The sequence below is a fragment of the Petromyzon marinus genome, chromosome 61 (assembly GCF_048934315.1).
Source record: "Petromyzon marinus isolate PM22_M1 ecotype Great Lakes invasive population chromosome 61, UKy_Petmar_22M1.pri1.0, whole genome shotgun sequence".
Taxonomy (NCBI): Eukaryota; Metazoa; Chordata; class Hyperoartia; order Petromyzontiformes; family Petromyzontidae; genus Petromyzon; species Petromyzon marinus.
The window spans coordinates 9,225,479-9,351,266 of NC_133727.1; the positions used below are offsets into that span (position 1 = coordinate 9,225,479).

General features: G+C 47.2%; 2 protein-coding genes and 2 long non-coding RNA genes across 8 annotated transcripts; 1 reads left to right on the forward strand and 3 right to left on the reverse strand.

The window, feature by feature from the left end:
• The first annotated feature begins 22,431 nt into the window (after positions 1 to 22,431).
• LOC142906082 (uncharacterized) lies at positions 22,432 to 58,573 on the forward strand. 2 transcript variants are annotated; one of them, XR_012930051.1, is made up of 4 exons: positions 22,432 to 22,798; positions 24,324 to 24,402; positions 56,803 to 56,983; positions 58,236 to 58,573. It is a non-coding gene; the product is annotated as an uncharacterized LOC142906082 (long non-coding RNA). The 2 variants fall into 2 exon arrangements; XR_012930050.1 differs by lacking the exon at positions 58,236 to 58,573 and having other exon boundaries at positions 56,803 to 58,222.
• On the reverse strand, positions 31,800 to 38,839 carry LOC142906083 (uncharacterized). The gene is made up of 3 exons (XR_012930052.1): positions 38,647 to 38,839; positions 34,243 to 35,449; positions 31,800 to 32,318 (listed from the first exon to the last, which is right to left on the reverse strand). It is a non-coding gene; the product is annotated as an uncharacterized LOC142906083 (long non-coding RNA).
• A 3,233-nt stretch (positions 58,574 to 61,806) lies between the features above and the next one.
• Positions 61,807 to 90,769, reverse strand: LOC116955731 (uncharacterized). Of its 3 annotated transcripts, none has more exons than XM_076053521.1 (5): positions 90,144 to 90,769; positions 75,585 to 75,661; positions 75,056 to 75,131; positions 73,858 to 74,013; positions 61,807 to 62,502 (listed from the first exon to the last, which is right to left on the reverse strand). In XM_076053521.1, exons 1-4 carry the CDS (start codon positions 90,159 to 90,161, stop codon positions 73,927 to 73,929), a joined length of 258 nt encoding a protein of 85 aa, XP_075909636.1. In that variant the 5' UTR covers positions 90,162 to 90,769; the 3' UTR covers positions 61,807 to 62,502; positions 73,858 to 73,926. The 3 variants fall into 3 exon arrangements, with proteins under 3 accessions (XP_075909636.1, XP_075909637.1, XP_032832890.1); XM_076053522.1 differs by lacking the exon at positions 90,144 to 90,769 and adding an exon at positions 76,572 to 77,674; XM_032976999.1 differs by lacking the exons at positions 73,858 to 74,013; positions 75,056 to 75,131; positions 75,585 to 75,661; positions 90,144 to 90,769 and adding an exon at positions 71,708 to 72,031.
• Positions 82,674 to 107,904, reverse strand: LOC116955735 (uncharacterized). Of its 2 annotated transcripts, XM_076053523.1 has the most exons (11): positions 105,298 to 107,904; positions 104,903 to 105,055; positions 103,918 to 104,043; positions 101,522 to 101,641; positions 99,451 to 99,527; positions 98,922 to 98,997; positions 97,866 to 97,985; positions 95,801 to 95,877; positions 95,272 to 95,347; positions 92,303 to 92,458; positions 82,674 to 83,369 (listed from the first exon to the last, which is right to left on the reverse strand). In XM_076053523.1, exons 2-10 carry the CDS (start codon positions 105,008 to 105,010, stop codon positions 92,372 to 92,374), a joined length of 867 nt encoding a protein of 288 aa, XP_075909638.1. In that variant the 5' UTR covers positions 105,011 to 105,055; positions 105,298 to 107,904; the 3' UTR covers positions 82,674 to 83,369; positions 92,303 to 92,371. The 2 variants fall into 2 exon arrangements, with proteins under 2 accessions (XP_075909638.1, XP_075909639.1); XM_076053524.1 differs by lacking the exon at positions 97,866 to 97,985.
• Between the last annotated feature and the right edge of the window lie 17,884 nt (positions 107,905 to 125,788).

A 125,788-nucleotide genomic window follows, 5' to 3' on the forward strand; every position in this document is an offset into this window, starting at 1 on the left:
ACTGTGTTGTGACGTGGAGGGTGTTTCTGAACGCTATTGTGACCGACCCGTCCCGACGGGAGGAGAGAGGACAGGTGGACCGGCTGCATGAGCTTACTCTCCGGCACTGCACAGCACAACATCGCCTCCCTACTGCAAAAAACTCGGCAGGACCCTCCTGAAAATAAAAGTCTTCGGAATCAGTGAGGCCTGTCCTTGGGAGGACAGGCGAAGTCTTGGTCGTCACAAGCGAACATTTGTTTCTCCACATTAATTTGTATCCCCGGGTTACCATCAGGGCTGGGCGCTGCAAGCTTAGCTTCTGAGATCTGATGAGACTGGTAGCCGTTTTTTAAAAGGTAATTTCGGCGTCTGGAGCCCAAGCATGCAACAACTTTATGCAACTTCATGGTTCTTTCGGTAAAGTCACGTAAAATGGAAATAAAATAATAAAAATAAAACATAATATAAAATAAAATTCTCACGACGTTTCGGCCACAACACAAGTAGCCTTCTTCAGGTGAAGGAACAGAACTGTCGGGACGACAGCGCTTCAATAACTGCTGCTAAAATTCGCAGCGTCTTTTAAGCTAGGTGGGAGAGGTAAAGCGCCTTGACAAAGGAGTTTACATATCAAACAGGAGAATTTAGCATTGAAATTGCTGTGTTAAAGTGTTGGATGAGCAGGGTGTTAAAGTCAGAAATTAGCATGTAACTGGGAGATTAGCATGATGTTAATGTGAAGGATTAGCATGTGACTGGTCACGGAAATAGCCATGTTAAAGGCAAAGTTTACATCTCAACAGAGGCATTTAGTATATGGACGCTAAAGGACTGCAACTACCCAACTATCATACAATAAACATATGTGGAAAAAAACTAAGTATAAACTACATCAATGTCATCAATAAACTCTATATACTCTCCAATCAGCAGAGCGTTTCAATGAACGCTGCTAAGATTCGCAGCGTCTTTTAGGCTAGGTGTGAGAGGTAAAGCGCCTTGACAAAGGAGTTTACATATCAAACAGGATAATTTAGCATTGAAATAGCTGTGTTAAAGTGTTGGATCAGCAGGGTGTTAAAGTCAGAAATTAGCATGTAACTGGGAGATTAGCATGATGTTAATGTGAGGGATTAGGATGCGACTGGTCACGGAAATAGCTATGTTAAAGTCAAAGTTTACATCTCAACAGAGGCATTTAGTATATGGACGCTAAAGGACTGCAACTACCCAACTATTATACAATAAAACCGATGTGAAAAAAAAACTAAATATAAACTACATCAATATAATAAATGTACTCAATATATTCTTCAATAAGTTGAGCTATAAACATAAAGTAACTGGGTATACACTACACTATAAAATGAATACCATATAGTAAACGAATTAATACAACTAAAATATAAACTACATGAATGTTATCAATAAACTCTATATACTCTCCAATCAGCTGAGCTACTAACAATAAGTCGTTATACATTACAATGCCATATGGCGAAAAAATAGGTGGCGGTTTTTTCCTTCTTTCCAACGTTAGCACCACGGAGAGCGACGAGCCTCGTTCAGACGGACGAGTCCATCCATGCTCGCAACGGAGGAGGGGGGAGAAACAGCCACGATGCGCTGCTCTGTCCTGTGTTGCGTTACAACCATGTCATAAACTAGACTACTATACATTGTAATGTTATACCTTCCAATCTAAACTACATTGTATAATATCGTATACACAGCCCAATGTAAGCTCGAACATTATGCAGTATATTGATATGTCTCCAACTAAACTTTTTACTACATTACACGACTATACACCGTAATATAAACTACCATAGACAAACTCACCCTTGAATTATACAATGCGTTGCTTTACACTACCCTATACTTTAGACTGTAAAATGTTAGACTTGTAATATTACACTATGTATTATTCTACCAACCCTACTGTATACCACACTGCTGTATATTCACTATACAATTACGATACTATATATTGCCTTATGAATTATGTTAAACATTACAATGTTATACTATTTATTATTATATAACATGCTATAAACCATACCATTGACCGTCGTGTGAAAGCTATTAAGAGGCAGTGCCAGCGAATGGACTGCGGTCTGAAAGTCACCATAAAATACAATCAATTAAGAACCGAAATGGTTTATAATGTATTTCCAATGGTTACTAAGCCAGAATCCATCTTCTCGGTTGAAATTGTCTCTGTGTTTGTATATGTGGATGGCCTCATGAACGAATCTCTCATGGTAGCCGGATGGCTTGCAGAGAACCTCCGTCTTGGAGAAGTTAATGTCATGTGAGCCCACTGAATTATAACAGTGATCTGCCACGGCTAAGGTGTTCGTCCTACAGTGTTTCAAGTCTGCTTTATGTTCACGGATGCGGTCCGAGATACGTCGTTTGTTTTCTCCAATGTAACTGCTACCACAGAGGCAACTTAGTTTGTAGATGCCCGGGTACTGTATGTCTGGAACCACATCTTTAACAAACGGAACCAGATCACGGATTTTATGTACTGTGTTGAATCGGACCTGGATCTTGTGTTTATTCAGGATTTTGGAGACCTGTTTTGTGACCCCCGCAATGTAGGGTAAGGTGATGGTTTTGAATGGCTCCTCAAGAGGATCCTTCTTCATGGCTGGAGTGATGGCTTTGCGGATTGTGTAGTCGGAGTAACCATTAGCCTTGAGAGCTTGGTGTACGTGCTTGAGTTCACTGGCAATGTGTTCCTGGTCGGAAATGCATTGGGCTCTGTGGTATAGAGTCTTGTTGAGGGAGTTCTTCTGGGATGGATGGTGGTGGGAATCCGGTTTTAAGTAAGCATCCGTATGGGTAGCTTTCCTGTAGACAGAGTGGCCCATTGAACCATCAGGTCTCCTTTTAATTAGGACATACAAAAAGGGTAGCTTGCCATCTTTTTCGACTTCCATGGTAAATCTTATGGCTGGGTGTATGGAATTGATGTGGTTGAGGAATTGGTCTAGAGCAGGCCGGCCATGTGGCCAGATGATAAAAGTGTCATCCACGTACCTCTTCCATAACGTCGGGCGTAGAGTGGCAGTCTGGATGGCGTCCGTTTCAAATTTCTCCATTAAAACGTTGGCCCCCGTGGTGCCTCACCACAAACGTGGGGCCCGGTCAGCCACGTCGACTGTTGTGATCGCCTACAGGTGGTGAAACTGCCACACATAAACCATGATACCTTGCTGATCTCGTGTCAAGGAGAATAAACCAGCAGCCCTTCGTTAACAATGGGAATGATCGGTAAGGGAACACATTGGGCTCTACAGAGGCACTCCACTATTATACACCACTACTCTACAGTACACATTGGGCTCTATGGAGGCCTGTCGTTAAGGAATTACTCGTTAACATGGGGTGGTCGTTAAGAGGGGTTCTATTGTATATAACAAGTTTAAATATTTAATAAGTCAATAGAGAGTACTCAACTGAGATGGCGGAAGAGTTTGCTAAACTCACAATACAAAGGCCACTGTCCCAGCCTCTGTGGTTGGACCATCTCTAGCTCCACCTACCTTGATGCACCTATCTCAGGCCTATATAAGACCTTGTCTCAGCAACTTTATCTCTCACCTGAAGACGATTGCTTGTGTTGCGATCGAAACTTCGTGATATTTTTTATTATTTTTTATCTACGTGGCTTTACCAAAAGACCAATAGAATATAATCATGAATAGGTTACGTCCTCTACATGGACCCCCCCCCCCCTCATTATTAATCATGAGCAGGTGACGTCCTCCAAATGGACACCCCCCTCCATTGATAATAATTAGTGGGTGACGTCACTCCACATGGGGGGGCGAGGTGCCTCCTCTCCCCTCCTCAGCGTCAACTTAGAAACTCACTACAAAGGCAGAACCCTCACGTCACGTGATCTCCATAACGCTATTGAGACATCGAAGTAAAAATGACGTCATGATGAACAAGGGATTATAACCTTTAAATGAAATAGGTCTGTCACCGCGGCCTTACAAATTGCACACAAATGGATGCAATGAATATCACTGCGCGGTCTGCTTTGCGCTTGCAAGTTTCAGATTTACTGCAATACACCCATGCTTGGAAGGGCAAAAGGCTAGTAAACAAATAATCCCCTCGCCCGCTCCCCACCACAATATCACACAATGATATAGTACTTCCTTGTACAGTATACCCACTAAAGACCAAATCTAATCCCCATGATAGGTAAATTGATATACATAGAGCTTGCCGGCGATAGGTCTAAATCACGAACTATGAACTCGTGATATTCAAGGGTCTTCCGTATTTGGAGTGTGCATGTTCTCCCCATGGTCACGTATCCTTTTCTCCAGGTCCTCCGGTTTTTTTCTCCACATCTAAAAACATGCGTTGAGATAATGACTGCTAAAATTTTTCACATAATCCACCTCGTTGAGCAATCATGTGTGGCCAGGCTGCTTCTGGAAATAAAAATAGGTCGCTTACAGGAGCTGAATGGATTGCCACATCACAGGGATGCGAGGAATCGCAGCATGGAGAGGGCTTCATCCAGCAGTGGATTGATCCTGGTTTGCTTTGCAAATAGGTGCATTTCAGCGTGCACTTCCAAATGGTGTCTAACGTGTCTGTTTAGTCAAGTACACTTTTTTTACATACGAGAGAAAATAATGTGTGTACTCGTGTGTCACGAAGCACCTCTCTTACTCCCCAAATGCATTAAAATGTTATAAAAAGCCTACTTGAGCATCTTTCAATCCACAGCTGGATGAAGGCCTCTCCACATCATGTCATCCATAGGTGTTTTATAACCATGTATCACCACGCTGCTCAGTGCAGATTAGTGGAGGGAAGGGAGGACACGATATCACTCTCCACTGATGTTAGCCATTGCTTGGAACAGCCACCCCTGGTAATGGCGAATCGGGGCAACTTCCCTGGGCCTCAGGCTGTGGGTGGACCCTGTGCTTTGACGTTGTGGTATCAGATGTAAAACTTTCGGTTTAAATTTTGACTTAACGCTTTTGTGACTGCAGGAATTCATATTATTTGGGTCTTTCGGTAAAGTCACGTAGATAGGTTCAGAGAAAACAAAAAAACTGTGACATTTCGATCACAACACAAGCGATCGTCATCAGGAGGAAAGAGGAAAGCTGCTGAATGCAGACTGTTGTATAGGGTGTCGTCCTCGGGTCTTAAACGAAGTGGGCGGGGCTAGTGATGTTAATGTGAGACATTAGCATGTTGATGTAAGATCGGAGAGCAGCGTCCACGACAAGTGCATGGGTGGCGATGATAATGTGAGAGATTAGCGTGTTAATGTAAGATCGCAGAGCCACCACGACGTAGAGGTCGGCATCCGTAGTTGGCCACGTTGACGCGATAAATTCAACCTGTTAATGTGAAATCGGAGAGCCGAAGCCACGGGAATTATTTTAATTTACATCGAAAGGTGGCATGAAGCATCACAGCCAGTTATGCCTTAAACTGGTTGATAACGTCCTTCCAATTATTTCTAAGTTTGTACCCATCTTCTCGGTTGAAATTGTGTCCGTCTGTATATATGGATGGCTTCATGAACGAATATTTGTTGATAGCCAGTGGGTTTGCAAGTACCTTCATCTTAGAGAAATCAATTTTGTGAGCCCACCGCATTAGAACAATGATCAGCCATGACCGAGGTATTGGTCCTTCCGTGTTTCAGATCTGCCTCATGTTCACGAACACGGTTCGAGACATGTCGCTTAGTTTCCCCAATGTAACTACTGCCACAGACACAGATTAGTTTGTAGACGCCGGGGGTATTGCATGTCAGGGATCACATCCTTCACAGATTGGATCAGATCACGAATTTTACGTACTGTGTTAAATCGAACCTGGATCTATTGTTTGTTCATGATTTTGGAAATCTTTTTGGTGACCCTTGCTATGTATGAACCTATCTACGTGACTTCCAGTTTAGTTTGAAGGCTTCAGGAATCCCACACGGTGAGATTTGCATCAGGCCCAACACTCCCTATGGATGGTTGACTGGTTTATAGTGCAGTGCACCAAATCAATATTCCACCACCGTGGACGACATCGTTTTGTGTGTAGAGCTGCCGTGACGTCACCTGTATAGCTGAACACGAATGGGAACTGAGCTGTGACTTCACGTACGACTTGATGCATGGAAGGAGACTGAGAGAAGCGACCAATGATTTTCTGAATGAGTAAATGGATTAAGTGCCTAATTAATTAATTGACTAATACATCATTTAATGAACCTATGAATTGAAGAATGAACAGATGAAAGACGAAATGAACGAACCAGTGAGTTACTCAATTAATGCTGGTGACGCGTTCCCTTTTGCGCTGTCACTATCTGCTGGGAGTGCACAGACTGCATGAGTCTCGGGTTCAATATGAGACTGGGGACCATGGTGCATCATCATCATCAATACATCGATTACAAGCATTTCTTGAGGCGACCCCATACCTGAGCGATAAGTGTAACTTGGTTGCATGCAACTGAATAGGGTTAGATCGCGTAAATATGTCATTAAAACCCGGCACCACTTGACACAGCCAACTAGTAAGGGTTGTCACGTAAACAGAACATGCCAATTCGTCACTAGTACACACCGGTGTGTTGGAGAGCCAAGCCACAAGATTTACAATCTGAGTACGACGTTTTGCCAGTAATTACAACCAGCTTCATCAGGCGACGGCCAGATTTGTGGAGAAGTCCACGTGTTTCGTTCCTTATATAGAGGCATAGATGTGGTGACCACACTTCTGCGAGCCCTTTGATCTTGTCCTTCCTGTCCATTGTGTGTGTTAAAATAGCCGTACCAACGGTAATCCCTCTTGTAGTATGGTACTCTGTATAGGCATGCATTAAAAACAATGTATTATTTGATGATTTGCTTCCACTCAGCACTAAGTTCGTAGCTATCGAAACGGTTAAAATTATTTTTATTTATTTCAATTTCGATAGATTCTCTAATTAGTCTTGGCCAGTCGTAGCTAGTTTTGCACATAACTTCAACATTATCAAAATCAATTGAGTGTTCTTGTTGACACGTGTGTATTTAATATTTCTCTGATGTTCTTTTAGTCTCGTGCTGATAATTCGTCCTGTTTACCCAACATAACATTTGCCACAAGTGCAGTTAATCCTGTACAAACCTTGTGTTGATAGCTTCAGTAATACATATTTTGTACCAGAAGTCGAGTTCAAGAAACATAAGTACATTTTTATTACAATTGAAATATATATAAATATCCATGTCCATCCAACCACGTCTCAATGTCTATGTCTGGGAGAACACGCTAGTTTCTCCCTCTGCGGAGTCTCCACCACTTTTCTTTCTTCTTGTTTCCCGGCTCCTGGTCTTGGTGCTCCTTCCCTCTGTCTCCTCCTCGTTCCTTCTCCTCTTCCTCATCTTTCTCCAGCTGCTGTGTGCAGCACATGAAGCTCCAAATTGCCCAACGCCAGAAACTGTTCTTTCTCTCTCCCTTAGAAGATGGGATGTGCTTAATCTCTTTCTTCTCTTCCTGAACACTCTCTGCCCTCCAAGGTTGCTCACATCTTCCTTCCTCATTCACCACTTGCTGCTTTGTATCGTCTTCAATCGTGTCGACCTCCTTCAGCTCTACCTCATTTGCCTTTAACTCAATAGCTCCTACTTCTTTTGCCTCTACATCATTCTCCTCTACCAAAATCGCCTCACTCTCCTCCACCTCAATAGCCCCTACCTCCACTTCTACCTCAATCACCTCTACATCATTCGCCTCTAACTTATTCGGCTCTACCTCCATAACCACTTCCTGCTTGGCCTCTCCCTCAATCTCCTCTACCTCTTTTGCCACTTCCTGGATGGCATCTACTTCATATGCCTCAACCTCATTTGCCCCTTCCTGCTTTATCTCCTCCACCACGTTCTCAACTTTTTTGCCATTTCCTGTTGGGCCTTTACCTCATTCGTATCTACCTCATTGATCAAGACCTGCATGGCCTTTTCTTCGATCGTGTCGATCTGAATTGCCTCGACCTGTTTCACCAATTCCTGCTTTGTATCTCTCTCAATCCCTTCTACGACATTGGCCACTACCTCTTTCACCACTTCCTGCTTGGCCACTGCATCAACCTCAATCACCACTACCTCTACCTCACTCGCCACTTCCTTCTTGGGCTCTCCATCATTCCTCTCTCCCTCAATCTCGTTTTCCTTCATCTCTTCTACTTCCCGAACTTTCATCTCAGTCCTTCGTAGCTTCCTATTCCTACGTTTCTTCTGAACACCATCCTCTCCCTCTTTCTTTGTCTCCACAACATTATCAACTTTCTTAGCCACTTCCTGTTTGGCTATTCCCTTATTCCCATCTACCTCACTTGCCTCTACCTCTTTCCCTAAGTCCTCCTTGGCATCTCTCTCAATCCCTTCTACGACATTGGCCACTACCTCTTTCACAAATTCCTGTGTGGTCACTGCATCTACCTCAATCACCGCTACCTCTACCTCACTCGCCAATTCCTTCTTGGGCTCTCCATCATTCCCCTCTCCCTCAATCTCGTTTTCCTTCATCTCTTCTACTTCCCGAACTTTCATCTCAGTCCTTCGTAGCTTCCTATTCCTACGTTTCCTCTGAACACCATCCTCTCCCTCTTTCTTTGTCTCCACAACATTATCAACTTTCTTAGCCACTTCCTGTTTGGCTATTCCCTCATTCCCATTTACCTCACTTGCCTCTACCTCTTTCCCTAAGTTCTCCTTGGCATCTCTCTCAATCCCTTCTACGACATTGGCCACTACCTCTTTCACAAATTCTTGTGTAGCCACTGCATCTACCTCAATCACCACTACCTCTACCTCACTCGCCACTTCCTTCTTGGGCTCTCCATCATTCCCCTCTCCCTCAATCTCGTTTTCCTTCATCTCTTCTACTTCCCGAACTTTCATCTCAGTCCTTCGTAGCTTCCTATTCCTACGTTTCCTCTGAACACCATCCTCTCCCTCTTTCTTTGTCTCCACAACATTATCAACTTTCTTAGCCACTTCCTGTTTGGCTATTCGCTCATTCCCATCTACCTCATTTGGCTCTATCTCTTCTGCTAATACCTGTTTTGCATTTCTCTCAATCCCCTCTATGACATTGGCCGCTATATCTTTCACCACTTCCTGCTTGGCCACTGCTTCTACCTTAATCACCGCTACCTCTGCCTCATTTGCTAATTCCCGCTTGCCATCTCCTTCTAACACCTCTACCTTATTCAACTCTACCTCATTCATCACATCCTCCAAAGCCACTGCCTCAATCATCTCTACCTCAATCGTCCCAACCTCCACCACTTCCTGCATGGGCTCTCCCTCACTCCCCTCTCTCTCAGCCACCTCTTCTTTCACTGTCTCCTCCAGAACTTTCTTCTTGTTCTTATGTTTCTTCCTACTCCCACGTTTTCTCTTCATACCATTTCTCTCCCCCACTTTCTCCATCTCTTCAATCTCGTTCTCAACCTTGCTGCTATTCCGACATGTCTGCTGCACATCCTCATTATTAGTGTTGGCTTCTGCCTCCTGCTGCTCTTCTGCCTTTTGCTGCTGCTGGTGGTGGATGATGAAGTTCTTCAGCTCGGTGCTGTTCTGGAATTCCAGCAGCTCCCGCTGATACTTGGCCTGCTGCTGTGCACAATGATCCAGCAGGATCATCTCAAGCTCCCGAATCTGGTGCTCAGCTTCTAGTTTTGTAGCACAGAGCATCCTCTTGTGCTGCCTCTTCGAGCGACGGTCTGGGGAGTCACATGGGGAGGAGAGAGCAGCACCACAATTGATTCGTTAATGGGTGTTTGAGTATTTCCAGTATGATAATAGGTTTTTCCCATTTTTTCTGGCAACAAAACAGGTATTAGGATGTTAAAACACCAAACTGAAACCTTTTACAAGGAATCATGTCTGCATCAACCACGATGCTTGTGGTCAGAATGCAAACAAAAAACATACTCTGATAATATATGCATTGTCCTTGAAACTGATTGTTCCACACCAGGGACAGCTTTCTTTTGAGCCTCGTCTCAAACGGTGTTAGACCAGAGGACGCCAAAAGGCGTATTTCCTGTATGTTATTTTGGTAAAGAAACTTGGCACCATTGACAGGAATGTAACTTAACTTGAGACCGATGTAACAATGATAACACTGTAGGGAGGTCTGGAGGTTGACTCATATGCCGGAGACACCTCCTCCTCCAAAGAACTTTATTAGATTAATGGGCTGGCTGGGGAGGCCATATTAAGTTTGCGAGGTCTGGAAACTCCAGGCCAAACATAGATAAACTTCCGTTATCTCCGAAAAAGTAATATGGATTGATGACCAAGCTGTGGAGGTCTGGCTAAATTTATAAGATGTCCATTGTTTCACAACAAAGAACATGAATTGGATAAGAAATACACTATTAATTCTTATACACTGGTCCATTCATACAATTAGTATATTAGTGGGCTACGTTAGAGAAGATAAAGGGAGGAGAGGAGAAGAGGAGGGTGCCCAAAGGGGCCAGAGAGCCAGGGGCAACCCTAATGTTTATGTTGGCTGGATAGCATGTGCTCCCGTGCATGTGAGGTTGCTCTCAACAGAAGTCATTCCTTGCACGAGAATGGCTGAAACGCTGAGTAACCACTCAGAGGTATAGTGGTTAAGCAGTGGAGACGGAATAGTGGTAAAACAGTGGAGATTTTAAAAGCAAAGTTTAAGATTTGCATTTGTCAATTTATATTGAGCCGATACATATGGCAAGTGAAATTAAGAAGACTTAAAGTGAGTTTTGCAGAAAGAGAGGATACATGTGTGTCTCTTGGAGAAGGAAAGGCATTGCTCAAAACTGTGCTGCAAGGTCACGTGCCATGAATCACATGAGTTTAGAAAAAACGTGACTGTAAACCAACAAGCCTGTGAATAATTATCATGGTGAAGACACCTCTATACGTTGGATACTGAAGGAAATCCATCGTGCTACACATCGTCAAAGCCCGACAACACCTGACATTCGAGAAAGAAGTACAATTGCATCGTTCTACATCGTCAATACCCCACCACATCTGGAAAGTCACCAGCTGCATCAAGCACCTGACTGTTGTATTGTTCGAAAGACACTGTGTGTAACGACTTTACATCCGCCGGCACTGCGGGTTTCTAAACGCCTGCCATATCACCTTCTCAACACTAGCGTCTGAGACCGTCTGATACAGACTGAAAGCTTATTTCCTTTGTTGCACTGTTTGTCTTTTCATGAATGTCATATTGTGCACTGGGTTATGCCCTATTAACCTAAATTCTGAATTTAGCTATTCATGTATTTCTATTACAGTATCACATATTCTTTGGACCAAGTGTCAATTGCCTATTTGATGACTGATACTCTGATTCTTTTTTTTACAAATCAGGGACTTGTTTTAATTAAAATGTGTCTGTGTGTGTGGTTGAACGGTGTAACAAATCCATGCGTTACATGTGTAGTGTTGCAGCGCCGACCTGGTCAAGGCCTATGATACAATCAGTAGGCCACGGCTCTGGATTGTTACTCGTATTTCCGGAGTCCCTAACCCTCTGCTCACAATCATTAAGAACCTTCACGATGGTGGGCAGGCCCGGATAAAGTTGCGTGCCCGGGAGTCAGAGCAATTTCCTGTTTACAGTGGGGTGCGACAGGGATCTACTCGGGCTGACACATTATTTAGCATCATCTTCGACCACATAGTTCGAGAAGTTTTTTTTATGGCTGTACCGGTGGATTTTTTAATATTTGCTACAGATACAATGGGAGGCTGATTGATGCCTGGGTGAGGTCAAGGGATGGCTCCCTACTGGTCAACCATGTTACGTACACTGATCATTTGGAAGTTGATGCTCACACTGAAAAATAGTTGGAGATTCTGCTGCTAAGCCTGGAGCGTGTGACAAAGAGGTGGGGCCTTACCATCAGCCCCACCAAAACTAAGCACCCGCCTGAGTATTCTGTGTAATTTAATACTCCGCCCCCTCAACTACTCTTGAGTGATGGGGTAATTGTAGAGAGAAGTTTACGTACCTGGATAGTGTGCTTATGCAAAAATTCTGGTTTGGCAGCAGAGGTCTCACTCCGAATCGGTCAAGTGGCATATTTTCATCTGCTTCGTAACACTTTGGGGTATCTACCTGGTCTGTCACTCGACACAAAACGTTGGGTCTTCTTGGCCAATGATAGAATAAATAAAAAATCTGAACCAGCTTTAAACTTTCAGACTGGCCTGCCTACGATCCACCCTGGGTTTAACTAGGCTGGAATGTGTGAAGAGCTCACAGTGAGCTCCACTGGTGGGCAGGGCTGCATTGCCTGGGTAATGTAGCCTGCTTGCTCAGCCACCGCATGCCCAAGCAGCCTCTGTTTTTCCAGATAGAGGGGGCTAAATGGGCGTGGCACGGCCTGGAGAAGAGATGGACTGATGCAGTACAGGAGGATACGGAACTAAGTGGACTTGCCAAAGACTGGTACCACTGGTGTCAAGATCTGCCTCTATGGAGGAAGCTCGTGAAGGATGCTTATGGGAAGTTGGTGGCAGTTGCCCTCAAGCAAAAAAGGAGGGTGAGAGGAGCGACGCTCACAACAACAGACGGTGCACTGGATGACTAAAACGCAGCAAGTTGGCACAGTAGGATGCAAAGGTGGTGCGTCTGCCAGTCATCTCAGTCAGTCAACCCATCGCACTGGGGTCTGTCCCCTGATCTCCTGTCGGCAAGCCTTCGACACTTCAAGTGGCCTCGGAGTGCACCAGGCCTGGAACAAGCGCCATGGTGACGTGTCCGTCACTTAGTGGCGAATGAGGGCTGTTGTTGTTATCTGAGTCGGTTAGGGGCCTCCCCTAGGTCCACTCAGTCTCAAAAAAGTATCTGATGCGGTGTGTAAACATCGCAACTTGTGAGACAAAGACGGACAAGTGTGGTGCTGGCAAACCACCCCTCGTGTGCGGTGCCGGCCGTCATAGGTGCTCACTAACAGCACTTGCTACTACAGTGTTTCAAGGCTATACACAAGATTTCTGTCTTTGTTTGTGTCTATGTGCAGTGTCTGTATGAGTGGTTGGGAGCAGTTGTGTCTGTGGGGATCGACCTGAGTTCGATTCCCATTCACAACCATCAGTGACTAATAAATAAAACCGGTCGTGTGCCTCCCCTACATCTACTCAAACTTAAAATAGTACCTCGTGCAACGTATAAACATCAACACTGGGGAGACAAAGGCATCCGGATGCGGTGCTGACCACCCACCCCATCATAGGTGTTAACTAGCTAACAGCACTTGACTCAATAGTCTGTTAAGGCTATACGGGGATCTGTCTTTGTATACAGGTGCATGTGTCTGTGTGTATGTCTGTGTGTGGAATTACAGTACTCACTTCCCGTCGGCTTGCTCTTCTCTCCACCCTGCAACAAAATCAAAGCAGCGCACGTGAGACTCTAATCACATCACAGCTTACAACCACCACCACCATCATCATTACCGTCCTCATCATAACCACCATAACGATCACCATGGTAACCATCATCTTATTTCTCACTCCCCGTGCCCCTCCCCATGTGTGTCATTCCCCATATCTAACTTCACGTGCCCACGTGTGTCATTCCCCATATCTAACTTCACGTGTGTGGATACCGCTTCGACCAATTACTGCAAAGTATTGCAAGTCTATGGAAAATAGCACAACGGGACGCCCCCCCCACTTGCCCTCTGCCCCCCCACGTGGATCCCACATCCCCTCCCATGCCCCCACCCCTATCCCGCCCGGGCAGGGGGGGGGCGGCTGTAGGGGGCCACGCGGGGGTGAGGGAATAGAGAAAGGTCGACTAAGCTTTCACTGATGACCCAGTGCGGTGTATAAACATCAACACTGGGGAGGGAAAGGCAGCATGGTGCGGACCAAAAGGATCACTCATTAGCTGCCTCAGTCTAAATAGAAGCACACTAACGATGCTTTCCCCAGCGGTCCATATGAATCTAGGGTGACATTCATCTGTGTGTTTGTTTGTGTGAAGGCGACACGGGGGTGTGTGTAACATATGTGCATGTGTGTCGACAAATGCGAGGGGCAAATGTACTCACGGGAGACATGGTCTTGACGGTACAAGAGATGTCGTGGATCTTCACCTTGTCAACGACTTTGTTAACAATGTTACGGACGTGTTCAACCTCGTTAATGTTAGTCAACGAAATTTGCCAAGTCAGTTAACTGTCAACGATGTTTTTTGGCAATGTTGTCAAAGTGTGGTCCTGTATACGATGTTGAAGTGCACAGCGAGTACGTCGGATCCTCACGGTGAACTGAAGTCACTGCTTGTCAAGACCGCGTACCCACAGCACCTAGACGCCACAGATAATGAAGCAGAGTGAGCTCGGGTCCAATGTTGCCAACTAACTCCACGACTCACATCTTATGGCACCTATACGTTTACGTACAGTGTCCACCATGTACGGGTCAGTACCGAAAGAACCAAGAATATAGTGATCAAGCTATGACATTTTAATATGTATGTCGAAATTATTGATCATTGATTCAGCAGTGATCCAGATATGACATTTTTAATATAGGTGTCTATGTGTTCGAGCTATGACATTTCGAATACACGTGTCTATATGATTGAGCATTGATTGAGCAGTGATCGAGCATGTGTCTATTTGTTCGAGCAGTGATCAAGCCATGACATTTTATTCATGTGTCTATCTGATCGAGTAGTGATCGAGCTTTGACATTTTGAATAAGTATGTTTATGTTTTCGAGCAGTAATTGAGCTGATATTTTGACAATGAACTAAAAACTATAAATATTTTTTTTTATTTTACCAGGTAAGGACAACTGAGCTATATTGTGCTTCTTGGGAAGCAACCTGATCCAAAAATGATAGCCTGGCCATAAATGATAGCGCAACTAATTGTTTTATCGTGTGGAACTGTAGAGCAGATAATTAATCAAAATGCATGTTTCAAAATTTGAAAAAATAATGGAGGACCTGAGAAAAACCCACACGACCAGGGTGAGAACATGCAAAGTCTGAATATGCAGGGGTCAGGGTTAGGATCAAAACCACAACCTCCTGTATACCAGCCGAAGTCGTGAACATCTCGCCTCTGTGGCACCCCATTTCTTGTGTCTGTGTGATGAAGCATTGATCGAGCAGTGATCGAGCTATGATATTTAATACTTGTGTATACGTGATCAATCAGTGATTAAGCAAAGGTGATTTTTTTGATCGGTAAAGTGATTTCTGTAAGACGATTTACGTATCGTAAAAAAGACGATTTGTAGATCAAAAAAGCCCAATGGTGGATTGTTTTGGCTGTCAGCCCTCCCATTGTACCTGATTGGCTTCCCTAAGCATGAACATAATGTTCATAATAAAGGTTTTTGGGTTTGATCGCGTTTATTTATAAATGTGTCGTAACCCTCCACCACCCGACACGGCCAATCAGCAAAAAAAGTGTCACGTTGACAAAAGACAAATAATTCACTACTTTAGCCCACCGGTGTGTTGAAGAGTGAATCCACATTTACAGTTTGAGTACGACGTTTCGCTGGTAAATACATCCAGCATCATCGGGCAATTCGCCAGAATGGTAAAGCCCTCGCTTGCTCCCGGTTTTATATAGAGCAGCAGGGTGACGTCATCACTTAACTCATATCAGGTGCAGTGATTAGAGGCGGGGGGGGGGGGGTATTGTAATTATATAATCGATTAGTAATCAGTCATTGGTTATGATTAGTAATGAGTTGTAGATTAGTAATTCTTTAAATCAAAATGTAATGTGTATTATTTAATAATACGCTTCCAGGCCGCACTAAGCTGCTACATTTGGCAGACGGGATGTAACATCAGCGTAAGACTAAAAGAACATCAGAGAAATATTAAATTATCTCAAACACAACTGTCGGCAGTGGCAGAACATGCTTGTCAACAAGGACACTCAATTGATTTTGACAATGTTGCAGTGGTGTGTAAAACTAATTATTACTGGCAAAGACTAATTAGAGAATCCATTGGAATTGAGAGGAACAAGAATAACTTTAATCGCTCTGACAGCTACAGGCTTAGTGCGGCCTGGAAGCGTATTATTAAATAATACACATTACATTTTGATTTAAAGAATTACTAATCTACAACTCATTACTAATCATAACCAATGACTGATTACTAATCGATTATATAATTACAATACCCCCCCCCCTCCGCCTCTAATCACTGCACCTGATATGAGTTAAGTGATGACGTCACCCTGCTGCTCTATATAAAACCGGGAGCAAGCGAGGGCTTTACCATTCTGGCAAATTGCCCGATGATGCTGGATGTATTTACCAGCGAAACGTCGTACTCAAACTGTAAATGTGGATTCACTCTTCAACACACCGGTGGGCTAAAGTAGTGAATTATTTGTCTTTTGTCAACGTGACACTTTTTTTGCTGATTGGCCGTGTCGGGTGGTGGAGGGTTACGACACATTTATAAATAAATGCGATCTAACCCAAAAACCTTTATTATGAATAATATTGGTCGCGAAAGCCTACGTGTTAAACTGATGAACATAATGTATCATTAATTTTGTCGTAGATTAATTTAATTCTGTTACAGCGCCTGTGTGCATGAATGCGAGGGGAGAATGTACTCACTGAAGATATCGCCGTGACGGTACAAGAGATGTCGTGGATCTTCACCTTGTCAACGACTTTGTTAACGATGTTACGGACGTGGTAAACCTCGTTAATGTTAGTCAACGAAGTTTACCAAGTCAGTTAACTGTGTCAACGATGTTTCTTAGCGATGTTGACAAAGTGGGTCCCGTATGCGATGCTGAAGTGCACAGCAAGCACGTCGGACCCCCACGGAGAACTCAAGTCACTACTTGTCGAGCCGCTTGTGGAGATCACGTACCCACAGCACCTAGACGCCACAGATAATGAAGCTGAGTGATCTCGGGTCAAATGTTGCCAACTAACTCCATGACTCACAACTTGTGGCACCTACCGTATACTTAGTGTCCACCATGTATGGGTCAGTCGAGAACGAGCTATGACATTTTGAATACATCTGTGTATGTGTTAAAGCAGTGATCGAGCTATGACATTTTGAATACATCTGTCTATGTGATCGAGCAGTGATCGACCTAAGACATTTTGAATACGTGTCTATGTGATCGAGCATTGATTGAGCAGTGATCACGGTGTGACATTTTGAATACATGCGTCTATATGATCGAGCAGTGATCGAGCAATTAAATTTTGAATATTTGTTTCTATGTGATCGAGCATTGGTCGAGCGTTGACAAATTAGATAATAAAAAACGATTAATTCTTAATTTACCAGATTAGGCCCACTGAACGACATAGCTCTTTTTCAGACGTGTCCTGGCCACAAATGATAGCTCATTGAAGTGGCTTATCACGTGGAAATTTATCTCAGCTAGGGCTCAAACCCACAACCTTCTGTATACCAGACGAGGTCGTTAACATATCGCCACCATGGCACCACATTACAAGTGTCTATGTGATCGAGCATTGATCGAGCAGTGATCGAACTATGATTCTTAATACTTGTGTTTACGTGACCAAGCAGTGATCAAGCAGAGGCATTTTATTTCAATCGGCAGTGATTCCTGTCACACGATTTGTGGATCAAAAAAGCACACTGGTGAAATTCCTTGGCTGTTAGCCCTCCCATTGATGCTGATTGGCTTCCCTGAGGATTAACATAATTGATCAGAGATTAGCTTTACTACCCGGCTTCGCCTGGGACTTGGATTCTTGTCTTGGATTAATACACGGCCTACGCGGAGGGTGGGGGGGCGGATGCGTGACGTCAGCAGGCACACTGCGTAACGCTGCCGCATGCCGGTGACATCACAGATGTGACGTCACTTGTGCAATATATTATATCCATTATTTCCCCCCCCCCAATTAAAAAAGTATATTTTTATACTTTTTACATTGTGTACAGTATGGAAGCTAGCCACATGCCAAATTTAAAGTTTGTAGCCTAGTATATTATATCCATTATTTCCCGCCGCCCCAGCCGCGCATTTGTGCGGGATACAAGGCATACAAGGAGGGTTGGGGGCGGGGGATGCGTGACGTCAGTAGGCACACTGCGTGACACTACTGGATGCGGGTGACGTGAACAGTGACGTCACTAATGTGACGTCACTGCTCACTTGCCGTGCAATATATTATATCCATCTTCTTTGGTTCTTTCGGTAAAGTCACGTAGAATGAGAATAAAATAATAAATTGATAAAATAAAATAACAATAATATTCTCACGACGTTTCGACCACAACACAAGCGGCCTTCATCAGGTGAAGGGGACGAGACTGTCTGGAGGACAGCGCTGGAGTGAGAAAGCCACGCTGAGATCACTACCTTTAAGCTGTGTGAGAAGAAACAAAGCGCCTTTACAAAGGAATTAGCATATAATTTAGCATTGAAATGGCTGAGTGATTTGCTTGTGACTGGTCACAGAAAAGGCTATGTTAAAGTTAAAGCATACATATCCGCAAAGGCACCCCTTGACAAAGGAATTAGCATAGAATTTAGCATTGAAATAGCTAAGTTAAAGTATACACATCTGCAGAGGCACTCCTTGACAAAGGAATTAGCATAGAATTTAGCATTGAAATAGCTGAGTAATTAGCTTGTAACTGGTCACAGAAATAGCTATGTTAAAGTCAGAGCATATGCATTCACCGAGGCAACTAGTACAAATCAAACAGGAGAATTTAGCATTGGAATAACTAGGCGAATTTAGCATTGAAATAACTGAGTGATTAGCTTGTGACTGGTCACAGAAATGGCTTTGTTGAAGTTAAGGCCTACACATCTGAGCTATTCACAGTAACTGGGTATACAATACAATATATAATGAATACTATATAGTGAACCAATAAAAAATACTAAAATATAAATTACCTCAATGTTATCAATAAACTCTATATTCTCCAATCAGCTAAGCTACCAACAATAAGTCGTTATATATCACAATGCTATATGGCGAAAAATGGGTGGATTCTTACCCTCAACTTTATCAACACGGATAGCTAAGGGTCCCGTTCAGACGGACGAGTTCATCCATGGTCGGAACAGAGGAGGGGGAGAGAGACAGCTGCGAGGCGCTGTTATACTCCATGTTGTAAACCATACCGTGGTGTGAGAGGTATTAAGAGTCAATGCCAGCGAAAGAGCTGCGGTCTGAAGGTCATCATAAAATACAATTAATTAAGAACGGAAATGGTTTAAAACATCTTTCCAATGGTTACTAAGCCAGAATCCATCTTCTCGATTGAAATTGTCTCTGTGCTTGTATATGTGAATGGCCTCATGAACGAATCTCTCATGGTAGCCGGTTGGTTTGCAAAGAACCTCCATCTTGGAGAAGTCAATGTCATGTGAGCCCACTGAATTATAACAGTGATCTGCCACGGCAGAGGAGTTCGTCCTACCGTGTTTCAAGTCTGCTTTATGTTCGCGGATGCGGTCCGAGATATGTCGTTTGGTTTCTCCAATGTAGCTACTACCACAGAGGCACTTTAGTTTGTAAACGCCCGAGTACTGTATGTCTGGAACAGCATCTTTTACAGATGGAACTAGATCACAGATTTTATGTACTGTGTTGAATCAGACCTGGATCTTGTGTTTATTCAGGATTTTGGAGATCTTTTTAGTGACCCCTGCAATGTAGGGTAAGGTGATGGTTTTGAGTGGCTCCACAAGAGGGTCCTTCTTCATGACTGGAGTGATGGCTTTGCGGATTGTGTAGTCGGAGTAACCATTAGCCCTGAGATCCTGGTGTACGTGCTTGAGTTCACTGGTAATGTGTTCCTGGTCGGAAATGCATTGGGCTCTATGGTATAGAGTCTTGATGAGGGAGTTCTTCTGGGATGGATGGTGGTGGGAATCCGGTTTCAAGTAAGCATCTGTATGGGTAGCTTTCCTGTAGACAGAGTGGCTCATTGAACCATCATGTCTCCTTTTAATTAAGACATCCAAAAAGGGTAGTTTGCCATCTTTTTCGACCTCCATGGTAAATCTGATGGCTGGGTGTATGGAATTGATGTGGTCGCAGAATTGGTCTAGAGCAGGCTGGCCATGTGGCCAGATGACAAAGGTGTCATCCACCTACCTCTTCCATAAGGTCGGGTGTAGAGTGGCAGTCTGGATGGCGTCAGTTTCAAATTTTTCCATGAATACGTTGGCTACAACCGGAGATAGGGGGGAGCCCATTGGGGTGCCCTCAGTTTGTTTGTAGAACACATTACCAGTGAACTCAAGCACGCACACCAGGCACTCAGGGCTAATGGTTACTCCGACTACACAATCCGCAAAGCCATCACTCCAGTCATGAAGAAAGATCCTCTTGTGGAGCCACTCAAAACCATCACCTTACCCTACATTGCAGGGGTCACTAAAAAGATCGCCTGAATAAACACAAGATCCAGGTCCGATTGAACACAGTACATAAAATCCGTGATCTAGTTCCATCTGTAAAAGATGCTGTTCCAGACATACAGTACCCGGGCGTTTACAAACTAAAGTGCCTCTGTGGTAGTAGCTACATTGGTGAAACCAAACGACATATCTCGGACCGCATCCGCGAACATAAAGCAGACTTGAAACACGGTAGGACGAACTCCTCTGCCGTGGCAGATCACTGTTATAATTCAGTGGGCTCACATGACATTGACTTCTCCAAGACGGAGGTTTTTTGCAAACCAACCGGCTACCATGAGAGATTCGTTCATGAGGCCATTCACATATACAAGCACAGAGACAATTTCAATCGAGAAAATGGATTCTGGCTTAGTAACCATTGGAAAGATGTTTTAAACCATTTCCGTTCTTAATTAATTGTATTTTACGATGACCTTCAGACCGCAGCTCTTTCGCTGGCATTGACTCTTAATACCTCTCACACCACGGTTAATGGTATGGTTTACAACATGGAGTATAACAGCGCCTCGCAGCTGTCTCTCTCCGCCTCCTCTGTTCCGACCATGGATGAACTCGTCCGTCTGAACGGGACCCGTAGCTATCCGTGTTGCTAAAGTTGAGGGTAAGAATAAACCAATTTTTCGCCATATAGCATTGTGAAATATAACGACTTATTGTTAGTAGCTTAGCTGATTGGAGAATATAGAGTTTATTGATAACATTGAGGTAATTTATATTTTAGTATTTTTTATTGGTTCACTATATAGTATTCATTATATATTGTATTGTATACCCAGTTACTGTGAATAGCTCAGATGTGTAGGCCTTAACTTCAACAAAGCCATTTCTGTGACCAGTCACAAGCTAATCACTCAGTTATTTCAATGCTAAATTCGCCTAGTTATTTCAATGCTAAATTCTCCTGTTTGATTTGTACTAGTTGCCTCGGTGAATGTATATGCTCTGACTTTAACATAGCTATTTCTGTGACCAGTTACAAGCTAATCACTCAGCTATTTCAATGCTAAATTCTATGCTAATTCCTTTGTCAAGGAGTGCCTCTGCGGATGTGTATACTTTAACTTAGCTATTTCAATGCTAAATTCTATGCTAATTCCTTTGTCAAGGGGTGCCTTTGCGGATGTGTATGCTTTAACTTTAACATAGCCTTTTCTGTGACCAGTCACAAGCTAATCACTCAGCCATTTCAATGCTAAATTATATGCTAATTCATTTGTCAAGGCGCTTTGTTTCTTCTCACACAGCTTAAAGGTCGTGATCTCAGCATGGCTTTCTCACTCCAGCGCTGTCCTCCAGACAGTCTCGTCCCTTCACCTGATGAAGGCCGCTTGTGTTGTGGCCGAAACGTCGTGAGAATATTATTGTTATATTATTTTATCAATTTATTATTTTATTCTCATTCTACGTGACTTTACCGAAAGAACCAAAGATGAATCCTTGCAGTCACGAAAGCTTTAAATCGAAATATTATATCCATTTTTGCGCCCCCCCCCAATAGAAAAGTCTATTTTTATACTTTTTGAATTGTATACAGTCAGGAAGCTACCCACATGCCAAATTTCAAGTTTGTTGCATGTCGACAAGTATATTAAACATTTCGAACACACATTTACATATAGATGTTCTCTCAGATTAATGTTATCCTGATACAGCACGCGTGTGGATGTACTCACGGAAGATATCGCCTTGAAGGCAGAACGAGAAGTCACGGATGGTCACGTTTTGTCAATAGATTTCGTTAACTGTGTTAATGAAGTGTTCAACCTCACGGATGTTTGTCAATGAGGTTTACCAAGTAATTTAACCGCGTTATCGATGTTCACTGACGACGTTGTCGAAGTGTGCTCCCGAATGCGATCTTTAAGCACACAGAGCGCGCGTCCACCTCCGTCTGTAACGATCGACCGTTGCTAAGGAAGTGACGTCACTTATTAAGGTAACGAACCCCGGAAACCACGTGATCCACTGTATCCTCCAGGCCTCATTAGTTACACGACTGTCAAATTTTTACTTTAAACTTTCGTAACTTGCAGGAATTCATAATTTTTGGTTCTTTCGGTAAAGTCACGTAGATAGAAAATAATATTTTAAGTGAAGGCAAAAAACCCACGAGGTTTCGGTGGCAACAAAAGCGGTCTTCATCACGTGTTGCGATCGAAACGTCGTGGGTTTTTTGCTTTTATTTTAATTTACTTTTATTTTATTGTTATTATTTTCTATCTACGTGACTTTACCTGAAAGAACCAAGAATATAGTAACGACTGTACCCTGGTCGCCACGGATGAAGAGGCCGAGCGGGCTCGGTTCAACTGTTGCCAGGTACCTCCACCACTCAGCTCGCATCACACACACACACAGTGTCCACTATGTACGGTGTGAAAGAAGTCTAACATACTGTAAACACGTACGGGCCAGTAGTAGACCCTGTGTGTGTGTGAGTTGCACGTGCGCGGGTTCGGCACGCGGTGAGGTGGAGGGGCCGTGAGGGCCGCGCGGGGGATGGGAGCGGTGTAGAGGGAGGGGGGGGGGGGCTCTGCCACTTTGCTGTAGAACCTCGTGGCAACTTGCTACGTTGTGCTCAGCCAGCAAAGTTCATTCACGCTCACGGCCAAAAGCAGTAGCGGCGAATATCTGAACCTGTCCCGGGCCTCCCTCAAGGTCGACTCAGCCTTAACCGAGTCGAGTGTGTAAACGTCAACACTGGCAAGACGAAGGTGGCCGGGCGTGGTGCGGACCGCATGGACTGCTCAGTTTCATTTATTTGGAATAACCCTGTGAGCCATTCGGCTCTTGATTCGGGTGCAACCGCGACAAACAATACAATTACAAGATGCATTGATAATTTACTGTACACAAATTGAGACATCCCCTACAAAAACAATAAAATCTTCTAGAAAAAGCACCATTTGTTTATGCTGCGTACTAAAGTGTGCAAAAAAAATCCCATTTTGATGTTAGATAATAACAATCAATACAGTTTAAATTACAATTTTAAGTCTAACTCTATACTACATCAAAAAATCAGGCTAAACTAAACCTTTCTAGAAATTACTAAAATAATGCTATAAAAACAATGCAACAGTGATCATAAGAAATGTGATTGAAAGTTAACAATAGCGACATATATAACATATATTACTAAACCTAGCATCCATCGCTAGCTGCTTGGGTCAATCCATAATAGCAGGAGTAACAATTATGTATGTTGATTAACTGCGAATAACCCAATCAATAACAGATATCCATTGTAATTTACATCAATACATTACCCCCCCCCGTCTTCGTATCGGATCTGCTTACAAGCGACGACGTCACATTTATCCCCCGTCTACGTCTATTAAAGACCGAAACAGGGGAAGGATTTCACCACAACTCTGGCTGTCACCTGACGAGGCGGGTTGTTGTAGTTACAGGCGAAACGTCACGGTACTTGAATTGTAAATGTTGTGGGTTTACTCTCCAACACACCGATGTGTTGAATTAGTCACTAATTGGCATGTTTTGTTTACGTGACAAACTTGACTAAGATTTACGCGATCTAACCCAAACAAACAAAAACACCCTCTAATAAGTAAATATTTGTATTAATTCCATGAATGGACCTTGGCCTGGGACTGTGGGGATTGAGAAGTTATGGATGCAGCTTCTGTTTGTGCTGCCATCAGAATGACCAACAAATAAATCAATAATACACACGGATTGGTGACTACAGTACTAGACCCCCAGTGCTTTTATATTTAAAAGTGTATGTGCTTTGTGGTTGCTTTATTGCGCGTGTGTACGTACTGTGTAACACTTGTTTGAACGCAGGTGATAGGGTTGTCCATGTTGGGTGTCATTACAGCCAAAAACAAGCAGCAGTACGAAGACCAGGACGCCGTGGCCGACCATGAGGACAGAAATTGGCCTCGCCCGGTCACAACGTACGACAGCAGTACAGGTTTCCCTCCACACATGCACACACCTACGAGTTTCCCACTACAGAGACGAAATCCCCCATATAGCCTTAACAGACTGTTGTGGCAAGTGCTGTTCGCAAGCACCAATGAAGGTGGGCATGGTATACCAGGGGGTAGATGGCCAACACCACACCCGGCTGCCTTTGTCTCCCAAGTGGTGATGTATACACACACCGCTCCAGGTATTCATTTGAGGTTGAGTCGACCCAGGACCAGTTCAGATAAATAATCGTTATTGGTGTTGGCCATGAGCGGGACTCCAACTCGGATGTTTGCGGGGTTCGGAGCGTAGCGTACTATCCACTGCGCCACTGCTACCCTCACATAACGCACACAGAAACAACACACAGGGACCCACACGCACGGACACACAGGGACCTGCTCAACATTGAAATGTGCAGCCCTTGTGTGGCGGCCTGCGTTGAATTTGGGCGTTCATCTCGTCACCCATACAAAAGGTCTCGACACAATCAATGGCAATCCCCCTTGCCCTGCCTGTCATGCACATCGGGCCAGTCACCCCACGCACAGCGCACACAACGTGCGCGTCGCGTTTGCCAAATCAAGAGTCGTCCCCTAGTGTCCGGCAAATTGGACCGACTATCCCGGGCCCCGCGCTTCGGGGGAGGCCCCACGTGTAGACATCAGTGCCACATGTAATGCTTCCGGTTTAGTTTGAAGGCATCGGGGGGGGGCCCACGCACCCCCTATGGACGGCCCTGGTCAAAGCACACAGCAGCGCGGAGCACGCGCGTCACGCGCACGGGCCACGCGCGTCACGGGTACGTGACATCTACAAGGCAAGCACCTGCATCGCGTGGTCATCACTTGTAAGGCATGCCCTTTGTGCATGGGACGTGCGTAGTGTGTGCAACACGTGGCACATGTATGTCACACATGCGCATCGCAATGTGATGTCATGTGTACGTGGACATTTTAATCGCATGTAGCTGTCTGGTGGGCAGGACGGATCTACGCGTGGGCAAGTAAGGGGGTGGCTGAGTAAGACTGATACGGAGACACGTCAAGCCACACACTCACCACACACTCACCGGCACATCCACACACACCACATTCACCGCACACTTACCGGCACACTCGCACACTGGCACTCACTGCACACTCAGACACCGCACACTCACCACGCACTCACCGGCACACTGACTGCACATTCACACACACTCACCACTCTCACCACGCACTCACTTACCGGCACACTGACTGCACATTCACACACTCACTGAACCCTCACTGCACACTCACCACGCACTCACCGGCACACTGACTGCACATTCACACACACCGCACTCACACCGCATTCACACACACACACACTCACACCACACTCATTCACTCACACACACTCACTTACACACACTCACACAAATTTACACACACTCACCGCACACTCACACACACTCACCGGCACACTCGTGTGCAAGCACACTAGTGAGCTTCCACGAAATGTGCTGCACATTAGTGAGGCCACACACCAGCAGGTTTACACATCAGTGAGCTTACACACTAGTGTGCACACACACAGTCGTAAGCTTACAGATTAGATAGCGTACACACCAGCTCACCGGTGAGGTGAGCTACACACTGGTGACTTAACACACCCACCTGTTTACGTGCGCAAAGCTCTTAACCCTAAACCTAACATATCCCAAATGTCATGGCTAAAGTTATTTTACACACGCACGTGCATACACACGCACGTGCATACACGCATGCACACATACGTGCACACAAACACACATGCACGCACATGTTTAAACATATACAAATCCATGGCGTTGGACTTGAGACTCCCAGAAGTAGAATCAGGACTCCTGAGTGTGCGATATAGCTCAGTGGGCCTTACTTGGTAAAATTTAAATAATTAATTCAGTTTCAGGATGTAGGGTTCTGAAGATATTTCATCTTTCAGTCCTATCTGACCGTTTGAGTGTGGGTGAGTGAGTGACAACTACTTATGCACTTTTTGTTATTACAAATACAAGCATTTCCAGCTATTGACATGAAATGTATTAACTCTGGAAGATGATGGTGATACAGGTGGTGGGTAGCGGTAGTGTAGCGTTTAGCACGCTGCGCTACGAACCCGGCGACCCGAGTTAAATTCTCGCTCATGCCCAACGCAGGTAACGACTCTCTGAACCGGTCATGGGCCTCCCCTAGGTCGACTCAGCCTCAAATGAGTACTTAGTGTGGTGTAAACATCACTACTGGGGAGACAAAGGCGGCCAGGCGTGGTGTTGGCCACCCACCCCTCGTGTGCCATGCTGGCCTTCACAGGTACTCGCTAACAGCACTTGCCCCAACAGTCTATTCGGGCTATACGGGGAGTCTTTGCTTTGGTGGTGATGATACAGATAGTGTTCGATTATACAGATGGTTAGGATGATGATAATGATACATTTGGTGATGATGGTGGTGATGATGGTACTGTAAGAGTGGTCCTTGAGGATATTTACTGTGTAATATTAAGACACTAATATAAAATGTAATCATTAAAGCACAATATATAACATTTGTAATTTCTGTTGAAAGCATGTGCTTATAATTGTCACGTGTATTTCTACGTGCTTGTGCATGAATGCACGTGTTTTTTTTATTTTCTGTATTAGGTGCTTGACGACAGCACTTGGCCCAACAATCTATATTGGTTGTACAGGAAATCTTTGAGTTTTGATTTACGAATGTTTCATTCGCGAAATTTAGTGAAGACGAAATTGACAAATTAAGGATACTTTTCGACTTACGAAATAGGATTTCAGCAGAAACAATATATCACATGGCACGCACCATGAGATCATCAAGCAAAAAGCTGTCATCCATCCACGAGAGTGTCACGGTATCCCCATAGTGCAAAAGTAACGCCTCGTCACGTCTCCAGTCATTCCAACATGCAGATCTTTTGGTGAGTTCCTTGAAGATGTTAATTATTTTTGTTTTAAATTGATTATTATTCAACCGTTGTAATATTTGTTCTTTATTATTTTTTGCATTGTGAAATATTGGTGTTTATTTTGGGTTTATAGTAGAAATGACTGTCTGAAACACATCGCAAGTTTTTCGTATTCAATTATTTACGATATTTTGTGTTTTTCGAAGAAGGCATCCCTTTCGTAAGTAGAGGCATACATGTACAGGAATCCATTGCCAATGGCTAATTTACCAACCACGAGATTTTAGTAAACACGGATTCACTACTGGACACCTGTTTACTAACCACGAGCATCTCGCTTTGAGTATTCGCGAGTCGCGCCGAGTCGTGAAATCAAAACAACACGATGTACCTTATGGGGGGGGGGGGGGTTCTTGTATTTGTTCTTGTATTTGTACGAGCTGTTGTTTGTTTATGTTACTGATGTTTACGGGGAGCGTTAGTGCAGCGGGTTAGCGAGCTGTACTATGAAGCCATAAATCCTGGTATAATTCCTGCTCATGGCCAACACCAGTGGCAATTATCTGAACCATTCCTAGACCTACCCTCGGCCTCAAATGAGTACTTGGTGCATTGTGAAAACATCATCACTGGCATAGACCCCATATGCTGTGCTGGCTTGCATAAGTGCTCATAACGGCACTTACTCCAACAGTCTGTTACATGGGGGATCTTAGTCTTGGCGTGTAAGTGAGAGTTTGTGGACTTTGCATGTGCTTCCCCTGTTGTGCACGCGTTTTCTCAGGGTTCTCAGCTTTCAAAAAAGAACAACCAATTCTAACAGTGAGATTTTACTTGCAAATTACTTAAACAGGGATTACACACCGTGGCAACATCGCCCCCTTCTGTGAAAGCTGGACAGGACCCTCCTGCAAAAGAGTGAGACTTCCCTGAATAAACAAATGTAGCATGGTAATCTTTGAAATAATAAAATAAACTATTCACCCCTAGAGTGGACAGGGTAACGAGGGCGATCCTAGCAAGCGATGGAGCTGTACTCGGACGGAATGGACGACGGCTCCCAGCCGACCTCTTCGCCTTTGTCGATCTTGTCATCGTTGGAGGCCGGTCTCAGCTCTGCGAGGATCGCCTCAAACGTGGGGCGCTCTAACGGCGCGTAGCTCCAGCAGCGGTGCATCACCTTGCGGCTGTGGGGCGAGAGGAGGGTGCGGTGAGGGTGCGAGGAAGGCGAATCGTGCACAAGCTCGGACTGCGCTTTCACCTCTTCCAGTGCGCGTTCGTTCTCAGAATGGTTGAATGAGTGCCGATGATGTTAATGACGTCACAGAGGGGGATGAAGGGGGTCAGGTGGCGAGGGGGGTGAGGGGGGGGGTATGGAGAGGGTCATGAAGGCATAAAATACCTACAGTATGGATTCACACAGCGGCGTCTAAATGCCACCGCATCTCCATACGTTGCGCAGAAACACTGGTCATGTTTATCTCGTAGAGAGAGAAGCAGTCTGTGGGTCTCTATGTGAGGAGTCTGTGGGTCGCAACAGCACGTACAGCTGGAAGTAGGACATTCCAGACTAAGAGGGTTCATAATGACCGTGTCAACGACACTGAACCAGCCGGCACAACTCACTGCCAATAACATCACATAATTCACCCTTAAGCAATTGTTCAATCAATTAATTGAATCACTACAATTAAAACCAAAGAATCTCCCAGAACAAACACTTCGCACTCTCCTCCGTCAGCCACCTGCATCGACAATAGAAACGCATCAGTCCAACAGTGGATAAAACCTGGTGTGGGAGGTATGGGGGGGCGGCTTACACTTGCGGTGGACAGCCGGGTGGTGGCTGCATGCAGTAGTCATCGCAGATCAAGCGGTAGAACTTGTCATCGACTGCCATGCGCCAGGGTAAGGGGCCTTTCCTACACCCACACACATCACACACCGAGCGGTACGCACGTCACACCGAGGAGCACGCACGTCACACCGAGGAGCACGCACATCACACACCGAGCAGGTTGCACAGGTCTCCTTTATCAAGACAAACGTGGAGCAGATTACAACTACAACTCTTCTACGCCTGTCACAATGCCCTCCTCTCCCCCCCCCCAGTTTATGGGGGGGCGCGGGCCTCACTCCCCCCTTCGCGTCAGCCCCCCCTAATAAATGGTCCAGTTGCATTGTGAATGCACCACTCGAATGACGTGCAGTCCCGTGGCGCACTGTAACAGGCTCGTGATTTACTCAATACAATTCAACGTAAAAAAGTAAAAACGATCCCAAGACATTATTTAAAATAATGTATGGCCATCGTGTGTCAGCATCACACGCGAAAATTGGCATGTAAAAAAAAACTTCAAACTTCACTGCGAAACACTCAATTGGGATTGCTCGCAGCAAACAGCACTTGACCTGCTTGCAGGTTAGGTGCTGAATAACCGTGTGTCACACAGAGAACAGTTTCCACTGAGGGTGCCCTTTTCAAATGCTTGAGATGAGATGTGATTATCGCGTGTAAATGCGCACACTAAAATAAAAAAAATTATAAGCGAACTATTATCGTTTCAGGTGGCAGGGTGGTGCAGCGGTGATCTTTGACCCTCGCAACAAGAAGGGCCTTGGTTAATTATCCGACTGGCACTTTGCGGAGTTTTCTACGTTCTCCCCTTTGTTCTGTATGGGTTATCCAGTTTGCTGACATAGCTTGAAAACACACAATCACAATTTAACTGGGTATTGGCCAAGCATCCCAATGCTAAAGTTACCTGCAAATTACTTCATTGGGATGACACTCGGCAGCAGAGCCAGATGATGGCATTGCTGGGGCCCTATGTTAAGCTTAAGAGGCCCCTTCTATGAATGCCTGTATATTTTTGTCAGCAGAATGAAAATAACTGCTTTGGAGAGTCTTTTTTCTTACCGATCTTTATTTTTTAAACAATTATGTTAAAACTCGAAACCTCGTGTCCATTTCTTCTTTCGTATTTAGAGCCCCCCCCTCTTAATGCGAGGCCCTAAGCTGTAAGTGTAGCCGGTGTGAGCTCGCCTGTCATGAATCACACGTATAATTGTGCACTCTTATTTTCTATGGGTAGCCAGGATAATTGTTTATTTAAGTGAATGCAATGGTGATCAGGGGATTGGACCCAGAGCCCCACGTACACAGTAGAGTACAAGGGAACGCTCACAATACAGATTTGAGCTGACCTCCAGATTGAGAAATTGAATTGTGTTGTGACGTACAGGGTGTTTCTGATCGCTATTGCGACCGTCCTGTCCTAACGGGAGGAGAGAGGACAGGGTGGACCGGCTACATGAGCTTACTCTCCGGCACTGCACAGCACAACATCGCCTCCCTACTGCAAAAACCTCGGCAGGACCCTCCTGAAAAAAAAATTCTTCGGAATCAGTGAGGCCTGTCCTTGGGAGGACAGGCGTATTCTTGGTCGTCACAAGCAAACATTTGTTTCTCCACATTAATTTGTATCCCCGGGTTACCATCAGGGCTGGGCGCTGCAAGCTTAGCTTCTGAGATCTGATGAGACTGGTAGCCGTTTTTTAAAATATAATTTCGGCATCTGGAGCCCAACCACGCAACAACTTTATGCAATTAAAAATAATAGTGTAAGCTAAGACTATAATTGTTGTCTGCTGAGAGTATGTTCTGTATTCAGGGCCCCGAATGTTTGTGGCAAGTGAAAGTTTGTCTCAGCAAAATATAAGATTTCTCACAGTATGACCACACGTCGCTCTGCACCTTGTAGAGCCCATGGAACATTCTTTCTGGAGACATCCACTTTACAGGCAGAGGCACCTAACGGACATGACCGCATGGCCACAAGCACAACAACAATACGATCAGTAAATTCAGTTCAGGGCGATGCTTCGCAATTCGTCATACGTTTTTTGCGTGAGGCCACATATTCATCTGGCCAAATTAGCGTCATCTAGCCCTCCACTACCCTGAAGGGTTAAATGTGTAATGACATCACGGGATGTCACTGTGTAGTGCCGGGCCTAGAGAGGCACGGCGTGCGGTGTATTGACATCGCGGATACCACTATGGTGCGGGTGTAGTACCGGCCCTAGAGGGGCTCGGTCAGCGCTGATTGATCAGCTGGATGGCATCACGCTTGGCGTGCAGTGCCAGCCCGACAGGATAGGGTGTGGGAATGCCGGCCAAAGGAAAGGGGTTACTAAAGGCCGTGGCACTCTGGTTGACCCGAGAGGACATGTGACCGGTTAAGTCTACAAAGGGGCCCCAAGTGGGGGCTAGGGGTGGTCACGTGTCAGGGCAGATCCTGCTGGAGGATTCTAGAAGGTGGTCGTGGCTAGGGGCGGGGCCAGCCACGCCGCAGAGGATATAAGCCGGGTCCCCCAGAGGGACCGGCATTGTTGTTCATCTTGAATAACCTTTGTCTACGTCTACGTTCTTCCGAGTATCCAACACGTGGACTGGGACCCGAGCTGTGGTCCCGGTCTGTCGTAGCTAGTCATGTTGTAATTAGTGTAGTTAGCCAGGTGGTCACCACCACAGGTTGTTATTCTGGGCCAGTTACCTCGCGTACCACATGGTGGAGGGGGGGGGGGGGAGGCGATTTGTGAAATTGCCCCATATTTTAAATTGTCGGCAGAGCAGAGAGATTGAATCCAATTCCAGGGTGGGGGAGCCATTGCACCACCGTGTGTGGCAGCACCCCCCACTCTTTTTTTCTTAGGGCCTGTGCAAAATAAAATAAAAACATTGAGTACAATTAAAGTGATGGGCCTTCTATCCCGATGATGGTGATGACATTGGCGATACTGATAATGATGCTGATGATGCTAAGTAAGGTTAAGGACTCACATTGCCCTTCACCACGTAGTTGTGGTCAGTCTGGACGTCCCGTGCCAGCCCAAAGTCGCAAATCTTGGCGATGTGTCCATGCGTTACCAGCATATTCCTCGCAGCCAGGTCGCGGTGGATGCACTAAAAAAAAGAAAAGAATTCCCTGCGTGGCGTTCAACAAACTTGGGGCAACTTCTGTGAAGGTCGGCCACGGTACACGATGGGGTGGGTGCCCAGCAACACGCCCGGCCGCCTTTGTCTCCCCAGTGTAGATGTTTACACACCGCACCAGGTACTCATTTGAGGCTGAGTCGACCTAGGGGAGGCCCATGACCGGTTCAGAGAGTCGTTACCTGCGTTGGGCATGAGCGAGAATTTAACTCGGGTCGCCGGGTTTGTAGCGCAGCGTGATAAACGCTACACTACCGCTCCCCACCACCTGTATCACCATCATCTTCCAGAGTTAATACATTTCATGTCAATAGCTGGAAATGCTTGTATTTGTAATAAAAGAAGTGCATAAGTAGTTGTCACTCACCCACACACAAACGGACTGAAAGATGAAATATCTTCAGAACCCTACATCCTGAAACTAAATTAATTATTTCAATTTTACCAAGTAAGGCCCGCTGAGCTATATCGCACGCTCAGGAGTCCTGATTCCACTTCTGGGAGTCTCAAGTCCAACGCCATGGAATTGTATGTGTTTAAACATGTGCGTGCATGTGTGTGTTGTGTGCACGTATGTGTGCATGCGTGCCTTCATATGCGCATGCGTGTATGCACGTGCGTGTGTATGCACGTGCGTGTGTAAAATAACTTTAGCCATGACATTTGGGATATGTTAGGTTTAGGGTTAAGAGCTTTGCGCACGTAAACAGGTGGGTGTGATAAGTCACCAGTGTGTAGCTCACCTCACCGGTGAGCTGGTGTGTACGCTATCTAATCTGTAAGCTTACGACTGTGTGTGTGCACACTAGTGTGTAAGCTCACTGATGTGTAAACCTGCTGGTGTGTGGCCTCACTAATGTGCAGCACATTTTGTGGAAGCTCACTAGTGTGCTTGCACACGAGTGTGCCGGTGAGTGTGTGTGAGTGTGCGGTGTGTGTGTGCAAATTTGTGTGAGTGTGTGTGAGTGAGTGTGTGTGAGTGAATGAGTGCGGTGTGAGTGTGTGTGAGTGTGTATGAATGCGGTGTGAGTGCGGTGTGTGTGAATGTGCAGTCAGAGTGTTGGTAAGTGAGTGTGCGGTGAGTGTGTGTGAATGTGCAGTCAGTGTTTCGGTAAGTGAGTGCGTGGTGAGTGTGCAGTGAGGGTCCAGTGAGTGTGAATGTGCAGTCAGTGTGCCGGTAAGTGAGTCTGCCTGGGGAGGCCCAAGACCGGTTCAGATAATTGTCACTGGTGTTGGCCGTGAGCGGGAATCGAACTCTGGCCATTGGGTTCGTAGCGCAGTGAACTAACCACTGAGCGACCACTCGCCACCCAGACAGCCATATTAAGGGCAACAAAGACGTGCACCACAGACACAGTCACATACAAAGACACAGTTAAACACACACAGTCACAGAGACACAGTTAAACATACTCTTTGGTTCTTTCGGTAAAGTAACAGGTATAAAATAAAACAAATCACGACGTTTCTGGCGCAACACAAGCGTCCCTCTTCAGGTGGGAAAGCATGATCTGCTGCTGAGGCAGACTGTTTTAAAAGGTTTGAAATGGGTGTAGTCCAAGGGTCATAAATAAGTGGGCGGGGCTAGTGATGTTAATGTGAGAAATTAGCATGTAAATGTAAGATCGGAGAGCGGCCTCCTCGACGAGGGCTTCAAATCAAGACAGTTAAACACGCGCAGTCACACATGGTCAAATTGAAACACAGAGGTGAATTTCCTTAGGTTCTTAAAGATGGTCAAGGCCCTGTAGGGATAGAGACAGACAGGCACGGAGACACATACGGAGAGACACAGAGACACATTAAAATCATCACGTATTATCATCATTATGTCCCACCACTCTTTTAACCGAGGAGAGAGGCTCACTGCTGATTCACTCCTCTCGCAACTCACGTTCTTGTGAGCGAGGAAGGCCATACCGCTCGCGACCTGCTCCGAGAAGCTCGGGAGTTTGTCCACCCCGGATGGAGTAGAGTCGCTCACGATCGCTTCTCTCTCCGACGGCGACGCGTCCAGGCCTGCGGTGCACAAGGAAGCCCGGACGACTCAGAAATGCCATAACTATAGAGTATCTATAGTAGATCATCGATTATTCGGCGGCTTCGGGGGGGGGGGAAGGGGACGCCGAATTTTTAAACAACGCCGGATAATCACCACATAATAATTTAAATTCGCTATTTTTTGCACATTCTTGCATAGCATTATGTTTTTAAATGTTGTGAATGTTTTTTTGTCTTTTAAATGCATTTACTATATGAAATTGGTATGAATAAACATACAAATACACACAAATAAATATCCTACTGTAAAATGTAACCGTATTTACTGTACCGTACTTACCAACCCAATCTCGAAGACTCCGAATGGAGTGATGTATATACGTGCAGTATTGTCATTTTTTAAGTTGAATGTAGCGTATAATGTACCGTCTATAATATTTAACACTGAAATCAAGTGTAGCTACTTTTTTTGTCACACACACGGTGCCGATCGGCGGACTGGTCGCAGCCTTCCCCGGATCGGTCCGGGACCGCCGGATTATTTTGGAAGCAGTAGCCGGATAATCACGTGTCGGATAATCGCGCGCCGGATAATCGATGATCAACTGTAATTTGGTTGAGGCCACAACCTGCCCACATATAGTGTAGTGTTCCAAATTACTGTGTGACTGTGATGGCCCACGGTGCGTTGAGAGGGCACCTACCAATAACATCTGGCAAAACCCAGTATTTGTTAAGTACACATAATTCAGATGATGATTCCACAGAAGGAAACCAACCCAGAGTTTGCCATTCGTGAATAAAAGTTGCCAGGTCAAACATCAGTCTGGAAGGCCCAATGGGCTGATAGACCTTATGTGTAGGTGGAGCTATTCAAGGTGACTTGTGCATTACACAAGATGCATGTACTGTATGTTGAATTTGTTTCGCACCATATATAGCCAACCGTGCTCAATGGAGGTGCGGGGAGGGAGTGTGTGCATGCAAAAGCACCGCTGATACCTTTGTGGCCATGAAGAAATCCTCACTCTGCTTGATTCATAAGCGCCGCCTTGAGACTGTATTCTTCATTTACAACCACAACCTGGGTCGATTCCATTCTACAAACGACAACGGTACATCACTCGTCACCATCAAGTGGTGGCGACGTCATCCACAGCGCGTGTGCCAAGCTAGGTGCACTCTTATGGCCATAGTGTAAAGTGTGTGGAAGACTCGCCGCTGCCGGAAGGTCATGGGACAGAGCCCTGGGGTGCCATGGGTTGACTGACTGAGATGACTGGCAGATGCACCACCTTTGCCCCCTACTGTGTCAAATTGCTGTGCTTTAGCCACCTGGCGCTCCGCTCGTTGTGAGCGTCACTCCTCCGCCCTCCTTTGTTGATGAAGGGCGACTGCCTCCAACTGCCCAGTAGCGTCCTTCACGAACCTCCTCCACAGAGGCTGATCCTGACACTGATGGTACCAGTCATCGGCAAGTCCACTCAGCTCCACGTCCTCCTGTACCACATCACTCCATCTCTTCTCTAGCCCGTGCTGCTCCCGTTTAGCCCCCTCTATCCGGCCGAATAAAAGCTGATTAGGCATGCGGTGACTGGGCATGCGGGCTACATGACCCAGCCAATGCAGCCGTGTCTGCCGGAGAAGCTCAGCAATAGGACTTTGTACAGATCTTTCAAGGATTTGTGAGCTCCTCACAAAATCCAGCCTGGTTAAACCCAGGATGGATCGTAGGCAGGCCAGCCTAAATGTTTCTAACCAGCAAAGATATTCCATTAGGGGGGTCCACGTTTCGCAATCGTAGAGAATGGAGGGAATAACCATGGCAGGGAATGGCTCTGACTCCTGGCCACGTAGTTTTAACCGGGCCCGCTCACCATCATGAAGGTCCTGAATGATCATGAGCAGAGGGTCAGGGACTCTTAAAGCACGACAAATAATCCAGAGCCCAGGCCGACTGATGGTATCATAGGCCTTGACCAGGTCAATAAAACAGAGATGTAGGTTTTGTTGGAATTCCCTCCACCTCTGCTGTAGTAGACGGACAGAAAATATAACATTTGTGCAGGACCGCCCTTTCCTGAAACCGCATTGGGGCTCCGCAAGCCTCTCCTCAGCGTTCCTGGCAAGGCGATGTTGAATAATCCTTGCCAGGACCTTTCCTGGCACACTGAGGAGTGAGATGTCACTGAGGTTGTTACAGTCTGTGCTGTCTCCCTTAAAGAGGGGGACAATCAGGGCATCCTTCCAATCCTGTGGAACCTGTCCAGTGGTCCAGACTGTTGTTATGATGTCATGTAGGGCAGTCTGTGCACAAACGCCACTCTCCCTCAGCATTTTGCTTGGAAAATCATCTCTGCCCGGTACCTTTCCTGGTCTCAGGCTCTGGATCGCCTTCAGTACTTTCTCAACAGATGGCACCTCAGCCAGCCACTCACAGGGGGTGACGTCTTCCAATATTTGAGACACCGCAGCCTCAGCAGGGTCATCCCCACTTTGTCCCACGTTGTTTTCCATGCCTAGGGGTTTCCCCTCCCCCAGGACTTCACAGAAATGCTCAGCAAATCTGCAAACCTGTTCCTGGGAGTCAGAGATTGGATCACCGTTTTTCCCCTAATGATGGTAATAGGTGTGGCGCTGCAGGTTACTTTTTTGAAGTTAAATAGCGATTTGTGATCGCGGGCAATTGAGGCAGACTCCATCTCCTCAGCAACCCGCGACCACCACCCATCCTTGCAGCGTCTCAAAGCTCTCCGAACCTCCGAGCGAAGGCTGCAGTAAGCCTCCTAATTCTCTGACGTGGGATGCTGCAGATGATGGGAGTGAGCCTGTTGCTTTTTCTCAGCCAACCTGAACACCTCCTCTGACAGCCAGGGTCTCTGGGGAGGTCTGGACCGTGTACCCAAAGTAGCCATTGCAGCTGCACGAGCCACAGTCCTAAACCTCGCCCATTTCCCCTCGACATCTGGAGGAGTGGGGGACGATGCCAACCCCAGCCGCAAGTGATGATTAAATTCTCGCTTGCAAATTTCATCAGCTAGCTGAGACCAGGCCACCTTGGGTTTGAATGGGGTCCTGGGTGTACACCCACCACCGGAGTAAAAGAATAGCAGACGCATCTTACAGATGACAAGTCGATGGTCAGTGGGCAGATCAGCTCCACGATAGGTCCTGGTGTCAAGGACATGGGTCCGCATCCGCTGTTCCGTCACTATGTAGTCCAGCATATGTTCTTGCTTGGACCCGGCATGCATCCATGATGTGTGGATGTGCCGATGCCGGAACAGCGTGTTGGTAATTACAAGCCCATGGGCTGCACACAAATCTAGCAACCTCCTACCGTTATTATTGAGCTGATCTGGCCCATGCCTTCCAATCACTCCAGACCAGGTGCCAGCATCATGACCAACTCGGGCACTGAAGTTGCCCAACAGGATGACTCTATCCCGAGGGGCGACTTTAGTTAGCACCTGTGACAGGAAATAGAAGCCATCTGACTCATCGGCTTTGCCTGCATCCCTCCACATGCACGCACAACAAGAGGGCTGTAACATGTGCAAAGCAGAGTGACAAGAGTTAACATTGGTGGCCAGTGAGATATGAATGGTGATACTGTAGTTTGGGTCTCTTATAGATTGACTTGGCCTGAAATGAGCCCTCTCATCTCTTGAGAAAACCAATGCATGTTCACGTTATAGGGGCCGTCCATAAATGACGTCACGTGATTTTGGACAATTTTTGACCTCCCCCTCCCTCGTCACACGGCGTCACAATAAGTCAGACCCCCCCTCAAATATGACGTCACAAAGCTCTGCCCCCCCCCCCAAACCATATTTCCATTTTGAAAATAACACATGCCTCAAATCGCTATAAACTATTGTCATTGTATTCTTGGTTCTTTCGGTTAAGTCACGTAGAAGGGAAACAAGAAAATAATAAAAATATAAAATATATTATTTTATTGTTTCCCTTCTACGTGACTTTACCAAAAGAACCAAGAATATGATGCCCTGCAGTCACGAAAGCTTTAAATCAAAATGTATTGTCATTGTAGTGGGTATTTAATGTGGCGCTGCACTCTGATGTTGTAAGAGTGTTGTTATAACAATTAGTATTGTTATAACAATTCTCTATTTATTTAAAGTTGCGGATTTTGATGTGACGTCACATTTCTCAAACCCCCTCCCCCCTCATCACACATCGTCACAAATGTCTGACCCCCCCCGCCCCCCTAGGTTCGTGACGTCATTTATGGACGGCCCTATATAACATGGCGGCACCGGCACCGCCCACGTACCGGTGTACGCTTGCAATCCCTCAGCACGCGCCTTCTCCCGGTTCTCGCGGTCGTTCGTCACGAGCAGCACTGTGGGCGGATCGGTGGTTTCATCGCGCCCGACGCCTTGGCCAGGTGCTGGTTGTACCAGCGGGCGGCCACACGGATGGCTCGGTCGTTAGGGTCATTGGAAAACTCCCCCTTCTCCCGTATGTGTCTCTGAGACGCACAACAATCAAGTTACAGCGCTGTTAGACCATCACACCGTGAGTTGCTGTGTAATCACTTGCATGCGAGTCATAGCAACAAAGTTGTGGAGTTTAAATGGCGCTTAAGAGTTGTCTCGGAAAATCGTACCTCTTCTAGGGCAGTGAAAATGAGCACAGCTCTGCGGGAATTGTAAATCATGTTGTTCCGTGTGTTGTTCGGCATGTCAGAGGTTTCCCAACGAGTGCTTGAATCGTCTTCAGGAATCCAGTTTTGATAACAAGAAATGTATTTAATAATTATAAATTACATTTATAAAACGCCTTTCCGCTCGGTAACTCAAGACACAGGCGCATTCAGTCCCACCAGCCAAATCAAATGCACAGCTTGTTATATCAACCGAACGTAGCACGGTTGGCTACGTACGGTGCAAAATAATTTAAACATACACGCAATTAAAACCCCTCCCACGGAGTGCCAAAAGTCAAGGAGTGCACATCATTCCAGCCCTGGCCAAAAAATAAGCTACCAATCCATGGTCATCTGGACAAGGGCAGCCTTATGCACAACATATTAATAGGTAACAGTGGCAATGAGTGAGCAATACTGGTCAGGCAATGGCTACTGTTATAGATGTGGCCCTACCTGGTAAATAAAAAATATAGCTTAGTATTTGTTTATCATTGGTGCACCACGGGTTGCACTCTCACCAAGTTCAGCAGCAATGCATTTCCAACCTCACCTGCTGATTTGAGGTGGGAGAGGTAATGAAGTAAAATTGCCCGACCTCACCTGGTGGAATTGGACAATGCTGTCTCTCACCTGGTTCAGGAACCCCTCATCCAATTGATGAATTACGTGCTGCTGGACATCTGTGAAAAGAGCTTTATAGCCCATCGGATTCATACAGTATAAATATTCAGATTCTGATGCTGTCAGTGTGCGACGGATATCAAACTGGGCTTTGCAACCCAAATGCCGTCTGCACCTTAACCTTCAACCTTTTACATCTGATTAGCAAAACCCCTGGTGGTTTGAGTGAGTTGATGGTTTGAGTGAGTTGGTGGTGTGAGTGAGATGGTGGTTTGAGTGAGATGCTGGTTTGAGTGAGTTGGTGGTTTGAGTGAGATGATGGTTTGAGTGAGTTGGTGGTTTGAGTGAGATGGTGGTTTGAGTGAGTTGGTGGTTTGAGTGAGTTGGTGGTGTGAGATGGTGGTTTGAGTGAGTTGGTGGTTTGAGTGAGTTGATGGTTTGAGTGAGTTGGTGGTGTGAGATGGTGGTTTGAGTGAGTTGGTGGTTTGAGTGAGTTGATGGTTTGAGTGAGTTGGTGGTGTGAGTGAGATGGTGGTTTGAGTGAGTTGGTGGTTTGAGTGAGTTGATGGTTTGAGTGAGTTGGTGGTTTGAGTGAGATGGTGGTTTGAGTGAGTTGATGGTTTGAGTGAGATGGTGGTTTGAGTGAGATGGTGGTTTGAGTGAGTTGGTGGTTTGAGTGAGATGGTGGTTTGAGTGAGTTAGTGGTTTGAGTGAGATGATGGTTTGAGTGAGTTGGTGGTTTGAGTGAGATGGTGGTTTGAGTGAGTTGGTGGTGTGAGATGGTGGTTTGAGTGAGTTGGTGGTTTGAGTGAGATGGTGGTTTGAGTGAGATGGTGGTTTGAGTGAGATGATGGTTTGAGTGAGTTGGTAGTTTGAGTGAGATGGTGATTTGAGTGAGATGCTGGTTTGAGTGAGATGGTGGTTTGAGTGAGTTGGTGGTTTGAGTGAGATGATGGTTTGAGTGAGTTGGTGGTTTGAGTGAGTTGGTGGTTTGAGTGAGTTGGTGGTTTGAGTGAGATGGTGGTTGAGTGAGTTGGTGGTTTGAGTGAGATGGTGGTTTGAGTGAGTTGATGGTTGAGTGAGTTGGTGGTTTGAGTGAGATGGTGGTTTGAGTAAGTTGGTGGTTTGAGTGAGATGGTGGTTTGAGCGAGTTGGTGGTGAGTTTGTGAGTCAGTAAGTGCAGCGAGTTGGAATGAAGTGAATGAGTTGGACGAGCGAGTGAATCAACTCTTCCCAATGAGCAAAACCCCTGGTGGTTTGAGTGAGTTGATGGTTTGAGTGAGTTGGTGGTGTGAGTGAGATGGTGGATTGAGTGAGTTGGTGGTTTGAGTGAGTTGGTGGTTTGAGTGAGATGGTGGTTTGAGTGAGATGGTGGTTTGAGTGAGATGGTGGTTGAGTGAGATGGTGGTTTAAGTGAGATGGTGGTTTGAGTGAGATGGTGGTTTGAGTGAGTTGGTGGTTTGAGTGAGATGGTTTGAGTGAGTTGGTGGTTTGAGTGAGTTGGTGGTTTGAGTGAGATGATGGTTTGAGTGAGATGGTGGTTTGAGTGAGATGGTGGTTTGAGTGAGTTGGTGGTGTGAGTGAGATGGTGGTTTGAGTTGGTGGTTTGAGTGAGATGGTGGTTTGAGTGAGATGGTGGTTTGAGTGAGATTGTGGTTTGAGTGAGATGGTGGTTTGAGTGAGATGGTGGTTTGAGTGAGTTGGTGGTTTGAGTTGGTGGTTTGAGTGAGATGCTGGTTTGAGTGAGATGCTGGTTTGAGTGAGATGCTGGTTTGAGTGAGTTGGTGGTTTGAGTGAGATGATGGTTTGAGTGAGTTGGTGGTTTGAGTGAGATGGTGGTTGAATGATTTGGTGGTTTGAGTGAGATGATGGTTTGAGTGAGTTGGTGGTTTGAGTGAGATGGTGGTTGAGTGAGTTGGTGGTTTGAGTGAGATGGTGGTTTGAGTGAGATGGTGGTTTGAGTGAGTTGGTGGTTTGAGCGAGTTGGTGGTGAGTTTGTGAGTCAGTAAGTGCAGCGAGTTGGAATGAAGTGAATGAGTTGGACGAGCGAGTGAATCAACTCTTCCCAATGAGCAAAACCCCTGGTGGTTTGAGTGAGTTGATGGTTTGAGTGAGTTGGTGGTGTGAGTGAGATGGTGGATTGAGTGAGTTGGTGGTTTGAGTGAGTTGGTGGTTTGAGTGAGATGGTGGTTTGAGTGAGATGGTGGTTTGAGTGAGATGGTGGTTGAGTGAGATGGTGGTTTAAGTGAGATGGTGGTTTGAGTGAGATGGTGGTTTGAGTGAGTTGGTGGTTTGAGTGAGATGGTTTGAGTGAGTTGGTGGTTTGAGTGAGTTGGTGGTTTGAGTGAGATGATGGTTTGAGTGAGATGGTGGTTTGAGTGAGATGGTGGTTTGAGTGAGTTGGTGGTGTGAGTGAGATGGTGGTTTGAGTTGGTGGTTTGAGTGAGATGGTGGTTTGAGTGAGATGGTGGTTTGAGTGAGATTGTGGTTTGAGTGAGATGGTGGTTTGAGTGAGATGGTGGTTTGAGTGAGTTGGTGGTTTGAGTTGGTGGTTTGAGTGAGATGCTGGTTTGAGTGAGATGCTGGTTTGAGTGAGATGCTGGTTTGAGTGAGTTGGTGGTTTGAGTGAGATGATGGTTTGAGTGAGTTGGTGGTTTGAGTGAGATGGTGGTTGAATGATTTGGTGGTTTGAGTGAGATGATGGTTTGAGTGAGTTGGTGGTTTGAGTGAGATGGTGGTTGAGTGAGTTGGTGGTTTGAGTGAGATGGTGGTTTGAGTGAGATGGTGGTTTGAGTGAGTTGGTGGTTTGAGCGAGTTGGTGGTGAGTTTGTAAGTGAGTCAGTAAGTGCAGCGAGTTGGAATGAAGTGAATGAGTTGGACGAGCGAGTGAATCAACTCTTCCCGATGCGTTGGGTGGGTGAACGAGTGAACGGGTGCAGCACCACGTCGCTGTCCGGCATCACGACGTGTGGTGCCCCACCGTCACAGAGACCGCCGCTGCGTGCCCCGGGCCGGGCCCCGCAACAGCCCGGCCCGGGGCCTGCTCCCTCCTCCGGCTCCTGGGCCCACGGCGAAGGCCGCGCACTCGACCCAAAGGGCCCAGCCACAGCCAATGTCGTTCCTCAGGTAGTGCTCCCTCACCAGCTTCATGACCCCACCAGAGCGGCTCTTCACCAACGTCCTGGACTCGAGCATCGCGGTTTTCGCATCCACGTAGTGGAGGGGGCCACACAAAACGACCACAGTGTTGTGGTTGTGGTGGGTGGAGGAGGAATCGATTGCGTGGAGGATTCTCAGCGTCATCAATTTCGCTTGACAGCCTTACGGGAATCGAAGCGCAGATATGATAACTCTGTAGGATGGTCGAATCGATTTGATAACTTAAAATAATTATTTACTTAATGACAGCTCCCCTCCAATTGGAATTCCGTCGTCACCAGGTTTGAAAACTAATTTATTTAATAATTATTTTTTTGTGTTTTTGTTGTCCTTCCCCCAGCAGCTCCGATTAGCACGGTTAGCTACGTAGGGTGCGAAAGAAGTTCAAAGTACACACACACGTACTTAATAGTCTATGGGGCCAGGTTTTAAACAACCTCCAGTCCTCGTGACCCACCCATCATCCACTGCGTGGCGCGACGGGTGAGACGTGTTTAACAATCATCGGGCGCGTGCAGTGCGGAACTAGGTTCACTTGTTATTTTAATGGAGGGGGCAAGAAAGTTTGTAAAGAGCAAAAATCCGTGGCGTGGTGGTTTGGCGGTCGCCAGGGACTGGAGTTTGGGAACCCCTGCTATGGGTAATTCGTTTTCCATTCGTAATCCGATCGGCATTCCCTTCCCTCCAGTTCTGTCTGTGGGCATTCGTTCCCCTGACACTCGTTTTAATCTTTTTACTCCGTTTTTTTTGACATAAAGAAGCTTTTAATACCTTGTAAAGTTACTCTTAGACCCTTTTCTGGCCAAACAATATATTTTTTAATGGAATTACCCCCCCCCCCCCCAAAAAAAAAACATCCATCCTCGTGGCTATATATGGTAAAATGTAAAATGTTATTGTTTTGGTTGTTAGTGCTGGATTTCGCCGTGATTTTGGGTTCATGCACTACTGATAGGTTGAATGTTGAAAACCCGAATTCAAGTATTTTCAGAGCCAATGAGACTTTTGAAGGCGTTGTCAACAAAATATCGCCATCTATTGGTGAAGAGCGTCACCTTTCGGTGTGCTGGTAGAATTTGAGATAACATTTTATTAAACACTAGTTCATAAAGCCTGTCTTCGCCAGGCTAAAATTTTCAGTAAATATAATTAACCTTATATCATTTTCGTTGCAATTTTATTTACGATCAGACCACTAACAACTTCTCCAAAAATATATATTTTTCCGCAAAAAACACAAACATTTTTTACTTGATTCAACATCTCATATTTAAAGACGTACCCATCGGAAACCGCCAAATTGAAAGATTGCGTTTTTTTCTTAGAAAGAACAAAAATGAATGAACTTAATACTGAGGGGAAACTTCTATCTTTTACGGTTTTCAATGTATTCCGATTTGAACATAAAATGTAAATTTGTTCGTTCAAAACCGCTTGAATCCGAAATATTTCAAAAACAATAAAAGATAACAGGTCCCTGCAGGGTGGGCTGGTAGGACAAGTCTCTGTGCTGTCTATTGCTGATTTTACACCCAACAGCACGAGATTTCACTTCGTTAAAGTATTGAAAGGGGACGGACGGACGGACACATTAATCTATTGCAGGCTGGTACACTCAGTTTACAACTTCGTTCCTACCAGTAAAACAATGGTTCTTGCTTTCATTTTATTGCCGTTTAACGCTCTATCGAACTAAAAAAACAACACAATCTTATATGTTTAACGGTTTCTGAATGACACGCACAAACATGTTTATGGGGCACTTAAAATCGATATTTGGGGGGTCTTAAAATAAAAAAAATCTCGAATTTTCAGATTCTTCTTGTTGTTTGTGTCCTAAAAACTACATGTGTACCAAATTTAAGCTTTCTACCTTGTCGGGAAGTACCCAAGACGTTTTTTGAGATACAGATTAAGGTCTTCATTGATATAGATGAATCCGTGATACTGCGTTGGCAGTGGTGAGCAATCACAAATAACAAACCTCAAATCACACGACTATTAAAAAGAACCGATGCCTCTAGTTATTGTTGTGCTAGTGGCTGCTGCTAAGGGCCGTTGCCACCGAAACTAACAGGGTGACTTTTCGATTTAAAGCTTTCATGACTGCAATGATTCATCTTCTTTGGTTCTTTCGGTAAAGTCACGTAGAATGATAATAAAATAATAAATTGATAAAATAAAATAACACAATAATATTCTCACGACGTTTCGGCCACAACACAAGCGGCCTTCATCAGGTGAAGGGGGCGAGACTGTCTGGTAGGACAGCGCTGGAGTGAAAGAGCCACGTTCAGATACGGCCTTTAAGCTGTGTGAGAGGAACAAAGCGCCTTGACAAAGGAATTAGCATATAATTTAGCATTGAAATGCAGACGTAGCAAGATCTGAAATCGCTGCAACCCTCAAAAACGCTAAGTTGCCACCCAGCAACATCAGCAAAGACGAACGTTTTGAATTATCTCAATTAAAAAATAGGGATGATATTGTCGTCCTCTCAGCCGACAAAGGCAATGCCACTGTCATCATGGACAAAACAGAATATAACAACAAAATTCAAGAACTACTCAACGATGGCAGCTACACAAAAATAAAAAGAGATCCCACCAACAGCCTGGTCACCAAAACGAACAAAATAATCTCTGATTCAACAGCATTAATTGATGAGATCAAACAGTTCTCGTTGAAGCCCTCTGCTGCCAGACCACCAAGATTATATGGCCTTCCAAAGATACACAAAGAAGATACACCCCTTCGTCCCATCGTCTCTACTATCAGCTCCCCCACCTACAAACTGGCACGTTTTCTTGCTGATATACTGCGACCTTTCACTGGAAAAACCACCTCTGCGGTACTAAATTCTACTCACCTGGTATCGACAATCAAAGGCATTTCCCTGTCCCCAAACGACCTGCTTGTCAGTTTTGATGTGGTGTCCTTGTTCACCAAAATCCCGGTACCTGACACCATCGCTATCATTGAAGACCTGGTTCATCAAGGACTGCATACTGATGTACCCCCCCTGGTGAGACATTGCTTAACCAACACTTACTTCACCTGGAATGGAACTTTCTACAAACAAACTGAGGGCACCCCAATGGGCTCCCCCCTATCTCCGGTTGTAGCCAACGTATTCATGGAAAAATTTGAAACTGACGCCATCCAGACTGCCACTCTACGCCCGACCTTATGGAAGAGGTACATTGATGACACCTTTGTCATCTGGCCACATGGCCAGCCTGCTCTAGACCAATTCCGCGACCACATCAATTCCATACACCCAGCCATCAGATTTACCATGGAGGTCGAAAAAGATGGCAAACTACCCTTTTTGGATGTCTTAGTTAAAGGAAGACATGATGGTTCAATGAGCCACTCTGTCTACAGGAAAGCTACCCATACAGATGCTTACTTGAAACCGGATTCCCACCACCATCCATCCCAGAAGAACTCCCTCATCAAGACTCTATACCATAGAGCCCAATGCATTTCCGACCAGGAACACATTACCAGTGAACTCAAGCACGTACACCAGGCTCTCAGGGCTAATGGCTACTCCGACTACACAATCCGCAAAGCCATCACTCCAGTCATGAAGAAGGATCCTCTTGTGGAGCCACTCAAAACCATCACCTTACCCTACATTGCAGGGGTCACTAAAAAGATCTCCAAAATCCTGAACAAACACAAGATCCAGGTCCGATTCAACACAGTACTTAAAATCCGTGATTTAGTTCCATCTGTAAAAGATGCTGTTCCAGACATACAGTACCCGGGCGTTTACAAACTAAAGTGCCTCTGTGGTAGTAGCTACATTGGATAAACCAAAAGACATATCTCGGACCGCATCCGCGAACACAAAGCAGACTTGAAACACGGTAGGACGAACTCCTCTGCCGTGGCAGATCACTGTTATAATTCAGTGGGCTCACATGACATTGACTTCTCCAAGACGGAGGTTCTTTGCAAACCAGCCGGCTACCATGAGAGATTCGTTCATGAGGCCATTCACATATACAAGCACAGAGACAATTTCAACCGAGAAGATGGATTCAGGCTTAGTAACCACTGGAAAGATGTTTTAAATCATTTCTGTTCTTAATTAATTGTATTTTTACGATGACCTTCAGACCGCAGCTCTTTCGCCAGCATTGCCTCTTAATACCTCTCACACCACGGTTAATGGTATAGTTTTACAATATGGAGCATACTAGGGCCTCGCAGCTGTCTCTCTCCCCCTCCTCTGTTCCGACCATGGACGAACTCGTCCGTCTGAACGGGGCCCGTAGCTATCCGTGGTGCTGAAATTTGAGGGTAAGAATCCACCCATTTTTTCGCCATATAGCATTGTGATATATAACGACTTATTGTTGGTAGCTTAGCTGATTGGAGAATATAGAGTTTATTGATAACATGAAGGTAATTTTTATTTTAGTTTTTATTGGTTCACTATATAGTACTGTGAATAGCTCAGATGTGTAGTCATTTCTGTGACCAGTCACTAGCTCAGGGGTCGGGAACCTTTTTGGCTGAGAGAGCCATGAAAGTCACATATTTTGAAATAAATTTCCGTGAGAGCCATAAAATATTTTTTAACACTGAATACAACTAAATGCGTGTATTTTTAACTAAGACCACCAATTTTAGCATATAAGTCTCTGAATATATCCTTTTTAATAACGTTGTTATACCAACAACCAATAATAAATAAAATACTTCATACCATTAATGCGACTTCTGGTGCTGCATGGTTTTGCTGATGGCTTTGTAGTCTGGTTGATACGTGGTGAGGTTAAGCTTCATGCAGGCGTTGAGGCTTTCATCCGTTAAACGGGATCGTAGGTTGGTCTTGATGTTTTTTAGATGTGAGAACGACTGCTCACATGAATACGTAGAACCAAACATGGTCAATACAGCAATACTCACACGCTGCAGTGTGTGGTATGTGACAGGCAGCGCGTTCCATGTTTTGACAATCAGTTGGTCTTCGGGTTGAAGTTTTTTAATTTCTGTCCACTCGTGATTGCTCGCAGCTCTGCTTGCTGTCGTTCAAGTCTTTCCAAATCTTCATTCAGTGACTTGAACTTATTCACCCACATGTCTGAGGCCTTCAGGTCAGCAACTTCCAGCTCAAAATCTCTGATGGAGACACCAGAGATGTAACTCAGGTCGGCATTGTCCACTGCACACTCGTGTGGATGAGTGATGAACTTGAAAAGACGAGTGTGCTCACGAAATTCTCCAAAGCGTGCTTTGAATGACTGCTGGAGATCAGATGTGAAGCCAGCTAGCTGCTGGAGATCAACATGTTGAACGGGGTCACTTGCTGTGCATGCATCTTTAAATTCTCTCGTTTTTCAAAGTGCAGTAAACGACCTGTTTCAATATCCACGATGAAGAGTTCCAGCTTGTTTTCAAATGCAAACACTGCTTGTTGAAGGGATAAGACTGTATTTCCAATGCCTTGCATTTTCACATTGAGCTGGTTCAGATGTCCAGTCATGTCCACAAGATAGTAAAACTTCAGGAGCCACTCAGTGTTAGCTAGCTGAGGATGCTCGACATCTTTCATTTCAAGAAAAGTCCGGATCTCGCTCAGGAAAGCTGCAAAACGGCTGAGCACCTTCCCTCTTGACAACCAACGCAAATTGCTATGCAAATGCAGACCGGGATAATGATTCCCAACTTCATCCAGCATTGTTTTAAACTGGCGATCATTTAAAGCTCGGGCAACAATAAAGTTGACCACCCGAATGACCAGTGACGTCACCTCACCAAGCTGCTCACCACACATTTGAGCACAAAGCGCCTCCTGATGTAGAATGCAGTGAAGACTTAGGATTGGTCTTTTTTCATGATGACGAAGAAGCGCTACCTCTGTTTTTCCCCACCATACACGGAGCACCATCAGTACTCACCGAAATAAGCTTATCCATCGGTAGATTTTTTTTCTTTAGCGAACTCAATGAAAGACTTGAATAAATCCTCCCCTCTTGTTGACCCTTTCATTGGAAAAACAGCAAGACTTTCCTCACGCAGTGTGTCACCGGCAGCATACCTTGCAATCACACTGAACTGGGATAAATGACTTACGTCTGTTGACTCATCCAAAACGAGGGAAAAGTATGGCGCTGCATTTATGTCCTTCACTTGTGTTTCCTCCACTTGATTTGCCATCATTATGGTACGATCGTGAACAGTTTTTTGCTGACAGAGGCATGTCTTTTATTCGTTTGATTATCTTGTCTTTATCCGAAAAGTCATCAAAAAGTTCGTTGGCCACATCAAGCATGAATGTTTTGGCATACTCGCCATCTGTGAATGGCTTTCCGTTCCTCACAATTGCTAAAGAACCAGCAAAGCTAGCCGAATTCCCATCACCATGTCTGGTCCATACACGGAGTTGCTGCTGATTAGCTTGCACTCTGGACAGTAGCTCTTGGCATGCCTTCTTTCCGCTGTCCCCCGCTGGATATTTCGATGCAAATGTAGCATGGCGTGTGTCGAAGTGCCGCTTTATATTTGACCATTTCATCGATGAAATTTTATCATTGCATATTAGACACACCGCAGAACCTGCCCTCTCCATAAAGGCGAATTCTTCTGTCCAATCGTGCTGAAATGTGCGGTACTCCTCATCTTTTTTTCTTTTCGCCATCTTCTTCATCAAAAGGGTTTGCTCTGCATACATTAGCTAGCTGACTATTGGATTAAAAGGACGGAAGTGTACTTCTTGACATCACAAAGACCCGTAGGCTACCGCATTATCCAATAAAAATAGAGTTTTGGTGTCAGACAGCTGGGATTGACTCCAGCCACCTGCAACCCTGAGCAGGAGCGGTAGAAAATGGATCGATGGATTAAAATGCATGAGAATGTTTTATATTTTAAACGTTATTTTTAACACTGTGATTTCTGTACTGTTTTACTTTAATGTCAGCGGAATTATTCATTACTTATCATGTTAAGAAATGTCAGCTAAGATTTATTTGCGAGCCAGATGCAGTCATCAAAAGAGCCACATCTGGCTCGCGAGCCATAGGTTGCCGACCCCTGCACTAGCTAATCACTCAGTTGTTTCAATGCTGGATTCGCCTAGTTATTTCAATGCTAAATTCTCCTGTTTGATTTGTACTAAGGGCCTCGGTGAATGTGTATGCTCTGACTTTAACGTAGCTATTTCTGCAGCAGGTACAAGCTCTATTTCTGCAGCAGGTACAAGCTAATCACTCAGCTATCTCAATGCTAAATTCTATGCTAATTCCATTGTCAAGATGTGTATGCCTTAACTTAGCTATTTCAATGCTAAATTCGATGCTAATCCCTTTAACAATGGGTGCCTCTGCGAGTGTGTATGCTTTAACTTTTAACATAGCTATTTCTGTGACCAGTCACAAGCTAATCATTCAGCCATTTCAATGCTAAATTATATGCTAATTCCTTTGTCAAGGCGCTTTGTTCCTCTCACACAGCTTAAAGGCCGTATCTGAACGTGGCTCTTTCACTCCAGCGCTGTCCTACCAGTCTCGCCCCCTTCACCTGATGAAGGCCACTTGTGTTGTGGCCGAAACGTCGTGAGAATATTATTGTGTTATTTTATTTTATCAATTTATTATTTTATTATCATTCTACGTGACTTTACCGAAAGAACCAAAGAAGATAACAGGGTGACTGACTAAAGGAGACATTCAGTTGAAACGGCGGAAGAAATACAGCTCCGACATGCGAGTGCTGCTCGTAGCTACCTTTGTTGAACATCTGCCACAGCTGCCCGAGTCTCTACGCTTGCCCCTTTCGAAACTTTGAACCCAGCTTTGGCCATATTTGCTCCACCGTGCGATAATTGGAACCAATTCAACAGTCGAACTCTCTGTGATGCTCCGCGCAGTGTTAAGCAAATTATTCACGACTGATCGTATCTTATCGGCTATAGGTTCGTGGCAGTCTTTACAGACTACATTTGAGTCTTCAGATGAGGGACAGGTCACGTTGACGATGTAGTTCATGAATTTGGTGGTGTCTCTTTCTGATTGATGGTCCCCTCCACAGTCTAAGAAAAGCTGGTGCAAGGCTTTCCTAAAAGCTTTAACTCCTGAATCATCAACACCACTGTCCTCGTACATGGAATTCAAATCGTTTAATGACTGTGCCATACGGATCAGTTGTTCTCTATCCTTTTGATCGACTTCATGCACTTTCTCAAGGTTGGCTTTCTCTTTTAAATGCTTGCTCAAGTCACTCCCACTCGAGACGAGCATTCCGCCAGACCCAGCACGGCTCCAGCGATGCCCAAAATGAGCAGCAGGGTGGCACCCATGGTGAAGGCGCTCCCCAATGCCAAACCGCCGCCGATAATGCTGACAGATGTGCCTGAGGTTTGAACGAGGGTCACGTCTCTCTTCATCTCGTTCAATGTCTTCAAGACATTCTGCAGCTCAAGCACTGTAACCCCCTCTCCTCAAGCTACTTGTTTGTGGCATCCACGGCATCTCTCCAAGTGGTGTCCAAGCGAAGCGAAGCTCTCTCCTTGATTGCTGCAGACACTGCGTGAACAATACAAAATACATAAACGAGCGCGTTCGCAGCGATGCACACGTGTAAACTAATAGATTATATATCACCATGCTGGCTATCAATGCTGGATCACTGTACAGTATACTGTATATATACACACACAACTTTCGGACAAGAAAGACCATTGCCAGAAACGGTATCCTATACAAAGCCTGTTATAATTTAGTCGTAGCAATGATCATAAAATAATCACAATATTCAGTTTTTTAGAATGGAAATAAAATAATAAAACATAAAATAAAATTCTCACGACGTTTCGGCCACAACACAAGTAGCCTTCTTCAGGTGAAGGAACAGAACTGTCGGGACGACAGCACTTCAATGAACACTGCTAAGCTTGGCAGCGTATTTTAAGCTGGGTGGGAGGAGCAGAGCGCCTTTACATATCAACAGAAGAATTTAGCATTGAAGTAGCTGTGTTAATGTGTTGGATTAGCGGGGTGTTAAAGTCAGAAATTAGCATGTAACTGGGAGATTAGCATGATGTTAGTGTGAGGGATTAGCATGTAACTGGTCACGGAAGTAGCTATGTTAAAGTCAGAGTTTACATATCAACAGAGGCATTTAGTATATTGACGCTAAAGAACTGCAACTACCCAACTACCATACAATAAGAACTTAGTTCTTTCACATCGGCTTATTTTATGATAGTTCGGTAGTTGCAGTTCTTTAGCGTCAATATAGTAAATGCTTCTGTTGATATCTAAACTCTGACTTTAACATAGCTACTTCCGTGACCAGTTACATGCTAATCCCTCACACTAACATCATGCTAATCTCCCAGTTACATGCTAATTTCTGACTTTAACACCCTGCTAAACCAACACATTAACACAGCTACTTCAATGCTAAATTCTTCTGTTGATATGTAAACTCCTTTGTCAAGGCGCTCTGCTCCTCCCACCCAGCTTAAAAGACGCTGCCAAGCTTAGCAGTTTTCATTGAAGCGCTGTCGTCCCGACAGTTCTGTTCCTTCACCTGAAGAAGGCTACTTGTGTTGTGGCCGAAACGTCGTGAGAATTTTATTTTATTATGTTTTATTTTTATTATTTTATTTCCATTCTACATGACTTTACCGAAAGAACCAATAATATGAATCCCTGCAGTCACGAAAGCTTTGAATCGAAATTTAATATTCAGTTCTTTGCTAGTCCACTACTGGATGAAGGTCTTGCTGCACGTTGTCAGTCTTGGGGGTTGTTTGGCCATGCGCCACCACTCTGATCAGTGCGGGTTGGTAAGGGGGATTGGGGGGGGGGCAGTCAGGGCCAGCTCAGATATCACTCGGACAAACCTGTCAACTCATTTTCATTGCCTAGCCTAATTCAGACCAAGTCAGAACTTATTGGTCACCCGTGCCCTTAGAAATCTAAACGTTCATCCTCCAAAATCCTATCACAAGGGAGAAACACAAACAAATAAACAAAACACTTGTTTTGCCCGTATTGAAATGGCTGAACGCTGTATGGACCTCAAAACTACATTAGCCTGTACAAGAATACAAGTAAACCGAATGGGTTGACAGGTATGGTCGGATATCACACGACACGAAATGGTAACAGTGGCAAAAGCACCAACATCATCGCCATGAAATTTTTTTATTTGATTAATTATTAATCTAACTTTGGTCGCAATATCCTTCACGTTGTATAATGGTTTTAATATACGGGGCTCTGATGCTCTTATTTAACAAAAAAACTTGTTATGTGCACAGGTAGCTCACAGGTTTGTGCGGAGGGCCGTCAGTTTTTACCCCCCTAGGTGATGTCTAAAGGACACGGATCTTTGACTGCTAACATCTCTTCTGGGGTGGCGCTCACGCGGTGGACTCAACGGCAGCGCACTCGCTGCACGTTGCAGAGGGTTCACGGTTCTGTCTCCAGCGGCCGCCCTGGTCATTACCGCGGGTGCAATAACCGTATTCATGATGCTGCACACCGTCCGATTAACAGTGAGATGTTAAAGATCCCGTGACATCATTTGCAGGAGAGGCCTATCGTGTGCCGACGTCACGGTCAACATTTTTCCAAATTCTAAAATGACAGCGAATATTACTCAAGTGGCACGATTACAACGTAGCAGCAATCATCTCCCGCTACTGGTAGACTCCCAGGTCACACTCGTAACTGAGACTCTTATCTACCCTGGTCTCTTCAGTTTCTCGCCCAATTAAATAACGTGAACTTGAAACAAGAGCTGAACATCAAATAAGCTATGCAGGGGGTTCGCGTCTGTGCTCCCCACGTTCTGCAACCAGTGTGGTGAAGTGTGGTCAGATAGCATGCGCCCACACACACACGCAGCAATGTCATTACAGTGAGGGAAAAAAGTATTTGATCCGCTGCTGATTTTGTACGTTTGCCCATTCACAAAGAAATGATCAGTCTATAATTTTAATGGTAGGTTTATTTGAACAGTGAGAGACAGAATAACAACAAAAAAACGCATGTCAAAAATGTTATAAATTGATTTGCATTTTAACGAGGGAAATAAGTATTTGACCCCCTCGCAATCAGAAATATTTCTGGCTCCCAGGTGTCTTTTATACAGGCAACGAGCTGAGATTAGGAGCACACTCTTAAAGGGAGTGCTCCTAATCTCAGCTTGTTAAATGTATAAAAGACACCTGTCTACAGAAGCAATTAATCAATCAGATTCCAAACTCTCCACCATGGCCAAGACCAAAGAGCTCTCCAAGGATGTCAGGGACACAATTGTTGACCTACACAAGGCTGGAATGGGCTACAAGACCATTGCCAAGCAGCTTGGTGAGAAAGTGACAACAGTTGGTGCGATTATTCGCAAATGGAAGAAACACAAAATAACTTGTCAATCTCCCTCCGCCTGGGGCTCCATGCAAGATCTCACCTCGTGGAGTTGCAATGATCATGAGAACGGTGAGGAATCAGCCCAGAAGTACACGGGAGGATCTTGTCAATGATCTCAAGGCAGCTGGGACCATAGTCACCAAGACAACAATTGGTAACACACTATGCTGTGAAGGACTGAAATCCTGCAGTGCCCGCAAGGTCCCCCTGCTCAAGAAAGCACATATACATTCCCGTCTGAAGTTTGCCAATGAACATCTGAATGATTCAGAGGACAACTGGGTGAAAGTGTTGTGGTCAGATGAGACCAAAATGGAGCTCTTTGGCATCAACTCAACTCGCCGTGTTTGGAGGAGGAGGAATGCTGCCTATGATCCCAAGAACACCATCCCCACCGTCAAACATTGAGGTGGAAACATTATGCTTTGGGGGTGTTTTTCTGCTAAGGGGACAGGACAACTTCACCGCATCAAAGGGACGATGGACAGGGCCATGTACCGTCAAATCTTGAGTGAGAACCTCCTTCCCTCAGCCAGGGCATTGAAAATGGGTCGTGGATGGGTATTCCAGCATGACAATGACCCAAAACACACGGCCAAGGCAACAAAGGAGTGGCTCAAGAAGAAGCACATTAAGGTCCTGGAGTGGCCTAGCCAGTCTCCAGACCTTAATCCCATAGAAAATCTGTGGAGGGAGCTGAAGGTTCGAGTTGCCAAACGTCAGCCTCGAAACCTTAATGACTTGTAGAAGATCTGCAAAGAGGAGTGGGACAAAATCCGTCCTGAGATACGTGCAAACCTGGTGGCCAACTACAAGAAACGTCTGACCTCTGTGATTGCCAATAAGGGTTTGCCACCAAGTACTAAGTCATGTTTCGCAGAGGGGTCAAATACTTATTTCCCTCAATAAAATGCAAATCAATTTATAACATTTTTGACATGCGTTTTTCTTTATTGTTGTTGTTGTTATTCTGTCTCTCACTGTTCAAATAAACCTACCATTAAAAATATAGACTGATCATTTCTTTGTGAGTGGGCAAACGTACAAAATCAGCAGGGGTTCAAATACTTTTTTCCCTCACTGTACTTGGATCATCACGATCATCCTCTCGCATTGTAAAACCTACTTTGTTGTTGGGAATATAACTTTAACTGTAGACTTGTTTTTACCAGTGGCTTTAACCCTGGAGCCTTGCGTGGGGAAAAGACTGCACGTTAGTCGGAGGAATGTTGTGCAAAAGTGAATTAAAACTCCTACTTGCCATACAGTTATCAAAACGTTACGCGATTACTGCATTTATTGCATTTCTACATTTAGTGCTACAGCAGCAATAGCAGCAGCTACATCATCGTCATCAGAACAACATCAATGTCAACAGCAGCAGCGACAGCAATGTAATTTCAGCATCCTGATCATGACGGCCATCATCTCCTTTACCGTAAAACTTCATCTGTTGTCGAGAGTTGAGGTTGTTGTGCATGCACAAAGCCAGAGAACTTCACTGGAGATTTATTCCGGGTCACTTTAGCCTGGAGCCTTGCATAGGGAAATGACTGCACGTTAATGCAAATTGTAACCGAAACTCCCTATTTACATATTTTCTATTTCCTAAATTTAGTATAAACGTAATTTTAGCATATCGTGCATTTCTCCATCTAGTGTTACAGCAGCAGTTACATGATCAGAAACAGCAGTAGCATCATCAGCATCTGTCGGGGAGGCTGACCCCCATCCCCGCGCTCATGTGCGATCCACTGCTCCCCTCTTCCGTGTCCTGGGAGGGTTGCTGTTCACCGACTCCCCCCCCCCCCTTCGCTGGGGCCCCTCGGGGCATGATCCGTGGCTGGCGCGTAGCCACCTGGGATTAATTCGCACCCACTCCCCCTCGCGTGCTCCTCTAAACGCTATGCACGCCGTACGCACCCGCAGCCACCAAAATTCGACGCGGCTACCTGCCCGGCGCCGCGCACCAATCGCACGCGCGGGACCCGGCGCCGGGGATCAGAGGGCGGGGGCGTCACTCGTACGCGTGCCGCCGATTGGAGGAGATGCCCCGGAGCTGATTTAAAGGGCTGTACGACCACACTCACAGTACGCCGCCGCTGCACCTCTCGCACACGCTAACCAAAGGTCGCACGAGTAATCTCACGTACCCTCGTACAAGTCCAACGCCGCTCACCACCCACACACGCTAACCACGAGCTACACGCAGCTAACCTCGCATGCACGATGCCCGTCTACCTCGCGTACACGTTAACTACGAGCTACACAGTGGCGAGCGCACACACGCGGCTAAAATACACGCTCGTACGCAAACACAGGATACCACGACGAGAAGGCTCACAGTACCATGCACCCCTCTCCGCACTCGCAGGGACGACACGACGAGGTTTATTGACTACCGGTGCTTTATTCCCCCGAGAATAATGAAGCTAAACTACCCACGTCAGTGTGGGCCAGCAGGGCAGGTCTAACCTATCTCCCGGCGGTCTAGGACTCAATCTGTCCCCGTCTCTCCCCAATACCTCTCCCTAAGGGATATTCCCCTTTATCTCACCTCTCTCCTCCGTACTCACGGTTCGACTCCGAGGTGCAGGAAGTCATGGAAAGGCGAGGCTGCACGTAGTCCTGGCTGGGAACGAGGCCTGGCTGCGCTGCGACTCGTCTCACGGACATTCCAGTAGCAGGCACGATGACTCCTCCGATCCTTGACTCCAGAAGAACCCGACTACCTGGCCCCGACGTTCCCTGCCCTTTTTATTGTGCCTACATCAAAGGTAACGTGCCGCTAATCCGCTGGCCTCTCATCCAATCAGGAGCCTCGGATTTCCCACTCTTCGCTAATCACACACGTACACACGCTGTGCAGGGAGAGGGCCCCCCTGCCTTCCCGCCGCTCGCTACTCCACCCCACCCCTTACCTGCCTGCTGACCAGTGTGTGTTTTGGTTGTCTCCTATCCGCGGTGGCTCAGCAGCCCCGTCGTGACTATGTAATTATAACCCAAGTCACGGCGCCGCAGTGCACACTAGCCTCGGGGGAGGTCGCCCAATTCCCTGATCGTAGGAAACCGTGAAGTTTGGTCCCATGAGGGGGCTTCTGGGTGAAAACCTGTCGACCAGGTGACCTCCCCTCGGGGCTCTATGTGGGGGTGTGTGTGTGTTCATGTGGGGGGTGGTGAGGGAAGAGCAGCGTCGGCCCCGTCGCTCGGAGGTGGCGGCCACGGAGTCGGCAGGACGGCTTCGCTGCTGCGGCATCACAGTGGCAGGCACGGCTCCGACGGAGCTGCTTCGCTGCTGTGGCACCACACATCATCATCAGCAGCAGCAGTTAAATGATCAGCAAAAGACGGGACAACGTCAGCTTTAACAACAATGTCACGAATCTGGATCATCCTCTCGCATTGTCAAACTTTTCTTTTTTTGTTCACAGTTCAGGTTGCTGTGACTTGTCTTACCAGTGGCGTTAACCCTCGAACCTTACGTGGGGAAAATACTGCACGTTAGTCGGGGGAATGTGGTGCAAAAGTGAATTCAAAAACTACATGAGCAGATAGCTCATAGTAGGTGTCCACTGCACATTTCGTCATTTGTTGTTTCCACTTTCCTCTCTGTCTTGGCTCTAGTAGTGGTCACATCTTCTGGCACCAATCTCTTAATTATGTCGTCGTCAAACTATTCTCTGTTACCTCTTCCTCTCTTGCCAGTTCCTTCCATTTTTCTGAACAACACACTTTAAATTGTCCTGTTGTTGTCCAAATAGTGGCAGTTTCCTTCTCATCACTGCCTGCATCATCATCAGGTTGTCTTTTTCTACGTGCAACCTTTTTCTCACTTCTACGTTTGTCACTCTTTGGGTCCAGCTTAGATGCGGCATCCTGTAGCAATACATTTCGAGTGCCAATATGTTATCTCTGTTAGTCTTCTTTTAATGCCCAAGTCTCACAGGCATGCAAATAAAGCTGTTACTGAACCCGCATGGTCTTAAGATGCTCAGCTTGGTCTTGCAACAGATGTGCTTGCTTCTCCAGATGCTGGGGTGATCACGTGGCCAGTTGGAGATCCTCATCGAGAATTCGAGGTGGTCGTGGCTAGGGGCAGAGCGAGCCCCGCCACACAGAATATCAGCCGGGCCCCCAGTGGGACCGGCTGCTGTTGTTCATTCAGAAGACTTCACGTCCCTGCTCCACGTTCTAAAGAGTCTCCAACTTTGAGGACCCGGACCCGAGCTGTGGTCCGGTCCGTTGTAGCTAGTTACGTGTGATTAGTGTGGATAGCCTGGTGGTCCACCACCATAGAGTACTATCTGGTGAAGGGGCAGTTACCCCTTCGTGTTAACGTGGTAAAGTTAATAAATGTGTTGCCTCCAAAAGTACGTCTGAGTTTCCGTTTGAGCTCACTACACATCTATCATATCAAACTATTTTGCAGCGTAATTAACAGCATACATCTTACACAACTAACACGGTCAAACATGTACCCTTTAAACGAATGCATTTCCCGCTCTGATGAACTTCAAACTGCAGCGTGTTTATCGAATTGTTGTAGAGGGTCGTGGTTTGTTTCAGTTGATTTATTTTGGTATAGCCCTGTGAGCCATTCGGCTCTTGAATCGGGTCCAGCCACAACAAACAAAAAAAACAAAAACACGAACAAGAAAAACATCTTAAAGTGACTATGTGACTTTGCAAACAGAAAATCCATGAAAAACAGCAAAATATTCCTGAAAAAGCACCGTACACCAACGCTGTGTGCAAAAATCCCAGTGGGATGCAATTCAAACAACAACATCAACCACAGGAAAACTTAGAATAAGGCCATCAGTCTAACTCCGTACTACAACAAAACAAACATGTCCAAACCAAAAAACTTTTCGAATTAAAAAAATAAAGCCATAATTGCAACATGACAGTGATCACAGGGACTGTGACCGAATATGTACAATAAACTACATAAATAACATGTAACACCAAATCATAGAGCCCTTAGGTGGCTGCATGAGTTACTCCACAACAACAGAAGCATCAGTCGGAGTAGCAAATTTTTCAATGCACCTTTAAGATCAGCACGCTAAATCAAAATACAGATAATACTTTGCAGCGTCATCCGGAGCGAAAACATTATTTTATTTTAAGCCAATGAATAGCAGTGGCAGCTAGGGGTGTACAACTCCTCTAGAGCAGTTTTGAGAGAATATCTCATTGGTAGCGATTCAAGTTGCAGTTTATTGGCAATAGCATTCCAGACCCTGGGGGCATCAATAGCAAAGGGCCTTCCTCCAGTTTTTGTACGGCAATAGGGAATGTGAAGCTGGTAAATGAGTGAAGACCTGAGGTCAAATTTGTTCTTTGAAACAGAGAGGAGATCCAGCAGGTAGTCTGCGGATATTTTTTGTAAGTGCTTACAAAGAGCACCTTGAGGAGCGTTGCCCTCGACCCCCTCCGGGAGGCTGTACGCTTTCACTTGGCACTCCCGTCCCTTACCGGCCAGTCTGTTGTGTGCCTCCTCAAGCTCCAGCAGCCTGGCTTCGTGGGTCTTCATTTCGCCACTCTGCTCGTCTAGCGTAGTGTGAAGGGTCGTATATGGCTGCCTCCTGCTTCTCTACCCTGCTCAAAAGTTTCTCGACCTCTCGTTGGGGACCTGAAGCAGGCCAGTATTCTCTTCGGTTTTTTTCCAGAAGGGATTATAAGAGCTCTCGTTCCTCCCACTCGTGTCTTCGGTGTCAACTTGAACGGAGAGGCCAGCAGAGACGAACCCATGGCTTTTTTCCCGGGGGATGTCTTCAATGGAGCACGACGATACGGAGAGGAAGTCCCCTTGACCTAGCCATGAGGTCAGGCTCGAATTGCTTACTGAGGCGCCTACAACTAAGCAGTCTGTGGAACACCCTAGGAAGCTCTAAAGTAGAAAACAAGCTTTTCATAGGCCCCCTATAAAGTGCTCACTCGGCCATGACTTCACCGGAACTCGTTTAATTAACACTTTTAAAATAAAAAATCACGACGCAAACTGAATATTTGATTCCGAATCGGTTTTATCACCACCACCATGACGCAGTGGCAAGGCTGGCACATCGCAGTGCAGCTGCTGGGCTGAATCATGTAAATAATCAAACCTAGAAATATCCTTGATGTACCCACAAAAGTCACATTGAGTCTCGGGACTCAGCTCCGTTTTGCATTAAGGTGTTTGATCTTTTCCAAGCATCAGGGTTCCGCACGGAGAAGGAAACAGGAGAAATGCACAAATGTTGAGAAGTTTGCTTGGCGTTAGAAGTCAGTACAGAAAATTTGGCCCCACACCTATCACAATAACGAATCAGTGTTTTACGGGGGCACGCTAAGCGAGGTCTGCCTGTATTAAAATGTACTTCCATCTACGAATCGTGATGTAACAATTTTTACGTGTAACATGCCGCACGGTTTTTCTTGATCTAGAAGGAGAGAGAACAACTGATGATCTGTGTGCTGACGATGGTGGTGATGATGATCTCGTAATGGCTGTTCACTTCGAGGAGTGGGAGAGTCTGATGGAGAACCTGGATCGTTCTAATAAGAGGTAGGGCCTTACCATTTGCCCTACCAAATCTAAGCAATACCTGCCTGGATATTTTGTATATCTTCAAGTACTCCACCCCCCTCAACTCCGCATGATAGGCAGTTGTGGAAAGAGTGGAGGTGTTCCCATACCTGGCCAATTGGGTTATGACCAGCTCCAATTTCAGAGCAGAGGTCTTACTCTGAATTAGTCCAGGAACATACCCTTTTTTTCAGCTGCATGGCGCTGTATAGAAGCTACATGGCCTATCACTCTGTAGTGACTTGTAGCGTCATTCCCGTGCACACACACACACGCGTGACATCACTATGCGGGGGAGCTTCACTACCACACGGGTCTACACATACACACATGACGTCATCCCCTCTGGATAGGGGAATGACGTCATGGCCGGTTCAGGGGATCTGGAGGCCGTGGGTGAGTGCCGCGGGGGTTGTGTGAGGCCGTGGCACTCTTGAGTGAACCCGGCTGGACACGAGACGGGATTTAAGGTTGGGGCCGGGGGCCCCAGGGGCACCTTGGGTGCCACGTGGACAGGAGAGGAGCTTCTCGAGAGTTCTCGAAGGTGGGCGTGGCCGGGGTGTGGCCCGGACACGCCGAGGCGCATATAAGCGGCCTCCGCACCGGGTTCGGGGCTGCTCGTGTCCGGGAAGAAGATGCCTCATGAAGACGCCTCGTGAAGAAGAGTCAAGCCTCAAGTCAGCGTGGCCAACCAGTAGCCCTCCTGGCTTGGCCACACTAGTATCCGAGAGTCAGTGTTAGTGAGTGATGGTGTGTGTGAGCGAGAATAGGTCGGTGGTCACCACCCTATGTTAAGTGTTGCGTTGTGTTAATAATAGTGTTGCCTCCCAAGAAGTTGCGAGTGTGCCTAATACGAATCCATTACAACTCCATACAAAACTCTGTTTTTGCTTTTCCATAGTTGTCCTCTCCCTCCCAACAATGCTCTCTCGAAAGCAAAATGTGGCCATTATTTCGGCGTGACAAACACAACATTGAAAGCAAAACATCAAAAGTGTAATGACTACACGAAAGGCAAGAACCTCAGGGTCCAACAGTTTATTTCTCAAGGGATATTGACAAATGCAGAGCCAGGAGTGGTGGAGGTGGTTCGGCCTGCAGATGCAGGGGTGGTAGCGGTGGATCGACCGACAGATGCAGGGGTAGCGGCGGTGAATCTTCTAGTAGTAGCCGACCGTTGGAGTTCTCGAATAAAATTACGCAATTTGGCGATCCTTTTGACTTTGGCACAGGCGGTGGTGGTGGCACCAATGTTCATGGTGGTGGATGTCCCGGCAGAAACTGGGGAGGGAGTGGTGCATCTACCAGCATGAGCTGGGTTGGTGGTAGCAGTGAGGGAGCTGCCAGCAGCAGCTGGGGTGGCAGCGTTAGATCTCGTGGCAGCAGCCGGGGGGTTGGATCTGTATGTGGCGACCGTGGTGGTAAAGGGGGCGATTAATCTCCAGGCAGCAGCCGGGGTGGTGGTGACGGTGAGGGAGCTGCCAGCAGCTATTGTGGTGGGGGTGAATAATATGCCAGAAGCAGTCGGGGTGGGGGTGTCGATGCATCTCCCAGCAGCATCCCTGGTGGTGGCGGCGGAACTGCATGTGGCTGCCAGGGTGGCGTTGGAGGCAGTGGTGGTGTTGGTGGAGACCGTGGCCGTGGCTTTCTCCAGCTCGTTGAGCTGTCGACGCATCATCTCCAACTGCAGATGGAGCTCCGCATTTTCCCGTTTGTATCCTTGGGTGCAGGAAAATCATCGACAGTTTGGTCAACATTAGCCTCTACATGAGCCTTCTAATCATCGCAACTCTTCAAACTATATTGCTTATATAATGTACATAATTTCAGTCACACCAAAAATTACATATAACACATTAGGGCTGTGGCAATTACGGCTTTGTAATAGCAATATCTTGCCTGTCCACAGAAGCCCATGAACTAACGTTGCACATACAAACCCACAGACTCAGAGGCCCGTAGACTGAGTCACATATAGCGGAGAATAGGGGCAGGAACGCTGTGGTGGAAGTGAAAATATGAACCCAACTGCATCCTTCTCAATGGAACCAGGGACACAAGTGTCATCATAGGCTTTCCTTCGCAATCGAGGATGGTTATCTTCCATATAAAAGTTGGATTTTCTGTGGGTCTAAAGATGGATGAAGAGACCAACCTGGGATCGACAGATTCTGCCGCAACTTGGGCACGTGTCCAGAAATAGTGGTGGGTGGAACTGCGTTAGTAAGTCGGGCTACAGCGTGCTGTTTCCACCAGTCCCGCTTTTCCTCTTCCTGTTCCTGATGTTGAGTTTCAAAATGTTTGGCTCCTTGAAATAGACTCTGTCTCCACCTGAGGTGATCCTGGGCAAGAGACTCCCATGAGTTGGTGTCGATGGAGCACTTCTTCATGTTGTCCTTGAGGACATCCTTGAAGCACTTTCTCTAACGGCCTTCATCCTCCCACTGAATGAAGTTTGACAGCTTTTCATTGAGGCATTGGCGGAAGAGGTCTTGCTTAATCGAGTCCTTGAGACCTTCAATGTTAAAATTCTGTAGGCATCTCTTCCAAAGCAGCCGTCATTTGGGAGCCAGTTGTATGGACATGGTTGAGCAGGTGAGTCGATGATCAGTCCAGCAATCATCAGCTGCTAGAACAGCCTGGGTGATGCAGATATCTTTGCGATCTCGGGCATGGACAATGATGTAATCTATCAAGTGTCAGTGCTTCGATCACGGATGATGCCATGATGTTTTATATTTGTTTTTATGGCGGAACAGGGTGTTGATGATGATGAGTCCATGTTCCGTGCATTTAGTCAAGAGGAGGATGCCGTTGGAATTGACTTTATCCATTCCTTCCTTGCCGATGGTTCCATTACAGAGGTTTAAGTCTCTTCCAACTCTGATATTAATATCACCGAGCAGAATAAGTTTGTCTCCCACGGGAACGGGAGAAAGGTCCTGGTCAAGATTGGCATAAAATTCCTCTGTGGTTTCATAATTGGAGTGAAGAGTCGGGGCATATGCGCTGATGACAGTGGAATATTGGCTCCCCACCACTTTGAGGATGAGGCGCTCACTGATTCTGATAGTTTTGTTTCCACCGCAGTAATGGGGATCCTTCTGAATGTGGTTATCCAGTCGGAAAAGAGTGAGACAGACTGTTTAGGGAAACTTTTTTAGCCCGTTCCCCACGTGGGGTGAGGAGAGTGGATCCTTAAAAAGGACTGCTTAGTCGCAGTTACAGAAACACACTCTTTTCTCCACCGAGTGTTAGACGACCATCTTGTAGCTGCACCTTCGTGCTAGTTTGTGGCTAGAAGCTTCCAGACTTCACAATCGTGCTCCCGTCGTCACTAGCTGGTCGCCAAAGAATTGTATTGAATGTGCCAGAAGATATTGTTCCTTTAATGAAACACGCCTGTACGTGATTTATTTTATTGTGGAGAAGCTGTTGTACAGCAGCTTCCACGCAGTTCTTGATAGAACGGGACAATGAATGCAATGGTAAGGAGATCAATACGATTGGAGATATCGTTCTGCTGCTGTCTTGGTCCGCCTTCACAGCTGTTGAGATGTTAACATCTTCTTCCTCCTGCTCTGCTATTGAGGACTTGTTAACCCATGGTATGCTTATTATAATGGTGGCCTATACTCGCCATGTCACAGCATAGTTAAAGGGTATATGTCGCTTTTAAGAGGAAAAGCATTGGAATCTACAGTCCTAACCACACCCAGGTGGTGCTGTCGCTGCTTGGTACACAACTGCTTATCCGCCAGGGTGGCCGCTGCTTATTTTGCAGCTAACCTTCACAGAAGGTCTTACACTATCTGCCACCTGCGGAGATGCTGGGTAGCAGTGCAGGTCTGCCACCAAAGTGTAGTGGCGGATTATTAATATATATCTACATACATAATTCACAAGTATGAAAAAATAAGAATAGGTTTTACCCTTTCTGGCATTAAATCAGGTGTTAGGATGTTCAAACACCAAATAGATAACTTCGTAAGGAATCAAGTCTGCATTCACCACACATACTTGTGGAGAACATGAAAACAAACATCCTCTGATAATATAGTCTTTGACACTGATTGGCCTACACCAGAGACAGTCTTCTTTATGGCCTAGCCTCACCAGTATTAGACCAGAGAACGCAAAAAGGCGAATAGTACAAAGACAATGCCCTATCAGAGCATTTATAGCTCGGGGCGAGCAGCTATATCATGAGACCTCTTTGCCAGTATCAAAGGAAGAAAAATAGGAATAGGTTTTACTATTTCTGGCAATAAAACAGGTGTTAAGATGCAAGAGTCGGTCATCTTACGGATCTCGCAAATGGAACGAGGGAGAAAAACGTAGGGACAATTGTGTAACATGCCTGCGAATATGTTATTGTATTAAATGAAGGTGCAGCTGAAACAGGCTAAATATTATCATTTCTGAGTCAATGCCTGCGCCCCGCCTTGTGCTCAGTCTCAGTACGGTCCAGGTCCAGTTGACTGGGCTCCATGACCCAGTCAACGCAGCCTCGATTTCTGGAGGAGCTCAATGATGGGACTGTGTCTTGATTTTTAAAAGGTTCTGTGAGCTCGCACAATCCAGTGTCTCTCCACAACCGGACAGCCTGAATGTATCAAAACCAGGCCCAGATATTCCTTTAGAAGGCTCCACGTTTCTCAAGAAGAGAGATGGGAGGTTATAACTGTGGCCAAGAAGACCCGAAGCTTTGTATGGAGTCACAGGCTAGGTATCTTACACAGCTCATGAAAATATAATGCTGCTCGAATAAGTCAGATTGAGACCATGGCTGCCAAACTCAAGTTGGTTATTAGCAGACTGCCCAAATACAGAAACTTCAAACTCTCTCCACAACTGCCCCATCACACGTGCATACATACAGACAAACAGACATGCACATAGACCCTAAAACTCACAAGACAAATAGATGTGTACAGAGACACTTAGACTTGCAGAGATCCATTGACTTAGAATGAGACCCATGTATGTGCATACAGGCCAATACACACACTGAAATGAATATACTCACCTACACGGAGAACCACAGAAGCACATAGACACATAAACACGCTCTGAGGCACGCTGACACGCTCAGAGACACATTGACACGGAAAAAAAGACACATCCTCCATATAGCCTTAACAGACTGTTGGGGCAAGTGCAGATAACGAAAACCTATGAAGGCCGGCACGTATATGAGGGGGTGGGTGGCGAACACCACGTCCGATCGCCTTTATCTCCCCAGTGGCGATGTTTTTACACGCTGTACCAGGTACAAATTTGAGGCTAAGTCGACCTCAGGGAGGGCCAGGACTGGTTTAGATAATCATTACTGGTGTTAGCCATGAGCGGGAATCGAACTCGGGTCGTCAGGTGTGTAACGCAGCGCGCTAACCGCTACCCCACCGTTCCCCACATAAACACGCACACGGACCCATGGACACACACAGAAGCACATAGACACATAGACACATAAACACGCTCTGAGGCACGCTGACACGCTCAGAGCCACATTGACACGGAAAAAAAGACACATCCTCCATATAGCCTTAACAGACTGTTGGGGCAAGTGCAGATAACGAAAACCTATGAAGGCCGGCACGTATATGAGGGGGTGGGTGGCGAACACCACGTCCGATCGCCTTTATCTCCCCAGTGGCGATGTTTTTACACGCTGTACCAGGTACAAATTTGAGGCTAAGTCGACCTCAGGGAGGGCCAGGACTGGTTTAGATAATCATTACTGGTGTTAGCCATGAGCGGGAATCGAACTCGGGTCGTCAGGTGTGTAACGCAGCGCGCTAACCGCTACCACACCGTTCCCCACATAAACACGCACACGGACCCATGGACACACACAGAAGCACATAGACACATAAACACGCTCTGAGGCACATTGACACGGAAAAAAAGACACATCCTCCATATAGCCTTAACAGACTGTTGGGGCAAGTGCAGATAACGAAAACCTATGAAGGCCGGCACGTATATGAGGGGGTGGGTGGCGAACACCACGTCCGATCGCCTTTATCTCCCCAGTGGCGATGTTTTTACACGCTGTACCAGGTACAAATTTGAGGCTAAGTCGACCTCAGGGAGGGCCAGGACTGGTTTAGATAATCATTACTGGTGTTAGCCATGAGCGGGAATCGAACTCGGGTCGTCAGGTGTGTAACGCAGCGCGCTAACCGCTACCCCACCGTTCCCCACATAAACACGCACACGGACCCATGGACACACACAGAAGCACATAGACACATAAACACGCTCTGAGGCACGCTGACACGCTCAGAGACACATTGACACGGAAAAAAAGACACATCCTCCATATAGCCTTAACAGACTGTTGGGGCAAGTGCAGATAACGAAAACCTATGAAGGCCGGCACGTATATGAGGGGGTGGGTGGCGAACACCACGTCCGATCGCCTTTATCTCCCCAGTGGCGATGTTTTTACACGCTGTACCAGGTACAAATTTGAGGCTAAGTCGACCTCAGGGAGGGCCAGGACTGGTTAAGATAATCATTACTGGTGTTAGCCATGAGCGGGAATCGAACTCGGGTCGTCAGGTGTGTAACGCAGCGCGCTAACCGCTACCCCACCGTTCCCCACATAAACACGCACACGGACCCATGGACACACACAGAAGCACATAGACACATAGACACATAAACACGCTCTGAGGCACGCTGACACGCTCAGAGCCACATTGACACGGAAAAAAAGACACATCCTCCATATAGCCTTAACAGACTGTTGGGGCAAGTGCAGATAACGAAAACCTATGAAGGCCGGCACGTATATGAGGGGGTGGGTGGCGAACACCACGTCCGATCGCCTTTATCTCCCCAGTGGCGATGTTTTTACACGCTGTACCAGGTACAAATTTGAGGCTAAGTCGACCTCAGGGAGGGCCAGGACTGGTTTAGATAATCATTACTGGTGTTAGCCATGAGCGGGAATCGAACTCGGGTCGTCAGGTGTGTAACGCAGCGCGCTAACCGCTACCCCACCGTTCCCCACATAAACACGCACACGGACCCATGGACACACACAGAAGCACATAGACACATAGACACATAAACACGCTCTGAGGCACGCTGACACGCTCAGAGACACATTGACACGGAAAAAAAGACACATCCTCCATATAGCCTTAACAGACTGTTGGGGCAAGTGCAGATAACGAAAACCTATGAAGGCCGGCACGTATATGAGGGGGTGGGTGGCGAACACCACGTCCGATCGCCTTTATCTCCCCAGTGGCGATGTTTTTACACGCTGTACCAGGTACAAATTTGAGGCTAAGTCGACCTCAGGGAGGGCCAGGACTGGTTTAGATAATCATTACTGGTGTTAGCCATGAGCGGGAATCGAACTCGGGTCGTCAGGTGTGTAACGCAGCGCGCTAACCGCTACCCCACCGTTCCCCACATAAACACGCACACGGACCCATGGACACACACAGAAGCACATAGACACATAAACACGCTCTGAGGCACGCTGACACGCTCAGAGACACATTGACACGGAAAAAAAGACACATCCTCCATATAGCCTTAACAGACTGTTGGGGCAAGTGCAGATAACGAAAACCTATGAAGGCCGGCACGTATATGAGGGGGTGGGTGGCGAACACCACGTCCGATCGCCTTTATCTCCCCAGTGGCGATGTTTTTACACGCTGTACCAGGTACAAATTTGAGGCTAAGTCGACCTCAGGGAGGGCCAGGACTGGTTTAGATAATCATTACTGGTGTTAGCCATGAGCGGGAATCGAACTCGGGTCGTCAGGTGTGTAACGCAGCGCGCTAACCGCTACCCCACCGTTCCCCACATAAACACGCACACGGACCCATGGACACACACAGAAGCACATAGACACATAAACACGCTCTGAGGCACGCTGACACGCTCAGAGACACATTGACACGGAAAAAAAGACACATCCTCCATATAGCCTTAACAGACTGTTGGGGCAAGTGCAGATAACGAAAACCTATGAAGGCCGGCACGTATATGAGGGGGTGGGTGGCGAACACCACGTCCGATCGCCTTTATCTCCCCAGTGGCCATGTTTTTACACGCTGTACCAGGTACAAATTTGAGGCTAAGTCGACCTCAGGGAGGGCCAGGACTGGTTTAGATAATCATTACTGGTGTTAGCCATGAGCGGGAATCGAACTCGGGTCGTCAGGTGTGTAACGCAGCGCGCTAACCGCTACCCCACCGTTCCCCACATAAACACGCACACGGACCCATGGACACACACAGAAGCACATAGACACATAAACACGCTCTGAGGCACGCTGACACGCTCAGAGACACATTGACACGGAAAAAAAGACACATCCTCCATATAGCCTTAACAGACTGTTGGGGCAAGTGCAGATAACGAAAACCTATGAAGGCCGGCACGTATATGAGGGGGTGGGTGGCGAACACCACGTCCGATCGCCTTTATCTCCCCAGTGGCGATGTTTTTACACGCTGTACCAGGTACAAATTTGAGGCTAAGTCGACCTCAGGGAGGGCCAGGACTGGTTTAGATAATCATTACTGGTGTTAGCCATGAGCGGGAATCGAACTCGGGTCGTCAGGTGTGTAACGCAGCGCGCTAACCGCTACCCCACCGTTCCCCACATAAACACGCACACGGACCCATGGACACACACAGAAGCACATAGACACATAGACACATAAACACGCTCTGAGGCACGCTGACACGCTCAGAGACACATTGACACGGAAAAAAAGACACATCCTCCATATAGCCTTAACAGACTGTTGGGGCAAGTGCAGATAACGAAAACCTATGAAGGCCGGCACGTATATGAGGGGGTGGGTGGCGAACACCACGTCCGATCGCCTTTATCTCCCCAGTGGCGATGTTTTTACACGCTGTACCAGGTACAAATTTGAGGCTAAGTCGACCTCAGGGAGGGCCAGGACTGGTTTAGATAATCATTACTGGTGTTAGCCATGAGCGGGAATCGAACTCGGGTCGTCAGGTGTGTAACGCAGCGCGCTAACCGCTACCCCACCGTTCCCCACATAAACACGCACACGGACCCATGGACACACACAGAAGCACATAGACACATAGACACATAAACACGCTCTGAGGCACGCTGACACGCTCAGAGACACATTGACACGGAAAAAAAGACACATCCTCCATATAGCCTTAACAGACTGTTGGGGCAAGTGCAGATAACGAAAACCTATGAAGGCCGGCACGTATATGAGGGGGTGGGTGGCGAACACCACGTCCGATCGCCTTTATCTCCCCAGTGGCGATGTTTTTACACGCTGTACCAGGTACAAATTTGAGGCTAAGTCGACCTCAGGGAGGGCCAGGACTGGTTTAGATAATCATTACTGGTGTTAGCCATGAGCGGGAATCGAACTCGGGTCGTCAGGTGTGTAACGCAGCGCGCTAACCGCTACCCCACCGTTCCCCACATAAACACGCACACGGACCCATGGACACACACAGAAGCACATAGACACATAGACACATAAACACGCTCTGAGGCACGCTGACACGCTCAGAGACACATTGACACGGAAAAAAAGACACATCCTCCATATAGCCTTAACAGACTGTTGGGGCAAGTGCAGATAACGAAAACCTATGAAGGCCGGCACGTATATGAGGGGGTGGGTGGCGAACACCACGTCCGATCGCCTTTATCTCCCCAGTGGCCATGTTTTTACACGCTGTACCAGGTACAAATTTGAGGCTAAGTCGACCTCAGGGAGGGCCAGGACTGGTTTAGATAATCATTACTGGTGTTAGCCATGAGCGGGAATCGAACTCGGGTCGTCAGGTGTGTAACGCAGCGCGCTAACCGCTACCCCACCGTTCCCCACATAAACACGCACACGGACCCATGGACACACAGAGAAGCACATAGACACATAGACACATAAACACGCTCTGAGGCACGCTGACACGCTCAGAGACACATTGACACGGAAAAAAAGACACATCCTCCATATAGCCTTAACAGACTGTTGGGGCAAGTGCAGATAACGAAAACCTATGAAGGCCGGCACGTATATGAGGGGGTGGGTGGCGAACACCACGTCCGATCGCCTTTATCTCCCCAGTGGCGATGTTTTTACACGCTGTACCAGGTACAAATTTGAGGCTAAGTCGACCTCAGGGAGGGCCAGGACTGGTTTAGATAATCATTACTGGTGTTAGCCATGAGCGGGAATCGAACTCGGGTCGTCAGGTGTGTAACGCAGCGCGCTAACCGCTACCCCACCGTTCCCCACATAAACACGCACACGGACCCATGGACACACACAGAAGCACATAGACACATAGACACATAAACACGCTCTGAGGCACGCTGACACGCTCAGAGACACATTGACACGGAAAAAAAGACACATCCTCCATATAGCCTTAACAGACTGTTGGGGCAAGTGCAGATAACGAAAACCTATGAAGGCCGGCACGTATATGAGGGGGTGGGTGGCGAACACCACGTCCGATCGCCTTTATCTCCCCAGTGGCCATGTTTTTACACGCTGTACCAGGTACAAATTTGAGGCTAAGTCGACCTCAGGGAGGGCCAGGACTGGTTTAGATAATCATTACTGGTGTTAGCCATGAGCGGGAATCGAACTCGGGTCGTCAGGTGTGTAACGCAGCGCGCTAACCGCTACCCCACCGTTCCCCACATAAACACGCACACGGACCCATGGACACACACATAGACTGATGATAGAATCCCTTACACAGAGATTTACAGGTGCACATAGACACACACTGAGACCGAGAGATGTGCACAGGGACACATAGAAGCACACATATATACTTAGACACGCAGAGCCACTGAGGTGCACACAAACACAGACTCGCACATAGCCCTTAAGACTCACGTCAAGACCGATATACGCACTTACTGTAGCTTTTGTTGACATAAAAGTAGAGCACGGCCCAGAACATCACGGACGCTGCCGTGAACGCCAAGATTGCAGCCATCACTGCGTCGATGCCCGTGGAGGGGTTAGCTTTTGGGGGCAGCTCGCAAGGGCAGCTGTCGCAGGGATTCTCAACGACATCTCCTTCTTCTCCTCCTACAGTGCTGATCCAGTTGAACAACATTCGCCAGAGGAGCTCAAGCAACACCTCGGAATTCCCCATCCTTGCTTGCGAGCTGCTGCGCGTGTCTGGCCGTTGTCCCCGAGTGGCGTCGCAAGAGTGACGTCACGGTCACGTGAACGTGACGTCACCGCAAGTTCCGGTGGGGGCGTTCCCCTAGAACACGGTCACGTGGGCTACTGCAGCCACGCTGCTTGTTACGTAACAGAGCGGCGTTTTGAACCCCACTCTCCACCTCTACTAGGGGAACTCGATTGTTCAGGGTGCTGTGTGGACTTCTCTTTAGCGTGGCCGTTGCTGCTGCTGCTCACGCATGAATACACTGGCAGCGTTGTGTTATTCACGACGTGACAACTTTCATTGGCTATGTCGGGTGGAGGAGGGGTGTACGAAACTAAGAGTGTGCGTCCAGAGACATCCGTGTAGGACAGACAGGGGCCGTCCATAAATGACGTCACGCGATTTTGGACGATTTTTTGACCCCCCCCCTCGTCACACGGCGTCACAAAAAGTCAGACCCCCCCCCCCTCAAATATGACGTCACAAAGTGCTGCTCCCCCCCCCAAAAAAATATATAAAGCATGCTTCAAATCGCTTTAAACTATTGTCATTGTTGTGCGTATTTAAAGTGGCGCTGCACTCTGATGTTGTAGGAGAAAACATTTATTTAAAAAGTCTATTTAATTAAGTAGAACGTGTTGTGTCTATATTTATTTAAGTTGCGCATTTTGATGTGACGTCACATTTCTCAACCACCCCCCTCGTCACAAATGTCTGACCCCCCCCCCCCCAGGTGCGTGACGTCATTTATGGCCGGCCCCACACTTGTTGTCTGCTCGTCTTTGTTGTTGTTTATATTTTCCTCAGGGACGCTTCTCTGTTCTATATTATTATTTAGGGGTTTTTTTTTTGGTCGAAATGTAACTCAACGTCTTTAACACAAGCGGCCCGCTTTCTTTGCAAATTAGCTGTAACATTTAATTTCGTTATATACTGTGCACATTTAAACAATAATAATAAAACGTTCATTGCAAGGCGCGCGCTCGGCTCTGAGGTAATAACATTTTAAAATAAAAACCGCCACGCACGTGACCACGGAGACACCGCCCCCACCCCCCCTCCACCGGTTGGGGTGGGGGGAGGGGTCTCGCGCCCACTGCTCCCTGCCCATAAAAGGGCTTGAGACGTCAAGCCCTTTTATGGGCAGGACTCGCGGTTCGTGCCACTGGGTACTGTGCAGGCCGTGGGGGTGCGGAGTTCTCTCCGCGTCCGAATCCGGTGCCAACCCTCCACCCCCGAGGTTGGGATGAACGAGACGGTGGAGCTGGCGGGAGTGTAGAAGTATATACCCATCTTCTTGGTTCTTTCGGTAAAGTCACGTTGAGCTTCCTTCGCGCCGTACGTAGCTAACTGAGATCATCCAAGTGCCATTGAATGCGTCGCCACTCACCTGACATTCAGTTTCCCCAAAATGATGTTATTCTTTGACTAAACTACTAAACAGTAACAAATTAATAAAAGGAATTATTTTTTTGTTAACACATTAAAGTGTACAAAAAGCTAAATAATAACAATAATTAAGAAAATTCAGAAACCCAAACCCAATTAACCTGCACCAAAAGCATTGCGGTGCTTCTGTGCACGTTGAAGAGTGACATTGGCCAGCAACCTGTGCATCCGTGCGTGTGTGCCCGAGGACGTGTGAATGCATTTGAGTACGTAGCTGCGTGTGCTCATGTGTAGAATTAACCCATTAACACCTGAGAACAGACCCAGGTGTTATGGGTCTGCCACAGCAAGCCTTGACACTTCACGCGATGGCTTCAAAGTGCACCGAGCCTCGCACAAACGCCGTGGTGACATCCCCGCCACTTAGCGGGCAAACGGCAACCGTTGTTGTTGTGTTTAGAGGGTTACCCATACATGCCAAGTTGATATTCTGGTTGCTGACCATTGGGGAAAGGTGTTTCCTGGTGAGTCTGCGCTCCCGCATGTGGACGTGGCACCGTGCGTTTCCCCCTTAGAAGATTCTCTCGGATTCTGCAAATCGGACGGTCTTGGTCGCTTTCTCGCTCGCGACTCTGCTGTCTCCGTGGTGTCCGGCGTTCTGCGGAAGGGGTCGGGGGAAAGGCCAAAGATCGAGACGTCATCGTGGCCAAAGCCGCAGACGCCACCGCTGCACCTCGCGGCCAACGTTCTCTACGCTTGGCCAGATCTCACAGCTTCTGCGGAGGAGAGGCACTCAGCGACCTCCAAAATATGCCCCTGATGGTCTCCCACCATCGGCCCCTTGGGTCTTCCCCTTAGTCATGGGACTCAACCACAGGGAGAGGTGGGAAGCAAACAAAGCCGAGTTGGTACCAGTGCCAAGGAAGTCACATCTATGAGTCATCAATATCAATAGGAAAATACATCAGAGGGTTCTTTATTCATTAATTCATGACTCACATTGGACTTGAAAATGACATTTGGAGGTGCAGGAGAGTAAATTAAAGAAAAGTTTTCAGACAGAAGGTTGACAACGATGCTGATGTGTGGCGCAGTGAGAGGAAGGATAGGAACTGCTGGTGACAAAGATCCCCCATATAGACTAAACAGACTGTTGGGGCAAGTGCTGTTTGTGGGAAAATATGAAGGCTGGAATAGCACACGAGGGCTTGGGTGGCTAGCACCATACCCGACCTGCTTTGTCTCCCCAGTGGCAATGTTTCACACCTTGAGGCGAAGTCGCCCGTTCAGATAATTGTCGCTGGTGTTGGCCATGAGCGGGAATTGAACTCGGGTCACTGGGCCCGCAGCGCTCCAACCGCTACATCACCACTGCCGATTAACAACATCAATAACAACCTCTATCTGCAACTAAGTGGCGGTGATGTCACCACATCACTTGTGCCAGGCTTTGTGGACTTTCAGGCCACGTGAAGTGCCAAACGCCTGCTGGCAGGAGGTCACAGGACAGACCCAGGTGCGATGGGTTTACTGACTGAGATGGCTGGCAGATGCACCACCTGTGCCCCCTACTTTGCTGATGAACACACAGACACATATAGACATACACAGAGGAAGGAGCTCCAACAAGAAGACCCCCACCCCCCATATTAAACTATCGTGGGGGAGTAGGGGAGAGTGGGGGTGGGGGGGGCACTCACCTGCACGGAGTAGTTGCTGTACACGCACTCTCCGTACGTGGGCACCAGGCGTAGGTACGGGTACTCCGTCTCCCGCCTGCAAGAAAGAGCGGCGGTCACGGAGAGGAGGACGGTGCTCGTGGGGTTCGGTCCGAGCGGCCGGGGTCGCAGCGCCGTTGGGAATTAAACTAAAAACCAAACTATTTTTATTTCATCAGGTAAGGCCTCAACTGAGCTACATCGCTTTTTTTCGCAAGTGACCTGGACACAAAGGATAGCTCAATGAAGTGGCGTATCATGTGGAAATGCACAGCCACCAAATTTTTTAAATGCATGATTCTAAATGTGGAGGGACAAACCAGAGGACCCGCAGAAAAATCCACACGATCACGGCGAGAGAGAGACACTCAAACACCAACTACACAGCAGGCGTCAGGGTCAGGATCAAACCCACGACCGCCTGCAAACCAGGCGAGGGAGATAACATCTCGTCGCTGTGGCACCCATTATATTTAATTGGCACTCGCTGCAGGAGCCACGGGGCCCTTACTTGGCGGCAGTGTTCACCACGGTGGACGACTGCATGGTCGACCTTTGGCTCATGGACATCCTCAACCTCTCCATCTCCTGTGCACAGACAAAGATTCCCCGTTTAGGTTTAACAGACTGTTGAGGCAAGTGTTGTTAGCGAGCACCTCCTCTGCACACACACACACACAAGTTCACACATGTAGGGCAGCATGGTAGCAACGTCGTGGTAACACTTGCGCCTCGTGAGCAAGAAGCACCCGGGTTAATTTCCTGACTCGGACGCCCCTCTGTGTTTGTATGTTCTCCCCCTGTTCTGCATGGATTTCCGAAGGTTTCTCCTTGTTTCCTCCCATAACTAAAATAATCGCACAGTGTAACCGGTATTGGCCAAAATATCTGAATGGTGAAAAATACCTGAAAATTTACTCAATCAGGATCGCAGGGAGCAGTAGCAACATCGCTCCCCTCCAGTGAAAAAAACTTCGCAGGACCCTTCCGGAAAGAAAATCTTGAGACTCCGTAACCCTGTTTGTCTGGTATGCTTCTCTCTGTGTCCCCTGTTGTATCTGTGTCAGTTCCCCCTACTTGGGTGGCTGTATATAAATCTGAGGTTATGTGTCTCCCCTCTCTCAGAATTTAGCTCGTCTGTACCTGATGATGGCTGCTTGTGTTGCAAACGAAACGTCGTACGCTATTATGTTATTTTATTATTTCTTATTTATTCGTGACATTACCGAAAAAACCAAAGAGTAATCCCTGCAGTCACGAAAACTTCAAATCCAGTCAGTCGGAGGAATGTTATGCAAAAGTGAAATAAAACTCCTACTTGCCATACAGTTATCAAAACGTTACGCGATTACTGCATTTATTGCATTTCTACATTTAGTGCTACGGCAGCAATAGCGGCAGCTACATCATCGTCATCAGAACAACATCAATGTCAACAGCAGCAGCGACAGCAATGTAATTTCAGCATCCTGATCATGACGGCCATCATCTCCTTTACCGTAAAACTTAATCTGTTGTCGAGAGTTGAGGTTGTTGTGCATGCACAAAGCCAGAGAACTTCACTGGAGATGTATTCCGGGTCACTTTAATCTGGAGCCTTGCATAGGGAAATGACTGCACGTTAATGCAAAATGTAACCGAAACTCCCTATTTACATATTTTCTGTTTCCTAAATTTAGTATAAACGTAATTTTAGCATATCGTGCATTTCTCCATCTAGTGTTACAGCAGCAGTTACATGATCAGAAACAGCAGTAGCATCATCAGCATCTGTCGGGGAGGCTGACCCCCATCCCCTCGCTCATGTGGGATCCACTGCTCCCCTCTTCCGTGTCCTGGGAGGGTTGCTGTTCACCGACTCCCCCCCCCCCCTTCGCTGGGGCCCCTCGGGGCATGATCCGTGGCTGGCGCGTAGCCACCTGGGATTCATTCGCACCTGCTCCCCCTCGCGTGCTCCTCTAAACGCTATGCACGCCGTACGCGCCCGCAGCCACCAAAATTCGACGCGGCTACCTGCCCGGCGCCGCGCACCAATCGCACGCGCGGGACCCGGGGCCGGGGATCAGAGGGCGGGGGCGTCACTCGTACGCGTGCCGCCGATTGGAGGAGATGCCCCGGAGCTGATTTAAAGGGCTGTACGACCACACTCACAGTACGCCGCCGCTGCACCTCTCGCACACGCTAACCAAAGGTCGCACGAGTAATCTCACGTACCCTCGTACAAGTCCAACGCCGCTCACCACCCGTACACGTTAACTACGAGCTACACAGTGGCGAGCGCACACACGCGGGTAAAATACACGCTCGTACGCAAACACAGGATACCACGACGAGAAGGCTCACAGTACCATGCACCCCTCTCCGCACTCGCAGGGACGACACGACGAGGTTCATTGACTACCGGTGCTTTATTCCCCCGAGAATAATGAAGCTAAACTACCCACGTCAGTGTGGGCCAGCAGGGCAGGTCTAACCTATCTCCCGGCGGTCTAGGACTCAATCTGTCCCCGTCTCTCCCCAATCCCTCTCCCTAAGGGATATTCCCCTTTATCTCACCTCTCTCCTCCGTACTCACGGTTCGACTCCGAGGTGCAGGTAGCCATGGAAAGGCGAGGCTGCACGTAGTCCTGGCTGAGAACGAGGCCTGGCTGCGCTGCGACTCGTCTCACGGACATTCCAGTAGCAGGCACGATGACTCCTCCGATCCTTGACTCCAGAAGAACCCGACTACCTGGCCCCTACCTTCCCTGCCCTTTTTATTGTGCCTACATCAAAGGTAACGTGCCGCTAATCCGCTGGCCTCTCATCCAATCAGGAGCCTCGGATTTCCCACTCTTCGCTAATCACACACGTACACACGCTGTGCAGGGAGAGGGCCCCCCTGCCTTCCCGCCGCTCGCTACTCCACCCCACCCCTTACCTGCCTGCTGACCAGTGTGTGTTTTGGTTGTCTCCTATCCGCGGTGGCTCAGCAGCCCCGTCGTGACTATGTAATTATAACCCAAGTCACGGCGCCGCAGTGCACACTAGCCTCGGGGGAGGTCGCCCAATTCCCTGATCGTAGGAAACCGTGAAGTTTGGTCCCATGAGGGGGCTTCTGGGTGAAAACCTGTCGACCAGGTGACCTCCCCTCGGGGCTCTATGTGGGGGTGTGTGTGTGTTCATGTGGGGGGTGGTGAGGGAAGAGCAGCGTCGGCCCCGTCGCTCGGAGGTGGCGGCCACGGAGTCGGCAGGACGGCTTCGCTGCTGCGGCATCACAGTGGCAGGCACGGCTCCGACGGAGCTGCTTCGCTGCTGTGGCACCACACATCATCATCAGCAGCAGCAGTTAAATGATCAGCAAAAGACGGGACAACGTCAGCTTTAACAACAATGTCACGAATCTGGATCATCCTCTCGCATTGTCAAACTTTTCTTTTTTTGTTCACAGTTCAGGTTGCTGTGACTTGTCTTACCAGTGGCGTTAACCCTCAAACCTTACGTGGGGAAAATACTGCACGTTAGTCGGGGGAATGTGGTGCAAAAGTGAATTCAAAAACTACATGAGCAGATAGCTCATAGTAGGTGTCCACTGCACATTTCGTCATTTGTTGTTTCCACTTTCCTCTCTGTCTTGGCTCTAGTAGTGGTCACATCTTCTGGCACCAATCTCTTAATTATGTCGTCGTCAAACTATTCTCTGTTACCTCTTCCTCTCTTGCCAGTTCCTTCCATTTTTCTGAACAACACACTTTAAATTGTCCTGTTGTTGTCCAAATAGTGGCAGTTTCCTTCTCATCACTGCCTGCATCATCATCAGGTTGTCTTTTTCTACGTGCAACCTTTTTCTCACTTCTACGTTTGTCACTCTTTGGGTCCAGCTTAGATGCGGCATCCTGTAGCAATACATTTCGAGTGCCAATATGTTATCTCTGTTAGTCTTCTTTTAATGCCCAAGTCTCACAGGCATGCAAATAAAGCTGTTACTGAACCCGCATGGTCTTAAGATGCTCAGCTTGGTCTTGCAACAGATGTGCTTGCTTCTCCAGATGCTGGGGTGATCACGTGGCCAGTTGGAGATCCTCATCGAGAATTCGAGGTGGTCGTGGCTAGGGGCAGAGCGAGCCCCGCCACACAGAATATCAGCCGGGCCCCCAGTGGGACCGGCTGCTGTTGTTCATTCAGAAGACTTCACGTCCCTGCTCCACGTTCTAAAGAGTCTCCAACTTTGAGGACCCGGACCCGAGCTGTGGTCCGGTCCGTTGTAGCTAGTTACGTGTGATTAGTGTGGATAGCCTGGTGGTCCACCACCATAGAGTACTATCTGGTGAAGGGGCAGTTACCCCTTCGTGTTAACGTGGTAAAGTTAATAAATGTGTTGCCTCCAAAAGTACGTCTGAGTTTCCGTTTGAGCTCACTACACATCTATCATATCAAACTATTTTGCAGCGTAATTAACAGCATACATCTTACACAACTAACACGGTCAAACATGTACCCTTTAAACGAATGCATTTCCCGCTCTGATAAACTTCAAACTGCAGCGTGTTTATCGAATTGTTGTAGAGGGTCGTGGTTTGTTTCAGTTGATTTATTTTGGTATAGCCCTGTGAGCCATTCGGCTCTTGAATCGGGTCCAGCCACAACAAACAAAAAAAACAAAAACACGAACAAGAAAAACATCTTAAAGTGACTATGTGACTTTGCAAACAGAAAATCCATGAAAAACAGCAAAATATTCCTGAAAAAGCACCGTACACCAACGCTGTGTGCAAAAATCCCAGTGGGATGCAATTCAAACAACAACATCAACCACAGGAAAACTTAGAATAAGGCCATCAGTCTAACTCCGTACTACAACAAAACAAACATGTCCAAACCAAAAAACTTTTCGAATTAAAAAAATAAAGCCATAATTGCAACATGACAGTGATCACAGGGACTGTGACCGAATATGTACAATAAACTACATAAATAACATGTAACACCAAATCATAGAGCCCTTAGGTGGCTGCATGAGTTACTCCACAACAACAGAAGCATCAGTCGGAGTAGCAAATTTTTCAATGCACCTTTAAGATCAGCACGCTAAATCAAAATACAGATAATACTTTGCAGCGTCATCCGGAGCGAAAACATTATTTTATTTTAAGCCAATGAATAGCAGTGGCAGCTAGGGGTGTACAACTCCTCTAGAGCAGTTTTGAGAGAATATCTCATTGGTAGCGATTCAAGTTGCAGTTTATTGGCAATAGCATTCCAGACCCTGGGGGCATCAATAGCAAAGGGCCTTCCTCCAGTTTTTGTACGGCAATAGGGAATGTGAAGCTGGTAAATGAGTGAAGACCTGAGGTCAAATTTGTTCTTTGAAACAGAGAGGAGATCCAGCAGGTAGTCTGCGGATATTTTTTGTAAGTGCTTACAAAGAGCACCTTGAGGAGCGTTGCCCTCGACCCCCTCCGGGAGGCTGTACGCTTTCACTTGGCACTCCCGTCCCTTACCGGCCAGTCTGTTGTGTGCCTCCTCAAGCTCCAGCAGCCTGGCTTCGTGGGTCTTCATTTCGCCACTCTGCTCGTCTAGCGTAGTGTGAAGGGTCGTATATGGCTGCCTCCTGCTTCTCTACCCTGCTCAAAAGTTTCTCGACCTCTCGTTGGGGACCTGAAGCAGGCCAGTATTCTCTTCGGTTTTTTTTCCAGAAGGGATTATAAGAGCTCTCGTTCCTCCCACTCGTGTCTTCGGTGTCAACTTGAACGGAGAGGCCAGCAGAGACGAACCCATGGCTTTTTTCCCGGGGGATGTCTTCAATGGAGCACGACGATACGGAGAGGAAGTCCCCTTGACCTAGCCATGAGGTCAGGCTCGAATTGCTTACTGAGGCGCCTACACCTAAGCAGTCTGTGGAACACCCTAGGAAGCTCTAAAGTAGAAAACAAGCTTTTCATAGGCCCCCTATAAAGTGCTCACTCGGCCATGACTTCACCGGAACTCGTTTAATTAACACTTTTAAAATAAAAAATCACGACGCAAACTGAATATTTGATTCCGAATCGGTTTTATCACCACCACCATGACGCAGTGGCAAGGCTGGCACATCGCAGTGCAGCTGCTGGGCTGAATCATGTAAATAATCAAACCTAGAAATATCCTTGATGTACCCACAAAAGTCACATTGAGTCTCGGGACTCAGCTCCGTTTTGCATTAAGGTGTTTGATCTTTTCCAAGCATCAGGGTTCCGCACGGAGAAGGAAACAGGAGAAATGCACAAATGTTGAGAAGTTTGCTTGGCGTTAGAAGTCAGTACAGAAAATTTGGCCCCACACCTATCACAATAACGAATCAGTGTTTTACGGGGGCACGCTAAGCGAGGTCTGCCTGTATTAAAATGTACTTCCATCTACGAATCGTGATGTAACAATTTTTACGTGTAACATGCCGCACGGTTTTTCTTGATCTAGAAGGAGAGAGAACAACTGATGATCTGTGTGCTGACGATGGTGGTGATGATGATCTCGTAATGGCTGTTCACTTCGAGGAGTGGGAGAGTCTGATGGAGAACCTGGATCGTTCTAATAAGAGGTAGGGCCTTACCATTTGCCCTACCAAATCTAAGCAATACCTGCCTGGATATTTTGTATATCTTCAAGTACTCCACCCCCCTCAACTCCGCATGATAGGCAGTTGTGGAAAGAGTGGAGGTGTTCCCATACCTGGCCAATTGGGTTATGACCAGCTCCGATTTCAGAGCAGAGGTCTTACTCTGAATTAGTCCAGGAACATACCCTTTTTTTCAGCTGCATGGCGCTGTATAGAAGCTACATGGCCTATCACTCTGTAGTGACTTGTAGCGTCATTCCCGTGCACACACACAGACGCGTGACATCACTATGCGGGGGAGCTTCACTACCACACGGGTCTACACATACACACATGACGTCATCCCGTCTGGATAGGGGAATGACGTCATGGCCGGTTCAGGGGATCTGGAGGCCGTGGGTGAGTGCCGCGGGGGTTGTGTGAGGCCGTGGCACTCTTGAGTGAACCCGGCTGGACACGAGACGGGATTTAAGGTTGGGGCCGGGGGCCCCAGGGGCACCTTGGGTGCCACGTGGACAGGAGAGGAGCTTCTCGAGAGTTCTCGAAGGTGGGCGTGGCCGGGGTGTGGCCCGGACACGCCGAGGCGCATATAAGCGGCCTCCGCACCGGGTTCGGGGCTGCTCGTGTCCGGGAAGAAGATGCCTCATGAAGACGCCTCGTGAAGAAGAGTCAAGCCTCAAGTCAGCGTGGCCAACCAGTAGCCCTCCTGGCTTGGCCACACTAGTATCCGAGAGTCAGTGTTAGTGAGTGATGGTGTGTGTGAGCGAGAATAGGTCGGTGGTCACCACCCTATGTTAAGTGTTGCGTTGTGTTAATAATAGTGTTGCCTCCCAAGAAGTTGCGAGTGTGCCTAATACGAATCCATTACAACTCCATACAAAACTCTGTTTTTGCTTTTCCATAGTTGTCCTCTCCCTCCCAACAATGCTCTCTCGAAAGCAAAATGTGGCCATTATTTCGGCGTGACAAACACAACATTGAAAGCAAAACATCAAAAGTGTAATGACTACACGAAAGGCAAGAACCTCAGGGTCCAACAGTTTATTTCTCAAGGGATATTGACAAATGCAGAGCCAGGAGTGGTGGAGGTGGTTCGGCCTGCAGATGCAGGGGTGGTAGCGGTGGATCGACCGACAGATGCAGGGGTAGCGGCGGTGAATCTTCTAGTAGTAGCCGACCGTTGGAGTTCTCGAATAAAATTACGCAATTTGGCGATCCTTTTGACTTTGGCACAGGCGGTGGTGGTGGCACCAATGTTCATGGTGGTGGATGTCCCGGCAGAAACTGGGGAGGGAGTGGTGCATCTACCAGCATGAGCTGGGTTGGTGGTAGCAGTGAGGGAGCTGCCAGCAGCAGCTGGGGTGGCAGCGTTAGATCTCGTGGCAGCAGCCGGGGGGTTGGATCTGTATGTGGCGACCGTGGTGGTAAAGGGGGCGATTAATCTCCAGGCAGCAGCCGGGGTGGTGGTGACGGTGAGGGAGCTGCCAGCAGCTATTGTGGTGGGGGTGAATAATATGCCAGAAGCAGTCGGGGTGGGGGTGTCGATGCATCTCCCAGCAGCATCCCTGGTGGTGGCGGCGGAACTGCATGTGGCTGCCAGGGTGGCGTTGGAGGCAGTGGTGGTGTTGGTGGAGACCGTGGCCGTGGCTTTCTCCAGCTCGTTGAGCTGTCGACGCATCATCTCCAACTGCAGATGGAGCTCCGCATTTTCCCGTTTGTATCCTTGGGTGCAGGAAAATCATCGACAGTTTGGTCAACATTAGCCTCTACATGAGCCTTCTAATCATCGCAACTCTTCAAACTATATTGCTTATATAATGTACATAATTTCAGTCACACCAAAAATTACATATAACACATTAGGGCTGTGGCAATTACGGCTTTGTAATAGCAATATCTTGCCTGTCCACAGAAGCCCATGAACTAACGTTGCACATACAAACCCACAGACTCAGAGGCCCGTAGACTGAGTCACATATAGCGGAGAATAGGGGCAGGAACGCTGTGGTGGAAGTGAAAATATGAACCCAACTGCATCCTTCTCAATGGAACCAGGGACACAAGTGTCATCATAGGCTTTCCTTCGCAATCGAGGATGGTTATCTTCCATATAAAAGTTGGATTTTCTGTGGGTCTAAAGATGGATGAAGAGACCAACCTGGGATCGACAGATTCTGCCGCAACTTGGGCACGTGTCCAGAAATAGTGGTGGGTGGAACTGCGTTAGTAAGTCGGGCTACAGCGTGCTGTTTCCACCAGTCCCGCTTTTCCTCTTCCTGTTCCTGATGTTGAGTTTCAAAATGTTTGGCTCCTTGAAATAGACTCTGTCTCCACCTGAGGTGATCCTGGGCAAGAGACTCCCATGAGTTGGTGTCGATGGCGCACTTCTTCATGTTGTCCTTGAGGACATCCTTGAAGCACTTTCTCTAACGGCCTTCATCCTCCCACTGAATGAAGTTTGACAGCTTTTCATTGAGGCATTGGCGGAAGAGGTCTTGCTTAATCGAGTCCTTGAGACCTTCAATGTTAAAATTCTGTAGGCATCTCTTCCAAAGCAGCCGTCATTTGGGAGCCAGTTGTATGGACATGGTTGAGCAGGTGAGTCGATGATCAGTCCAGCAATCATCAGCTGCTAGAACAGCCTGGGTGATGCAGATATCTTTGCGATCTCGGGCATGGACAATGATGTAATCTATCAAGTGTCAGTGCTTCGATCACGGATGATGCCATGATGTTTTATATTTGTTTTTATGGCGGAACAGGGTGTTGATGATGATGAGTCCATGTTCCGTGCATTTAGTCAAGAGGAGGATGCCGTTGGAATTGACTTTATCCATTCCTTCCTTGCCGATGGTTCCATTACAGAGGTTTAAGTCTCTTCCAACTCTGATATTAATATCACCGAGCAGAATAAGTTTGTCTCCCACGGGAACGGGAGAAAGGACCTGGTCAAGATTGGCATAAAATTCCTCTGTGGTTTCATAATTGGAGTGAAGAGTCGGGGCATATGCGCTGATGACAGTGGAATATTGGCTCCCCACCACTTTGAGGATGAGGCGCTCACTGATTCTGATAGTTTTGTTTCCACCGCAGTAATGGGGATCCTTCTGAATGTGGTTATCCAGTCGGAAAAGAGTGAGACAGACTGTTTAGGGAAACTTTTTTAGCCCGTTCCCCACGTGGGGTGAGGAGAGTGGATCCTTAAAAAGGACTGCTTAGTCGCAGTTACAGAAACACACTCTTTTCTCCACCGAGTGTTAGACGACCATCTTGTAGCTGCACCTTTGTGCTAGTTTGTGGCTAGAAGCTTCCAGACTTCACAATCGTGCTCCCGTCGTCACTAGCTGGTCGCCAAAGAATTGTATTGAATGTGCCAGAAGATATTGTTCCTTTAATGAAACACGCCTGTACGTGATTTATTTTATTGTGGAGAAGCTGTTGTACAGCAGCTTCCACGCAGTTCTTGATAGAACGGGACAATGAATGCAATGGTAAGGAGATCAATACGATTGGAGATATCGTTCTGCTGCTGTCTTGGTCCGCCTTCACAGCTGTTGAGATGTTAACATCTTCTTCCTCCTGCTCTGCTATTGAGGACTTGTTAACCCATGGTATGCTTATTATAATGGTGGCCTATACTCGCCATGTCACAGCATAGTTAAAGGGTATATGTCGCTTTTAAGAGGAAAAGCATTGGAATCTACAGTCCTAACCACACCCAGGTGGTGCTGTCGCTGCTTGGTACACAACTGCTTATCCGCCAGGGTGGCCGCTGCTTATTTTGCAGCTAACCTTCACAGAAGGTCTTACACTATCTGCCACCTGCGGAGATGCTGGGTAGCAGTGCAGGTCTGCCACCAAAGTGTAGTGGCGGATTATTAATATATATCTACATACATAATTCACAAGTATGAAAAAATAAGAATAGGTTTTACCCTTTCTGGCATTAAATCAGGTGTTAGGATGTTCAAACACCAAATAGATAACTTCGTAAGGAATCAAGTCTGCATTCACCACACATACTTGTGGAGAACATGCAAACAAACATCCTCTGATAATATAGTCTTTGACATTGATTGGCCTACACCAGAGACAGTCTTCTTTATGGCCTAGCCTCACCAGTATTAGACCAGAGAACGCAAAAAGGCGAATAGTACAAAGACAATGCCCTATCAGAGCATTTATAGCTCGGGGCGAGCAGCTATATCATGAGACCTCTTTGCCAGTATCAAAGGAAGAAAAATAGGAATAGGTTTTACTATTTCTGGCAATAAAACAGGTGTTAAGATGCAAGAGTCGGTCATCTTACGGATCTCGCAAATGGAACGAGGGAGAAAAACGTAAGGACAATTGTGTAACATGCCTGCGAATATGTTATTGTATTAAATGAAGGTGCAGCTGAAACAGGCAAAATATTATCATTTCTGAGTCAATGCCTGCGCCCCGCCTTGTGCTCCGTCTCAGTACGGTCCAGGTCCAGTTGACTGGGCTCCATGACCCAGTCAACGCAGCCTCGATTTCTGGAGGAGCTCAATGATGGGACTGTGTCTTGATTTTTAAAAGGTTCTGTGAGCTCGCACAATCCAGTGTCTCTCCACAACCGGACAGCCTGAATGTATCAAAACCAGGCCCAGATATTCCTTTAGAAGGCTCCACGTTTCTCAAGAATAGAGATGGGAGGTTATAACTGTGGCCAAGAAGACCCGAAGCTTTGTATGGAGTCACAGGCTAGGTATCTTACACAGCTCATGAAAATATAATGCTGCTCGAATAAGTCAGATTGAGACCATGGCTGCCAAACTCAAGTTGGTTATTAGCAGACTGCCCAAATACAGAAACTTCAAACTCTCTCTACAACTGCCCCATCACACGTGCATACATACAGACAAACAGACATGCACATAGACCCTAAAACTCACAAGACAAATAGATGTGTACAGAGACACTTAGACTTGCAGAGATCCATTGACTTAGAATGAGACCCATGTATGTGCATACAGGCCAATACACACACTGAAATGAATATACTCACCTACACGGAGAACCACAGAAGCACATAGACACATAAACACGCTCTGAGGCACGCTGACACGCTCAGAGACACATTGACACGGAAAAAAAGACACATCCTCCATATAGCCTTAACAGACTGTTGGGGCAAGTGCAGATAACGAAAACCTATGAAGGCCGGCACGTATATGAGGGGGTGGGTGGCGAACACCACGTCCGATCGCCTTTATCTCCCCAGTGGCGATGTTTTTACACGCTGTACCAGGTACAAATTTGAGGCTAAGTCGACCTCAGGGAAGGCCAGGACTGGTTTAGATAATCATTACTGGTGTTAGCCATGAGCGGGAATCGAACTCGGGTCGTCAGGTGTGTAACGCAGCGCGCTAACCGCTACCCCACCGTTCCCCACATAAACACGCACACGGACCCATGGACACACACAGAAGCACATAGACACATAGACACATAAACACGCTCTGAGGCACGCTGACACGCTCAGAGACACATTGACACGGAAAAAAAGACACATCCTCCATATAGCCTTAACAGACTGTTGGGGCAAGTGCAGATAACGAAAACCTATGAAGGCCGGCACGTATATGAGGGGGTGGGTGGCGAACACCACGTCCGATCGCCTTTATCTCCCCAGTGGCGATGTTTTTACACGCTGTACCAGGTACAAATTTGAGGCTAAGTCGACCTCAGGGAGGGCCAGGACTGGTTTAGATAATCATTACTGGTGTTAGCCATGAGCGGGAATCGAACTCGGGTCGTCAGGTGTGTAACGCAGCGCGCTAACCGCTACCCCACCGTTCCCCACATAAACACGCACACGGACCCATGGACACACACAGAAGCACATAGACACATAAACACGCTCTGAGGCACGCTGACACGCTCAGAGACACATTGACACGGAAAAAAAGACACATCCTCCATATAGCCTTAACAGACTGTTGGGGCAAGTGCAGATAACGAAAACCTATGAAGGCCGGCACGTATATGAGGGGGTGGGTGGCGAACACCACGTCCGATCGCCTTTATCTCCCCAGTGGCGATGTTTTTACACGCTGTACCAGGTACAAATTTGAGGCTAAGTCGACCTCAGGGAGGGCCAGGACTGGTTTAGATAATCATTACTGGTGTTAGCCATGAGCGGGAATCGAACTCGGGTCGTCAGGTGTGTAACGCAGCGCGCTAACCGCTACCCCACCGTTCCCCACATAAACACGCACACGGACCCATGGACACACACAGAAGCACATAGACACATAAACACGCTCTGAGGCACGCTGACACGCTCAGAGACACATTGACACGGAAAAAAAGACACATCCTCCATATAGCCTTAACAGACTGTTGGGGCAAGTGCAGATAACGAAAACCTATGAAGGCCGGCACGTATATGAGGGGGTGGGTGGCGAACACCACGTCCGATCGCCTTTATCTCCCCAGTGGCGATGTTTTTACACGCTGTACCAGGTACAAATTTGAGGCTAAGTCGACCTCAGGGAGGGCCAGGACTGGTTTAGATAATCATTACTGGTGTTAGCCATGAGCGGGAATCGAACTCGGGTCGTCAGGTGTGTAACGCAGCGCGCTAACCGCTACCCCACCGTTCCCCACATAAACACGCACACGGACCCATGGACACACACAGAAGCACATAGACACATAGACACATAAACACGCTCTGAGGCACGCTGACACGCTCAGAGCCACATTGACACGGAAAAAAAGACACATCCTCCATATAGCCTTAACAGACTGTTGGGGCAAGTGCAGATAACGAAAACCTATGAAGGCCGGCACGTATATGAGGGGGTGGGTGGCGAACACCACGTCCGATCGCCTTTATCTCCCCAGTGGCCATGTTTTTACACGCTGTACCAGGTACAAATTTGAGGCTAAGTCGACCTCAGGGAGGGCCAGGACTGGTTTAGATAATCATTACTGGTGTTAGCCATGAGCGGGAATCGAACTCGGGTCGTCAGGTGTGTAACGCAGCGCGCTAACCGCTACCCCACCGTTCCCCACATAAACACGCACACGGACTCATGGACACACACAGAAGCACATAGACACATAAACACGCTCTGAGGCACGCTGACACGCTCAGAGACACATTGACACGGAAAAAAAGACACATCCTCCATATAGCCTTAACAGACTGTTGGGGCAAGTGCAGATAACGAAAACCTATGAAGGCCGGCACGTATATGAGGGGGTGGGTGGCGAACACCACGTCCGATCGCCTTTATCTCCCCAGTGGCGATGTTTTTACACGCTGTACCAGGTACAAATTTGAGGCTAAGTCGACCTCAGGGAGGGCCAGGACTGGTTTAGATAATCATTACTGGTGTTAGCCATGAGCGGGAATCGAACTCGGGTCGTCAGGTGTGTAACGCAGCGCGCTAACCGCTACCCCACCGTTCCCCACATAAACACGCACACGGACCCATGGACACACACAGAAGCACATAGACACATAAACACGCTCTGAAGCACGCTGACACGCTCAGAGACACATTGACACGGAAAAAAAGACACATCCTCCATATAGCCTTAACAGACTGTTGGGGCAAGTGCAGATAACGAAAACCTATGAAGGCCGGCACGTATATGAGGGGGTGGGTGGCGAACACCACGTCCGATCGCCTTTATCTCCCCAGTGGCGATGTTTTTACACGCTGTACCAGGTACAAATTTGAGGCTAAGTCGACCTCAGGGAGGGCCAGGACTGGTTTAGATAATCATTACTGGTGTTAGCCATGAGCGGGAATCGAACTCGGGTCGTCAGGTGTGTAACGCAGCGCGCTAACCGCTACCCCACCGTTCCCCACATAAACACGCACACGGACCCATGGACACACACAGAAGCACATAGACACATAGACACATAAACACGCTCTGAGGCACGCTGACACGCTCAGAGACACATTGACACGGAAAAAAAGACACATCCTCCATATAGCCTTAACAGACTGTTGGGGCAAGTGCAGATAACGAAAACCTATGAAGGCCGGCACGTATATGAGGGGGTGGGTGGCGAACACCACGTCCGATCGCCTTTATCTCCCCAGTGGCCATGTTTTTACACGCTGTACCAGGTACAAATTTGAGGCTAAGTCGACCTCAGGGAGGGCCAGGACTGGTTTAGATAATCATTACTGGTGTTAGCCATGAGCGGGAATCGAACTCGGGTCGTCAGGTGTGTAACGCAGCGCGCTAACCGCTACCCCACCGTTCCCCACATAAACACGCACACGGACCCATGGACACACACATAGACTGATGATAGAATCCCTTACACAGAGATTTACAGGTGCACATAGACACACACTGAGACCGAGAGATGTGCACAGGGACACATAGAAGCACACATATATACTTAGACACGCAGAGCCACTGAGGTGCACACAAACACAGACTCGCACATAGCCCTTAAGACTCACGACTCACGTCAAGACCGATATACGCACTTACTGTAGCTTTTGTTGACATAAAAGTAGAGCACGGCCCAGAACATCACGGACGCTGCCGTGAACGCCAAGATTGCAGCCATCACTGCGTCGATGCCCGTGGAGGGGTTAGCTTTTGGGGGCAGCTCGCAAGGGCAGCTGTCGCAGGGATTCTCAACGACATCTCCTTCTTCTCCTCCTACAGTGCTGATCCAGTTGTACAACATTCGCCAGAGGAGCTCAAGCAACACCTCGGAATTCCCCATCCTTGCTTGCGAGCTGCTGCGCGTGTCTGGCCGTTGTCCCCGAGTGGCGTCGCAAGAGTGACGTCACGGTCACGTGAACGTGACGTCACCGCAAGTTCCGGTGGGGGCGTTCCCCTAGAGCACGGTCACGTGGGCTACTGCAGCCACGCTGCTTGTTACGTAATAGACCGGCGTTTTGAACCCCACTCTCCACCTCTACTAGGGGAACTCGATTGTTCAGGGTGCTGTGTGGACTTCTCTTTAGCGTGGCCGTTGCCGTTGCTGCTCACGCATGAATACACTGGCAGCGTTGTGTTATTCACGACGTGACAACTTTCATTGGCTATGTCGGGTGGAGGAGGGGTGTACGAAACTAAGAGTGTGCGTCCAGAGACATCCGTGTAGGACAGACAGGGGCCGTCCATAAATGACGTCACGCGATTTTGGACGATTTTTTTGACCCCCCCCTCGTTACACGGCGTCACAAAAAGTCAGACCCCCCCCCTCAAATATGACGTCACAAAGTGCTGCTCCCCCCCCCCCCAAAAAAAATATATAAAGCATGCTTCAAATCGCTTTAAACTATTGTCATTGTTGTGCGTATTTAATGTGGTGCTGCACTCTGATGTTATAGGAGAAAACATTTACTACAAAGTCCATTTAATTAAGTAGAACGTGTTGTGTCTATATTTATTTAAAGTTGCGCATTTTGATGTGACGTCACATTTCTCAACCACCCCCCCTCCCCCCTCGTCACACATCGTCACAAATGTCTGACCCCCCCCCCCCAGGTGCGTGACGTCATTTATGGACGGCCCCACACTTGTCTGCTCGTCTTTGTTGTTGTTTATATTTTCCTCAGGGACTGTTCTATATTATTATTTAGGGTTTTTTTTGTCGAAATGTAACTCAACGTCTTTAACACAAGCGGCCCGCTTTCTTTGCAAATTAGCTGTAACATTAAATTTCGTTATATACTGTGCACATTTAAACAATAATAATAAAACGTTCATAGCAAGGCGCGCGCTCGGCTCTGAGGTAATAACATTTTAAAATAAAAACCGCCACGCACGTGACCACGGAGACACCGCCCCCACCCCCCCTCCACCGGTTGGGGTGGGGGGAGGGGTCTCGCGCCCACTGCTCCCTGCCCATAAAAGGGCTTGAGACGTCAAGCCCTTTTATGGGCAGGACTCGCGGTTCGTGCCACTGGGTACTGTGCAGGCCATGGGGGTGCGGAGTTCTCTCCGCGTCCGAATCCGGTGCCAACCCTCCACCCCCGAGGTTGGGATGAACGAGACGGTGGAGCTGGCGGGAGTGTAGAAGTATATACCCATCTTCTTGGTTCTTTCGGTAAAGTCACGTTGAGCTTCCTTCGCGCTGTACGTAGCTAACTGAGATCATCCAAGTGCCATTGAATGCGTCTCCACTCACCTGACATTCAGTTTCCCCAAAATGATGTTATTCTTTGACTAAACTACTAAACATTAACAAATTAATAAAAGGAATTATTTTTTTGTTAACACATTAAAGTGTACAAAAAGCTAAATAATAACAATAATTAAGAAAATTCAGAAACCCAAACCCAATTAACCTGCACCAAAAGCATTGCGGTGCTTCTGTGCACGTTGAAGAGTGACATTGGCCAGCAACCTGTGCATCCGTGCGTGAGTGTGTGCCCGAGGACGTGTGCATGCATTTGAGTACGTAGCTGCGTGTGCTCATGTGTAGAATTAACCCATTAACACCTGAGAACAGACCCAGGTGTTATGGGTCTGCCACAGCAAGCCTTGACACTTCACGCGATGGCTTCAAAGTGCACCGAGCCTCGCACAAACGCCGTGGTGACATCCCCGCCACTTAGCGGGCAAACGGCAACCGTTGTTGTTGTGTTTAGAGGGTTACCCATACATGCCAAGTTGATATTCTGGTTGCTGACCATTGGGGAAAGGTGTTTCCTGGTGAGTCTGCGCTCCCGCATGTGGACGTGGCACCGTGCGTTTCCCCCTTAGAAGATTCTCTCGGATTCTGCAAATCGGACGGTCTTGGTCGCTTTCTCGCTCGCGACTCTGCTGTCTCCGTGGTGTCCGGCGTTCTGCGGAAGGGGTCGGGGGAAAGGCCAAAGATCGAGACGTCATCGTGGCCAAAGCCGCAGACGCCACCGCTGCACCTCGCGGCCAACGTTCTCTACGCTTGGCCAGATCTCACAGCTTCTGCGCAGGAGAGGCACTCAGCGACCTCCAAAATATGCCCCTGATGGTCTCCCACCATCTGCCCCTTGGGTCTTCCCCTTAGTCATGGGACTCAACCACAGGGAGAGGTGGGAAGCAAACAAAGCCGAGTTGGTACCAGTGCCAAGGAAGTCACATCTATGAGTCATCAATATCAATAAGAAAATACATCAGAGGGTTATTTATTCATTCAGTCATGGCTCATTTTATAACGCGCACACATTGGACTTGAAAATGACATTCGGAGGTGCAGGAGAGTAAATTAAAGAAAAATTTTTAGACAGAAGGTTGACAACGATGCTGATGTGTGGCGCAGTGAGAGGAAGGATAGGCACTGCTGGTGACAAAGATCCCCCATATAGCCTAAACAGACTGTTGGGGCAAGTGCTGTTTGTGGGAAAATATGAAGGCTGGAATAGCACACGAGGGGGTGGATGGCTAGCACCATACCCGACCTGCTTTGTCTCCCCAGTGGCAATGTTTTACACCTTGAGGCAAAGTCGCCCGTTCAGATAATTGTCGCTGGTGTTGGGCATGAGCGGGAATTGAACTCGGGTCACTGGGCCCGCAGCGCTCCAACCGCTACATCACCACTGCCGATTAACAACATCAATAACAACCTCTATTTCCAACTAAGTGGCGGTGACGTCACCACATCACTTGTGCCAGGCTTTGTGGACTTTCAGGCCACGTGAAGTGTCAAACGCCTGCTGGCAGGAGGTCACAGGACAGACCCAGGTGCGATGGCTTTACTGACTGAGATGGCTGGCAGATGCACCACCTGTGCCCCCTACTTTGCCGATGAACACACAGACACAGTACAGATGCTTACTTGAAACCGGATTCCCACCACCATCCATCCCAGAAGAACTCCCTCATCAAGACTCTATACCATAGAGCCCAATGCATTTCCGACCAGGAACATATTACCAGTGAACTCAAGCACGTACACCAGGCTCTCAGGGCTAATGGTTACTCCGACTACACAATCCGCAAAGCCATCACTCCAGTTATGAAGAAGGATCCTTTTGTGGAGCCACTCAAAACCATCACCTTACCCTACATTGCAGGGGTCACTAAAAAGATCTCCAAAATCCTGAATAAACACAAGATCCAGGTCCGATTCAACACAGGACATAAAATCCGTGATCTAGTTCCATCTGTAAATGATGCTGTTCCAGACATACAGTACCCGAGCGTTTACAAACTAAAGTGCCTCTGTGGTAGTAGCTACATTGGAGAAACCAAACGACATATCTCGGACCGCATCCGCGAACATGAAGCAGACTTGAAACACGGTGGAACGAACTCCTCTGCCGTGGCAGATCACTGTTATGATTCAGTGGGCTCACGTGACATTGACTTCTCCAAGACGGAGGTTATTTGCAAACCAACCGGCTACCATGAGAGATTCGTTCATGAGGCCATTCACATATACAAGCACAGAGACAATTTCAACCGAGAAGATGGATTCTGGCTTAGTAACCATTGGAAAGATGCTTTAAACCATTTCTGTTCTTAATTAATTTTATTTTACGATGACCTTCAGACCACAGCTCTTTCGCTGGAATTGACTCTTAATACCTCTCACACCACGGTAAATGGTATGGTTTACAACATGGAGTATAACAGCGCCTCGCAGCTGTCTCTCTCCCCCTCCTCTGTTCCGACCATGGATGAACTCGTCCGTCTGAACGGGACCCGTAGCTATCCGTGTCGCTAAAGTTGAGGGTAAGAATCCACCCATTTTTTCGCCATATAGCATTGTGATATATAACGACTTATTGTTGGTAGCTTAGCTGATTGGAGAATAGAGTTTATTGATAACATTGAGGTAATTTATATTTTAGTTTTTTATTGGTTCACTATGTAGTATTCATTATATTGTATTGTATACCCAGTTACTGTGAATAGCTCAGATGTATAGGCCTTGACTTCAACATAGCCATTTCTGTGACCAGTCACAAGCTAATCACTCAGTTATTTCAATGCTAAATTCGCCTAGTTATTTCAATGCTAAATTTTCCTGTTTGATTTGTACTAGGTGCCTCGGTGAATGTATATGCTCTGACTTTAACATAGCTATTTCTGTGACCAGTTACAAGATAATCACTCAGCTATTTCAATGCTAAATTCTATGCTAATTCCTTTGTCAAGGGGTGCCTCTGCGGATGTGTATACTTTAACTTATCTATTTCAATGCTAAATTCTATGCTAATTCCTTTGTCAAGGGGTGCCTTTGTGGATGTGTATGCTTTAACTTTAACATATCCATTTCTGTGACCAGTCACAAGCTAATCACTCAGCCATTTCAATGCTAAATTATATGCTAATTCCTTTGTCAAGGTGCTTTGTTTCTTCTCACACAGCTTAAAGGTCGTGATCTGAGCGTGGCTTTTTCACTCCAGCGCTGTCCTCCAGACAGTCTCGTCCCTTCACCTGATGAAGGCCGCTTGTGTTGTGGCCGAAACGTCGTGAGAATATTATTGTGTTATTTTATTTTATCAATTTATTATTTTATTCTCATTCTACGTGACTTTACCGAAAGAACCAAAGAAGAACACACAGACACATATAGACATACACAGAGGAAGGCGCTCCAACAAGAAGACCCCCACCCCCCACATTGAACCATTGTGGGGGAGTAGGGTAGAGTGGGGGTGGGGGGGGCACGCACCAGCACGGAGCAGTTGCTGTACACGCACTCTCCGTACGTGGGCACCAGGCGTAGGTACGGGTACTCCGTCTCCCGCCTGCAAGAAAGAGCGGCGGTCACGGAGAGGAGGACGGTGCTCGTGGGGTTCGGTCCGAGCGGCCGGGGTCGCAGCGCCGTTGGGAATTAAACTAAAAACCAAACTATTTTTATTTCATCAGGTAAGGCCTCAACTGAGCTACATCGCTTGTTTTCACAAGTGACCTGGACACAAAGGATAGCTCAATGAAGTGGCGTATCATGTGGAAATGCACAGCCACCAAATCCTTTAAATGCACGATTATAAATGTGGAGGGACAAACCAGAGGACCCACGGAAAAATCCACACGACCACGGCGAGAGAGAGACACTCAAACACCAACTACACAGCAGGCGTCAGGGTCAGGATCAAACCCACGACCGCCTGCAAACCAGGCGAGGGAGATAACATCTCGACGCAGTGGCACCCATTATATTTAATTGGCACTCGCTGCAGGAGCCACGGGGCCCTTACTTGGCGGCGGTGTTCACCACGGTGGACGACTGCATGGTCGACCTTTGGCTCATGGACATCCTCAACCTCTCCATCTCCTGTGCGCAAAGATCCCCCGTTTAGGTTTAACAGACTGTTGAGGCAAGTGTTGTTAGCGAGCACCTCCTCTGCACACACACACACAAGTTCACACATGTAAGGCAGCATGGTAGCAACGTCGTGGTAACACTTGCGCCTCGTGAGCAAGAAGCACCCGGGTTAATTTCCTGACTCGGACGCCCCTCTGTGTTTGTATGTTCTCCCCCTGTTCTGCATGGATTTCCGAAGGTTTCTCCTTGTTTCCTCCCATAACTAAAATAATCGCACAGTGTAACCGGTATTGGCCAAAATATCTGAATGGTGAAAAATACCTGAAAATTTACTCAATCAGGATCGCAGGGAGCAGTAGCAACATCGCTCCCCTCCAGTGAAAAAAACTTCGCAGGACCCTTCCGGAAAGAGAATCTTGAGACTCCGTAACAATTCACCTCTCCGGCAATTCAACAAGAGTAATTATTAGCATCATTTGGAGCCATGATTTAGTTCAAGAATTACGTTTTCTTTGTCTCTTTAAGTTCTGTTTTGTTTATTTTGACTTGGTCATCCCATTGTCTTAATAGAGCAATGTCCGATAATTAAATCACCTGCAATGCACCGAATCTCATCACATCTCGGACGTCGAGCACAGTTGAGCCTGGAAAGTGCTGGAATGGGCGATCACCATGCATGGCAGGTTATCATAGGCAGCTGCGGGGCTACTTTGTGGTTGGTGGAGGTAGCTTTGTGATATCCGCTTCTATAGGGCATTGATATGGCCTCGCAAGCAGTGCATTCACCACTTGTTGTGGAGCTTCGTAGTTGAATCCAGCGGCCCGCTCTAATTATTATTAGGGCTGGCAGTAATAATTACTAATAATTACCACAGCAATAATTACCAGTAATAATTATTACTGCGGTGTGTATTTCTCATTTTATCTAGGATTTTACGTTGCATATTTGTCAAAGCACTTGACAAGAAACAACAAAATAATACAATATATTATTTTGTTGTTTCCCTTCAACGTGACTTTACCGAAAGAACTAAGTATATGAATTACTGCAGTCACGAAAGCTTTAAATCAAGAATGATACATTTTACATTAATATTGGCTGATGGGGAAAAGGGTTGGAGTTTGAGTGTTGGGGAGGGGAAGGGATGGCAAGGAAAAGTAATGATAGGGAAAGGGAGAGGATGGCGAGGTTAGGAAGGTTAAGGTGGAGGATGGTTAAGGGTTTAAGGATGCGGACAGGACAAAGTAATTGCCGGAATTATACCACGCGCCGCCAGCATCGCTCAAAGTGGACGTTCACGATCCCCCTGCGTCATTCGCATTGTGTGCCACCAGCTTCAGAGTCCACATTTTACCAAATTCAAAAATTTACACCGCAAATGACTCAACTGGGATTGTAGGTAGCGGCAATCGTCGCCTCCCAACTGGCGGACTAACGCCCTGGGTCACTCGCAAATGAGACATCACCCTTGGGTCTCTTGCATTCCCATCGGGTTAAACAAAGTCAACGTTACTTTTTTCTCTTCCAACATAGCGTGGTCACATCCTGCTCCACTACTGCTCCGTGACGCGATGGCCACCCAGTACAATCGGGTGGAAAATAGAAAATAAACGGTGGAGAAGACAACAACGGAGACATCTATGGCACATATCTTTGGCTGTATCAAAGTATGAATAATGGTAATAGGTTTTAACCTTTCTGGCAATTAAATAGGTGTTAAGATGTTCAAATACCAAATAGATGCCTTTTTCAAAAGCAACCACGCAAACATGCTCTGATGATATATGGAGTGTAAATGTATATAATTATCAGAGCATGTTTGTTTGCATGTTCACCATAAGTACGTGTGGTTATAATGCAGACTTCATTCCTTGTAAAAGGTTTCTATTTAGTGTTTGAACATCTTAACACCTCCTGTTTTTTTCCAGAAAGGGTAAACACCTATTCTTATTTTGACAACGGAAATGTAGTGCGAAAGAAAGGGATCGTGTGTCACCTCGCGGAGCGTGGCGATGATCTGTTCCTGCTGGGAGATGGTGCGCTGCAGCTCCGCCAGGCGCTGGTCACTGCCCTGGCTCGAGCTCTGGCTCTGCTGCTGGAAGCTCTCGATCCTCATCTGCACAAGACAAAGATCTACCCCCCTTTTAACAGACTGTCAGAGCAAGTGCTGTTAAGCGAGCATCTCTCAGGTTCTTTATTTCTCCTGGGAGAAATCCGATGAGCTATGAAACTCTTTTTCACAGACGTCCGGGAGATGTCCTTATGAAAGTCGGCACGGCACACGAAGGGGGTGGCTGGGCAACACCACGCCCGGCCGCCTTTGCCTCCCCAGTGGCGATGTTTACAAATCACACCAAGTACTCATTTGAATCTGAGTCGACCTAGGGGAGAACCAGGACAGGTTCAAATGATCGTCACTGGTGGTGGCCGTGAGCGGGAATTGAACTGGGGTTGCCGGGTTCATAGCGCAATGCGCTAACCGCTACACTTCCGCTGTCCACTCAGCAACACAAATACAAAAATCCCCCATTTAGCCTTAACAGATTGTTGGGGAAAGTGCTATTAGCAAGCACCTATGAAAGCCGACACGGCACACGAAGGGGTGGGTGGCTAGCACCATACCCTACCTGCTTTGCCTCCCCAGTGGCAATGTTTTACACCTTGAGGCGAAGTCGCCCGTTCAGATAATTGTCGCTGGTGTTGGCCATGAGCGGGAATTGAACTCGGGTCACTGGGCCCGCAGCGCTCCAACCGCTACATCACCACTGCCGATTAACAACATCAATAACAACCTCTATTTGCAACTAAGTGGCGGTGACGTCACCACATCACTTGTGCCAGGCTTTGTGGACTTTCAGACCACGTGAAGTGCTATGGGTTTACTGACTGAGATGGCTGGCAGATGCTCCACCTGTGCCCCCTACTTTGCCGATGAACACACAGACACATATAGACACACACAGAGGAAGGAGCTCCAACAACAAGACCCCCACCCCCCACATTGAACCATTGTGGGGGAGTAGGGGAGAGTGGGGGTGGGAGGGGCACTCACCTGCACGGAGTAGTTGCTGTACACGCACTCTCCGTACGTGGGCACCAGGCGTAGGTACGGGTACTCCGTCTCCCGCCTGCAAGAAAGAGCGGCGGTCACGGAGAGGAGGACGGTGCTCGTGGGGTTCGGTCCGAGCGGCCGGGGTCGCAGCGCCGTTGAGAATTAAACTAAAAACCAAACTATTTTTATTTCATCAGGAAAGGCCTCAACTGAGCTACATCGCTTGTTTTCACAAGTGACCTGGACACAAAGGATAGCTCAATGAAGTGGCGTATCATGTGGAAATGCACAGCCACCAAATCCTTTAAATGCACGATTCTAAATGTGGAGGGACAAACCAAAGGACCCGCAGAAAAATCCACACGACCACGGCGAGAGAGAGACACTCAAACACCAACTACACAGCAAGCGTCAGGGTCAGGATCAAACCCACGACCGCCTGCAAACCAGGCGAGGGAGATAACATCTCGTCGCTGTGGCACCCATTATATTTAATTGGCACTCGCTGCAGGAGCCACGGGGCCCTTACTTGACGGCGGTGTTCACCACGGTGGACGACTCCATGGTCGACCTTTGGCTCATGGACATCCTCAACCTCTCCAGCTCCTGTGCACAGACAAAGATCCCCCGTTTAGGTTTAACAGACTGTTGAGGCAAGTGTTGTTAGCGAGCACCTCCTCTGCACACACACACACACAAATTCACACATGTAGGGCGGCATGGTAGCAACGTCGTGGTAACACTTGCGCCTCGTGAGCAAGAAGCACCCGGGTTAATTTCCTGACTCGGACGCCCCTCTGTGTTTGTATGTTCTCCCCCTGTTCTGCATGGATTTCCGAAGGTTTCTCCTTGTTTCCTCCCATAACTAAAATAATCGCACAGTGTAACCGGTATTGGCCAAAATATCTGAATGGTGAAAAATACCTGAAAATTTACTCAATTAGGATCGCAGGGAGCAGTAGCGACATCGCTCCCCTCCAGTGAAAAAAACTTCGCAGGACCCTTCCGGAAAGAGAATCTTGAGACTCCGTAACAATTCACCTCTCCGGCAATTCAACAAGAGTAATTATTAGCATCATTTGGAGCCATGATTTAGTTCAAGAATTACGTTTTCTTTGTCTCTTTAAGTTCTGTTTTGTTTATTTTGACTTGGTCATCCCATTGTCTTAATAGAGCAATGTCCGATAATTAAATCACCTGCAATGCACCGAATCTCATCACATCTCGGACGTCGAGCACAGTTGAGCCTGGAAAGTGCTGGAATGGGCGATCACCATGCACGGCAGGTTATCATAGGCAGCTGTGGGGCTACTTTGTGGTTGGTGGAGGTAGCTTTGTGATATCCGCTTCTATAGGGCATTGATATGGCCTCGCAAGCAGTGCATTCACCACTTGTTGTGGAGCTTCGTAGTTGAATCCAGCGGCCCGCTCTAATTATTATTAGGGCTGGCAGTAATAATTACTGATAATTACCACAGCAATAATTACCAGTAATAATTATTACTGCGGTGTGTATTTCTCATTTTATCAAGGATTTTACGTTGCATTTTTGTCAAAGCACTTGACAAGAAACAACAAAATAATACAATATATTATTTTGTTGTTTCCCTTCAACGTGACTTTACCGAAAGAACTAAGAATATGAATTACTGCAGTCACGAAAGCTTTAAATCAAGAATGATACATTTTACATTAATATTGGCTGATGGGGAAAAGGGTTGGAGTTTGAGTGTTGGGGAGGGGAAGGGATGGCAAGGAAAGGTAATGATAGGGAAAGGGAGAGGATGGCGAGGTTAGGAAGGTTAAGGTGGAGGATGGTTAAGGGTTTAAGGATGCAGACAGGACGAAGTAATTGCCGGAATTATACCACGCGCCGCCAGCATCGCTCAAAGTGGACGTTCACGATCCCCCTGCGTCATTCGCATTGTGTGCCACCAGCTTCAGAGTCCACATTTTACCAAATTCAAAAATTTACACCGCAAATGACTCAACTGGGATTGTAGGTAGTGGCAATCGTCGCCTCCCAACTGGCAGACTAACGCCCTGGGTCACTCGCAAATGAGACATCACCCTTGGGTCTCTTGCATTTCCATCGGGTTAAACAAAGTCAACGTTACTTTTTTCTCTTCCAACATAGCGTGGTCACATCCTGCTCCCCTACTGCTCCGTGACGCGATGGCCACCCAGTACAATCGGGTGGAAAATAGAAAATAAACGGTGGAGAAGACAACAATGGAGACATCTATGGCACATATCTTTGCCTGTATCAAAGTATGAATAATGATAATAGGTTTTAACCTTTCTGGCAATTAAATAGGTGTTAAGATGTTCAAATACCAAATAGATGCCTTTTTCAGAAGCAACCACGCAAACATGCTCTGATGATATATGGAGTGTCAATGTATATAATTATCAGAGCATGTTTGTTTGCATGTTCACCATAAGTACGTGTGGTTATAATGCAGACTTCATTCCTTGTAAAAGGTTTCTATATAGTGTTTGAACATCTTAACACCTCCTGTTTTGTTCCAGAAAGGGTAAACACCTATTCTTATTTTGACAACGGAAATGTAGTGCGAAAGAAAGGGATCGTGTGTCACCTCGCGGAGTGTGGCGATGATCTGTTCCTGCTGGGAGATGGTGCGCTGCAGCTCAGCCAGGCGCTGGTCACTGCCCTGGCTCGAACTCTGGCTCTGCTGCTGGAAGCTCTCGATCCTCATCTGCACAAGACAAAGATCCACCCCCCTTTTAACAGACTGTCACAGCAAGTGCTGTTAAGCGAGCATCTCTCAGGTTCTTTATTTCTCCTGGGAGAAATCCGATGAGCTATGAAACTCTTTTTCACAGACGTCCGGGAGATGTCCTTATGAAAGTCGGCACGGCACACGATGGGGTGGCTGGGCAACACCACGCCCGGCCGCCTTTGACTCCCCAGTGGCGATGTTTACAAATCACACCAAGTACTCATTTGAATCTGAGTCGACCTAGGGGAGAACCAGGACAGGTTCAAATGATCGTGACTGGTGGTGGCCGTGAGCGGGAATTGAACTGGGGTTGCCGGGTTCATAGCGCAATGCGCTAACCGCTACACTTCAGCTGTCCACTCAGCAACACAAATACAAAAATCCCCCATTTAGCCTTAACAGATTGTTGGGGAAAGTGCTATTAGCAAGCACCTATGAAGGCCGACACGGCACACGAAGGGGTGGGTGGCCAGCACCATGCCTATCGGGCTTTGTCTCCCTAGTGGCGATGTTTTACGCACCGCACCAGGTACTCATTTGAGGCCGAGTCGACCTAGGGAAGGCACAGGATCGGTTCAGATAATCGTCATTGGTGTTAGCTCTGAGCAGGAATCGAAATAGACCTCGGGTCGCTGGGTTTGTAGCGCACACTACCGCTCTCCACCCATCGACACACACGCACGCACACACACGCACACACGCACACACACATGCACGCACACAACTTTCCTGACTGCAGGAATCCATACTCTTTGGTTCTTTCGGTTGTGAGAAACAATGTATGCCCTCCATCCACAATAACCCTTTATTATTGGACCCTATATTTCCATGATCCTATGAACAGCTTCCTAAAAATGTGGATAAAATAAGGTGATATGTGATGTGGCGTGTAATTTAAATAATTCCCAGAGTGGTGAATCCAAAGCACTGACAATGACAGAGAAGCCATCTGTTCTCTCACTAGTTCAAGATTGGGTGCACAGTCGGTACCGTTTTAATCGAGGCCTTCGTGAGAAAGGAGAATCGCGTTTAGCCGATGGCGTCTAGACGTGCGGACGTGCCACTCCTACGTTCGTTGCAAACGACTCCAACTAAGCGGAATGCGAAATCGGGACTGTCATTATTTTTTACAGGGATAACCTATTCAATGTAAAACTATTTTGCTGGATTAAGCCTTTACTATTCGATATCCCATTGTGTTCAAACAGATCATGTATCGCGTTTCACGTTCATGTTTGTTAAAGCGGGCAAGTGAGACTTCAAGAGAGCAGGATTAGAGACTCGCTCGCCGTGTGCGACCCCTTGGGTCACCAAAGTGGCCAAAGCGATGTAATGAAAGCGAATCGGGATCGGAGCAAAAAACGCAAGTTGGCTCGGACAAATGACTCTGAATACTTTACCCGTTAAAAATAAGTCACGTCATGAGAAGCCAAAGAGCTGAATAGGACTCTGACAGGGTAATGGGCAAGAGGCCGTTGCAGCGACGGAAGTGAACGAAGTGCGACAAAATCAGTGGCGCAGTTTTTGGCAGCTCAAAAAATACTGCCCACTTCTGATGTCCACCCGCTGCAGCTAAGATGAGAAGATGGTTTCAAATTAAGCAACCACTGGAAAGATGTTCTAAATCGAACCAAACATTAAACTAATTTTCAATGGTACAGTATATTTTTCAAGTAGTGGTACCCCAAACTTTGGCAGCTCTTAAAAAAAAATTCCCTTTTCACACCATCAATAGGTAAACTCCCCCTCCCCCCCTCGCCAACCGGCATGTTCACCCGCATGTACAATCAAACGCTAATTTTTATGCTAATTCCTTTGTCAAGGCACCTTGTTTCTTCGCACACAGCTTAAAGGTCGCGGTCTGAGCGTGGCTGTGTTTCACTCCAGCGCTGTCCTCGAGACAGTCTGTTCCCTTCACCTGATGAAGGCCGCTTGTGTTGTGGCCGAAACGTCGTGATTTTTGTTGTTTTATTTTTTACCTACGTGACTTTACCGAATAGAACCAAAGAGTATGCTTGCAGTGGTGGAAATATGGCTGTGGGCCCTTTTCAAGTGGTAGCCCTCACGTGACCGCGCACAGAACGCGTGACGTGAAGCTGTTGGCCGTGTGTTAGCCATGGGCCCTGGGTTCCCCCCCACACCACCCCCCGCTGCAGGAGGAATTCCAGTTCATAGAAACGTTTGCGTCGTTTGAGCTGTGTTTTTTCCAGGTCCTTGTCTCCATACCCCTGACCCCGTGACCTCTGCATCACCTTCATGCTGGACACCTCCCTGTCCCTCTCGGCGGCCTGGTCAGCGAGCTGCGACTCGTAGTGGCGTCGCATCTCCTCAATCGACGCCTGGTTCGAAGACTCCCTCTCCGACTTCAGGGACATGAGCTGAAACGATCGTAAACGGAACGCAAGATGAGATTGAGAATCTAAATCAAATCAACGGATCACTCGATTGTCCACGCCGCTACCATCCGTAACGTCGCCACCCGAGACACCGCCAACGTGGTGCGCATCATTCCACTGCTGGATGGGAACGTTGCCACGTCACATTGGGGGTTTATATGACTACACTTCACCACGCCAGTTAGTGTGAGTTCCAGTTAAAGTTTATGTTGTTTAACTAGGTAAGAACTCAAGAGACCAGGGGAAGTCTCATTTGCAAGAGTGGCCTGCCGTGTGACCTGAGGCACTAATACGCCAGCAGGGAGCTATGATTGCTATGTGCAATTCCAATTGAGTGTTTTGCAGGTAATCTTTAAGCATTCAGATGTTTAACCGATTCCGTTTACATTGTACTTTTTTTTTAGCAATGGGATGAAACTGGGGAATCTGGAGGAAACCCATGTACAACATGGGGAGAGAACATACAAACTCTACACAGGAAGGCACCCGAGTCGGGAATCCAACTCAGGGCCTTGCTGTAAAGTGACACAGGTGTTACGTATGTATGTAGAACTTTTTTGGCACCGTACATAGCCAACCGTGCTAATCGGAGGCATGTCGCCACAACCGCCCGGCTAAGAAGCCTCCCTTCATTCGCCTGAAACTGCATCCGTTGCTTTTTTCCCGTTTAAATCTTATTGAACAACATCTTAACATTCTAAAATTGACAATTGTCCTTGTCTCTCCCGATCTGCATGACAGCCGGTCACCGTCTCGGTTTCACGGAGGAGCAAAATGTCAACAACAACGTCTCTCCGTCTGCTCCGTTAAAGGGCATCAGCTGCCATAGTTGTCGCTATACCTGTGCCTGGTGCTGCTCCTGCTGCTGCCTCTGCTGCTGCAGCACCGACTTGGTCTTACGCTGCTGAGACTCGCACTCGCTCCGCGCCGCCTCCAACGCTCGCTTCATTTCCTGCAGGCTCAGCGAATCAGCTGTGCCGGATGCCAGGGACTGCTGCTCACGCACGAGCGCAGAACACAAAGATACGGTTGCCGAACGAATACATAAGGTCGCGTTCGTTACACACAAAGTGCTTGCCACAAATGAACCACAATAACTTGCTGATCTTGTCAAGGAACGTAAACCGTCACGCAAACTCCGGTCATTCTCCAGTCTGCCCGGCACGCCCTGACGCACTTCACAGCCGATTATTAAAACAGGTGCTTGCGAAGAAAGCTTCTCCTCCGCGTTTGTACCTGCAGCTCCAGGTTGTTTTTCTGGAGGTTGCTCGCCAGCTGGGAGTACTGCTCGGCGAGCTGCCCCTTCTTTGGTTCTTTCGGTAAAGTCACGTAGAATGAGAATAAAATAATAAATTGATAAAATAAAATAACACAATAATATTCTCACGACGTTTCGGCCACAACACAAGCGGCCTTCATCAGGTGAAGGGACGAGACTGTCTGTCCTACCAGACAGTCTGAAGCAGGGGTCGGGAACCTATGGCTCGCGAGCCAGATGTGGCTCTTTTGATGATTGCATATGGCTCGCAGATAAAACAAAATATTCTCACTTGTTTTAATCCATCCATCGATTTTTCACTGCGCATGTCCTGTTCAGGGCTGCAGGAGCAATTGTCCATTATTTTAATTGGATGATACTGGCCTACGTTTGCCGTTGCTGGGTAAAACAGGTAAACGCCCCCTTTTGAATCAGTCTGAGACTGCGTCTGCTCGGTCATTAGCTCAAAGCTAACCCTTCGACGAAGAAGATGGCGAAAAGAAAAAAAGACGACGAGTATCGTACATTTCAGGACGAATGGACCGAAGAATTCGCCTTTGTGGAGAGAGCGGGTTCTGCGGTGTGTCTAATTTGCAATGACAAAATTACATTGTTGAAACGGTCGAATGTAAAGCGGCACTTCGACACGCGCCACGCTACCTTTGCATCAAAATACCCTGCGGGAGACAGCAGAAAGAAAGCGTGCCAAGAGCTTCTGAGCAGGGTGCAAGCTAGCCAGCAGCAACTCCGCGTATGGACCCGGCAAGGTGACTATAATTCGGCTAGCTTTGCTGGTTCTTTAGCAATAGTGAGGAACGGAAAACCATTCACAGATGGCGAGTATGCTAAAACGTTCATGCTGGATGTAGCCAATGAACTTTTTGATGATCTTCCGAACAAAGACAAGATAATCAAACGGATACAAGACATGCCTCTGTCGGCAAGAACTGTTCATGATCGTACCATCGTGATGGCAAACAAAGTGGAGGAAACGCAAGTGAAGGACATAAATGCAGCGCCGTTCTTTTCTCTGGCTTTGGATGAGTCAACAGACGTGAGCCATTTGTCGCAGTTCAGCGTGATTGCAAGATATGCTGTTGGTGACACACTGCGCGAAGAAAGTCTTGCTGTTCTGCCATTAAAAGGGTCCACAAGAGGTGAGGATTTATTCAAGTCTTTCATGGAGTTTGCTCAAGAAAAAAGTCTACCTATGGATAAACTTCTCTCAGTGTGTACTGATGGTGCTCCGTGTATGGTGGGGAAAAACAAAGGATTTGTGGCGCTTCTCCGTGAACATGAAAATAGACCCATCCTAAGTTTCCATTGCATTATACACCAGGAGGCACTTTGTGCTCAGATGTGTGACAGGCAGTGTGGCGAAGTGATGTCGCTGGTCATTCGTGTGATCAACTTTATTGTTGCCCGAGCCTTAAATTATCGCCAGTTTAAAACACTGCTGGATGAAGTTGTAAATAACTATCCTGGTCTGCTTTTGCACAGCAATGTGCGTTGGTTGTCAAGAGGGAAGGTGCTTAGCCGTTTTGCGGCTTGCCTGAACGAAATCCGGACTTTCCTTGAAATGAAAGGCGTCGGGCATCCTGAGCTAGCCGACACCGAGTGGCTCCTCAAGTTTTACTATCTCGTAGATCTGACTGAACATCTGAACCAGCTCAACGTGAAAATGCAAGGCATTGGAAATACAGTGTTATCCCTTCAACAAGCTGTATTTGCTTTTGAAAACAAGCTGGAGCTTTTCATCACGGATCTTGAAACAGGTCGTTTACTACATTTTGAAAAACTGAGCCAATTTAAAGATGCATGCACAGCAAGTGAGCCCATTCAAAACCTTGATCTCCACCAGCTAGCTGGCTGCACACCCAGTCTCCTACAGTCCTTCAAAGCACGCTTTGGAGAATTTCGTGAGCACACTCGTCTTTTTAAGTTCATCACCCATCCAAACGAGTGTTCACTGAACACAGCCGACCTGAATTACATCCCTGGTGTCTCCGTCAGAGATTTTGAAGCAGAAGTGGCTGACCTGAAGGCCTCAGACATGTGGGTGAATAAGTTCAAGTCACTGAATGAAGATTTGGAAAGAATCACACGACAGAAAGCGGAGTTGGCGAGCAAGCACATGTGGACAGAAATGAAAAAACTCCAACCCGAAGACCAGCTGATTCTCAAAACTTGGAACGCGCTTCCTGTCACATACCACACACTGCAGCGTGTGAGTATTGCTGTATTGACCATGTTTGGATCTACGTATGCATGTGAGCAGTCATTCTCACATCTTAAAAACATCAAGTCCAACCTACGATCACGTTTAACGGATGAAAGCCTCAACGCTTGCATGAAGCTTAACCTCACCAAGTACCAACCCGACTACAAAGACATCAGCAAATCCATGCAGCACCAGAAGTCGCATTAATGGTGAGTGTTATAACAACATTATTTAAAAGAATAAATTCAGAGGCTTATTATACTGACATTTAGTTGAATTCACTTTTAAAATATATTATATGGCTCTCACTGAAATAAATTTCCAAATTTTTTGCTTTCATGGCTCTCTTAGTCAAAAAGGTTCCCAACCCCTTGGTCTGAAGGGACGAGACTGTCTGTCCTACCAGACAGTCTCGTCCCTTCTCTAATCCCACATTTCCACGACCAATTCTAAAGCTGGCCAGAGTTGTCACGACGCTGCTGCTGTAATCGCGGTCTGGATTAGTAATCCAGAGGCCGCCGGTCCGATCTCCCTACACGGCAGTTGAAACGATGTTGCTAATTTCTTTTAATCCCTCCACCTATGTCCACGCAGTCGTGTAAATGGGTCCGCAACAGTGAGTCGATCGGCAGGTCGTGTTTGGCGGTGCGACATGAGCAGTGGACAGGGCGAACCTATGTCGTGGGTGGGGCCACCTGAGTAGTGGGTGGGGCTACAAGAATAGTGGGTGGGGCCACCTGAGTAGTGGGTGGGGCCATCTGAGTAGTGGGGGGGGTGGTAATACCTGAGTAGTGGGGGGGTGCTAACTGAGTAGTGGGGGGGGGGGTACTACCTGAGTAGTGGCCTATGAACAGCAGCGGAGCCAATGTCAGACAGAACAGGGGTGGGCGTGGCTATGTAAAAGTAGGCGGGATTGATGGAGGGAGGTGTGGCCAGCACCCCCCACACGTGCCGGTTGAGCGGTCCCACAGACATTGTGGTGTAACTTTAAACCGGCCCCTTGTGTGGCCTCTTACCCGGACGTCATCCTGCAGACGGGCGAGCTCGTTGGTGAGCGCTCCGAAGGTCCCCAACACCAGCTTCATGGCCCTGTCCATGGATGATTTCACCTGCAACCCAAATCCCCGCGGAGCTTAGTGGATGTGTTAACTCGTCCACGGATTCCTCAGTAACTGAGGGTTCGTGACTCTGTGCCCTTAACACTCAATAAACATGAAGCTTGTGTATAAGGGGGCGTCCATAAATGACGTCACGCGATTATGGACGATTTCTGACCCCCCCCTTCGTCACACGACGTCACAAAAAGTCAGACCCCCCCCTCAAATATGACGTCACAAAGCTCTGCCCCCCCCAAAATAAAACATGCTTCAAGTCGCTTTAAACTATTGTCATTATAGTGCGTATTTAATGTGGCGCTGCACTCTGATGTTGTAGGAGAAAACATTTACTAAAAAGTCTATTTAATTAAGTAGAACGTGTTGTATATATTTATTTAAAGTTGCGCATTTTGATGTGACGTCACATTTCTCAAACCGCCCCCCCCTCGTCACAAATGTCTGACCCCCCTTCTAGGTGCGTGACGTCATTTATGGACGGCCCCTAAGCAGCTATAACTTCCAAGGATACATGCATGCGCATGCACACGTGCACGCGCAAGGTAAATGTAAATATCGTTTTAGCTTTGCAGACTGTCAGGCAAAGTGCTGATAGCGAGCACCTAATAAAACCGGCGTGGCACACGGAGAGGGCGGAGAGGGTGGTGTGGCCTCTTTTGAGGCCGAGTTGACCTAGAGGAGGGGCCCAAGGCCGTTAGCAATGGCCAGGAATCAAAGCCAGTTGGGCGGGTTCTTAGCGCCGTGCGCTAACCACTGTACGGACAGGACAGAGGAAACGAGAAGCAATGCCAAGGAGGGCAATGAAAACGAGACAACACGAATCGATTGTTGATTTGAATCGCAATCCCCGAATCGTGACATTTCATTCAAACGACAGAGGGGCGGTCGGCGTAGCGTGGTTGGCATGGGCCCTGATGTAAGGGTCTAAATGGGGTAACCCCGCTATTCCATTTTCCCCGACCCATCCGACTTTTAGCCCAAACACCTGAGCCCCTCCGCTGCCTGGGCCCGGTGCAGTTGCACCGCCTGCACACTACTCGATAGCTGCTCCACTTGGGGCGGTGACGCGTTTTGGTGCTGTGCGTGCGAGCGAGTGGACGCGCGGGGCGCTCCTCACCTCCAGCAGTCCCCGCAGGTGCAAGCGCACCGTGTCGGACGTGCCTCCTGGGATCTTCAGGTCGATGTTGTCGACGTCGTTTTGCAGGCGGGGCAACGCGGACACATCAACTCCCGCTCTAGACGCGGTCATTCCCGATTCCACGACGCGATAATCTCTGTATCTCAAATCACGTGACTTATGTATGGTCACCCCCACTCTGAATCCCATACCTGTTAACCGCCTAATCAGTACCTACCTTATTACAGACCAATTCAAAACTTATTGGTCACCCCGTGCCCTTATAAATCTCAACGTTCATCCTACAAAGTCCCATCACAAGGGAGAAACACAAACAAATAGACAAAAAAATGTTTGTCCATATTGAAACGGCCGTACAAGAATACGGGTAAACCGTAAGGGGTTGACAGCTATGGAATCCCTCCCCACTCTCTGCTCTCCAACGCAGCTCGCTTCTGCTCGCTCCTTCTCTATCTTGATGCGGTGGAGATTTCCGGGGATATAACTAACAGGGCAAGTATATTCTTGGTTCTTTCGGTAAAGTCACGTAGAAGGGAAGAACGTTATCGAAAGAACCAAGAATATGAATCCCTGCAGTCACTAAAGCTTTAAATATAAATTTAACAGGGCAAGCTCGCACGGTGTGTCAATGAGCGCACATTACTCGCAGTGCGGAGGTCACCTCGTTTGAGTCGATCTCCCGGCGCGGCAGTGGAAACGACGGTGCCAGTTTTTCAAATCCACCCCCTTCCTCCCCCCGACCCCACCCAGCAGTAAAAATGGGTTCACCACAGTTTGTTGACTGGCAGGTCACGTGGGGTGGTGGGGGTAAAGTGTGCCTCCCCTGGTGCTTTTTCATTGCAGTTTCATGACGAGACCAACGAGCCTAAATATATTTATAGACATCGTGAAATAAGTTACCTGGAGTATGGAAGGCGTGGACATGAAATCAAGGGGTCTACAAACATTCCATTGGTGGCATACAGAGAGATAGTAACAGGCACGCGCTTATTACCCATGCTCCATCCAGTTACTGAGGGTTGCGCAATCAGAGGGGAGGCTGAGCTCGTCGCTGCCTCACCCCTCCCTGTATTTGCAGCAGAGCTCCGCAAATTTGGCGATTTTTGACGATAAAAATAATTGGAATCGTACAGAAATGACATTTATAACACAGATCAGTGGAAAAATCTTAAGATTGATTTTATTATTCTTTTCTACTTTTCGTAACAGTTTTTTTGATTGGAGTATGACAGGTGAGGCTCTGCCTCCCCTGCCTCCCCTGACCGGACGTCCATGCTGGAGAAGCTCTTTGCCGCTACCACTATTGGGCTCTCTTGATCCCCCCTTTAGCGGAAGCCATTCGGGCCAGCAGCGACCCTTCCGCCAGAGGTGGCATGAGTAAGAAATTCCAGGGCTGCCCCTTTACCCTTTGAAAATGGCTATCAGACCAAGCTATGAACCCGTGCTGTGACCAGCACGGCGACGCATGGTCACACAGCAGCCGCGGCACCGTTGTTGTGTTATCACGAGCGTTCGTATATCCAGCTGCTCTCTGCGTTATTCAAAAGAGTAAATTCCGGTTATGTTGAATGCGCTCCCGTGTGTCGTGCATACAGGGTGACCCAAAAACCAGGACACATAGGGTTATTATATATATACCACATCGGGTTATTTAATGTATTTGAACAAATTTTCAAACTGACTTCCATTAACATGAATGCATCCACGGATTATAATTTGAAATTAATTTTGTCGTTTTTTTATATTACAGCTGTGTAAATCTTTGAACATTCATCAATTAAGTTTTGTTCGTCTCAGTTCGTTCGGGGTTCTTGGTCGAGTTTTGTCAACGACAGATTTGAGGTGACCCGAACGGGGAGAAGAAAAATAAATACGAAAAGTGACAATCGAAAAAATATAACCTGAAAAAATAACATATTTTAACACCAGTGTTCAACTCAATTAAATAGCCCTGTGTGTCCTGCCTTTTGGGTCACCTTGTAGATCGAGAGTGTGGTGAATGTATTTCGTTTGGGCCCGCATCCTGATTCCTTGTGATCGCTCACGCACAGGCGGACTGAACTACCTTTATCGCTGGGCTGTCCAGGGATTTCAGCCTGGAAAGCAGAAATGTTGCCGCAGTTATTGATCTCAGTTGAGTGTTAACTCGGGACATCAAGTTGATATTGTTGAACTGGGTGAGAACTCGAGAGACGAGGACAGAGCGACTTAGATCAGGGTCATAGCACCTCCGATTAGCACAGTTGGCTCCATAAAATGTGAAAGAAGTTCAACATACGTACATACATAGCAATGAGACATTTTTTTGTAAAACTTACCAGTAGGGGGCGATGATTGCTACACACAACCTCAATTGAGTAATCGACGATGGAGCTTTAAAATTTGGCAAATACAGACCCTGACGCTGGCACACGATGGCTTACTCTTGCGAATGACGTCAAGGGATCATAACGTCAAATGTGAGTGCCACCTCACGGCTGGAAGGACTGCCATGGGGGACCTGGGCAGTGCCAGCGAGTCGCCACCCTTCCGAATGGTGGTGGAAACGCGGCATCGATGAGCTCTCATCGAACCCCAGTGCACTTGTCAGTAAAGCGTATGGCTATTTGGGGGGCAGCATCTCGTGTGCAAGCCCTGCTATACAGCGAGAGGAGGCTCGTGAGGGAGGCTACTCATCGCTACTCGTCGGATGGAGGCAGTTGCTTATCACGTGGATATTTATAGCAGCCAAATACTCTGAATAGGGGGGGGAGGTTTGGGGGGGTCATACAATGTGAACCCGTCGCCATGGTCATGGTACACCCACTGTTTTCGGGCTGGGGGGCGCGGGGGACACGGGGAACTGGTGCTGGGGTGGCGGAGCGACCGGAGGAGGCGACACGAGGGGGGACACGGAGTGCTGCTCGGGGGGCGTGGGGGCGGCCGGGGAGGGCAGGCGCCTGGCGGCTCCGTCTGTGTCACCTCCACCTTGCTCGCCCGGCCTCTCATCTGCACACAAAGATCACGCCGATAGCCTTCACGGATTGTCAGGGCGAGCGCTGTTAGGTAACGCCCATAGAGGCTGGCACAGCACACTAGGAGGTGGGTGGCCAGCTAGACGCACGACATTTTGCCGGTAATTTTAACTAGCTTCAACATGTAATTACTGGCGAAACGTCGTACTCGGATTGTAAATGTTGTGGCTTGGCTCTCTAACACACCGGTGTGCTGTACTAGTAACGAATTGGCCACGTTCTGTTTACGTGACAACCCTTACTAATTGGCTATGTCGGGTGGTGGCGGGTTTAACGACACATTTATATTCACGCGATCTAACCCAAAAACACTATTATGGATAATATTGGTCACAAATGCCTACGTATTAAACATCTATCCCTCTATTTAAGGAACGAAACAGGAGCATTTCTCCACAAATCTGGCTGTCACCTGATGCAACTAGTTGTAATTACTGGCAAAAACGTCGTACTCAGATTGTAAATGTTTGCTCTCCAACACACCGGTGTGCTGTCCCCTCCTGCCTTCTTTCTCATCAACACCGTATCTTTAGGGGTCCCCCCCCAATCCCCGTGCTAATTTTTCATACCTTTCTTTTACTTTGGCGTGGTCCGGAGACCCCTAAAGCTCCTCGGCATGACCCCTACGTCTCCTCAGCGTGACCCCCTACATCTCTTCGGCGTGACCCCCTACATCTCTTCGGCGTGACCCCCTACATCTCTTCGGCGTGACCCCTAATGCTCCTCGGCATGACCCCTTCGTCTCCTCATCGTGACCCCTACATAACCTCGGCGTGACCCCGGACGAGCTCGAGACACACGTGGATGTTATTGCATGGGAGTCGCGGTATTAATGGGATAACTTTGATAATCGGCCTCATAAATACTGTAAACCTGAAATAGAAAAAAAAACATATTGTAAAGCTATACAGTTGCGTTGTAGAACCAGGTGGAGACAGAACTTCTTGTAAGGGCTTTCGCCATTTATTAACACGGTTTAAACACTCGGCTCACAACAGGGGTAAGTGTTCTCTATACTCGGTCTTTCCCGTGGACCCCCAAGCTCTACTCGTCCTAACCTCGGCTATCCCTTGGGCTCTCTCAGGCCGGGACGGGGGTTCATCAAACACCGCCCGGCCAAGGAGAGAAGAACCCACTCACTCTCAGCCGATTATCATAGATTGCCTTGTCTTGCACAAGCACAAATCAATACAGTACGACAAACTATGTCAAAAAACAGTTGCACGTACAGTGTTGCTCTTATATTCAGGGTTGCCACAGTGGCGAGATGTTAACTACCTCGCCTTGTATACAGGAGGTCGTGGGTTTGATCCCGACTGATGCGTGTATATTTGGAGTCTGCATGTCTCTATCTCTCTGTGATCGCGTGGATTTTTCTCCGGGTACTCCGGTATTTCCCCTCCACATTTAGAATCAACATCACGCGTTTGAATTATTTGACTGCTATAACTTTCCACGTGATAAGCCAATTTCGTTGAGCTATCATTTGTGGCCAGGTCGCTTTTGAAAAAAAGAGCTATACAGCTCAGTGGGTCTTCCCTGGTAAAACAAAACAATATATCTTGGTTCTTTCGGTAAAGTCACGTAGAAAGGAAACAATAACATAAAAAAAATATAAAACAATAAAATTCTCACGACGTTTCAACTGCAACACAAGCAATCATCATCAGGTGTGAAAACCATAGCAGTCCGAGACATGTCGTTTGGTTTCTCCAATGTAACTTCGTGAACACAAATCAGACCTAAAACACGGTAGGACCAACACCTCGGCCGTGGCAGATGGCTGTTATAATACAGTAGGCTCACATGACATTGACTTCTCCAAGACATAGGTTCTTTACAAGCCATCTGGCTACCATGAGAGATTCGTTCATGAGGCTATCCACATATACAAACACAGAGACAATTTTAACCGAGAAGATGGATTCTGGCTTAGCAATCATTGGAAGGATTTGATAAACCATTTCGGGTCTTAATTGATTGTTCACGCTTATGGTGGCTTTCAGACTGCATCCATTATTTTCGTCTCCCCCCTCCTCTTTTCCAAACATAGATGGACTCGTCCATCTGAACAAACTGTCAAATCGCTCTCCGTGGTGGTAACGTTAAAATAACCGCCACTTTTTTCAAATTTTCTTGCTGTGGTTTTCACACCTGATGATGATTGCTTGTGTTGCAGTCAAAACGTCGTGAGAATTTTATTGTTTTATATTTTTATTATTTTATTGTTTCCATTCTACGTGACTTTAGCGAAAGAACCAAGAATATGAATCCCTGCAGTCACGAAAGCTTTAAAGCTTTGAATCAAAATATATTTTGGCACAATAATTCTGTTGTGATCAGTCTCAAAAATATCTGCCCAAGCCGCCTCACGAAACAGGGAATGTATTGAACACTGGTTTATTCATGGAGTGTTTTCCATTTCTCGCGTGACACAGTTGTTTTTGCTCTGATTTCTATTTGCTTCATTGCTGCAGTCTACTTGACTTTACTAGTTTGTCGGTTCGGTGAGCTCGAGGTCACTCTTGCGAATGAGACATCCTGGCCTATCGAGTTATCGCGTGGTTAAACAAAAGCAACGTTAAAACTGTAACATCACCACTAGATGGCAGCATAAGCGTAATCGTTATTTATACTGGAAGCCTAATGAGCTATGAAGCTAAATTTCACAGTCGTGGTTGGGCCAGCAAGTTACAAAAACAATATCAAAACACGATAGGAGTGCAAAGTAGATACAAAGGTTTGCAAATTACTGAACACAAATAATAAACGTATACAAGTCCGATGTTTAAACACTAAATGTAAGCTTAGGCAAGGCGGCAAAACAAAAACGATCACAGACCACACCAAGCCGACAACACAAAGTCCATCAATTAAATGGCATGTTAAAATTTAACTACCAATACCTATTATTATACCAATGCACGGGTTAGAGGTCTCTACTTTGTAACATGCTTCCGTTAATCAGCTCAACTTGATGAGGTTAAAAGTAAACCGTTTTAGTTTTTGAAAAAATAAGAATAGGTTTTACGCTTTTCTGGCAATCAAACAGGAGGTGTTAAGATGAGAAAAATAAAAAATAAAATTACATAATATACGTTTCGATTGCAACGCAAGCAATCATCATCAGGTAGAGGAAACACATAACCGCAGATATATATACAGACCTTAAGTAGAGGGAATTTACACAGATATACCAGGGGATACAGAGAGATGGAACATCACACTAAATCAAACAGGGTTTAGCAAAATTTGGAAACTATGAAGCAATTTTGCTAAACCCTGTTTGATTTAGTGTGATGTTCCGTCTCTCTGTATCCCCTGGTATATCTGTGGTAATTCCCTATACTCAAGGTCTGTATATATCTGCGGTTATGTGTTTCCTCTACCTGATGATGATTGCTTGTGTTGCAATCGAAACGTCGTATATTATGTAATTTTATTTACATTTTTCTTATTTCTATGTGACTTTACCGAAAAAAACAAAGATTAATTCCTGCAGTCACGAAAGCATCAAATCTAGGTGTTAAGATGTTCAAACACCAAATGGATACATTTCGCAAGGAATCACGTTACTGCATTAACCACGTACTTGTGGTGAACATGCAAACAAACATGCTCTGATAATATATGGGCATTGTCTTTAAAACTGATTGGCCTACACCAGAGACAGCAGCCTTCTTTATGGCCCAGTCTCACCAGTGTCAGACGAGAGAACGCCAAAAGGTGAACAGCGCAAAGACAATGCACGTAGCGTAGCACTTATAGTTCGGGGTGAGCAGCTATATCATGAGATATCTTTAATGGAGACTTGATTCCTTGTTGTTTGAACAGCTTAACTAACACCTGTTGTATTGCCATAAAGGGTAAGGGGCCGTCCATAAATGACGTCACGCACACACAGACATTTGTGACGAAGGGGGGGGGGGGGGTTGAGAAATGTGACGTCACATCAAAATTCGCAACTTTAAATAAATATAGACAACACGTTCTACTTAATTAAATGGACTTTTTAATAAATGTTTTCTCCTACAACATCAGATTGCAGTGCCACATTAAATACGCACTACAATGACCCGTGCGCACACACGTCCTCACATGTGCGCACACACACACACGTTCTCACATGTGTGTCTGTGTGCGCACATGTGCACACACAGACACACATGTGCGCACACACACTCACATGTGCGCACACACACTCACATGTGCGCACACACACTCACATGTGCGCACACACACACACTCACATGTGCGCTGATGTATAGTATATAACCATTTATTTATTTAAGAAAATATGTTTTAAAATATTTTATTGCCAAACCTGCCTTAAAGATGCACGTACTTATTAGCATGTCTTAACTTTTAGGTTGCCTCTAACCCAGTGGCAGCAGCATAACTATCGTGGGGGGCAGGGGTGCCTTGCCCCCCCCCTCGGTAGCCAAAGCTACGAGTTGGGGGGGGTGCATCAAAGATTAAAATTTTATTTAAAACATGGTTTAAATAATTTTAAAAAATAATAATTTCAAGTACGTTCCGCGTTTTAGTTGAATGTAATTAGAGCGGTAACATAATATGGCAAAGATGTTACTGTGGAGCTGTAGTCGCGGTCTCATTGTGCGAAAGCGGAGCGCCCCTACAGCAATAAATGTTCGAGACCGTGAGTGTAACGACGACGTCATTAGTAGGCAAGAGGAGTCTGCGATATTTCATAGCCTGGGTGAGACCGTGCGTGACGAATCAGATATTGGGGCCCCAACCAGACTGATTGCCGCACCCCCTGAGCTGATAATGTCGATACTCCACCACTGATAATGTAGTCACTTAGCCACTTGGTGGCGACCCAAGTGAGTTGTATTCGTGCCATACCCGAGCACGCCTGGGAGGGTCCACTTGCCACGACGAACTGCCACAGTGAAAGTGGAGCCAACTCCAGCACCTGCCGTGAGGCCACAGGGTTCAGGGTGCCAAAGAGACGTCTTAAAAGCTGCAGTACATGGTACGAGCCCCCTGAGCCCACTTAGTCGACTTGGATTTATGCTGAGACTTCAATGGAACGTCATCCGCCGTTCTAACAGTTCCCAGTTCTCACTGTTCGTACGCAGGCCGCTAGTATTGGGAACTGTAGTGGTCAAGTAAATGAAGAGCAGGCTAATTAAAGATGCATGCAGACTTGTGTTTATTTTGGCCAAGTTACATGAACAGCGTGTTCACAATCAATGCCAATGGATGGAAAACACCCCGACTCCTCCCTTACAAACTCGTCGAACCTCCACCTCGCCAGGCATGCAGCGTGCACGTGCAATTACTAAAGCGGAGCGTAACGAGCGCGCGCGTGTACACATACTTAAACCACTTTCCTCACCACCCGTGTACAAAACCCAGAGTTAATTACCATACCCCTCTTTCCACTAGCGATATTAGTCGGTCGCCATATTGGATGGTTTTTCCACTAGCCATTTGCCGGGCAGAGCCAGAACCGAGCAGCGGTACGCGGGCTTCACGATACATTCTTAGGGAACTTGATGCGATAGACGTGGCCCCTTACTCGTTCGCCGCTTGTTGCAGAGGTCCGTGGTTTGGATCAATCAGCCGCCCCGATTATAACAATGCCGGTGTAACAAACGGAAGAATACCATGCTATCTGCTGAAGTGGACGTTGAGTATCCCTTGATGCGAGTCACAAGAATGGCCAAATGTGTGTGGGCATTAGGGTCCAAATCTGCGAAATGCAAAAAATTGCCCGCAAGTAACTCATTTGGGACGATGCAAAGGGATCATCGCTCCCTTTTGGCAGAATGATTCCCTCAGTTCATGGTTGCAAATGAGACTCATTCTGGCCTCTTGCTCTCACCGATTTAAGTACACTTTATTAATCTGCCTCATGGCCAAGCAAGGCCAGGGCAAATGATTTGTTCATCGTGTGTGACGTCAGTTAGTACGCTGTGAGGACAGTGTCACTGCGTCATCTAGATGCGACTCAACATAGTCAATTGCGTGTGACGTCAGCAGCGCGGCTCGGATTCTGTCATGGAAAAAACAGCCTGGCTGGCTCTGCTCTGTCGAAACTCAAGTCTATAGTGGAAGAGAGATACAAGTAAGCAAATGCTGAATCGTGTTCAGACTTTGTAGCTCATCATAGTGCGCTACTGCACAGGGGTGGGCAAACCATTTTGCTAAAAAGTAGCATGTACTAATTCTACAAATCGATTAAAAAAATATTTTCTATCCTTGACTCTCTATTCATCAAAGTCATATCTCAACGTGTCCCCCCTTTCATTAACAGGGCTTCAATTCATGCCACCGTCAATGCCTCCAGCATTTCTCATGCCCTCAAGAATGCTGCTGGTAGCTCCTATCCTCAGTCTTTAATGCTAGGCCCTGACATTTTGGAAAATGTCCATTGCATCTCAAATCTAGCTTGAAAAGTACTCGAAAGGGTTACGAAGTAACAGCTCAAACAATGTCCTCTATAGTGGTCTCCACAGCCACGTAAGCCTGGTTTTTAGCCAAGGACAATCTGTATAAAGACACCCCTCCTACGTGTGGACAGTTATTGTCTCTCCCCTGATCATGGGTCTTTCGTCTAGTTTTTCCAGACTAGGTTATAGGCATTGCATAACTACCACCGCCTTTGGATAATCTTGTGGGAGACTGAATGCCAGTTATTGTAAGATTTGGGCTGTGAGGTGACCAGCATTCATAGTACAAATTCTTGATTCTATCTATTACAGGATCATTAATTCAGTAAAGCGCTAAAAACGCATGGCTTTCATTACGCGATTAAGAACGTAGACAATGTGGGTTTTAAAAATAACCTTGAAAATTAGTGAATGGGCCGGTGTTATTTATTAACGTATTTCTAAACACACGTTGGTCACGTCACACGCATCTCCACAATGCAGCCTGTTTCATGCACGGCGGTCACTCATCCTAGAGCTAGCCAGGCTCATACTGCTTAGCTGCTGAGATCGGGCACCCATTCCCGGCCATTTATCACGAGCTATGCCGAGTGTGGGCAGCCAGAGGTGTGGTGGCACAGCAGCATCAATTGTACCACTGCTGTGCCCTCACGTTTATGCCTCCCCTGCCTTTAGACAATCCGCACGAACCAGCGTGGTGAAGTATGGTCAAATAGCCTGCCCCCCCCCCCCCAACAATGAGTGCAGTGTAGGCATTGGCATAATTCACGGGGAGCAGGACTCGCGGTTCGTGCCACTGGGTACTGTGCAGGCCGTGGGGGTGCGGAGTTCTCTCCGCGTCCGAATACGGTGCCAACCCTCCACCCCCGAGGTTGGGATGAACGAGACGGTGGAGCTGGTGGGAGTGTAGAAGTATATACCCATCTTCTTGGTTCTTTCGGTAAAGTCACGTTGAGCTTCCTTCGCGCTGTACGTAGCTAACTGAGATCATCAAAGTGCCATTGAATGCGTCGCCACTCACCTGACATTCAGTTTCCCCAAAATGATGTTATTCTTTGACTAAACTACTAAACAGTAACAAATTAAAAAAAAAGGAATTATTTTTTTGTTAACACATTAAAGTGTACAAAAAGCTAAATAATAACAATAATTAAGAAAATTCAGAAACCCAAACCCAATTAACCTGCACCAAAAGCATTGCGGTGCTTCTGTGCACGTTGAAGAGTGACATTGGCCAGCAACCTGTGCATCCGTGCGTGAGTGTGTGCGCGAGGACGTGTGCATGCATTTAAGTACGTAGCTGCGTGTGCCCATGTGTAGAATTAACCCATTAACACCTGAGAACAGACCCAGGTGTTATGGGCCTGCCACAGCAAGCCTTGACACTTCACGCGATGGCTTCAAAGTGCACCGAGCCTCGCACAAACGCCATGGTGACATCCCCGCCACTTAGCGGGCAAACGGCAACCGTTGTTGTTGTTGTTGTGTTTAGAGGGTTACCCATACATGCCAAGTTGATATTCTGGTTGCTGACCATTGGGGAAAGGTGTTTCCTGGTGAGTCTGCGCTCCCGCGTGTGGACGTGGCACCGTGCGTTTCCCCCTTAGAAGATTCTCTCGGATTCTGCAAATCGGACGGTCTTGGTCGCCTTCTCGCTCGCGACTCTGCTGTCTCCGTGGTGTCCGGCGTTCTGCGGAAGGGGTCGGGGGAAAGGCCAAAGATCGAGACGTCATCGTGGCCAAAGCCGCAGACGCCACCACTGCACCTCGCGGCCAACGTTCTCTACGCTTGTCCAGATCTCACAGCTTCTGCGCAGGAGAGGCACTCAGCGACCTCCAAAATATGCCCCTGATGGTCTCCCACCATCTGCCCCTTGGGTCTTCCCCTTAGTCATGGGACTCAACCACAGGGAGAGGTGGGAAGCAAACAAAGCCGAGTTGGTACCAGTGCCAAGGAAGTCACATCTATGAGTCATCAATATCAATAGGAAAATACATCAGAGGGTTCTTTATTCATTAATTCATGACTCACATTGGACTTGAAAATGACATTTGGAGGTGCAGGAGAGTAAATTAAAGAAAAGTTTTCAGACAGAAGGTTGACAACGATGCTGATGTGTGGCGCAGTGAGAGGAAGGATAGGAACTGCTGGTGACAAAGACAAAGATCCCCCATATAGACTAAACAGACTGTTGGGGCAAGTGCTGTTTGTGGGAAAATATGAAAGCTGGAATAGCACACGAGGGGGTGGGTGTCTAGCACCATACCCGACCTGCTTTGTCTCCCCAGTGGCAATGTTTTACACCTTGAGGCGAAGTCGCCCGTTCAGATAATTGTCGCTGGTGTTGGCCATGAGCGGGAATTGAACTCGGGTCACTGGGCCCGCAGCGCTCCAACCGCTACATCACCACTGCCGATTAACAACATCAATAACAACCTCTATCTGCAACTAAGTGGCGGTGATGTCACCACATCACTTGTGCCAGGCTTTGTGGACTTTCAGGCCACGTGAAGTGCCAAACGCCTGCTGGCAGGAGGTCACAGGACAGACCCAGGTGCGATGGGTTTACTGACTGAGATGGCTGGCAGATGCACCACCTGTGCCCCCTACTTTGCCGATGAACACACAGACACATATAGACATACACAGAGGAAGGAGCTCCAACAAGAAGACCCCCACCCCCCATATTAAACCATCGTGGGGGAGTAGGGGAGAGTGGGGGTGGGGGTGGCACTCACCTGCACGGAGTAGTTGCTGTACACGCACTCTCCGTACGTGGGCACCAGGCGTAGGTACGGGTACTCCGTCTCCCGCCTGCAAGAAAGAGCGGCGGTCACGGAGAGGAGGACGGTGCTCGTGGGGTTCGGTCCGAGCGGCCGGGGTCGCAGCGCCGTTGGGAATTAAACTAAAAACCAAACTATTTTTATTTCATCAGGTAAGGCCTCAACTGAGCTACATCGCTTTTTTTCGCAAGTGACCTGGACACAAAGGATAGCTCAATGAAGTGGCGTATCATGTGGAAATGCACAGCCACCAAATCCTTTAAATGCATGATTCTAAATGTGGAGGGACAAACCAGAGGACCCGCAGAAAAATCCACACGACCACGGCGAGAGAGAGACACTCAAACACCAACTACACAGCAGGCGTCAGGGTCAGGATCAAACCCACGACCGCCTGCAAACCAGGCGAGGGAGATAACATCTCGACGCTGTGGCACCCATTATATTTAATTGGCACTCGCTGCAGGAGCCACGGGGCCCTTACTTGGCGGCGGTGTTCACCACGGTGGACGACTGCATGGTCGACCTTTGGCTCATGGACATCCTCAACCTCTCCATCTCCTGTGCACAGACAAAGATCCCCCGTTTAGGTTTAACAGACTGTTGAGGCAAGTGTTGTTAGCGAGCACCTCCTCTGCACACACACACACAAGTTCACACATGTAGGGTGGCATGGTAGCAACGTCGTGGTAACACTTGCGCCTCGTGAGCAAGAAGCACCCGGGTTAATTTCCTGACTCGGACGCCCCTCTGTGTTTGTATGTTCTCCCCTTGTTCTGCATGGATTTCCGAAGATTTCTCCTTGTTTCCTCCCATAACTAAAATAATCGCACAGTGTAACCGGTATTGGCCAAAATATCTGAATGGTGAAAAATACCTGAAAATTTACTCAATCAGGATCGCAGGGAGCAGTAGCAACATCGCTCCCCTCCAGTGAAAAAAACTTCCCCGGACCCTTCCGGAAAGAGAATCTTGAGACTCCGTAACCATCCACCTCTCCGGCAAATCAACAAGAGTAATTATTAGCATTATTTGGAGCCATGATTTAGTTCAAGAATTACGTTTTCTTTGTCTCTTTAAGTTCTGTTTTGTTTATTTTGACTTGGTCATCCCATTGTCTTAATAGAGCAATGTCTGATAATCAAATCACCTGCAATGCACCGAATCTCATCACATCTCGGACGTCGAGCACAGTTGAGCCTGGAAAGTGCTGGAATGGGCGATCACCATGCATGGCAGGTTATCATAGGCAGCTGTGGGGCTACTTTGTGGTTGGTGGAGGTAGCTTTGTGATATCCGCTTCTATAGGGCATTGATATGGCCTCGCAAGCAGTGCATTCACCACTTGTTGTGGAGCTTCGTAGTTGAATCCAGCGGCCCGCTCTAATTATTATTAGGGCTGGCAGTAATAATTACTAATAATTACCACAGCAATAATTACCAGTAATAATTATTACTGCGGTGTGTATTTCTAATTTTATCAAGGATTTTACGTTGCATATTTGTCAAAGCACTTGACAAGAAACAACAAAATAATAAAATATATTATTTTGCTGTTTCCCTTCAACGTGACTTTACCGAAAGAACTAATAATATGAATTACTGCAGTCACGAAAGCTTTAAATCAAGAATGATACATTTTACATTAATATTGGCTGATGGGGAAAAGGGTTGGAGTTTGAGTGTTGGGGAGGGGAAGGGATGGCAAGGAAAGGTAATGATAGGGAAAGGGAGAGGATGGCGAGGTTAGGAAGGTTAAGGTGGAGGATGGTTAAGGGTTTAAGGATGCGGACAGGACGAAGTAATTGCCGGAATTATACCACGCGCCGCCAGCATCGCTCAAAGTGGACGTTTACGATCCCCCTGCGTCATTCGCATTGTGTGCCACCAGCTTCAGAGTCCACATTTTACCAAATTCAAAAATTTACACCGCAAATGACTCAACTGGGATTGTAGGTAGTGGCAATCGTCGCCTCCCAACTGGCAGACTAACGCCCTGGGTCACTCGCAAATGAGACATCACCCTTGGGTCTCTTGCATTTCCATCGGGTTAAACAAAGTCAACGTTACTTTTTTCTCTTCCAACATAGCGTGGTCACATCCTGCTCCCCTACTGCTCCGTGACGCGATGGCCACCCAGTACAATCGGGTGGAAAATAGAAAATAAACGGTGGAGAAGACAACAATGGAGACATCTATGGCACATATCTTTGCCTGTATCAAAGTATGAATAATGATAATAGGTTTTAACCTTTCTGGCAATTAAATAGGTGTTAAGATGTTCAAATACCAAATAGATGCCTTTTTCAGAAGCAACCACGCAAACATGCTCTGATGATATATGGAGTGTCAATGTATATAATTATCAGAGCATGTTTGTTTGCATGTTCACCATAAGTACGTGTGGTTATAATGCAGACTTCATTCCTTGTAAAAGGTTTCTATATAGTGTTTGAACATCTTAACACCTCCTGTTTTGTTCCAGAAAGGGTAAACACCTATTCTTATTTTGACAACGGAAATGTAGTGCGAAAGAAAGGGATCGTGTGTCACCTCGCGGAGTGTGGCGATGATCTGTTCCTGCTGGGAGATGGTGCGCTGCAGCTCAGCCAGGCGCTGGTCACTGCCCTGGCTCGAACTCTGGCTCTGCTGCTGGAAGCTCTCGATCCTCATCTGCACAAGACAAAGATCCACCCCCCTTTTAACAGACTGTCACAGCAAGTGCTGTTAAGCGAGCATCTCTCAGGTTCTTTATTTCTCCTGGGAGAAATCCGATGAGCTATGAAACTCTTTTTCACAGACGTCCGGGAGATGTCCTTATGAAAGTCGGCACGGCACACGAGGGGGTGGCTGGGCAACACCACGCCCGGCCGCCTTTGACTCCCCAGTGGCGATGTTTACAAATCACACCAAGTACTCATTTGAATCTGAGTCGACCTAGGGGAGAACCAGGACAGGTTCAAATGATCGTGACTGGTGGTGGCCGTGAGCGGGAATTGAACTGGGGTTGCCGGGTTCATAGCGCAATGCGCTAACCGCTACACTTCAGCTGTCCACTCAGCAACACAAATACAAAAATCCCCCATTTAGCCTTAACAGATTGTTGGGGAAAGTGCTATTAGCAAGCACCTATGAAGGCCGACACGGCACACGAAGGGGTGGGTGGCCAGCACCATGCCTATCGGGCTTTGTCTCCCTAGTGGCGATGTTTTACGCACCGCACCAGGTACTCATTTGAGGCCGAGTCGACCTAGGGAAGGCACAGGATCGGTTCAGATAATCGTCATTGGTGTTAGCTCTGAGCAGGAATCGAAATAGACCTCGGGTCGCTGGGTTTGTAGCGCACACTACCGCTCTCCACCCATCGACACACACGCACGCACACACACGCACACACGCACACACACATGCACGCACACAACTTTCCTGACTGCAGGAATCCATACTCTTTGGTTCTTTCGGTTGTGAGAAACAATGTATGCCCTCCATCCACAATAACCCTTTATTAGTGGACCCTATATTTCCATGATCCTATGAACAGCTTCCTAAAAATGTGGATAAAATAAGGTGATATGTGATGTGGCGTGTAATTTAAATAATTCCCAGAGTGGTGAATCCAAAGCACTGACAATGACAGAGAAGCCATCTGTTCTCTCACTAGTTCAAGATTGGGTGCACAGTCGGTACCGTTTTAATCGAGGCCTTCGTGAGAAAGGAGAATCGCGTTTAGCCGATGGCGTCTAGACGTGCGGACGTGCCACTCCTACGTTCGTTGC

What these genes read in the sequence shown, in the direction of transcription:
- LOC116955731 (XM_032976999.1), bottom strand. Translation starts at nt 71,948, where the DNA reads ATGGGGAATTCCGAGGTGTTGCTTGAGCTCCTCTGGCGAATGTTGTTC. An exon ending in TTATGTCAACAAAAGCTACA is followed by an intron (nt 62,503 to 71,707) that starts GTAAGTGCGTAT and finishes CCTGCACCCAAG; the next exon opens with GATACAAACGGGAAAATGCG.
- LOC116955735 (XM_076053523.1), bottom strand. Translation starts at nt 105,010, where the DNA reads ATGAAGCGAGCGTTGGAGGCGGCGCGGAGCGAGTGCGAGTCTCAGCAG. An exon ending in AGGAGCAGCACCAGGCACAG is followed by an intron (nt 104,044 to 104,902) that starts GTATAGCGACAA and finishes CGATCGTTTCAG; the next exon opens with CTCATGTCCCTGAAGTCGGA. An exon ending in GTGGTGAACACCGCCGTCAA is followed by an intron (nt 98,998 to 99,450) that starts GTAAGGGCCCCG and finishes TCTTTCTTGCAG; the next exon opens with GCGGGAGACGGAGTACCCGT.